Raw genomic sequence first — 130,185 nt, forward strand, 5'->3', positions numbered from 1 at the left:
GCCCCAAGTAGATATCGCCAAGTCGGAGAAGAGCCTCCGTTTTACGGGGCGGGGTCTGCCGCCGAATAGACCCTCCCGCCCCCCACCCCAGACCCGGGGTTTGGGTCTCTCCTTGGCCTGGCTTGTCCCTGTCTTTGCAACAGCCGAAGGCGAATGAGTGCTGTCATCATTCCAACTTACAGGTGGGGAAACTGAGGCTCGGAGCCCCAGGACCCTAGTCCAGGGTCCCTCACCATGGTTAGTACATCGTGGGCTCTGGGGCAGGATTTCTTAACTTTGGCACTATTGGCACTTGGGGTGGATGATTCTTGGAACACCCCTAGTCGTGAGGACCACGGACATCTCCAGACATTGCAAACGTGGGGGAGCAAAGTTACTGATTCTCGGGGCCTGGTTCTCAAAGTCAAGAGCACTGGAACCCCCAGGGGGGGGCCAGCCCAGAATTCTGATTCGGCGGGTCTGGGTCAGGGCCCAAGAGGCTGCATTTCTAAAGGAGTTCAGGTTGTACCTGGTGTCGCTGAGAGGCCCGCTACCAACAAGCCACCCCTGCTTCGCTGAGTGACCTGGAGGAGGCAAGGCCCCTCAGATGGGGGGGGGGGGAGGGGGGGCGGGGCTGTGGGTGTGGATGCTTTAAAGGGAGCCCACAAATAACTGCACAGCTTATCAGGACTGAGGCCAGGGATGCAGACATGCTGCCTTTAGTAGGTGAGTGAGACGGTGCCCACGCGATTCTTAGCGGTTGGGGAGGCTACACGGGGCTCTTAAGGGGATGTGTGAGCGATCCCGTCTGTCTTGTTTTGTTTCTTTTCAAAACTATTTATTTATCTTTGGGAGAACACAAGCGGGAGAGGAGCAGAGAGAGGGGGACAGGGGATCTGAAGTGGGCTCTGAGCTGACAGCACGGACCCCCCCAATGTGGGGCTTGAACTCACAAACCGCGAGATCATGATCTGAGCTGAAGTCAGACATTCAACCGACTGAGCCACCCAGACGCCTCTACTTTTTAATTTTTTTTTTAAAGATGGATTAATGATTTTGAGGCCTTTTAAAAAAGTTTAGTTATTTATTTTGAGACAGAGAGCGAACAAAAGGGCAGAGAGAGAGAGAGAGAGAGAGAATCCCAAGCAGGCCCCAAGCTGTCAGCACAGAGCCCAATGTTGGGCTCGATCTCACCAACTGTGAGATCATGACCTGAGCCGAAACCAAGAGTTGGATGCTAACCAACTGAATCACCAGGTGCTTCTGTTTTCTCTTTATTTATTTTTAATTTTTTTTAATGTTTATTTATTTTTGAGACAGAGAGAGACAGAGCATGAAGGGGGGAGGGGCAGAGAGAGAGGGAGACACAGAATCGGAAACAGGCTCCAGGCTCTGAGCCGTCAGCCCAGAGCCCGACGCGGGGCTCGAACTCACGGACCGCGAGATCGTGACCTGGCTGAAGTCGGACGCTTAACCGACTGCGCCACCCAGGTGCCCCTCTCTTTATTTTTAATATTAAAAAAAAATTTATTTTGGGGGTACCTGGGTGGCTCAGTCGGTTAAGTGTCTTGACCTCGGCTCAGGTCATGGTCTCACGGTTCATGAGCTCGAGCCCCGCGTCGGGCCCCAAGCTGACAGTTCACAGCCTGCTTCGGAGCCTCTCCCTCTCTCTCTGCCCCTCCTCCAATCATGCTCTCTCTCTCTCTTTCTCCCTCAAAAATAAACATTAAAAATTTTTTTTAAAATTTAAAGTAAAAATGTATTTATTTAAAGTAAATAATTTTAGTTGATTCATCTTAAATACATAATTTTAATTAATTAATTTTATTAACTTAATTAATGAATTTATTTTTGAGAGCCCCCCTCTTGGGCTCAGCGCTACCCTTAGCATGCAGACTGTGCTGACTTCTGTGAGAAGGATTTGGGCGGGCGGGGAGAGGTCTCCTTTGGTTTCTCCCACTCAGACTGGAGTTTTTTGTGTTGATGCAGGGATGCGTTTTACAGGCCACGTGTCTGCAACAGCCTGACCGCAGTATCCCCTGAGGGAGGGGGCCTCGCACCGCAGACAGGTGGTTTGGGCGAGAGGATTTCAGAGAAGGTGCCCATTCCTGTCCTGGAAGGCGATGGAGGTGGCACGGAGACAGGACGGAGGAAGGCAAAGATGACTTCTTTTTACCCTGTATGTCTTTCTTTGTTTTTCCTTTGGAGGTGAATTTCACATAAGATAAAGTTAGCTGTTTTAGAGGGTCCCGTTCAGTGGTGCAGAGAGCACATGCACACTGTTGCACACGCATCAGCTCTTATCTTGTCATAGAACATTTTTATCACCCCAGAAGGAAATCCCATACCCGTTTGCAGCCCCTCCCCACTGCCCCTCCCCCAGCCCCTGGCTCCCAGTTTGTACTATGTACATTCTATTTATGTATTTATTTATTTAATGTTTATTTTTTTTTAATTTTTTTTTCAACGTTTATTTATTTTTTTTTGGGACAGAGAGAGACAGAGCATGAACGGGGGAGGGGCAGAGAGAGAGGGAGACACAGAATCGGAAACAGGCTCCAGGCTCCGAGCCATCAGCCCAGAGCCCGACGCGGGGCTCGAACTCACGGACCGCGAGATCGTGACCTGGCTGAAGTCGGACGCTTAACCGACTGCGCCACCCAGGCGCCCCTGTATTTAATGTTTATTGATGGGGGGGTGCAGTGACAGAGGAAGACACAGAATCTGAAGCAGGCTCCAGGCTCTGAGCTGTCAGCACAGAGCCTGACACGGGGCTGGAACCCACGAACTGTGAGATCATGACCTGCGCTGAAATCAGACACTTCACCAACTGAGCCACCCAGGTGCCCCGCCCCCAAATTGTTTAAAAAAAAATTTTGTTTAATGTTTTTATTTATTTTTGAGACAGAGAGAGACAGAGCATGAGCAGGAGAGAGAGAGGGAGACACAGAATCCGAAGCAGGCTCCAGGCTCTGAGCTGTCAGCACAGAGCCCGACGTGGGGCTCAAACTCACGGACTGCGACATCATGACCTGAGCTGAAGTTGTACGCTTAACCGACTGAGCCACCCAGGCGCCCCATAAATTGTTTTAAATAATAAAAAAATAGGCAGAAAAATACATTGAGGAGTTTCATTTTTTACATGCAGAAAATCTAGTCTTTGCTTTTAATATGCCTATCAAACAGCATGAAAATTTAAAAAAAAAATCAGCAAAAGGGGCCTACATTAGTCTGAGGGACACCTCCAGGGGTGGAGAGATCTGTGTAACAAAAAACATGGAGTACCTGCATGGCTCAGTCAGTTAAGCTTCTGACTTCAACTCAGGCCATGAGCTCACCATTCATCGATTCTAGAGCCCCGTGTCAGTCTCTGTGCTGACAGTCAGAGCCTGGAGCGTGCTTCTGATTCTGTGTCTCCCTCTCTCTCTGCTCACACTCTTGTTTGTCTCTCTCTCAAAAATGAATAAACGTTAAAAAAAAAAAAAAGCCCGAACACTAAAGGACATATTAATCTGAGTTTTTATTTGTAAGAGAAAAAGGAAAGTGACCAGCTGTGAGCAGCATTGTTTCCTGGGATGTTGTTTTACCAGGAATAAACGCGGACATCACGATGCTTTGCAAACTAAGAGAAACACCTGCGGATTGATTCTCAGGGCCCCGCAGGGTTGAGGGACATGGTGGCAGCTAGGGTTCTCCCCTGCAGCCACCCCCTCCGTGGATAGACATCTGACAGATGGGGGGGGTTCCTTGGTTCTTGCAGGAAGTAAGCATCCAGAAAATGGAATTCCAGTACCCCCCCCCCCTCCCCCGCCCAGGGTGCTTTTAGAGCTGTATTTTTCTCTTTACTCAGCAACGGGGTTAAACCAGGGTCGTCCAACCTCTGCTCTGTGGACATTTGGGGTTGCTTGTGTTGCGGGCGTCCTGTGCACCGCAGGGTGTGGAGGGACATCCCTGGCCTCCCGGTTTTGATGCCATTTGATGGTAAGCGCACCCCCAGTTGTAACAACCACAAATGTCCCCAGACATTGGCCAATGTCGCATTGCCCCTGGTTGAGAACCGCTGGGTTAAATCTGTTTAACTAGAATGAATAACTGGAGTTGCTCATAAGTTAGGACGTTTTGCCTAAAAGAGTCAAGAGGTCCCCTTCATCTACTGTACAGATGGGAAAACTGAGGCCAAGCATCGCCCAGACCTAGACCCTTATGGGAACCTGACCCATCCATCTGGGTCTCTGGGGGCAGCCCTTTTAGGAGCCACGTGGCAGCAGCAACCTGGGCTGGGGGAGCGTCACAGAGGGGGTCGTGTGCCCCTCTGCCTCAGTCCCCCTACTCTGACTCCCTAAACGGCAGCCAAGGTTTTCTTTTTCTGGCCGCCCGCAGGAGGTCTTGAACCCTCAACTCGGCGCTCACCCGCACTCGAGAGAAGGGCGGCGCTCGGCGGCCAGGCGCGCAGCCTTGTGGGGATTGTAGTCCGGACCCCGCCCCAGTCCCGCGCCGACCCCGCCCCTGGAACTACGCTCCCGTCGTGCCGCGCGGCGCAGGCGGAGGCGGGGCAGCGGTCGGTTGCTAAGACTTGTGAGGCGCAGTCCTCGCGTGCGGCTCTTCAGGTAAGCGCGCGGACCCGGGGGTTCGGTTCTCGCGGCCCCGGCTCCCACGGGCGGCGAGCCGGGGCAGTCAAGGAGAGCCTCGGCTGGCGTGGGGGCGCCGGCCGCGCGGGGCGCGAGGAGGCAGTCGGGGGCATCCGCTCGTGTGCGCGTGCGCGCGGGGCGCCCGGGCCGCGGGCCGCCGCTCCCCGCGCCCGTCGACCTTTTGCGCGTGCGCGCGCCCCTGCGGCCGGGGTGGAGGCCCCGTAGAGCCAGCTACCCCTCTCCTCCCATCGCCTTCCCCTTCCCTTTCCCCTTCCCTTTCCCCTTCCCCTTCCCCTTCCCCTTCCCCTTCCCCTTCCCCTTCTCCTTCTCCTGTGCGCGTGCTTGGGGTCATCGCGGCCAGCCCTCTGCCTCCGGTCCTCCCTTTCACTAGCTTCCCGCCAGCTGCTGGCGTCTTAAACGTTGGTAAACGTGGCAAACATTAAACTTGCCTGATACTGAAAGAGTGGGTTTTCGAGGCCTTCTCTTACCCTGGCTCCGCGGATAAGGGGTCTCCTGCCACACCCCACATGCCCAGTGTTCGCGAACTGTCACACACAGAGGGGCCGTTTGCAGGGTGGCCAGGTTGGGCAGGTGAAGCGCAGGACGCGCCTGGAGGTTAGAATTCCGTGTACACGACAAGCGATGTCCACGTTCGCGTCAAGCCCCAGAGCTTGCAAGGGACCCCATCGCGCTCGCAAATTCTGCGCATGTCCAGAATTCGAATTTAGCGGCCCCACTCCAATGGGGAGTTTGTTAGGGATGCAGGTGGCAGCCAAGCCCTGGAAACTGTATTGGAATCCAGCAGCTACCACCCTGTGGGCGTGTGTGAGGCTCTGGCCGTCTGTTCCTTCTGCTCAGGACTCCCCACCCTGCTTCCCCTGCCTTCTGGGTCCAGCTGGGGTCACCGCCTCCGAGGAGCCCTCCTGGACTGCCCACCACAGGGCACTAGCCCTTGGAGATTCTGCCAAGGACTCCCCACCCTGCCTCGCCTGCCTTCTGGGTCCAGCTGGGGTCACCGCCTCCGAGGAGCCTTCCTAGACTGCCCACCACAGGGCACTGCGCCTCCTGGGAGCTGTACCCTGGGACAGCGTGGAGCTCATGTGGCTTTTCTCAGCCTTGGGAGGTGGTGATGGGTTCCCATTTCTCAGAGGGGGCACTGAGGGTGGGGTCTAGGGCAGGTGCCCAAGGTCTCACAGGCAGGGAACAGCTGGGCTGGGTGTGGACTTCTAGGACAGGGCAGGACACACACCCAGGTCCAGGTTCTGGCCTGCCTTCGTCACCCAGGGACAAGATGAGGCCTCGAGCCTACACTTTCCTGGGTGTATAAATGCCATTTTCTGTCTCCCTCCCAGAGCCAGCTGCCCCGTATCTTCGGGGGGTCCCGGAGCACCCGTGCTTCCAGTGGGGAGGTGCCTAAGCTGCCAAGGGGGCTTGAGGTTAGGGTCCCGTCTCCCTGGTCCAGCACACCCTCTGGGGGCCGCCGATGCTGTTAGTGCTCCCGGCCCCCGGGCTTCTGCACCAGAGGCAGAGGCGCTGCAACCAGAAATGAAAACAGGCGGTTCTGAGCCCGCCGCGGCTGTCCTTGGAGATGCCAGGGTGGGGACTGAGCTGGGCGAGACCAGCAGAGTGTGTGGGGGGTAGAGGCAGCCAGGTGCCTGGAGCTGGGGACTCATCTGGGGCTTTGGGGACAGAGGAGGAGCCCAGGTCCAGCAGCCGACCCCATCCTGCTCCACATCCCTGGGCGTGTTTATACAGAACATGCGTGCGTGGACACTGCTTGCAGCCGTGCTGGCGCTCCCCCCAGGACGTTGGGGTTGGGGGTTCAGGCGGGTCACTGTTTCCTGAAACCGCTTCTTTCTTTTTATTTTATTTTTTTATTTCTTAAAGTTTATTTAGTTTGAGAGAGCGGGATGGGGGCAGAGAGAGAATCCCAAGCAGGCTCCACACTGTCAGTGCAGAGCCCAACACGGGACTCGAACTCACGAACCGTGAGATCTTGACCTGAGCTGAAGTCAACGCTTAACCGTCTGAGCCACCAGGTGCCCTGAAGCTGCTTCCTTCTTATCTGTGGGAGAGGCTCAGGACCCCTGCCCTACACAGGGGCTCCGAAGGCAGAGGCGGTGAGCTGGCCCGCCTGGCCAGAGCCTGGTCAGATCGCGACTCTGCCTGCCTGTGGCCCCAGGCAAGGCCTTGCACCCCACAGGGCCTGTCTTTGTCCTGTGGAACGGGGACAGTTCCAGGAGCTCCCTCCTGTGTCACTGGGAGGACATGTGGCGGGGACCGCACCAGTGGTTGGGCCTCGCGTGGAGTCTGCTGACCTCGCGCCTGCCCCGTGTCCTTCCCCCTCTCCGCTTCTGGGTCACCCGTTTAAAGCGTCCGGCTCTGGGGTTTTCAGTACCTCCGCAGGGGTGCCAAACTCTCCTGCTGTCTTCTTACAGAAATCTCCATGCCCCCCACAGAGGAAGCCTCGTCCCCATCACCAGTCACTCCTCCATCCCCTCCCTGACTCCCGCGAGCCCCCTTCCCGTCCGTGGACGAGCGTGTTCCGGACGTTTCACACACGTGGACTCACACCCCGTGTGGCCTCTCGTGTCGGGTTCCCTCCCTGAGCGTCGTGTGTTCGGGGTCCGTCCGCGGGGCGGCGGGGGTGGGCGCCTCGCTCCTGCTCGCGGCCAAGGGACGTGAACCTTTCGCGGTGGACGCGTGTATCCGTCCGTTCATCCACTGAAGGGCGCTTGTGCCGTATCCGCCGTCTGGCTGCTGTGAACACACGTGTGCGGGGTTCTTTGTGGACGTGTGTTCTCGGCTCTCGTGGGCACACGCCTGGGCGTGGAGGGGACCGGTCACTGGCTCACACGGTGGCTGTGCTGCAAGTTTTCCCCCTTCTGCCTCAGAGCTGGCGCCCCCGCCGGCGGCGTCCCCCTGACAGCCCCCTGTTGCCTGTGTTACTCAGCGGCTGTGCTCCTGGAGGACAGGTGAGACGGTGTGTTTTGCCGTGGAGACAGTGGGAGCCTCGTGACCGGTGCGGGCCGTGGGGTCCTGAGTGTGGTGTGTGCCGGGAGCAGATTCAGGGTCGGTGCCGCGGGCCCTGCCGGGCACAGCACTGGGAGCGCACGCGGGGCCCCTCTCCGCTCTCTGCCTCTCGTGGCTGCCGCGGGCCCCCCCGATTCTGTGCGTTTGTCAAATTTGTATCATGAGCCTAGGACGGACCGCGGTGGGTGAGGGTGCCCTGTGCCCTCCAGCGGGCCCGACTGATGAATAAGTGGGGTTCTGGGCGGCTCAGGCGCATCAGAGAGGGTGAAAGCCCACAGCCGTAAGATGATCCCAGCACTTTCCTGTCCACGGGGAAGGGGCAGGGGGCTGGTCCACCCCAGGACTCCAGAGGACGGTGTGTTCCGGGCACACGGTGGCACCTTTGATGCCTCTGAATCTCGTCGACAGGACCAGTGGTTTAGCTCCGATGTAACCCGAGGCGGTGCTGACCGACGGGGTTATGACGCGGGGTACGCACGAAACGCTAAGCGTTTTAGAAGCCGTGTTTCCAAAAAAATGCGCAAAGAAACAGGTGAAATTCACCGTAAAGATGCGTTCGCTTAACCTGAAACACGGAACGTGAGCACCTGAGCACGTAGTCAGCGTGAAGACGCTTCACGAGACCGCTCACGTTCACCCGTGGCACCTCGCACAGGGAGAAAAGGAGGCCAGTGATGGCTTAAGCTCTGCAGACCAAGAGTTAGTAGGATCTGAGGGCGAGCGCGGCCGGCCGGTGGTGCGCGTCGCGTGGGCGGAGCTCCCGGACTTCGGATTCCGCACGCTGGGACCTGGGACGGACTCCTGCGGCTGAGGGATGATGCTCTGCCCCGATCTCTGTCTCCCACAGTCGGAGCCCTGCCGAGGATGGACCCCGCCCCGGGCCTCGCGGAGCAGCGTGGGGACGAGGAGGCCGCGAGCCCCCAGCCAGCGCCTGCGCCGTGGCAAGCCCTCCCGGTCCTGTCCGAGCAGCAGTCCCAGGACGTGGAGCTGGTGCTGGCCTACGCCGCGCCCGTCCTCGACAAGCGTCAGACCTCGCGCCTCCTCAAGGAGGTGTCGGCCGTGCACCCGCTGCCCGCCCAGCCTCACCTCAAGAGGGTGCGGCCCAGCCGCGATGCCAGCCGCCCGCACGCACTGGAGATACTGCTGTGCCTGGCGGGGCCGGCCCCGGGTGCACGATCGCTGGCCGAGCTCCTCCCGCGGCCGGCCGTGGACCCTCGCGGCCTGGGGCAGCCCTTCCTGGTGCCCGTGCCCGCCCGGCCGCCCCTGACCAGAGGCCAGTTCGAGGAGGCGCGCGCCCACTGGCCCACGTCCTTCCACGAGGACAGGCAGGTGGCCCGTGCCCTGGCCGGACGGCTCTTCTCGGTGCAGGAGCAGGCGGCGATGCAGGGCCACATGGAGCGGGCCGTGTGGGCGGCGCAGCAGGCGGCCGCCAGGGGCCTGAGGGCCGTGGGGGCGGTGGTGGTGGACCCGTCCTCGGACCGCGTGCTGGCCACGGGCCATGACTGCAGCAGCGCGGCCAGCCCCCTGCTGCATGCCACCATGGTGTGCATCGATCTGGTGGCCCGGGGCCAGGGGCGCGGCGCCTACGACCTCCGCCCCTACCCTGCCTGCTCCTTCGCCCCGGCCGTCGTCGTCCCCCAGGGCGTCCGCGCGGGCTCTGTGCGCAAGCTGGAGGAGGACGGGGACGCGCACGGGGACAGCCTGCCCTACGTGTGCACCGGCTATGATCTCTACGTCACCCGCGAGCCCTGTGCCATGTGCGCCATGGCCCTGGTACACTCCCGCGTGCAGCGCGTCTTCTACGGGGCGCCGTCGCCCGACGGTGCGCTGGGCACCCGCTTCCGCATCCACGCCCGGCCGGACCTCAACCACCGCTTCCAAGTGTTCCGTGGTGTTCTGGAAGCCCAGTGCCGCCGGCTGCACCCCTTCGTGTAGGCGGCCGCGCCCGCCGGACCCCGGGCCCCGGGCCGGGCTGTCCCCTGGCATCTCAGCCTCCCGGCAGACTCCACCGGCGGGCCCCTGCGTCCCTCCTCGTCCCGGCCGTGATCCTGCCGGTCAGTTGTAGGGACGTTCGCGTCCCCCAGCCCGGAGCCAGACCGTGTGCTGTCTCCACCGGTGTGTGGGGACGCATCTGTGCCCAACCGAGCTCTTCCCTGGGCTTGAGCCTAGCGGGGGTCCGGCCCGGGCCGGGGAGCTGGGCACTCGGACTTCCTTCCTCCAGCTGCCCTTTGCCCCCAGCCCGAGGGTCCACTGGGACGGTGTCCCGTGTGTGTCAGGTGTCACAGAGCGGCTCTACATGTGAAAATAAACACCCCCAAACCAGGTCGGTGTCTGTTGACAGAGGCATGGGGCCGTGGTGGCCGAGGGTACCTGGGTCGGAGTGACCGCTTCCTCCAGGGTGTGGGGTTTGTACAGGGGAAGGGGAGCTTCTGAGCCAAGTGGGGCAAGAGCGTGGCCCTGGGAGTGGGGCCTCTGCCTGTGTGCTACGTCTGGAAGGGTGTGGCCGGCCAGCGTGTGTTTACGCTAGGGTGTAGCCTGCCGGCCTGACTCACCCCACCGAAAGGCTCCTTCCCGTCAGCCCGTCTCCTGACCTTCACAGATGGCCAGAGGGGGTGAGCAGGGGGTCTGCCGCAGAGCAGGTAGTGCTAGGAGCGACGTGTGTCCCTTCAGCAGCCGTGCGTGATTGGATCACCAGGCCAGCTTCGCTCTGAGCCCGTCGTGGAGCCCGGGGTATTTGCTCCCAGCCCGTCCTAGCCCCTGGGGCCGGGGCAGGGGGTCTGCCCTCGAGCTAGTACAGTGGATGGGCGGTGTGGGCGGGAGGGTCTCGGGGGCGTGGACCCTGGAGACTCCGCGTCACTGGAACCTTCTCACCTGGGCTGTGCGTGAGAAAGACGTCTGTGGGTTCCCGTCCCCCTGCCCGCCTCCAGGTACGGTTCCCTTGCCCACGCCGGGCTTACCTGTGCCATGAGGCCCTGGTGGGTGCTGGGCAAGGCCGCGCTGTGGCTCATTTCCTGGAGATGGCGGTGCCCACCCGCAAAGCTCTCGGGGACCGGCGTGTTCTCATCGGGTGTGTGTGTTAGTGACAGCCTGGTACGTGGGGCCACTGTGTGACACCAGCTCACGTGGCTGCATGTAGAAGGGCCGCTGGGATGCCACGTGCTTGGCTCGGGTCGTGACGCGATCCTCAGCTCTGCAAGGCTTGCAGGGGTGACAACTGCAGGCCAGAGAGGTTGTGTGACCGCGTGTCACGTAGCAGTGAGCGCAAACCCAGTTCTCAGTGTCTCACAAGTTGGGCTTTGTGACCCTGAGGAGGTGCTCAGAGCCAGTCGTGGATAAAGCGAAAGCCTGGGGGGTGGGGAGGGCATGGGGTAGGTTGGGGGGGGGGGTCCCAGGAACATTTTGGCTCTGGCCGGTGTGTGACCTGGCAACAGGCTGACCCCTCTCCTGCCAGCTGCCGACGGGGCTCTGGAGGGAGGTGGTGCAGGGGACTGGCCTCTGGGACCAGACCATCCCTGGGGTGGCCTGGAGGTGGGGACTCCACCCGTGGGTGCTGCTGGGCACACAGCTGGTGTGGGGGTTCCCCAGTGGCCTTGGGGACCCCCTGACTGTGGCTGTCTCCCCTCCAGGTGGCTGTAGGCTTCGGCCCCGCCAGTTGTCACAGCGGAAATGTCTGGTAAGTCTCACCCGGAGGCCCATCCAGCTTGTCTGTTCCTCTGGGAAGCGTCCCCTGGTGGCCGGACGGACCGTAATGCCCCCCACCATGGGGAGGGGCGCACACCTCACTCCCCTCCTCCCACGACGGGTGTCGGGGCTGCCTCCTAGCCTGGAGCCAGATTAGAGGGAGAGGCCCGTCTCCGTAGGAGTAGCTGGCCCGGCCAGGCCTTCTGCCTTGGGGCCCATTTGGTGGTTGACATCAGTGTAGGGGTGAGGTTGGTACATCAGGGTTCATCCCTACGTGTGTAAGATGACACCCTCACTCCCTCGTGGGTTTGCCTGCCCCCCTCCCGCTCAGGAGGAGGGGTGGGGCACGTGAGGTGGGGCCCTGAAGCCACGGCCCGGCGCCACAGGGACACGCCTTCCACGCACGGTCACCCTGCCCCGGCATCTGCCCCCGCGCTCAGGTGTAGGGCGGCTGGGGCCCTAGGTGCCTGGGGTCAGCTGGTGGTGCTGCTGCTGGGATTGGAACTCAGGCCCCCGAGTCCCAAATCTGCGCACAACGTTCCCCTGGGGCTTTTCATCTGCCAAGAAGACAGGGTTTCAAGGGGCGTGTGATTCGCCTGGTGGTTTTCTGTCTCCCCCCTCGGCACAGGGTGTGCTGGCCGCCTGGCCGCTGGAGGCGTCACTCCGTCCTTGCTGTGGGCAGCGGGGGGAGGGGTCACACGCCAGGGGAGGGGAGAGCAGCGGGGCAGGGGCCAGGTGAGGTCCTTGCTGGGGCCTTGGGCAGGAACCGCGAAGGGTTGTGACCTGTGACCGTGGCACGGAGGCTGTGCCGGGGAGGCCCTTCCCCGTGTCTCATCACACAGGCGCAGAGCCAGCAAGCTCGGGGTGGGGTCGAACCCCGCCGGGCTCAGGCTTGGCATGCTCCACGGCTTCCTGTGTCCCTTGGTAGATGCCTGGGGCTTCTGTGTGGCCAGTATGGTATGGTCTGCCTCTACCTGTCCTCCCCTCCGGCCCCTGGTCTCCCCGCTGCCTCTAGAGCACCTGGCACTCACCCCGGGGTCTTTGCATGGGCCAGAACCACCGGTCTCTCCTCTTCGCTTTCTGGAGTCTTGGTTCCAATTCTGCCTTTTCGAGTGAGGCCTACCCTGACCCCCTTCTTAAATCACAGCTAACCAGCACCCAGCACACATCCCTGGTGGCCTGCACTTGACATCTATGTGCCACAGTGTCGTCCATCCATTGCGATTACTGCCGGGCTCCCCCTGGCTAGGAGGGCAGCACCTCGAGGGCAGGGGTCCTCTCTGTTTTGTTCGTGGTCTGGCCCCCCGAGGTAGTTGGGAGTCGTGTCCTGCCACACAGTGGTATGATGTCGTTGACACCTTGACCTCAGACTTCTGGGCTCTGGGACTAGAAGAGAGCAAATCCCTATAGCTGACACCTCCCGGTTTGTGGTTATTTCTTAGAGCTTCCCCAGGAAGCTCATACGTTCAGGATGCCAGAACCTTCCTTCGAGGCAGCTGTCACCAGCATTTGTGTTCTGTCACTGAGTCTGCGTGTCTTCTGTGGCTGCTCTGAGGAATCACCACAACGTAGTGATTTAAACCACGATTATGGGCTCCGAAGTCCTAACACCCGGGCGTGGGCAGGGCCGGTTCCCCCGGGGCCCCAGGGAGCCCCGTGTCCCCCTTTTCCGTCTGCCAGAGGCGCCGCATCCTGGGCCCGCGGCCCCTCCTCATCCTCACGGCCAGCAGCGCGGGGTCCGCCCGGCTCTCTGCCTCCATCTCGTGAGGACGCCGGGCCCCCAGGGCACCCAGGGTCGCCCCCGCCTCAGGGGCCCGGACAAGGTCCCCTCTGCCACGTGAGGTGACATGTCCACGGGTTCTGAGAACCAGGACAGGGACGTGTGTGGGCCTGTCACTGGGTCCCTTAGCCTGGTTTTGTTTTGCGCTGTTTCTGTCTCTGCAGAAAAGGAGAATAATTTCCCGCCGCTGCCCAAGTTCATCCCTCTGAAGCCCTGCTTCTACCAGAACTTCTCCGACGAGATACCCATCGAGCACCAGCTCCTGGTGAAGAAGATATACCAGCTGTGGCTGTGTGAGCGGCCGGGGCGGGGCGGGGGCGGGCAGGGGGCACCTCCGGGCCACAGTTTGCCCCCTCCCGGGCGGCGAGAGCCCAAGGGTTCTGGGATAAATCCCTTTTTCCCACAAAATGATGTCCCTTGAGCTGTTCTCTGGCCCCCCTGGTGCCCACGCTGAGCAGAGCCGCAGCCCTGCTCTCCCGGCGGGCGGGAGAGGCCCGGCCCGGAGCCCTCCGCCCAGGCTCACCCTCCTCGCCTCTCCCCCCTGCCCCCGCCCAGTCTACTGTGCCACCTTGGGGGTCAACCTCGTCGCCTGCCTGGCCTGGTGGATCGGTGGCGGCTCGGGAGCCAACTTCGGCCTGGCCCTGGTCTGGCTACTGCTCTTCTCCCCCTGCGGCTACGTGTGCTGGTTCCGGCCTGCGTACAAGGCCTTTCGGTGAGTGGGGGTGCGGGGCGGCCTCGGAGCGTCTGCTGCTCGGAGCGGGGCGAGCCAGGACGCCTGACCGCGTGCGCTCAGGTCCGTGCGGCTCCCGCTCTCACTCTCGGGACCTGCACCTGCTCTGTGCCTGGTGCCTGGGTCCCTTCTCCTGTCCGGTTGGGGGGGGGACAGGTTATGTCCACGGTCTGCGGGCTACAGCCAACCACGACCCGTTGTCTTTTAATAACTTCGTCAGGAGACGCTTCGTGTATCAGTTTCCGGTATCTTTACGGGGTTGTGGATCCATCACCTCTTTCCAGTTCCAGAACATTCCATCCCTGTTCCACCCCCTCTCCTCCCCCAGCCCCCACGAGCCCCCCTCCTGTCCGTGGATGAGCCTGTTCTGGACATTTCACACACGTGGACTCACACCCCGTGTGGCCTGCCATGTCCGGGTCCGTCAGCGGGGCAGCGGGCGTGGGCACCTCACTCCTGCTCGCGGCCCGAGGGACGTGCGCGTGCGCAGTGGACACGTGTGCCTGTGTCTGGTTGCTCATACGTTTGCGAACACTTGGGTCATTGGCACCTCTTGGCTCCTGTGGACGTTCGCCCCCAGTGGGCCCCACGACTCAGGAGCGTGCCGCGTTTGCCCCTAGGTGGTCCCCGAGACCCGGGCCGACCCGGGGAGGCAGCCAGTCCCCTCACTGGCCGTGCACGCGCGCAGTGACGGCCGTCCTCTCCCTCCGCAGGGCCGACAGCTCCTTCAACTTCATGGCGTTCTTCTTCATCTTCGGAGCCCAGTTCGTCCTGACCGTTATCCAGGCGATCGGCCTCTCAGGATGGGGCGCGTGGTGAGCCGGGCCCCCAGGCTGTGGCGCAGGGGTGTGACGTGTGTGTGCTCAGCGGTGCCCCGGCCATCGTGAGCACCCGCACGGGGCGGTGGGGGGTGGGGTGGGGCTGGGCGTTGTTGCCCTCCGGGTTCTGCCCAGGACGCGCTCGCGGGCCACCGGGGCCACTGGGAAGTGCGGTCAGTGGCATGTCCTGGGAGGAGCGGCTCAGGGCACAGCCGGAGAGAGGGCCGGCCTTCAGTTTGCCTGGACGGGTTCGTACCTGGTCTCGTGGCTGCCGGAACAAATCACGGCAAACGTGGTGACTCGGAGGGACGCAGGTTTATCTCACAGCTCTGGGCTCCGGGATCTGACACGGGCCTCACGGCCAGGTGCGGGCAGGGCTGGAATCCCCCCTGCCCGGGGCCCCAGTGAGCCCCGTCTCCTCCCTTTCCCGACTCCCGGAGGTGCCGCATCCTCGGCCCACGGGCTCTCCTCACCCTCATGGCCAGCAGCTCGGGTCGCCTGGCTCTGCCTTGCTCTCGTGGGACCTCGTGAGGATGCTGGGCCCCCTGGGCACCCAGGGTCACCCCCGCCTCGGGGGCCTTGACAAGGTCCCCTCTGCTGCATGAGGGGACAAGTCCCAGGATGAGGATGTGGGCACCCCCAGGTCACGTCTGCGGCACCGAGCGTCCTGTGGGCGACAGCCACGGCTGCGTGTGTGTGGCTCTGCTTGGTCAGTGCCGTGACATCACGCGCCTCTGTGCTCATGTGTGTCTTGCTCGGCCTCTCGGTCGAAATCTCTGTATCGAGAGCTCGTCCCCTGAGGGGGGGTGTCACACACCGTGGCCCTCGCCGTGTCTCCAGCTCTCAGCTGGGGACACCCTGCTGCCATCCTCCTGGCTTTCACTCCTGTCACTCTTTCCTCTGTGCCCTGGAAGAGCCACGAAGCTCTGTCCTGGTCACCGCATGTTGAACGTGTGCTGTCTTTTTGCTCGAGGCCCTGGGTGAGTGCTGGTGGCCTCCTGGACCTGCTCCTCAGCTCCCTCCCGTGTCTTCTGCCCCCTTTATAGAGGCTCGAAGTCCCCTCTCGCCTGGGACCGTTTCCAAGATACACCCTTCCTCTGGGTCTTTGCACCTGTCGGGCAGATGAGCTCTCTCTGATGCCCTCTCAGATCTTAGTCTACAGGGCCAGTGAGGGGCTGGCTTCGGACTCCAGGGGCGGGGCTGTGCCGGGAGGACACCCAGGGCTCAGCAGCCTGTCGTCCCCAAGGCACGGTTTATTTTTTTTATTTATTTATTTTTTTTCAACGTTTATTCATTTCTGGGACAGAGAGAGACAGAGCATGAACGGGGGAGGGGCAGAGAGAGAGGGAGACACAGAATCGGAAACAGGCTCCAGGCTCTGAGCCATCAGCCCAGAGCCTGACGCGGGGCTCGAACTCACGGACCGCGAGATCGTGACCTGGCTGAAGTCGGACGCTCAACCGACTGCGCCACCCAGGCGCCCCCCCAAGGCACAGTTTATACAGAGAAAGGATGGGAAGTAATTTGAACTCAGGGCAAGGGATGGAGGGCAGGGGCGGGGACACCGGGCCAAGCTTCTAGAATTCTCTCCCAGGGTGTCCCCCAGGAGGCGCTTAATTCCCCCAAAACAACATGTGGCCGTGTGGGAGGTGTGGTCTCCAGGGGGCGTAGAGACCCAGCGCCCAGGTTCTCACCGGGTGTCGGTCAGCAGGCCCCTCTGCCGGGCTCGGGCGGAGACCCCAGACCCCAGGAGGGGAGCAGGTCCTCAGCGCAAACCTCGTGTCTGCACAGACAGCTCCGGGACACGATCCCCCCGCCGGCGAGGGTGGTGTGAGCCCCGGAGTCCGGGTCCAGATGCTGCCGAGGGCTGGCCTCGCGAGCCGGCCTCGGGGGCGGGAGGTGTCAGGCCCGTGCGGGCTCTTTTCTGCCCGGTGCCACCTCCACGCCGTTCTCCACACTGGGCTGGCATGGTGGGCACCTTCCTTGGGGGTCGGCTTGCAGAAAGGTGACTTCAGGAGTGTCCCTGCCCTCTTTGAGTGTAGGCCAAACAGAGCAGGGGACGGTGACCAACCAGCTGGTGAGCCTGGGCAGAGAGCCGCTCTGGAAAATTAGGGGGAGGCGGGGGGAGGGGGACGCTGCAGGCCCATCCGCTCTCCCGAAGCTCGTCACCGCTCCCGTTCTGTCGCAAGGCTAGGCCTGAGGCCAGCACAAGCGGGGCAGGGCCTCTGGACCCTTTCATTTACCCAAGTGTATGGGGCGCCCCGCCCCCCCGCCCTGCTCTGGCTTCTTTTTTTTTTAAATTATTTTTTTTCAATGTTTATTTATTTTTGGGACAGAGAGAGACAGAGCATGAACGGGGGAGGGGCAGAGAGAGAGAGGGAGACACAGAATCGGAAACAGGCTCCAGGCTCCGAGCCATCAGCCCAGAGCCCGACGCGGGGCTCGAACTCACGGACCACGAGATCGTGACCTGGCTGAAGTCGGACGCTTAACCGACTGCGCCACCCAGGCACCCCTCTGGCTTCTTTGACTGTCACACAGGTGGACTGCCTGGTGCTGGCACACCCCCGGCCCCCCCCCGCCGGCCCCTTGGCCTCCTCAGGGCCCGGAGCAGGGGGTTGGGACCGAAGGTGCGCTTCACCAAACCGCACTCCCCCTGAAAGCCCGGCCAGGGTCTCCCCGTCCTCCTGGTCCCCGGTGGCCGGGTGGACCACGGCTGTGGCCCCGGGCCAGTCCCTGCTCGCGACCTTCCGCGTGGGACACGGAGCAGCCGCTGGGCGCTTCCCGGAGACGGTCCAGCGCGTCCTCAGAGGGTGCTCTCGGGGTGCCGGCCGCGCTGCGCAGCCAGCTCTGTATCCTGCGGGTCTGTTGCCCCCCTCACGCTCCACACGTGGGTCATCTCCTCCGCTTCCCCGTGAACTCATAAAGGAGAAGAAGTTTCAGGACGTACAAGTATCCTACGCAGTGTCCCTACATACGAGACCGTGATGCTGCCTCACGCCTCACAGACCAACCTAAAGTCCTTCGTGCTGTCCGCTCGCCGAGATCCTGTCTTTTTTAAACAGGCTGGCTCAGTCCGTGGAGCGTGCAATCCTTGATCTCGGGGTTGTGAGTTCAAAACCCACATTGGGTGGGCGCCTGGGTGGCTTGGTTCATGAGTTCAACTTTATTTAGTAATTTTTTTAATTAAAAAAACTTTTCTTTTTTTTTTTTTTTTTTAATTTTTTTTTTTTCAACGTTTATTTATTTTTGGGACAGAGAGAGACAGAGCATGAACGAGGGAGGGGCAGAGAGAGAGAGGGAGACACAGAATGGGAAACAGGCTCCAGGCTCTGAGCCATCAGCCCAGAGCCTGACGCGGGGCTCGAACTCACGGACTGCGAGATCGTGACCTGGCTGAAGTCGGCCGCTTAACCGACTGCGCCACCCAGGCGCCCCAAAAAAACTTTTCTTAATGTTTATTTTTGAGAGGGAGAGAGCGTGAGCAGGGGAGGGGGAGAGAGAGAGGGAGACACAGAATCTGAAGCAGGCTCTGGGCTCCGAGCTGTCAGCACAGAGCCCGACGCGGGGCTCCAACTCACAAACCACGACGAGATCATGACCTAGGCCGAAGTCGGACGCTTAACTGACTGAGCCACCCAAGTGTCCCAATTTTATTTGTAAAGTAATCTTTATGGCCACCGTGGGTCCTGAACTCACAAACCTGAGATCAAGACTCACCCGCTTCACCGACTGAACCTCCCAGGCGCCCCTTGAACAGGGCATTTTATGTCCGGCTACTTGGAGGTTTACAGAAAGTCGCGGAGACAGGACAGCGCGTGGCCGTGCGCCAGCAGGGGTGTCTGATACACCTTTGGTACGACCCCAGGTGTGTGCGGCTGCAGTACCGGTGCCTGGACGTGGGCCGCGTTTGGATTTCCGCCGCGTCCCCACGGCTGCCCCCCGGCTCAGGATTCCACGTGGCATTGAGTTACATTCTGCTTTAGCCATCCGTCCGGGTCAGACCCAGATGAGGTGCGCACGTCTCCATGAGTCGTTTTCTGTCTTCGCTCTTCCTAGTCTTTTTCTGATTGATTCATCGAAGAAACAGGCTTTCTTGTCCTGTAGTTTCCCAGAGTTCAGTTTTTAGAATAATGGCTTTGGTGAGGTACGTGTCACAGTCCAGAAATTCACTCTTTTAAGGTGAACAATTCAGTGGTTTAGAGTACGTTCACAGGTGGTGCAGCCATCACCTCTGTTTAGTGCCAGAATGTTCTATTGCCCCAAAAACAACTCGCCCCCGTTCGCCGTCACCCCCACCCGCTCCCCCGGCCCCCACAAGCCCCCTCCCTGTCCCCGGATGAGCCTTTTCTGGACCTTTCGCACAAGTGGACTCACACCCTATGTGGCCTCTCGTGCCTCGTTCCCTCCCTGAGTGTCGTGTGTTCAGAGTCGGTCCGTGGGGCTGCGGGGCCGGGCGCCTCGCTCCTGCTCGCGGCCGAGGGATGTGCGCATGCGCGGTAGACACGGTCGTCTGTGCGCGTGCGCGGTGGACGCTGTGGTTCCGTTCACAGCTCACGGGCTCTGGGTGTCTATGGGCATTGCCATTAGTAGTGCTGCTGTGACACAGGTCTCAGTGTCTCGGGTGTGCGCCGGGCTGCCAGGTTGCTTGGTGACGCGGCAGCTGAGCTGACCTTCTGGGGAGCTGCCAGACTCCCCAGGTCTTGTGTCCGCACCGTTCTTTTACGTGCATGTTGTCCTCTCCCTGGTTCCAGCCCCGCGATCTCCTGAGACTCTCTGGGGGAGCACCCAGCACCCCCTCATCTCCTCCCTGAGCCCTGCCCTCTCCATCTTCCCTGCTCCCCAGCCCTGATGCCGTGGTGTCTCCCCGAGAAGGATGGCATGCGGCAGGTTCCGTCGCTCATCCAGTTGGTCCTGACGGAGGCCAGTTTGTCACCTGCTGTCCTTAGAACCTGAGTGCTGTCATCCTGGGTAATAAAGGAGGTTATTCTCATTGCCGGGAGGCTGGGGCAGGTTCCCAGTCCTACGTTCAGCCCGTGGGTGCCTTCGCCCTCCCCGGAGACCACGATCCTCAGGCTAGGGCCCCCACCCACCGGCCCCTCTTTCCAGATCCCCAGATCTGGTGGAAGGATGTTCGTCCCCAAGGTGACACCCCCAGCAGAGCCAGCGTTTCTCCCCTCCTGGGAGCGCCTGGTGCCCACCTGGCCCTGCAGCTGCCTAGCTGTGCTCACACCCACTATGGGCTCCCACCTACCTCTCCCTTGGCCTGAACACCCAGCTGAGTCTCCCCTCCCAGTGGCTTTTCTTTTTTTAGCTTTTTTTTAAGTTTTTTATTTCAAAAATTTTTCTAATTTTATTTTGGGGAGGTGCAGAGGGAGAGAGAGGATCTCTAGCAGGTTCCACGCCCGGCACAGAGCTCCACATGGGGCTTTGATCTCATGACCCTGGGATCACGACCCGGGCCGAGACCAAGAGGCGGACGCTTGGCCGACCGAGCCCTCCGGGCGCCCCCAGTAGTTTTTCCACCTCCCCCAGGCTGAGTGGGAACAGGCAGCAGGCCTGTCCCCACCGCCAGGGTCATTCTCGGCCCCGGCACCCAGCACAGAATGGGCCTATGGGCCAGGGGTCCTCTGCCCCCACTTCACACACTTGGGTGAGGAAGACACACAGCTTCCCTTTCGGTGGGAGCGTGGCATTGTCCCTAAACATGCTTGCGGGAAAGCCCACGTGCTGCTGAGCGCTGCAGTCCTCGTGCTGTTCCGGAAGGCGCGAGCAAATACGGGCAGCCCCTGGAGATGTGGGGCTCCACCACGTGTGTGCTGGGCGGCCACCTCTCTGGGTGTGACGCTCCCACAGTGCGGGGGTGGCCACAGGAGCCTGTGCGGGGGGGACCTGGCTGGACTCTCAGTGGATGTGGCCACACGACAGGCTCTGGAACAGGGATGCCAGGGGAACAGCGACGAAACCTGAATAAAGCACATGGTTCCAGTAATAGTAATGAACTGGTGATAATTTCCTAGCCTTTAGGTTTCTTGAACCTTGAACCGTGTGTCTTTATTGCCTGTTTAGAAAAATGAAATCTCAAGGGGCACCTGGATGGCTCAGTGGGTTAAGCGTCTGACTCCTGATCTCACCTCAGGTTTTGATCTCAGGGTCGTGAGTTCAGGCCCTGCGTTGGGCGTGGAGCCTACTTTAAAAAAAAATCAGTAAGATGATAAAATCTCGACAATAGTTATCTTCTGTCTCTCCCCCCAGAGGCGGGCGTGGGTGTTCTTTCCACTTTGCACATGTGCCATGGACAGAACGGGTCTCGTAGAGTCTTGCTGTCCTGACTCATCTTCAACTTTCTTTTCCGCTCTGGTTTTGTTAACGTCTCCTCAGCATTCTGTCGTGTGGCTGTGTTTCCGGCTGGTGAACATTTGGGTTACTCCTGGCTTTCATTATAAGTCATTGCCGTGGCGTGAATTCTCAGAGGAGGAGAGCCGGGGTGCAGGAAATGAGCTCTTAGGGCTTTTTGTAGGCCACTCCCACTGCTCCCGCAAAGGGACGCGCTCCCACCGGTGCAGTGCTCCTCTCGGCCCCTCACACACACCACACGAACCCGCGTTCTAGCTCGCATTCCCCACTGCTGGGTTTGAGCATCATTTCATGTGTGCATTGGCCCCTGCGAGCCCTTGCACAAATTGCCCATTTCTCTGCCATTCGTTTTTGTTGTTGTTGATTTGTTGGAGCTGTTTACATATGAAGGATGCTGGGCCCTTGTTTGGTGGACGTGCTGGCACCCATGCTGCTCTCTCTTGCCCCTTGCAGTGGTTGGCTGGCGGCAGTCGGGTTCTTCCAGACCAATGTCGGGGCCGCCGTGGTCATGCTGCTTCCGGCCATCATGTTCTCCATGTCAGCTGCCATGATGGCCATCGCGATCATAAAGGTGAGTCCTCTGGGCCCGGGACTTCCAGCATCTTCCCGTGCATCCGGTCGCCGGATCGCCCGGGCCCTGGGGGCCCGTATCCTCCTCGTTCCAGGACGTGACCTATTGTCCATGACGAGCTGATCTCCGCTAAGGCAGGCTTAGGGAAACCGCAGAGTGTGGGCTGATGATGACCGCGCCTGCCTTTGGGGCCCGCCCACTAGTGTCCCCGCACTTTCGTGTCCCAGGGTGTACACCACGCTGCCCGATGTGGCCGCCACCGGACGTTTGTTGCCATTTACGGTTAAAGTCACATGAGGTAAAGTTACGTAAAGCTAAACACAGAGCGGGGGGGATCCGCTGCGCCCACCCACCGCATCTCAGATACTTGCCGGCCGTGTGGGGCTGGGGCGCCGTCTCTGTGCCGGAAAGTTCCCGCGGGCGGTGCCGCCCCGGGTGTGCGGAGGCCGCAGCGGGAACGCGCACCGAGCGGTGCTGGGGAAGCCGGCCGCACCTGGCCGGCGGCCTCGAGCCCTCCCGGAGGTGGTGGTCACAGGCCGGGGCGCGGGGACGTGCGTGGAGTCCCCGTGGGAAAGAGGAGCGGTGCGGGCTCTAGCGCTGCGCCCCCAGCACGCGCGGAGTGTCGTGAGCGTTTGGCCCCACGCCTCTAGCTGTCTGAGTGGGGCTCCTGGCCTACGTAGGCTTTCTCCCGGGTGCAGCTGGCTGGGCGGACAGAAGGATCCTGCCACTCCCCCCCCACCGTTTGCACCCCAGATGCCTTCAGCCGTGTGGACAGTCTGAGGGCAGGGAGGGGCCGGCAGAAAACACGCGCGAATGAGCCTCCAGGAGGTCCCTGCAGGAGCCGACTTTCCAACCAGGGACTTCCGAGCAGCAGACCTCACAGAGTAGAAAGCAAATGCAAATTGAAAAGGGCTCTTGGGCCAGAAAGAAAGGCTGCCTGGACGGAAGGAGAGCCTGTGCTTCCAAAACAAAGAGATGCCCCGGGGGCAGGGCATTTCGGGAGGACCCCAGGGCTCAGCAGTCTCCCCAAGGCCTAGGTTGATACAGAGAAAGGATGAGAAGCAAAATGACCTAAGGGCAGAGGCTTGTGGGGTGGGGGTGGGGACACCAGGCTAAGCTTCCAGAATCCTCTCCCAGGTGTCCCCCCCCAAAACGGCATGTGACCACGTGTGAGGTGTGGTCTCCAGGGGGTACGAAGGGACCCAGCGCCCAGGTTCTCACCGGGGGTCGGTCAGCAGGCCCCTCTGCCGGGCTCGGGCGGAGACCCCAGACCCCAGGAGGGGAGCAGGTCCTCGGCGCAAACCTCGTGTCTGCACAGACAGCTCCGGGATACGAGCCCCCCGCCGGCGAGGGTGGTGGGAGCCCCGGAGTCCGGGTCCAGATGCTGCCGAGGGCCGGCCTCGCGAGCCGGCCTCGGGGGAGGGAGGTGTCGGCCCGTGTGGGCTCTGTCTTGCACACCCCCCACTGTCTCCAAGAAAAGAAACATATTTAGTAATAGTTGTGTGGAAGAAGAAAGGCAAATCCCAGTGAGAAACGAGGAAAGTGTTCAGCGTCACTAAGCATCAAGCGTTGAGTTAAAATGCCAGTTTTCGCTTACTGACTTTTCCAGGACTTCTAGAGTTTCTCGTACTGCCCCGCATTCCCAGAGGTGCAGTGGGGGGGCCTGTCAGCACAGGCCTGCTGGGCCTGGGGAGTTAGTCCTTTCTGGGGGTCTCTGCCTGGAAGCCACCGGTCACACCCAGGGATGGCTGTTAGCATCACAAGGGGCCCGAGGGTGGGTGTCCGGGGGGCGGTCCACAGAGAGAAGCTGGAAGGGACGGCCTCAGCTTCCTTGCGTCTCCTGAAGTCTCCACAAGGATCGTTCTGGTATTTTATAGTCCGCTTAGGAAAAGCACAGCCTTAAGCACGAGGTCTCTCTTGGTCACGTGCACTTCAATTTGGCTTCTCTTCTCTGCTCCCCACCCCCACCTTCTGTCCCTGCAGGTGCACAGGATCTACCGGGGGGCCGGTGGAAGTTTCCAGAAGGCACAGACAGAGTGGAATGCGGGCACCTGGCGGAACCCGCCGTCTCGGGAGGCTCAGTACAACAACTTCTCGGGGAATAGTCTGCCCGAGTACCCCACCGTGCCCAGCTACCCGGCTGCTGGCAGCCAGTGGCCTTAGAGGGGCCGACCAGCCCTGCTGCCCGCCCCCCGCCGCCCACCTCCCCCGCCCCCCGCCAGAGCGTGGGGCCCACTCGTGTTCATCTCACCTTCAGGCGTGGAGGTCCAGCCTCTGCTGCCCAGCAGGAGGACGCCTCCCTGGCTGCGAGTCCTGTCTGGTTACCGAAACGCCCACGCCCCCTCCTGTCGAGGTCTCAGAGGGCCGACCACAGGCCTCCCCACGGACAAGGCAGCAGCAGGCCGCCCACCCGCCCTTCCTGCAGAGCTGACGGCCCCGTGTCCGCCCGCTCGCCCTCTGCCTTCTCACCTCGTTCCTGACGGGCTTGGCGTGTGGCCGAGTCGCCCATGTCCTCGTCCTTCTAAGTCTCTGTTCACCTGCAGCCAGAGGGCTCTTGTGGACCAGCCTCCGGGGTCGTCCAGAGGCTCGTTAGCTGGGCTTCCCTGTCCGCCTGCCCCGTGCGCTCCGTGCTGGGGCCGTTGGCCAGCCTGGCTCCAGCCTTCCTGCCCGCAGTGGCTCTCCTCCTGGGGACTTGCAGCAGACCTCTGTCGAGATCCGAAACCGGGGGCAGAATCCTTCTGGGGGAGGATGGGGGGGCCGTTGGCCTCTCCCCTCCGCGTACAAGCCGAGGAAAGCAGCAGCACCTGGCAGAGGGCGGGTGGCCCGCACGCTCACCGCCTGCCCCCGGCCGCTCAGAGCCTGTGGCCTCACAGCCCTGTGCTCGAGCTGCGGGAAGCGGGGGATGGCGTTTCTCAGGAGAACGGCTTTTCGGAAGGAAAGAAGACAGGACAGACCTGTGCCTTAGTGAGGAACCGGAACAAGACTCCGCTTTTCTCCCCTCCGATTGTTCTAGCTCCTTCTGAGACGGAGCAGCCGAATGTCCCATGGGGATCTCCGCAGCACCCTTGTGAACAGATGGTCCAAAGGAGTAGTGGCCTCTTCGCCCTTGCTGGCCAGGCTTCCCGGGCGCCCCGGGTGCTGCCCCTCTCCTCCCAGCTGGCTGCCTCGGGGTAGGACGGGGACCCTCTCCGTCCCACACTGCCGCACCGGGTCGCCGGCCTCTCCAGAAGCCCCAGGACGGCCAGCCTTGTTCTCCACACACGCTTGCTTGCTTTGGCTACTCGTGCTGAACACCACGTGGTGTCCAAAGGTGGCCGCGGTCCCTGAGAAAGCGCCCGGGTCGGGGTGCCCGAAGGTCAAGGCCTCCTGCGTGGAAAACCCAAGCCTTGGGTCTCCCGGGGGTCCCTTAACTAAGTCCCCAATTCAGCCTCCGTGAGAGGCACGCATTGCACTAACCGTGGGGCCGAGTCCCTCCCGATGGCCGGCTCGCCAGGCGGTAGCCCGTCCTGGAGGACCGTGCGTGCAAACGTGCGGATTCGCCCCTACACAGCCTGTGCCCCTGCGGCGCTGGGCACCTTTGTTACGTCACAGTGGGTTTTGTTACGGGGGAGGATCCTGGAAATAAATACTATAGTCCTGCCTGCATCGCAGAGCCTCTGCGGGGCCGTTTGTGGCTGGCGCGGCGTTGCCCTACCCGGCGCACGGCCCCGGTGGCCTGTCGCCCCTGCGCCCTGCCCCGCACAGGCACCCCCTCAGCCCTGCCCATCGACCTCCACGGTGTGCTTCTCTCCTGTCCTCCTTTTCAATCAACTTGGTTTTATACGCTTAGCTGTTTTTTTGGTTTTGTTTTTAATTATTACTTTCTAATTTTGAGAGAGAGTGTGGGGGGGGATCCCAAGCAGCCTCCACACTCAGCACCCCGCCCGATTCCACGACCCTGGGATCATGACCTGAGCCGAAATCGCCAAGAGTCAGATACGTGTAACCGACTGAGCCCCCCAGCTGCTCGACTTCTAATTTGAAAAAGGGAGTTTGCAGAAAATGAGAAACCAGCGTCACTTGGCATGAAGGAAAAGTAATGGTGGAAGCGTCCGGAATAAAAACAGGAAGGTCTCACGGAAACCCACCTGGAGGGGCCTCCCCAGGGCTCAGCGTGGCGGCCTGTCGGCAGAGTGGACATCCCGCGTGGACACAGGAGGGAGGGCGGAGTCCTGTTCCGCAGGACGCTTTGCCACCACAGGAAGGAAACGAGACCTGCGGACAGAAACCAGACAAAGCAAAGCCCCAGGCAAGCAGCATGGGTTGTGTCGTGTCCTCCCCCCAGATCCGTATGTCGAAGTCCTGACCCTCAGACCTCAGAAGGGGACCTTATTTGGGAATAGGGTTGTTGCAGGTATAGTTAGTTGGGGTGAGGTCACGCTGGAGTAGGGTGGGCCCTAAAGCAATGACTGAGGGGACGTTGGGACTCACTGGCAGGGAGAAGCCCCGCGAAGATGGGGCCGAGATGGGGTGATGCTTCTACAGGCCAAGGGACGCCAAGATTGCAGTGATCCCCCCAGTGATGCTTCCTGGGCTATGTCCTGAGTTGTGAAGATAAATGTTTCGGCTGCAGCAGGAAGGCGCCCCGCAGATATTAGGGAAACGAAACCATGAAGAGATGGGGTGCGCTGTGCTGGGGGGACGCGCCTATGGACGTGGGACATGGGTTGCGTGGATGTGCCTTGACTGCCGGTGTCCCTGGGCTGGGTGGGAGATGGTGTTGGTGACAGGAGGAGGAGGAGGGGACGGCCTAGGAGATGGACGCCCAGGCCTGGAGGAAGGAGTGCACGTGTCCTCGGCCCCCAGGTGACCTGTAAGGACAGAGGACGGGGGGGTGGTGTTGAGAGTGGGACAGTTTGCCTGGGTGGCTGCTGTAGGAGATCATGAACTGGGGGCTTAAGCCACAGGCGTCTATCCTCCCGCCTTCTGGAGGGCAGAGCCTGCAGTCCAGGCGAGGCAGGCGGAAAGGCCCTGGCGGGGATGATGGTGCGGTGTGGGGGCTCAGCGTTCTCAAATCCTGGGGGCCGGACCATCCCAGATCAAGGTCTCCGTGGGGCTGTGTTCCCTCTGCAAGTTCCAGGGACAGGTCCTTCCTGCCTCTCCCAGTTAAGTACTAGGACTAACCAGAATTTAAGACAAAGTTTAGCATTTGTTAATGTTATTTAAAAATACGCTCATTACATTCTAAGATTAAAAAAATAACTTTTTAGAAAAAGGGATGAGTCGTATTCTTTTCATTTTTGCAGAGAGGGCAGCTCTATTCTCCTGTCGCCGCTGCATTCACTGTGTTGTGACCTGTCTGGGCCCAACATAAAGACTGGGGGTGAAAGCTTTATGTGGGAGACAAGAGGGCAGGAGCCAGTAGGGAGGTCAGAGGTACAGGCAGTCGGGGCTCCGTCTCTCTGGGACGCTTTGGAAGGCACTGAGCCTGTCTCAGGTCGTCCGTGTTTTGGGGGTTGGAGGGCCTTGACTGTGCCCTCACTGAGGTGGAGCGTGGTGGGTGCTGGTCCGTGTGCCCGTGTGCATACCCCCCGTGGCAGGTCCGTGCCGTGTGCCCGTGTGCTTGGATCTGTGCTCTGCTACGAGTTCAGTTGAGTACCTCTCCATCTGTATGTTGGAAGTGCTAGCCCCCAGGATCCCAGAAGGTGACCTTCTTTGGAAATAGGGTCATTGAAGGAGTAATTTTTCAAGTTAAGGTGAGGCCACACTGGAGGAGGGTGGCCCTAATCCAATATGACAGGTGTCTGTAAAAAGGGGACATTGGGACACACAAGCAGGGAGGAGCCCCGTGACGATGGGGCCAATATGGGGTGATGCTTCTACAGGCCAATGAACACCAAGGTTGCAGTGATTCCCAGAGACGCTGCGAGAGCCTGAGGCAGATTCTCCCTCAGCAGGAATAGCCCTGTGACACCTTGATCTTGGACAGGTATGGGAGTTGGAATTTCAACATACCTTTCTGGGGACCACAACCCAACCCCAAACAGTGGCCAACTCTGGGTCCACGTCTGTGGGAGTTTCCTGAGGCTGCCGTTTCAAAGCACCGCAAACTGGGTGGCTTGAAACAACGATTTATCCTCCTAAATGCTGGAGCCCGGAAGCCTGTGTCAGGGCTGCTGAAATCAAGGTGTTTCAGCGCTGCTCTCCCTCTGGAGGCTACAGGGGAGGGACCGTCCTGCCTCTCCCAGCTCCGGGGGCTCCAGGCGAGCCTTGGCTTGTGGGTGCATGCCTCGGGTGTCCACTCTGTCTCTGTGTGTCTTCTAAGGACGCCAGCCATTGAGTCATGGCCCACCCTGATCCAGCGTGGCCTCATCTGAATTTAATTTCCTCTGCAAAGACCAAAGACCGTATTTTCAAATAAGGTCCCATTCTGAGGTTTCAGGTGGACTTGAATTTTGGAGTTGACGCTATTCAACCCTCTACCTCGCCCAGGCCTTGGCCCCCTGGGAGTGGGGTGGAGGAGCTCCTCATCTGGGATCTGTGGTGACAAATAGCACATGGCGTGTCCCATGCTCCGGTGACGAGGCCATCTTGGTTTGCTGGGACTTTCAGGGTTTTAGCACGAGAAGTTTCAGGTCCCAGGAGGCCGGGGCACACTGGGGCGCTTGTTCACCTATGGTGCATCTCAATACCGCCAGAGTCAGATGCGGGAGAAGCCACACGAGGTCAGAAGACCACTATCCGGGGCACATTTAACATAAGCAGACAGAGATACGTCCCGCCCCGCAGTCCCAGAGGAGGAGCTGATTGGCTCGCTCTGGGCCAATCAGAGGTGGCTGGTTGGTCACATGGTACAGCCCTGCTGGGGTCAGTTCTCAGAGGATGAGAGACCTTGGGGGTGGGTAGTTACGCGCAGGAGCTTCTGCACTCTCTCCCAGAGACTCCTGGGTTTCTTCTCATTGGCTTCCCCTCACTGGCTGCCTCTCACGTGCCTTCTGGCCTCGGTTTCCCCTCCAGAGCTCACAGAGAGAACTGTGAGCGTGTGGCACCAGGCCTCACCTTGGGTTGAGCGTTCTCTTCCACCACAAACACTGGGACTGGGAGTGGGGGGGGGGTGCTGCCTCCCCCCAAGCGGGGGGTGGGGGACTGGAGGGAGAACAGTGGGGGCAGGTGCTACCCACCGGCGGAGGGTACCAGCGTTGCAAGTTTGAAGCCAGGGGACGGCGGGCAAGCCACTTCTCCTTTGTAAACCTCAGTTTCCACATCTCGAAAACGGGAATGTGCACGTCTGCATCCCTGCCCCACAGGGGGAAAGGCCTGGCTGCAGGGAGCGAAAATCCAATTCAATTTGACAAAAGTGACCCCCGGCACCTGCTTGTGCCTGTACGCTGTCACTGGACCCCAGGATGCAGGCCTGTTCCTGTGCTGGGGTCTCTCCAAGGACAGGGAGAGAGATGGGCCTGCCTCTTGTAAGGGTAAAGGAACAGAAGGGGTCGCTTCCTGCCCATGTCCTCCCTGAAATCCACAGCTGTTTGGGATTTATCGGGAGGCTGGGATTTTGTTTGGCTTTTCCGGATGGGGGGGATGGGCAATGGAGAGAGCAGCTCACCCTTTTTACAATGTTCTTATTGTGCTGAGAGCTCCCACGGGGCTGCTTCCCACCCCAGCTTTCCAAATGGTGTCCCCATGATCAAAGCTAAAAGGAGGCAGGAACATGTGGACCACATTTGAAGTGGGTCCAAAATGAGGAAGCACAGAGGCCGTTTGCTTTTTCAGAGACTCAGCGATTAGAGAGATGTTCATTTGAGGCAGAGGGTCCTGTGCTGGAATTCTTTCTCCATGAATTCCCATAATATACCTGAGGAGGCTATGGATAGTCCTAACTTACAGATGAGGATGCGGAGAACCAGAGAGGGTGGGTGATGGGTGCATTGTCACACAGCCTTTTACTGGCACAACCCCAGACTTGCCCTCACTTTCCGTGATCTTTCAGCGGCATAGCCACGCAGCTTTTTACAGGGGCGAGGCTGGAGCTCAGGGTTAAGGCTAGGCTGAAATTCCTCTGGAGAAGCGGCCACCATGCTTCCTGACCCCCTGGGAACTGAGCGCAGAGAGCAGATTTTCCTAAGGAATGAGAGGAGAGGAGAGATGGGGCCAGGAAGTCCGAGGAGACAAACCCCTGAGTGCTCCGGAATCTGGAAGGACTGTGAACTCTGTTCATTCATTCCGTCATTCCTTTGCCACACGCAGTGATCACACGCAGACTGAGTGCCTGCTGCTGGGTGCACAGACATAGTGAGCAGAGCAGGTGTGGTCCTTGGCCTGGCCGGTGGACAACGTAGATTTCTTTCTGCCGTTTTCTCTTTTCTTTCTTTCTTCCTTTCTTTCCTAGTAATCCATTGGGCACTGTATTTAGGAGGAGGCTGATTTTAAACAAATCTGCTTCTTTATGGAAAAGGGTCAGGATGTGGTGAGAAAGGACAACTCGGGAATGTGGCATGAGCTCCCTGGAGGTGGTGACAGGGCAAGGGGGCTGGAGAAAGGTGTGGCAGGATAAGCCCTAACGTGGCGGGGGTCCAGGGGTGCAAAAGCACCTGGCTCCGGGGGTCCCAAACAGGCCAGGTCCAGCCTTTCGCTGCCAACAAAATCCAAAGGCAGAGAACCCGAGTGGTGGTAAAATGAGAAATTTCTTTCAGTGAGGCCAACGCCGGGAAGAAAGCAGACTAGCGTCTCAAGACCCCCTCCCAAATGACGAAAATACTTCCAGGTTTATATAAGGAAACTGTGGGACAAAGTCAGTGGGTATGAGCGTGTGGCCAGTGATGTCGAGCACATCGCTGTCCCGGGGTCCATCACGAGTGGGGTCTTGCTGGCTCAGGGCAGTCCCTCTTGCTTGTTGGGGTAAATTTTGGTTCCCATCAGGGGATGGTTCCCCTGCAGGCTCTTTTGCCTGAGTTAAGAGATAAGCTGGAAAGAAGTTCATCAATTAGAAAGTACCGACTGAGGTGGAATGGAGGTGGCTGAAGTCCTGGGTTACCAACGCCAGCCTCTGCGAGCGCTTGGCTTGCCCCCCACCCCCACCCCGCCCCGCCCCGCCCGCTCATGGCACCCGGCCGCTGGCCCTTCCGGCTGGACTCTTCCCAGCCGGTTTCCTCTGCATCCCATCTGGCCGCCACCAGCAGGACGGCACTCTTCCACCTGATCACATCTTTTTTCCAGAGTACTGGGCCCTGCCCCACGCTGCCCACAAGACCTCGTGAAGGGCCCTGCCCATTATTCACTGCCCGGACCCTCCGGGAAAGCCGCGCCCGGGGTCCTGGCCGGCAGCCACCTTGGGAGCCCAGGGCAAGCCCTGCAGGCCGCGCCGGATCAGGTGGACCTGCCCCCGCCCCTCGAGTTTCCGCTGCCGCGGCGCGCGGCCGGCGGCGGCCCGGGGAGCGCTCCCCCGCCCCGCCTTGACCGGCCCTCAGCTGCGCATCGCGGGCGCCGCCCCACCGAGTCCCGGTCACTCCCGGCCCGTCCCCGCGCCGGCCACGCCCCGCGCCACCGCCCGGCCGTGACGTCAGGTGGCGAGACCGTGACGTCACAGAAGCGCGGCGGGGCGGCCGGCCACGCGTCGCCATGGCGACGGCAGGCGGGCCCGGGCGAGCGGCGGGAGCCCCGCCCCCGGGAGGGTGGACGCTGCCCGGCTCCTTCCCCGCGCGCCCGCGCGCTCTCCCCTGCCCCCACCCGAGCCGCGGGGCGCGCGCCTCCGGGAAACCCCCCGCGGGCAGCGGTCTGGCAGCCCCGGAGCGGCCGCAAAGCGCGGCGGCCGTCGTGCGGCGGCGCCCGCGGCCTCGAAGCCCCGCCCCGCGCTGAGCCGTCGCGCGCCCCGGGCCGGACGGCGGCTGCGCAGTGGGTGCGGACCCTCCCCCGACGCCGGGGCGTAAGCGCGGGCCGCGGGCGACGCTGCGAGACCGGGGCGAGCCGGGCGCCCGCGCGGCGGGGACGGCCCGCGCCAACATGCGGAGGCCGGCGGCGGCGGCGGCGGAAGCGGCGGCGGCGGCGGCGGCGGCGCGGGAGCGGGGGCCCGAGCGGGCGCTGGAGCCGGAGCCGCGGCACGAGCGGGGCCCGGAGCGGGGGCCCGCGCCGCGCTGCTGAGGGAGCCCGGGCCGCCTGCTGCCCGGCCGGCCACGGCCACGGCCACGGCGGAGGCCCCGAGGTAAGGACGCGCGCGCCCTCGCCGCTGCCACGGCCACGCGCCCGGGCCGCCGCGCCCCACCGCGCGGACCCCTCACTCCAGACCCTGTTCACCCCCGCCCCCGGGGCCCGTACTCCAACCCCACGTCCCCCGCAGCCCGGGGACTCCCGCGTTCTACCCGCCGCCTCCTCGCTCCAGACCTTGCCCCTTTCCCCGGGCTCAGGCCTTACTCATTCCGGCTGGCGCCTACCTTGCAGATCTCACGGTCCTCCCGGACCCCCTGACTCCAGAGCCCGCTGTTCTCCACGGACCCCTCACTCCAGACTCTGCTGTCCTCCACGGACCTCTCACTCCAGACCCTCCTGCCCACTCCCGGTGTGCCCTGACTCCAGACCCTGCTGTCCTCCACTGTCTCCTGACTCCAGACCCCACTGCCCACTCCCCAGGTCCCCCACCCTCCATCTTTCACCCTGGACCCCTGCCCCAGCGCACCCACCCGTTCCTGGCTTTGTGGTGTTGAAGGCCCTGAGGGAAGAGCAGGGGCTGGGGGGTGGGGAGCACTGGGGTGGGGAAGGGGCGTGCAGCCCGAGACCCGCAGCAGGAGGGGTCTCGTCCAGGGTGACCTGTTGCAGGGCACTGCTTGGGAACTGCTGCCTCGGTGTGGCTGTGCCCTCCCCCTTCCGCCCTTGCCACCGGTTTTGTTTTCCGGAAACACTTCGGATCAGGGAGGGGGTGAGGTGTCTATGCGCCCGGGGCGGTGGCCACGCTGATCTCCCTGCCCCCTTCTGCCCCAACTTTCTGGGGAAGCTTTCATGTTAGGGGCTGTCGTCCTAGGCAGGCTTGGGGGTTCTTGGCCTCTGGATGGCATTGTTTGTGGGCAGTGGCCCTGGAGGGCTCCAGCACTTTGTTCCCAGTCTCCCCACAGAGGACCCTGGCCTCCGGGGGTGGCCACACATCGTCCATCTGCTGGGGCCCCATCTGCGTGGGTCCTCTGTCCCTACCCTGAAGGACATGGCCAGGCTCAGGCCCCTGTAGCTCGTGGGTGTGAGAGATGAGTGGGAACACAAAGGCTCCAGTGTAGGGGGGTGATGTCCGCAGGGACCTGATCTGGTCGCCGAAGGAGGTGGTGTCTGTGACGAGAACGGATTGGGAGTCAGACCCGCAGGTTTGAAAGGGGGAAGTTTGCGGTTTCCCTGGTAGTTTGTTTTTGTTTTTCGCTCGTGTCTCCAAATTGTGCCCCCGGAAAGGGACCCCCAGGCTCTGCAAGTAGATGGGCAGGGTGATGGCTGGGGACTGACTGCAGCACCTCTGGGAGTGCATAGGGGGTGCACACACCTGAGATGATCTGCCCCCCCCTTCCCAGAATGGTGTCAGTAGCCCCGATAATTGGAAGGGGCTGGGGGGCCCCGCTGTGTGTGCTGCATTTGGCTGATGGAAGTGTGACCTGCGTGGGGCCGTGGGGAGGGAGGTGTGAGAGGAGCTGGCTGGACACACCCGGCCCGCCCCAGCGGTGGGCAGAACCCCAGGGGCTCCGGGCTCGCAGTAGTCATGGGGCACAGGGCTTGCTTTTTCTGCCTCAGGGTGGCAGTCGGACCTTCTTGGGTAAAGGGGCTTGTGGTCGGATTTTGACTACTTCTCATTTCTCTCGAGCGGATTGGGGATGAGCGTCTCGTTGCCCGGTCCTGGGCGTGTCCCTGCTCGGGGAGGACAGAGCCCCTGTGAAGACAGACTTCTTTGAACTCCTGGTTCCGGTTCCAGCTGGCTTTCCTCCTTTTCCTCTTAATTACATAGTAATTATCTGTGGGTCGAGAGAGGAAGTAGGTGAGGTGTGTTTTTTTTTTTTTTTTTAAGTTGAAAGCCTTCCCATCTACTCATCCCCGCTCTGGGGAAGCCGGCATGCTAGTCAGTTGACATTCCGGACACCTACGGTGTCACCTGTGTCCATGGGGATTTCCTGGTGGGTCTGAGTAAATGCTTGGGACAGGTCTGGGGGCCCCCGCTGACCCGGTTCCCTCAGGGCTGTCTGTACTTATGGAGGGTGACGTTTCTCCTGGGATGCCCAGTAACTTCTTGTCCCGTGATTGCCTTTGGTGCCCATCCCCCGGCCCCCATGGAGCTGTCCCAGGCCACCTCACGAGCAGCCAGGGTCCCTTGTCCTGGTTGTGGTGGGTTCTTGGCACATTCATTCCAGGTGGGCCCTGAAAACCCAGGCCTGAGCAGCTGGGGCTCCGTCTCCTCCTGTGAGGAGTTAGAAGTCCATCAAGGCCCTGGGTCAGGTGATGGGCAGAGGGCTGGGGAAGGAGCAGGAGAGACGGGGTGCTGGGGGCCGCCAGCCTTCAGGCCTTTGGTGGCATTGGGCAGGCCAGTGTGGGCGTGCTGGTTGGGGTTGGGGTCCGCGTCAGTGTCGGGTGGCCCGTCGCACCCGACGGATGCCTTGGGGTCTTGGGCTACGCAGCGGGACATGCCAGGGAGCGCTCTGACGACTGGTCGGCAATGTTGACGTGTGGCACACTCTGTGAACCTTTGGGGAAGGGGACACCCGAACCAAGTCTTGGTTGGCGTGGGAGGACCCCACCTAGGGCGGTTTCGAGTCTGCTCCCTTCCCCTTTGGGGGCTTGGGGAGCCCGTGCCGGGCCGAGCCCTGAGTGACCCTCTGAGTGTGGAAGACAGCGCGCACGCCTGTGCTCCTGTGCTCCCCGGTGCCCGCGGGACCGGCCCACGCAGGAGTGGGTGTGGCGGGAGCCTGCTTGTAAGCACTCCCCCGCCCTCACTCTCCCCGTGGATGGTGGCCTGCCTTTACGTCTCTCTCCTGCCCGGCTTCTACAGAAGCTTCTGGTGCAGGCCGTGCTCGCGCAGGGCCCTAGTGGCGTGGGGGTCCACACGCAGGGCCGGAGGCGCCGTCACAGGGTGGGGATGACAGCACATCTTTTCCTTGCTCAGAAACCCCGTGTCTTCCTGCTCCTAAGAACAGACCGTGGCTCTGGGCCCGGCTGTCACGCCGCTCCTGTCCAGGCCTTGTTTGGGGTCCCCTTCTCTAGAATGCCTCCCACGTGCTCTGTTCAACCTCAGGGGGGCAGCCGGAGGTCCCCTCTGGGAGCCTTCCACCTTGGGACAGGTCCTTTCCCTTCTGGAAGCTCGGCCACAGCCATAGTCGAATGCTGGGTTATTCCTGTGAGTTCCTGGTGGCGCGAGAAGGCAGTCAAGTCAACTAGCAGGCCGGAGCTGGGGTGCAAGGTCGGCTCTCAGGTTACACCTCCCGAGGTTCTCGAGAGCCGCGGTGACCCGGAGGAGTGAGTCCCTCAGCGGAGAGGGTGGCCGTGGGGACCAGCGTGGACAGAGTGTGTGCAGGGGAGGGTGGGGAAGGGACGCCTCACTACCTTGGGTGGACACCCAGGGGCCATCGCTCCCCACCCCCCCCTCCCCCCCCGCCGAGGGGGTGCTTCTCGCACTCAGGCAGCTCCCCCCAGAAGCGCCACTCCGGGAGCGTTCTTGGCGGGTGGGCCAGGTGCCTGCCATTTCCGCGCTGCTCAGAGCCTCCTCCCGGACCCTGAGTGGTTCCTGGGGGGGTCCCGGGGCCGGCAGTTGCTGTCTCAGAGGTGGAAAGGGACGTGACGTGTTGTTACCTGCCTTCCTGTTGGGCTGTGATACCTTAGAGTCCGAAGACAGTCGTGTACCCTCCCGGAGCTGACAGCTTATCTGGTCTTGGGTCTGGAGAGACCGGGTAACTCTTCTCTCTGCGGACATGGCCTCCACGGGCAAGCGTTCCCAGTGCTGCCCCAGAGGCTGTGCCTGTCATCGGGGGGGGTCTCTGCTTGCTGTGGTCCCAGGACCGGGCTGCTGGGCACTGAGTAGGTGGGGTGGCTGACCCAGCGGGGAGTGGGCCCAGTGGAACTTTTCTGCCAGCCTGTGGTCGTAGGGGCTCTAGACAGCACCCCTCGGTCGAGTGACGCCTCTAGCGGCTTCCCAGCAGAGGGACTGAGGACGTTTTAGTCTCTCCAGGTTCACCTGGGTGCCCCAGGGATTAGAAATCCCAGACAGAGATTTCCAGAAACTCTGGGGGCTGCGGGGGCGGGGGAGACAGGGATGTGGTTTGCCTGGACGCAGGCACCTGAGGGCTCTCTCACTGGTTCTAGAAGTGCTTAGGGGCTGTGCTGGGGGGCAGATGTCTTTACAGTGTGTTTACTGTGCCACCTGTGCGTCTGTGCTGGCTGTCAGGACTCACCCCCAGCCGACTCAGGAAGAGCCAACGTACTGGGGGCGGGGGGCGCAGGGTTGTGCCTCTGCCGTTACACCAGCAGGGAGGGTGGTCGGGGGGCTCGTGGCTCTGCTCGCTTACGGCCCACCCTCTTAGTCCGCTGGCCCCCGCTCTGGGCCGCCTTCTCTTTCCTTCAGCTGCACCGATGGGTCTGTTGGAAATTTCTGCTGAGGACACTTTCTAGACTCGGCCCTCTTCCTTTCGGCACTGCTGACATTGGGCTTAGATCGCTCTCTGAGGACGTCCTGGGCGCTGTGGGGGCTGAGCGGCGTCCCGGGCCCCACCCACGCGATGCCAGGAGCCCTCCAGTCGTGACGGCCACAGATGTCCCAGGTGTCGCCCACTGTTCCTGGGGGCAGGATTGTCCCGGGTGAGAGCCCCGCCCTAGAGATTTCCTGCCAACCTGCAGCTGTTGCCGTGAGCTGGAGCCCGTCTCGGGGCCTCGGGGCCTCCCAGGGTCTCGGGGCCTCCCAGGGTCTCTGGGCTTCCCTGGGTCTCGGGGCCTCCCAGGGTCTCGGGGCTTCCCTGGGTCTCGGGGCCTCCCAGGGTCTCGGGGCCTCCCAGGGTCTCGGGGCTTCCCTGGGTCTCGGGGCCTCCCTGGGGGTGTGGCCAGGCCTCCTTGGCTCTCGGTCCCGGTCCCGGACCTATAAAGTACAGCCCTCCCTCGCCCCCCGGAGCAGGAAGGCTCAGGAAGCAGGTGGGGAGAAGGCGATGGCGGCAGGTCATTCCAGCAGCCATTGGGGAGGTGGCCTGTGCTGCCTTGTGGCTCCCTGGTGGCCAGCGTCGCCCCACGCCCGCCCCGCAGGGGGCAGCTGTGCCTCCCTGCCACTCTGCTGTGTCCTGCTCCTTCCTGGTTTCCTCGCTGGCCGCCTGGCTGCAGGGGGAGGACTCGTACCTGCTGCCCAGGGAGGGGAGGGGAGGGGGGGTCTGCCTTCTGTTCCGGGTGGAGGGCCCCGCAGCCAGGTGGGCCGGGGAGCTGGTCAGGAGATGTCCTTGGTTGGTGGAGAGCAGAGAGCCCCAGCGGATGCTGCACTGTCTCCTTCCAAACCCGAGGGCCCTGCTCGGCTGGTCCCCACCCACCTCGTGGCTCTTGCCCTGGCCCCCTGCTCCCCGGTGCCTCTCACCCCTGGGCCTCGGCTTCCCCGGCTGAGGTCGCTGGGTGGTGACCCCGGTGGAGTCCCCCGGTGGGAATGGGACTCGGGCCACACAGCTAGTTGACAGGACACTGGTGGCCTTGGCGAAAACACAGTAGGTGAAACTCGCTTTATCTCGTTTTGCTCAACATATTTAGGGTCACGTAAGCGTGTCATTGCTGTTAGAGGTTGTTGAGACGGTTTGTTGTTTTCTTCCCGTTTGGGTGTGTATTTTATAGTCTCGGTTCGTCACCCCTTGGAAGCTAAATTTTCTTTGGAAATGCTGGATCTTAAGAAGTACACAGGACTGAGTAGAAAATTAGCGCCCTTGGGGCGCCTGGGTGGCGCAGTCGGTTAAGCGTCCGACTTCAGCCAGCTCACGATCTCGCGGTCCGGGAGTTCGAGCCCCGCGTCAGGCTCTGGGCTGATGGCTCGGAGCCTGGAGCCTGTTTCCGATTCTGTGTCTCCCTCTCTCTCTGCCCCTCCCCCGTTCATGCTCTGTCTCTCTCTGTCCCAAAAATAAATAAACGTTGAAAAAAATAAAAAAATAAAAAAAAAAAATTAGCGCCCTTGCAACCAGGAGGCTCTCGGGAGGTCTGTCAGTCGGCCGTGTCTAGGGACCTCGGTTTCAGCCAGCCCGATGTTGCCGGGGATAAGCGCGTCCCCCACACCGCGAGGGGCGCAGCCATACCGAAAGGTACCTGTTGCTCAGCTGGAGTTGGTGTGCACTGCGCGCCTTGCGTTTTTATCCGCTCTACCTGGCTGCTGATGCCAGGGCCGCTTTGGGCTGGGGCGGGTGGCTGACTGGCCTGTGAAGTGTGGAGCGGAACCTTCACGGTCTCACGGTGGCCCCCAGGCCACACTCTGGCCGCTGCGGCCACCCGCATCAGCATCTCGGATGGAATCCGAGTTTTCAGCAGTCCTGCGAGTGAATTCTGGTGCGGTCTCCTGGGTGTTGGGGACTGTTCCGTCTCGGGGCCGATCTAGGGGCTGCCACACCGGGGCCAGAGGCAAGGGCTGGGCAGCTGTGGGGTTTCTTTGGGTCTTGAACCGGTCCCCACTGCTGCATGGGGAGGGCAGCGTCCCGTGTGCCTTAGGTCGGCCAGCTCCTGGTGAGCCCTGCGCAGGTAAGTGCGGGTCCTGCCGTCGCCCCGAGCCCCTCACTGGGCCTGGTGCGCCTTCAGCTGTGCCGAGTGAGCTCTGTGTCCTCCCCGTGGGCTGCGCCTGTGGGGGCAGGGGGCTCGCCCAGGGCCACTGCGAGGGGCCGAGCGCGCAGCTTGGGGTCGCCGAGCCGGCCCTCCCACCTCTCCTGCGTCATACACTTCCTGTGGCCCCACGGGCCCTGAGCAGGAGGCGTGGCCCCGGCTGTGGGCTTTCTGCACGGATCTCCCCACTCGCTGTGCCTTTTTCACCAGCTTTATTGACACATCACACTCTCCACTTGGTTTTAGTCGAGACGAATTCACAAAACCGGACAAATTCACTGGAATGTGCACCTTGGTAGGTTTGTTTTTTAAATTTTTTTGTCTTTGAAGTTTATTTCAGAGAGACAGCACTTGTGCGTGCATGGGGGAGGGGCAGAGAGCATCCCAAGCGGGTTCTGCACTGTCAGCACGGAGCCCGACTGGGGGCTTGAACTCCGTGAGCCTGTGAGATTGTGACCTGAGCCGAAATCAGGTCAGAAGCTTAACTGATTGAGCCACCCAGGCCCCACTTTGGGGGTTTTTAATACAGTCACAGGGTTGTGCGACCGTCATCTCTGTTCAAATCCCGAGCGTCCCATTACCCCAAAAGAAGCCCCATCCCCATCAGCCGAGCCCCCGGTCCCCACGAGCCCCCTTCCCGTCCGTGGATGAGTCTGTCTGGACGTTTCACGCACGTGGGCTCACACCCCGCGGGGCCTCTCGTGTCGGGTTCCCTCCCTGAGCGTCGTGTGTTCGGGTCCGTCCGCGGGGCGGCGGGGGTGGGCGCCTCGCTCCTGCTCGCGGCCGAGGGACGTGCGCGTGCACGGTGGACGCGTGTGTATCCATTCACCCGCCTGTGGACGTTTGGGCTGTGTCCGCCTTTCGGCTGCTGTGAACACGGTTTCGTGTGGACGTGTGTTTTCGGTTCTCTTGGGCGGACACTGAAGAACAGTGTTGCTGGGTCACTTGGTGGCTCCGTGTTTAACTTTTTGAGGAACCGGTGGCCGTTTTCCACAGTGGCCACTCGTGTCTCCTTCCTGGGTCAGGGTCCGATCCCTTTCCGGGCACGTCTGCCTCCTGTGGGCACCCTGACCGGTTTCTCTGCAGGCCCGCCTCCCCGCTGCCCGGCACTTTTTAGAAAGCCGGGCTCCCGAGCCTCATGCGGCAGGTCTCCCGGCTCCCGAGGCCGTGGGCTCCCCTCACCCACCCCCCTCTGAGCGGTGAGTCCAGTGTCTTCGAGGGACACGTGGGCCTTGTGAGGACACAGAGTCAGTGCCCTGGTTTTGGTGGTTTTAAGTGGCGGAAACGCCGTGCGCGCACGTGGGTAAGCACGTGCTGACCCTGCAGGGGAACATGAAAGGACGTTGGGAGAAGCCCCTCGGAGCCTGGCAGGTGGGCACCATTGGCACTTCAGCGCGACCCTGTGGGCATCTGAAACACAGGAGCGCGCTCAACCGTGGGACCTGCCAGGCGGTGCCCGCCCTGAACGGCCGGCGCGGCTCTGACTGTGGGGGGGACAGAAACCCCTGGAAGGCCCCATGGAGGCTCAGGTGTGGGCTGAGTGGGGGGCACATGGGGCACGCGCTAGACTCCTTCCGGGGGTGCTGCTGCCTCCGTGTCGCCTGCGTTGACGAAGCTGTCGGCCCTTCCGGCCCTGGCGAGAGTCACTGGGGTCCCTGGTCCGCTGCCGTGCCTGGTTCTGGGGGACGCGTGTGGGTCGAGGGGTGGTCCTTACCCTGAGGGAGTCCCTCCCGCAGGTAGCCCAGTGCAGCCCCAGTAGAACCAGAGAGACGGGGCAGTGCCCTCTCTGTGCGTTCTGGGTGGTTTGCAGGGGCCTTGGGGGCCCTCCAGGGCCCACACCATGACCTCCGACCTTTGCACGCCCGGAGGCTTCGCGTGTGCTGTACCCCGAGCTCACCCCTGAGGGTGGCCAGGCCTGGGGCAGAAGGGAAGAGGCTAAGCTCCGCCTGGCTCCCCTTCCTTCCCCCCTCCTTTGCCCTCTTCCCCGCTCCTCCCCTCCCCCCCTGCCCTCCTCTTCCCCCTCCTCCCCCCTCCCCCTCCTCTTTCCCACTCCGCACCCACTCCCCCCCTCCCCTGCTCCCCCCTCCTCCCCCACTGTTGTGCATTGTTTTCATGGCGGAGTATGCACTCACCTGGAGGGAGAAAGCGGATCCCTGCGTGGGAAAGGCGGACGCGGGAGTCCTGGCGTTTCTCCCCACACCCCAGCTTGTGAGGGGCCCCTGAGCCCGAGAGGCCACCTCTGGGACCTCTGCCCACACACAGGGACATGCTTTGTGGGGCTGGCACCATCGCTGCTTCCTTTCTGTGCGGAGGCCACTGACCCTGCAGAGCGGTGGGCGGTCCCTTGTCCCCCTGCGGGCCTGTGGCAGTGCAGACGCCTCCTCCACCCCCTTGGAGGATGTCCCCTACGAAGCACGGTTCTGCTGACGTCACGGTCTTTATTCCCGCGCTCTTGTGGCTCCTGAACGCCACTCCTGTTCTCAGTCTCCGACAGCCTGACCGGTGGCGATGGTCTCCGTCACCGATGAGCCTTGAACAACACGGGCGTTGGGGGCGCCGGCCTCTGACAGCCGAAAATCCACGTGGAACGCCTGAGTCCTCCAACGCCGTTGACGCCGTTGACCGGAAGCCTCGCCCGCGACTAAACCGTCACCGACACGGGTCTTTGGGTGCCTTACGGCAGAGCGAGCTAGAGGGAGTGAGCGGCCCCTGGAAGGTGGAGGAGGAGGAAGTGCTCTGCGGGGCCGCACCGATGGAAAAGCCCGGAGTGCGTGGGTGCCAGCCCGCGCTTCCCGAGGCCGGTGCACGTGGCCCGCCGTCTGGGGCCGTTTGTGTTTCTTCTGGGGCTTTGCCTGTTCTCCCTTTTGCGTCCTGTCGTTTCTGGATAGCGTGCCATCGCCGTGAAGGTAGTGACCGCCCCTCCCTGCATCTGTGTCCTCTTTCCGCGGGGACGCTGGTCTGAGGAGAGGGCCTACCCTGATTTGCAAATAGGGTCACGTTTCTGGGGGTCAGGACGTGACTTCTTGGGGACACAAGCCCGCCCACCCCGAGGACTGCTGTGCTGCTGGCGTCGCGGTCGCAGTCACGCTGGGCCGGTGGGCCTGCCAGGTGAGCGGCGCCCTGGGGACCATCACGTGCGGTGGGACGCGCCTGCCCCCTCGACAGGCAGTAGCTCCGTGAAAAGGTGCGGGCGGGGTTTGTGGGCACGGGCGGGTGCTTGCTGATGATGGCTGGTTCCAGACGTGCGCCCTCCAGGACAGTGTGCGCCGGCCCCGGGCAGCTGCCGAGCCCTGGCACACGTCCGGCACGACCGAGCGTGTTTCCGGTGACGTGATGGTGACTCCTTGCTGGACGGCTCCACGTGGACTGTGTGCGGGGCATTGGGGCGGGGGGGGGAGGGTCAGTGCTGCCTGAGCAGCAGAACCCAGCCGGACGCTCGTGCCATTAGTGGCCCAGTGTCTCACGCGAGCCATCCGGTGGAGGGCCTGCGCCCGGACCAGCCACGTGGGCATCCCTGCCGTCACCCCGGACCCCTCCCGTTTGCCTTCAGCCCTTCGTTACGGAAATGTTCGGATGCAACCGGGTGCAGAGAGAGGCCCCACGGTCACCGGCCTCCCAGATATCATTTCCTGCCGCTGGAGATAGAGCAGGAGGTGCCGGCAGGTGACCCTGGGCCTCGCCATGGCCCCACCGTCTGGAGGAGGGCTGCTGACAATTCTTTGCTCGGTCCTGGTGGCCACAGTCTAGGCTGTGGGGCTTGTGGTCGGGACCTTGCCTCTCTTTTGTAATCTGATTAATTCTGGGAGAATTCTAGCGTGTCCAGAGGTCACAAGAAAAGTACAATGCTCTGGACGCCCCTACTCTTCACGGCCCAGCAGCCTGTCACCTGTGCCTCTGTCCCTCGCCTGCCGTGATGGGACCAGCCTGTCTCCTGTCCCTGCGTCCCGGCCAGGACTCTGGGCAGGAACCCTGTGCCCCCTCAGTGCACCTGCGGGCTCACGCTCACCCTGGACGTTGGCCTTTCCCTCCTGGTCACTGAGAAGCGACCTCAGGCCACCCTCTTGGCACACGTGGCCTGTGTCTGTGGTTCCCACGGATGACAGTTCTCCCGCTTTCACCCCGCCGGTTAGCTGGCAGCCCCCGCCGTGGGGGTCGGGGTGGGGTGTGCACTCTCCTCCCCGGTTTATTTGGGGTTGGGGTCCTTCATTGTAGCTCCACTGTGACGATCCGTTTCTGCTTAACTTGCGTCAACACTGGCCTCGCCACGCGGGGCTGGTTGGGCTGGCGCCTGTGCCTGCCATTTTGGGGCCGCTTCCTTCCTCTTTGTCATAACGTGACCTCGCGGGTGACCTTGGACTTCTCGGCTGCTGCTACAAGGTCGGCCGTGTCTCCGGGGTCCAGGTCGCTCCTGGGGAGTGGCACCCACAAGGGGAACTCGGGGCTCCTGGGGCACTGTGACCCCGAGCCCAGGTGACTCTTGGGGAGGGGGCCTCGCCTACACGTCAGCAAGCTCGGGAGGGATGCGCGTGCCCAGGGATGCCCGGTTGGGTCCCGAGTGAGGCGCGTGCTTCTGAGTCCGCACCCACCACCGGCTCCTACCTGTGCTTAGGCAGGAGGCTGCCTGTGTCTGCACGTGCCCCAGCTCTGGGCCGGGGCTGGTGATGTCAGCCAGGGACTGTGACGTCACTGAGTGGGGCCGGTCAGAGAAGGGGGTTTTTGGAGCCTCCACCAGGGGAGCTGGCCCCTGGCCCTGACAAGATGGGGGACGCCCCCAAAACCACAGCAGGTAACTCAGCTGAGGGGGGCGCTCGCAGGACGGCACTGCCCCGGCCCGGAGCAGTCTCTCCAAAACCCGCTCGGTGTGGCCACGGCGGGCCGGCAGCTTCCAGGGGCTCTGCCTGGGCGCTGGGCAGTGGTCCCTGCGGTGGGGTTCCTACCCCATGTCAGGAACCGGGGCCCACGTTGGTTGCTTTGGGACGGGGTTTATTTTCGGCCCGAGTGAGGGATGGGAGGCCCTCTCCCCCAGGACAATTATTTTTAGCTCTGGCACTGGGCCTGGGCCGACAGCAGACACTTCCGCTCCCCTGAGGTCTCGGGTTACCCTGCCTCCCCCAGGTATGCCGGGCTGGGCCCCTGCCCGCTCCTGGGACCTGGAGCGGCATCGTTCTCTCTAGGCTCTGGCCCCAGACCTGTTTCAGCGGCGCTGTGTCGTCCCTGTCCCTGCTTCCCACCCGCCAGCACGTGATTCGCTCTTGCCATTCCCCTGTGGGTCCCACCTGGCTTTCAGAGTGTCCCGAGGGGACCCAGAATGCTCCCATGTGGCCCGTGCTGGGTGGGGTGGCCCGCCAGGGCATGCTGAGTTTGGCCACCGTCCGGAACATTTGCAAGTCTGTGCTGCCTTTGGGGTTGTGGGGTGGTGGCCCTTTCCTCATGAATAGGGGCCGGTGTCCTCCGGGCTGTCCGTGGAAGGGGTCGCAGTGGAGGGCTGCTCCCCCGCCTCCATGGCGCCTGCCGTCCTCTGCGGGCGGTGACCCACGTGGCAGCCGTACACCCTGTTGTAAGGAGACCTACAAGGGCAGACGTGAACCAACCCTTGGCCGGCACGCGGCTTGGGGAAGCTGCTGTTGGGGGGCGCCGGCGTTGTGTCGAGGGACCTGTGGGCTCCGGGACCGGCGGTGGGGCGGTGCGTGCACGAGCAGGCCTCCAGCGTTGCGCCCGGTCGCCTGGTCTCTGTTGCCCGCTGGGCCGTCAGAGGCCCCCTTGGGACCGTGAGGCCACGAGGGGCTGCAGGGAGGCGCACGCAGAGGGAGCCTGTTGTGGAGTGGGGAGGCTGGTGGAGGCTGCTGCCAGACCCTGGACCCCCAGCGTCACAGGGATCTCTCAGAGGGGACCCTAGAAGCCGTCCCACAGGGGCACGCGGGCCTTCCTGGCCCACAGAGGGCGGCTCTGTGCGCCCAGGAAGGGTTTGCACCCCAGATCACGAGGCCGGGCGGAGATGGAGGGCGTGCCTGCCGATCTGGGGTGGGGACCGAGGGCGCCTCCCACCTGGAAGCGCAGGTGCAGGGGGTGAGGGGGCTGCTAGGGCCGAGGAGGGGCCTCCCAGGAGGGCTGCGGGCTAAGGTGCAAAAGCGGGAGGCGTCCGGAGGGGCGGCTCCTGTGTGCCTCGGGGCAGAGTGGTACAGGTACTTCCTGCCCCATGAAGCCTGTGTGCGGGGTGGGGTGGGGGGTGGAGTCCGGAGCTGAGTCTCCCTGCCTGCAGAGGGGGTCGCCGAGCCCTCCCCAGACCCTGTGCTCTGCACCGCAGCCTCTCCAGCTCCGTTCTGGCGCCCTGTCCCGGCGTGAGCTCCTGTATGCCGGGAACGGGTTGCTTCAGAAGGGCAGAGACCCTCCCATCACTCGGGAGGCGCCCAGGGTTTGAGAAGCTGCGTGCCAGGCCCCAGGACAAAGACCGCATCTATCGTTATTTGCCCCGAGTGTGTGTCCCCCTGGCTTCATCTGCGTGGAGGCCGTCCCTGGCCGCCTGCTTCTGTGTGGCCCCGAGGAGGTCCCGCTCCTGGCTTCTGCCACGTTTCTTTGACGCTTCCTCTTCGGGGCGCGCCCAGGGCCCTTCAGCCCTGAGTTCTGCCGTCATCAGGACAGTGCAGATCATGAGACGAGGGCGAGTTCTGTCTCCTTGGAGTCTTTTGATTTCCCGCGGATTTTCCATCTGATTGACTCTGGCGGCCCGTCTGTGTCTGTGTCTGTCTGTCCATGGTGTCTGTGCATGTGTGTGTGTGTGCACATGCATACGTCCTTAATTGCTTTGTGACGGAAGGTGTGTGTCTGGAAGGAAAGCAGGCATTCGGGGGGCTGCAGACTAGAAGCGCACCCACCGCAGACCGCGGCACTGGGGCTGGAGGGCACCGTTGTGCGCGGTGTGCGGGCTTCCGGGAAGTCGTGCTGCCAGTTGGAAGTTTCCGTCTAAGCCGGCAGGTGCACTTCCCGGTGTGCACCGGGAGAAACAGAAGCTCGCGTCCACACGGGAACTTGTGCACCAGCGTCCGTCCACACACACACTTCTCAGCACCCAAAGATGGACACGACCCAGATGTCCGCTGACAGACAAACAGGTACACTTGGTCCACCGCGCACGCACACGTCCCTCAGCTGCGAGCAGGAGCGAGGCGCCCACACCCGCCGCCCCGTGGACGGACCCTGAACACGTGACGCTCAGGGAGGGAAGCAGACACGAGAGGCCACATGGGGTGTGAGCCCACGTGTGTGAAACGTCCGGAACGGGCTCATCCACGGACACGAAGGGGGGGGCTCGTGGGTACTGGGGGGTGACTGCTTGATGGGGATGGGTTTTTTTATTTTGGTTGATGGAATGTTCTGGAATTGGATCACGGTGATGGTTGCATAACTGAATGTATTGAAGACCTCTGAATCGTACACTTTTGGAGGGCGAGTTGTATGGTATGTGGATCGTATCTCCGTAATGCAAATAACAATAAACTAGGGACTTCGAAGCCAAAGCAGGCAGCTTCCACCCTGCGGAGGAAAGAAGTGCTCTCTGGCTTTTCTCTTCGGATGGACCTGATGCCCCCACCATGCGCGGGGAGCAAGGCTCTGGCGTGAGCTCAGGAGGGCGGCTGCAGCCGGTGGAGGACTTTGTTCTAATAGTAAACTTCAGACTAGGGTCCGTCCGTGTAGACTCACCTTCAGGTGGACAGAGGTATTCGCAGGCCTCTGGGCGCTCACGGTGGGCGGGGGACGGGTCCCATCGGCCCCAGACGTACACATTCCTTCCCGGGTGAGCCCAGCCACCGTCCTGAGACCCCATCCCCCCTGCCTGTTCTAGGCCATGCCACTGATGGAGCGAGGAAGTTGGGATCTGTGCAGACATCCTCCTTTGGGGTTGGGCCCTGTTCCTGACTGGTCCTCCAGGACCCACTGGAGCGATGGCCCAGGGTCCCCAGGGCGCACCAGAGCGATGGCCCCCAAGGCAGGCAGGGCCTGAGGTCTTCGTGGCCCAGGCAGGGGGGTGGGAGGAGCTTTCTAAGCGATGCGGACGCGCACGTGTGTGCGTGGGCATGTGTGTGTGCACCACACCCTGGACCCGGGCCGGTCAGCGTCGAGGGAGTACTTGGGGTCAGGTGACACGGTCACTGCCTCCCTGGGACGTCCCGCAGCAAGGGCGCTTCCACGCCCTGCCCACCCCCCTCACCCAGCCTCGGTGTCGTTCCCTCGAGGTGAAACCGCTGCCTGCCCCTACCCGCGCTGAGCCCGGCGGTGCCCACACTGCCCTGTCTTCTGTCGCCTGGGCTCTGGCGGACGCTCACGGACGGTCAGAGGTGCACGGCCTCTGCAGGATGTGGGAAGGCGTCCGGTGCCTGTGGGGCGGGAACTCGCAAGCTGGGTTGTGGCGCTCTGGGCCTGATGGCGGTGTGGCCCCTGGCGCCGCACTCAGACTCTAAAGGGGGACGCGTTTGGTAGGGGGCGCTTAGAGGAGCTCGTTGGTGGTTTCTTTTTGAGGAGATCCTTCAGCTTTGGCGCGAGCAGCTGGCGGGGGTTGCAGGCGGAGGCGTGGCTGAGAGGCCAGCTTGGTGGCAACCACAGGCTGCAGGGACGGGGGGTGGGGGGGGTGGTTGGGGAGGGCTGGGCCTGGGGACACAGACCCAGGGTGGTTTCTGTGGGCACCTGTCCCTCACTGCACTCCTGTGCACCCCAGAAAGTCCCGGTCGCGTCTGTGCCTTGAGAGATCTTTCCAGGATGCCACTATGCCGCACAAGCCTCTGTGGCGTGGTTTTCCGCTAACACCACAGTCTTGGGTCTCCCTGCCAGTCTGGGCTCTGGACCCCGGGGCTGCGTCGGGGGCAGGGGGACAGATTCCGGCCTAGACTCTAACCTATGCCTTCTTTTCTCCGCCAGCTGGGAGCCACGAGATTTGAGGCGGCGGGACCGGTCAACAGAATGCGTCCTCCCTCTGCACGCGACCCCGAGGCCACCGAGATGAGCGCCACGGCCGGGCCCTGGCAAGCGCCCACGTCTCACTAGCAGGGAGCCCGCCGGGCCACCATGGTGTACTAGCCCCGAAGAGCCGCCCGCAACCTCAGGTCTGCACAGACCCGGGATTTGCTCGGCCGCAGAGTCACCGTGGAGAGGCCAGGGTACCACAAACTTATGGATTTTGACAAGAAAGGAGGGAAAGGGGAGTCGGAGGAGGGTCGGAGAATGTCCAAGGCCAGCGGCCGGACCAGCCATGGCGTCCGGAGCTCGGGGACCAGCTCGGGGGTCCTGATGGTGGGCCCCAACTTCCGGGTCGGGAAGAAGATAGGCTGTGGCAACTTCGGGGAGCTCCGGCTAGGTGAGCCCACTCGTGTGTGCGTTCTGGGGCTCGGGGGAGGGGAGGTCCTGGCAGGGCCTCGGTCACCGCTCCCAGATGGTTTCCAGATTGTCGGGACTGGGAATTCAGGTACGTGTGAGTTTCTGCCCCCAAAGGAGGAGGCTGTGCTGGAGGGGCGGGTGCCCGGCCTCACCCCTGCGTTGCTGAGGGCCAGTTTTGTGGGGGGCGGGGGTCTGGGCCCCCGTGTGGGTGGACCCACGTGGCAGCCGTTAGCCTCTAGCTGGTGGGTGCGGGTGCATGTGCAAGGTGAAGCGAGAGCTCGGCTCCCTCTCCGCACTTGGCTCAGCAACCGTAAGCAGGGCCGGGGCCGGGGCCGGTGTCACTGGTGGCCCCTCGGGGCTGGGTTGACCTCCCTGTCCTGAGCCAGAGCCGTACCTCAGCCGCTGCAGAGGCTGCCAGGATTGGGCTTGCGGAGTCTCACTGCCTGTCTGTGGCTTCCCCGGCCCCAGGCTCGGGGTTTCTGAGCCAGCAACGGGCAAGGGCTGGGCTCCAGTCTCCGCGTGCAGGTTGGTGGGGCGGGCAGGGTGGGTTAGGGTTAGGGCTCCAACACCAGAGGCGTCTGTCATTCAGCGACTGACACTGCCGGCTTCACGGGAGAGACAGGAGCCCTCCCCAGAGCACGGACCAGGTGTGCCCGGCCTGGCCCGCACAGCAGGGCCCCCGGCAACCTGGTGACCAGTCTGCAGCTCGTGCCAGATGGAGCCGCCTCGACGCACGCCTGCCCCGTTAGGATGCGTGCGTGTGCACACGCGGGCTTGCACACGCAGACGGACACACAGCGGGCCCGGTCCTGACCTGCGGCCTGGTGTCCGGAGCACAAGTCTGTACAGCAGGGGTCTTCTGCACCGACAGAAGAGCGCGTGTGCTGGGCCGTGGGCGCAGCGGCTGGTAGCTTAAAGCGTTTTCTGAAACTGAGGTATGTGTTCTTTTCTGCCCGGCTTTTGCTCTGCGAGGTTTTGCGAGTGTCCCTGTGGTTGGGTGTGTAGGTGACCGGTTGCTGTCTGTCACCCTGTCCATCTGTGTGACTGCACCTCATCGTCCACGTCTGTCGTCCCGCTCAGGGACGCTCAGCCGGGTGTAGATTTCCGCCGCCGTGAATGAAACTGGCCCGAGCGCCCCTCTCCGAGTCCCACGCACGAGTGTTTCTGTTGAAGCCCCAGGTCGGAGGGGAGGCGTGTGTCGATGAGAAAGTGTGGACTGGTCTCCAGAGTGACGGTAGCTTTTCTGAGCTCCCGCGGGCAGCACGTGAAGGTCCGGGGTACCCCAGTCCTCGCCACGATCTGGCCAGGCTTTTCCACCTTGAACGTGCGCGTGGATGTGAAGGGGTTTTCGTGTGGGCTTCCCTGATGACAGTAAGCCGGACGTTCCGTGTCCGAGAGCTCCTTTTTACCTCTGGCGTCCGATTTCGATCCTGCGCCGTTTAAGGTGGTTTTCTTTGTGACAATCCCGGTTGGGGCTCCTTGGAGCCGCGTAGGTGTGTATGATGCTTCCTCATTAAATTGGAAAAACTTCAGTTATTATTTCTTCGGGTTTTTTTCTGCCTCCGTTTGTGTCTCTGCATCTTCAGACTCCAGTTACACGTATGTGGAGAGGGTTTGATGCTTTCCTGTAGGTCCCTCAGGCCGCTCTCCGGTTTTCTTGTAGTTTTTTTTCCCCCTGCTTCACTCCAGTTGCCTTTTGCTCTCGTGGGAGTTCACCCTTCTTTTTTGCTGCCGCGTCCAGTCTGTTGTTGGAGTCATTCTGGTGACTTCTTGATTTTCTGTGTGGCATTTGTGACTCCGCTCGACCCCTGCTTCTCTCTCTCGGGATCTCCCAGCTGCTTGTTCATTTGTTTTTAAACCTCAAACCTACTTGTAACCGTTTTACAGGCCAGGTCTTTGGTGCCTTTGACTGTGTTTTTCCTTGTGATTGTCTGATTTGCCTCCTTTTCTACACGAGTGGTGTTTCATGTGTTGGAAATTGTGGGTGTCTCATGGTATCGGTCGGGGTTCTGCCTTGTCCTGGAGACCCCTCTCGATAGCGCGAGGGCCAGTTTTTGGCTCCGTTAGGGGAGGCTGAGGGCTGACCTTACTCGAAGCCTGGAGCCACCCGGTCCCGAGGCGAGGGCTTTCTGGGTTCTCGGCCGAATGTCAGGGGAGGTCAGGGCAGCCTCCGCACGCTGGATGGCCACGGCTCCAGCCCTGTGTGGCCCCCGGAACCTTCCTCCTGCTCGCGGCCCCTCGGGAGGTACTTCCCGTCTGGCCTCTGGACTCTTGCCTTCCACCCGTGCAGGGGGCGAGGCTCCCAGAGCCCCGAGTGCCTGAGCTCCAGCCCCTGCGGCCTGCACGTCCCCAGACCCCAGCTGTGCCGGACACACCCACTCTCGCCTTCACCTCGGGCTGCACTTCAAGGAGACTGGCTCTCCCTGAACTCACGTGTGCAGTCAAAACACGAAGGTTTCTTCAACAGGACACAGTAAAGTTAGCAGTTCCCAGAAAGGCTCAATAGAACATCTGCTTATGAGAACGCGTGGTTAAGAGCGAGGCTGGGCAGGCCGCGGGCAGGGCACCGCTTGCACAGTGTGACGCTCGCACAGGGCACCGTGTGAAGGCGCTGGTTCCTGCGCACAGATGCTGCGATGAAAAACGGGCAAGAGGGGTGCCGGCGGGCTCAGTCGGAGAAGCACGTGGCTCTTGATCTCGGGGTCATGAGTTTGAGCCCCACCGTGGGCTGTAGAGGTTTCTTAAAAAGTTGAAAATGGGCGACAGATGTGAACGGACACTTCGCAAAAGCAGACAGGCCAACAGCCGGGGAGCACGGGAGGCTTTCCGCCGCAGGAGCCCGAGCAAGGCAGCCGCGTGCGTTCCTCCCACGGGGGGCCACCCCAGCAAACCTGCCAGACGAGGGAGACGGCCGGCCCGTCGGAGGTCCCGTGTGGCACCGCTCACGTCAGCCGTGCTTGTAGAAGGACCCTGGGGACAGGGTGGTCGTCCCCCAGGGTCATGGGTAAGCCAGGCAGTGTCCCTGTGACGGGCGTGCTGCAGCGCGGCGTGCAGGAGGACCCAGGGAGGAGAGAACGTGCCGGATGATTCCGCCTCGGAGGCTCCCTCTCGGGACGTGAAGGTGGAGACTGACCGGGCAGGGGCGTGCGTGGTGGCCACGTTTTCTGTCCCGATACAGGGCTGGCATTGCACAGGGTTCCGCGTTTGCCAGAGCTCCCGGTCCGAGGCATGTAAGGTGTGTGCATTACAGGTAACTGTCTCCCTGGGGAGAACGAGAACTGGGTCCACCCTGAGCTTAATGCGCGGTCTTAATAGGCTGGGATGTTGACGGGACAGGCTGCTGCGACTTTGAGATGCTCTTTTTTTTTTTTTTTTTTTTTCAGTGAAAAATAAGGGAGATCCAGCGGTGCCTGGGTGGCTCGGTCGGTTGAGGGCCTCACTCTTGATTTTGGCTCAGGCCATGGTCCCAGGCTCTGCGCTGAGCACAGAGCCTGCTTAAGATTCTTCCTCCTTTCTCTGCCCCTTCCCCACTGGCGCTTGCGCTCTGTCTCAAAAATAATAAAACAAAAGAGCAGGGGATGACAGGTGCGCAGATATGCAGTGGGATGAAGAGCAGGTTACTGATGTCATCTAGGCGGTAAGGACGTGGGTCTTCCCTGCACCGGTTTTCCATTTTTTTGGTTTGAAACTTTCATGACACAGGAGTCAAAAACCTATTTGTTTTTTTTTTTTAATTTTTTTTTTCAACGTTTATTTATTTTTGGGACAGAGAGAGACAGAGCATGAACGGGGGAGGGGCAGAGAGAGAAGGAAACACAGAATCGGAAACAGGCTCCAGGCTCCGAGCCATCAGCCCAGAGCCTGACGCGGGGCTCGAACTCACGGACCGCGAGATCGTGACCTGGCTGAAGTCGGACGCTTAACCGACTGCGCCACCCAGGCACCCCATCAAAAACCTATTTGTAATCAAAGCCCAGGGAGCAGGGCTTGAGGGGAACTTTCTTTCCCTGCTGAGAGTCCGCAGGAAGCCTCTCCGTTGTCACACCGAGTGAGCCGAGGTCTGCGGCAAGATGGGGCCCCTCTGCCCACCCCTCCCAGGCCGTGGCAAGAAATGGGGGAAGCGGAAAAACCGACCGGGGAAGCAGCGAGCTGGGGCTAAGCCCAGAGGCGTGATCACGCGCACGCAACAGCCAGAGCGATCTCTCAAGAAGCAGTTAGAAATGAATTTTTCTGTTTGAGCAACAAAGAGTTGGAAAATAAAAATTGAAAAGCAGTACCATTGTAAGTGTGCCCAGACCTGCCCAGTGCCTCCGGAATAAGTTAATAAAGGACGTGCAGGCTCTTCACCAGGAACCGAAAACATCAGCGAGGGAAGTTAATTCCCAGTCGTGGCTGGGGCCGGGATGTCCCCTCCTCAGCCTCTCCTGCAGCCTTCTGGGGACGTTGACAGGCCGACTCTGAAACGGCCACTTGGAACAGAGGCCCGAGAGTGGCCGATGCAGGGCCAGGCACCTCGGAGCACGATCGGGCGGGGCGGTGACCCATGCGGTGGGCTGACGTGCGTGGGGAGCCCTGGCCGTGTCCTGTGAGGCGGCACTCAGCCATGTCTCTGCCACCACATCGGGGCGGGTGTCGCCCAGACCGTGCACCGGGATGGAGAGGAAGCCGAGGCCTTCTCCCACGATGGATCCTACTCAGGACAGCGGGACAGGTGGTGATGGAGCAGGTGTCCCACGTGGGGGCCACGTCCGTGGACTTCAGGGCCTGGTGAGGCCAGTCCAAGGGCAGGGACAGGACAGTGCGGGCAGGGGCACAGGCGCGCACAGCGCCGTGCACGGTCATTTCCACAGGGGCTGGGGGCCAGCAGTTAGACTCGAGGGGTCGGGCGGCCCCTCCGTCACGCGGCAGGTGGGGGCCAGGTGTCCGCACACAGGGAGGTGAGACCCTTCACAGAAGCCCCGAGCTGCCGGAAGGCCCGTCTGGGGTACTGCCGGCGCCAGGGGCTCGAGTTTTGACAGCTCTGTGAGTTTGGGCTCCCTAGGGGTCCTGAGGTCTGGTGATGGGCTTGGGAAGGCCGTGTGCCCTGGGCTGTGTGTGTCTCTCACCCACGAGGCACACACTCCCAGCCCCAGGTGTGGTGACTCTGTTGCCCCGAGAAGCCAGCCAGGGACTCTCAGCCTACCAGGTGCTGCCGGGCAGGGTGTCACCGGAGCACAGGTTCCTTCCTGCACGGGCAGGGTCCTGGGGCCAATTCCTTCTTCTCTGTGCCACGAGGGAGCTCCCCACCCTGAGGGCCGGGAGGAGGGTATGCAGCACCCTGGGTGAGTCCTTTGCAGGACTTGACCAGGACAGGTCTCTCTGTGGGGCTTCTTGGGGGGGGGGGGGGGCCTTGCTCCACAGTGAGGGGGAGGCGGGGTCCAGGGAGCTGGGGGGGGGGCAGGGGCCTGGACGCCTCCTGGTTCTCCGCGGTGGGAGCGGAAGGGGGGCGCCCCGGGATCACCGCGGCCGTCTGTTCTCTTTGTTTTGTTTTTTTTTCAACTTTTTTTTTTTTTTTTTTTATTTTGGGACAGAGAGAGACAGAGCATGAATGGGGAGGGGCAGAGAGAGAGGGAGACACAGAATCGGAAACAGGCTCCAGGCTCCGAGCCATCAGCCCAGAGCCCGACGCGGGGCTCGAACTCACGGACCGCGAGATCGTGACCTGGCTGAAGTCGGACGCTTAACCGACTGCGCCACCCAGGCGCCCCTGTTCTCTTTGTTTTTGTAGATGGGAGAAATTGGAGCGAGCTGGTGTGCTGGAGGGAAGGATCCCATAGAGAGGAGTTTGGGACCAGCCCCCTTGAGGGGGCGGGGTGGGGCTTGGAGGGGGAGGAGAGGCTGGCTGGCAGGGTGGGCGGCTCTAGGATGAGGGTGTGGGGCACATGAGCGCCGCCCATGGTGGGGGTGGGGGTGGGGCTCGTAGGCGTTCTTGTTACTCCTAGGACATGGTCAAGTTCAAGGGGGGGCTTGGCCCCTGGAGGGGGGTCTCCTCCCTGCAGTGCGGTGCATACCACGCTGACAAGCCTCTCTTCCACAGGGAAGAATCTCTATACAAATGAATACGTAGCTATTAAACTGGTGAGTCCAGGCCCCCCCTCCCGTCTCCCGGCCCCACATCTGTCCCCGCTGCCCGGTCTCAGGGGAGGGGGAGGGGCGGTGGGCGCGCACCTTGGGTGACCCGACCACCACGTCTACCTGCCCCTCCCAGGAGCCCATCAAGTCCCGGGCCCCTCAGCTGCACCTGGAGTACCGCTTCTACAAGCAGCTCAGCGCCACAGGTACCCGCGCGCCGGCGCAGTGCGGGGCCGGGGTGGGGGGCGCCTCGCCTCGCAGGCAGCGTCCTCACAGGTCTGTGTGTCGTCCCCTGCAGAGGGCGTCCCTCAGGTCTACTACTTCGGCCCGTGTGGGAAGTACAATGCCATGGTGCTGGAGCTGCTCGGGCCTAGCCTGGAGGACCTGTTTGACCTGTGTGATCGCACGTTCACACTCAAGACGGTGCTCATGATCGCCATCCAGCTGGTGCGGGCTGAGGGCGTGTGGGGGCGGGGCGAGGGGGGCGGAGACAGGCGGGGGCGGGGCAGGGGCTGCGGGGGCGGGGCGGGGCGGGGGCGGGGCGGGGGGCGAGGGGCCGGCCCTGAGGCCCGCCGCCCCGCAGATCACGCGCATGGAGTACGTCCACACCAAGAGCCTCATCTACCGCGACGTGAAGCCCGAGAACTTCCTGGTGGGGCGCCCGGGCACCAAGCGGCAGCACGCCATCCACATCATCGACTTCGGCCTGGCCAAGGAGTACATCGACCCCGAGACCAAGAAGCACATCCCGTACCGCGAGCACAAGAGCCTGACGGGCACGGCGCGCTACATGAGCATCAACACGCACCTGGGCAAGGGTGAGCCGCGCGCGGGCCGGGCGGGGGGGGCGCGCGGGCCGCGCTGACCTGCTCTCCCCCCGCAGAGCAGAGCCGCCGCGACGACCTGGAGGCGCTGGGCCACATGTTCATGTACTTCCTGCGTGGCAGCCTGCCCTGGCAGGGGCTCAAGGTGGGCGCGGGGCCGGGGGGTGCGGGCGCGGGGCGCCGCCGGGTCGGCGTCGGCTGACCGCTGTCCCCGCAGGCCGACACGCTCAAGGAGCGCTACCAGAAGATCGGGGACACCAAGCGGGCCACGCCCATCGAGGTGCTCTGCGAGAGCTTCCCAGGTGAGGGACGCCCGGTCCCCTCCGCACCGCCCCGGGCCCGCGCTGCCCGCGCCCCACTGACCCCTGTGTCCCCGCCGGCTCTCCACAGAGGAGATGGCCACATACCTGCGCTACGTGCGGCGCCTAGACTTCTTCGAGAAGCCTGACTACGACTATCTGCGCAAGCTTTTCACCGATCTCTTCGACCGCAGCGGCTTCGTGTTCGACTACGAGTACGACTGGGCGGGGAAGCCCCTGGTACGTGGGGGTCCGGGTTCCTGAAGTGGGCGGGGCCCCAGGACAGGCGGGCCAGGAGCCTCGGTGCCTGCTGCCAGCGGGACCCCGGCTTTGTGGGGGGTGGGGAGAGGCCGCCCGGCCTCAGCGCTGCGTCCTGCCCCCCTCCTCCTCCCCCCCCCCCCTGCAGCCGACCCCCATCGGCACGGTCCACACTGACCTGCCCTCGCAGCCTCAGCCTCGGGACAAAGCCCAGCTGTACAGCAAAAACCAGGTGAGGGGCCGGGGCAAGGGCCCAGTGATGTGGGGGTGAGGTAGGGCCACCTGGCTCCCCTACTGTACTCCCCCCACCCCACCCCTCCCCAATCCTAGGCGCTGAACTCCACCAACGGGGAGCTGAATACGGACGACCCCACTGCCGGTCACTCCAACGCCCCCATCACGGCGCCCGCAGAGGTGGAGGTGACTGATGACACCAAGTAAGGCCCCTGGGCAGCCGTGGGGGGGTGGGGACGCCTGGCGCGGGCTCCACACCCCCTCCCCCTCGCGTATTTCCCCTCCCCCGCACCCACCTCCCCCGAACTTCCTACCCCGTTCAGGTGCTGCTGCTTCTTCAAGAGGAGAAAGAGAAAATCGGCGCAGCGACACAAGTGACCCGGGGCAGTGGTGCCCTGAATCCTCCCACCGCAGCCCCTGGGACCAGCTCGTCCGTGGCTGTGTGGCCCACAGCCCAGACGCAGACTGCAGGGCCGGCCGCAGCTGCCCGCCCCCCTCCCCCCCCCCACGTGGGGTCACCTCCTTCACACGAGACTTTGGCCGAAATTTCTACACCTGTGTCTAGTCCTCCCCTCCGAGAGCATTAACTATTTGAAACAAGGAAACGAAACACAGCGGCCGCCCGCCCCTCCCGCCGCCGAAGTGAGTAGTCGGCCGCCCTGTTGGTTTCATAAAGTCCAGCTTGTCTCCCTCGATCCAAAGGCCGTTTTCTCGAGGGGGCGCTGTGGGCGACGCTGCCGGGGGCGAACCCGCCCCGGGCCTCCCCGCACCCGCAGGGGAAGGTGGGGTGGGGGCGGCCCCCCAACCAAAATGCTGCACCAAAGCCTGGGCCGGCGGGCACAGCCCCGCGGCGGTTCCCGCGGCACCTGCTCGCGGGGCCGCGTCCAGGGCCCGGAGCCCGGGGGCGGCCCCCCCGCTTGGCGCCCGGGCCCGGGGGTGGGGTGCGTGGGCGCCTTTGCGTCCGCGCTCCGCGCTGCCGGCCGAGCAGCGGGAGACAAGCGCCTTAAAGCCCCGTCCCAGCCCCGCGGGTGCGTTCGGGGCCGGGCAGCCCCCGTGGCGGTGCGGCGCTCGCGGGTCCCCGCGTGGGTCGCGCGGACGGCCCGGCGGTGGTGTGTGTGTCCAGGTCTTGCTTTACACGGTGTACAGAAGCGGCACTTCGGTTTCTTCGGCGCTTCCTGGAAGCCATAGGATTTAGGGGCTTTTTTAAAAAAAATAAAGGAAAATGAAAGCACTCTCGGGTGTGGTGTCCGGTGTTTCCAGGAGGCCCGGCTGGCGGTATCACAGCCTCCCTCCCCCGGGGAGGGGACACGCTAAGAGGCGGTGGGAGAAAGGGATGGTCGGAAGCAGTACCGCTGAGCTCCGATCGGTGTCTGAGTTGGGTGCGCTGCGGGCACAGCTGTTCACCAAGATGAGAGTCAAGGACAGGTCACCTGGGGTCTGGCTTCACACAGGTGCATCTGAAACCCTAACGGGATGGCTTGTTTTTGGAGGAGAAACGGGGGGGGGGGGCAGCTGCATCTGCTGGGTCGCCAGTGCAGCCACCAGACAGGGTGGGACACCCCAGGACACTCTCACAAGTGGCCTTGAATGCGGCATGGAGGGAGAGTGATCTTCTTGGGTGCTGTGGACTCCATGTGTCCCCCACGTCCATACGTTGACACCTACTCCCAGTGGGATGGGACAGTGTCAGGGATGGGGCTTTTGCGAGGTGACGAGGGTCAGGTGAGGCCATGAGGGTTTGACACCCCCCCACACACACACCCCGGTGGGATTAGTGCCCTTGTTCAGGGGTCTAGGAGCCATGTGGCCAGAAGCAAAGGGAGTGAACTCTGAGCAAAGCTAGGACGTGGTCCTCACACTACATGGCGGAGAGTGTGACCAGGGGAAATCCAGCCTCCCCAGGGAGGGAACTGGAAAGCTGAAGAAGTTGGCAAGGCTTGCTCCCAGCGGCATTTGAAGAAATTTGGGGAAATCCTCTTGGACCAGAAATTCAAAACCTGAGGACGGAAATGGGCAAAGACTGCCAGTGGAAACAGCCTGAATGCGGGAAGGAAAGGACTCCGGAAACGGGGAGTAAGTCGCAGGGTGCCCAGGGCCCCGCAAGATCTGCCGGAGGGCGGGAGGCAGGAGGATGAGAGGAGAGGAGAGGAGGTGCGAGTGGCCACGCGTCGGGGGGCAGGCAGAGGTGGGGGAAGCCCGGCCGCGGAGGAACAGCACGCCAGCAGAGCCCCGGAAGAGGCAAAGCGGAGCTCGTGTTTAAACACCGCTGTTGGAGGAAACTCTCCAGACGGAGGAAAAGCCCCGAAACGCCGCGCTGAACGGGCCCCTTGGAAGCGCACGGAACGGCCACCTCTGAGGCATCGCCTAGTAAAATGACTCCGTCGTAAAGATGACATGGTCCTCGAGGCCTGCAGGCAAGAAGACAGAGTGATCCGCCGGGGCAAGAGGATTCAGCCGTGAGACTTTCCAAACCGGCACATGGTGCGAGGCACGCGGGCAGCAGCCTCTTGTGAAGTAAAGTGAGTGGGGCGTCCGCGTGCCGCCAGGCTGTCCTTCAAGCGTCAAGGTAGGAGAAAGCCCCAGAAGCTCACGCCCAGAGTCGCAGTCCTGTGCGGGCTGGCCTGGGGGGGGGGGGCGGGGGGGGGATGCGCTGCGGCCGCAGGCAGACATGTGCACATACACATGTCCACCTGAGACGGAGAGGAAGAAGCACAAATAACACAACCGTAGGCCCAAGACTCACAGCGGAGACCGGCACGAGCCCTGTGGTGTCGGGTTCGAGCCAGAGGGCTCAGCTCAGACTGGGCCCCGTAACGTGTAGGCAGGGAGATAAACGCAAAAACAGACGTGCGGCTGCGCGCTGACCTCCACACGTGTTTCCCGTTTCCCTGACCCCACTCTTTGTGCTCTTCTCGCCATTTAGTTCATTTCTGACAAATGTCACAAGCCCACAGTTCCCAGGTGTGGTATTTGTGTTACATGATTATCTGTTGAATACGCTCTCATACACACGTATCCATAGACGCGTGTGGTCCACACGCTGACTCCGCAGTACTCTTCATCCTTGCCCACTGGAGATGCCATCCGGGGGCCTCTCCTTTCAGCCTGAAGAGTCTTTAATATTTTTTGTCGTGTGGGTTTTTTGGGCAACGAAGCGTCTCGGCTTCTCGTTGCCTGAAAAATAGCTTTATTTTGCCTGCACTAACGGTGGGTGTTTTTTGTTGGAAATGGAATTTTAGGTTGGCAGGTGGATTCATTTTTTTGTGTGCATGTGGGTTTTTTTTTTTTTTTTTTTGCCTTCCAGCATATTTAAAAGAAAAAATTTATTTTGAGAGAGAGAGCAAGTGTGAGCAGGGGAGGGGCAGAGAGAGAGAGACAGAGAGAGGATCCCAAGCAGACTCCATGCTGTCAGCGCAGAGCCCAACGTGGGGCTCGGACCCACAAAATGCAAGATCGCGACCTGAGCCGAAGTCGAGAGTGGGACGCTGGACTGACTGAAGCTGCCAGGCGCCCCTTGTTGCCTTCCAACATTTTCAAGACCTCATCCGGTTGTTTCTGACGTAAGGTGAGTTGTCATCGTTGTTCCCTTGAAGGTTGCGTACCTCTTTGCTTGTAAGACTACGTGTGTAAGTTACTTGGCTGTGATGTGTGGTTTTCTTCGGATTTGCTGTGCAGGGCGTTTGTCGGGCTCCTTAGATCTGTGGGTTGTGTCTTTCATCAGTTCTGGCAGATTTCCTACTGTCGGCTCCTACGTGTTTTTCCACAGCTTCTCTCTCCCCCAGGACTCTGGTGATCGACACGTAGGACCGTCTCATCTGACCCCGAGGGTCTCTGACACTCTGGGGATTTTGTTTGATTTTGTGGTTTTCCTTTTTGTTTATTTTTATTTATTTTTTAATCTTTATTTTTGAAAGAGAAGGAGTGTGAATGGAGGAGGGGCAGAGAGAGAGGGAGACACAGAATCCGAAGCAGGCTCCAGGCTCCGAGCCATCAGCCCAGAGCCCGACGCGGGGCTCGAACCCACGGATTATGAGATCACGACCTGAGCCAAAGTCGGTGCTCAACCGACTGAGCCCCCAGGTTTCTGTTCTTCCCTTGTGCCTCCAGTTTGGCCGGTCCTGATGTGTCTTAGACTTACGGGTCCTTTTCCGTTTTGCTCCGCGTGCTTTCAAGCTCTCCGGTGCAGTCTTCTCCGGTATCTCGTACCTTCTAGAGGCCCCGCTCGTGTCTGAAGCCTGTTTCTCCGCGAATCCTCCCAACTTTTCGCCTCGGCCTCGTCGTCTTCTCCGTTCTTTTAACAGGTCCACAGCAGCCACCTGACGAACCTTGACATCTCACCTCGGCGTCCCGTCCCCCATAGGTCCGCTTCTCTTAGCGGCTTTTGCTCCTCTTGGCTGCAGGTTACATTTTCCCCCTTCGCACGTCTCAGAATTGCTGTTGCGCTCCAGCATCGTGCGTGACAGAGGAGGACCCCCCTTCCCGGACCGGCTGGACCAGGGGGTTGGGCCGCTGGTGAGACCGGGTTTCTACCTAGCTTCAGCTCACCTCCAGTTTGCACGTCTTGAACTTGGTTCCTGTCTCGAGCTGCCTTGCTTGGGGGAGGGGTTTTTTTTTAATGTTTTTTCTGAGAGCGCACATGTGAGCTGGGGAGAGGGAGAGAGAGAGGGAGAGAGCGAGAACCCCGAGCAGGCTCCGCACTGTCAGCGCAGAGCCCGATGCGTGAGATCGTGACCTGAGCCTCAATCAAGAGTCGGCGCTGAGCCGACTGAGGCGCCCAGGCGCCCCTTGAGCTGCCGCGTTTCTGTTGTCAGCCCCGAGTTGTAGCGGGGGCTCTGATTCCAGGCATGGGGAGACCACAGACTTCGCTCTGCCTCTCCACCCCACCCACCCGCATCAGCAGCCCAGCGCGAGGCAAAATGCCAAGGGAGGAAGAAAGCCTGCCGTGTTTCGAGCCCCTCCAGGTTCCAGGTCTTTGTGCCGCCCCCACGGGCACCGGCCCCAGCCGGCTTCCCTTTTGTCAGAGAACGCCCTGCCCACGGCACACCCCACTCGGCGAGTGCTTCCGGGGGTGGCCTGCCGGCCCCTGTTCGTCTGGCAGTGGCTTTTCCCCTGAAAACCCAGCTTCTCTCCACGGCCTGGCATCCACGTCCCTTTGATGGGTTTACAATTAAATATTTCTTTTACGTTTTCTTTTAAGTTTAGGGTTTTCATTGTGGTCTGATGCATGCGTACAATATGAAATAATTAGCCCAACGTTAACTATCGGGGTAACGAACACACCCGCCACCTCAGAGCCGACCACGTGTGCATACGGTGAGAACACCGGGTCCGCTGTTAGTCCTCAGGCATACGGGGTAGCAGTGACTGTGGCCGCCAGGCTGTCTGCTGTAGCCCCAGAACGTGCGCGCCTTGCAACTGAAACCCGTACCCCACGACCGGCACCTGCCCGTCTCCTCCACCCCTGGCCGCCGCTGTGCTCTCCGCCTCCGTGAGTTCTGATGTCGTTTTAGATTCCACGTGTGAGAGGTCCTATGGCCCCTGCCTCTGTGTGCATAGCGCCATGCACGTTGTTGCAAAGGGTGAAGCTTTTCTTTTTATAAAAAAAAGGGCTGAATACTACACATTTTCTTCATCCGTCCTTGACACTTGGTTTCCATGTCTGGTCAGCAGGGCTGCACTGAACTTGGGAGTACAGATGTTTGGGACACTGATGTCATTTCCTTTGCACGTATACCCAGAGGTGGAATTGCTGCATGTTATATATATATAAATTTTTTAACTTTTTAAGTTTATTTTGAGAAAGCGTGAGGAGGGGAGGGGCAGAGAGAGGGAGAGAGCGAGAGGATCCCAAGCAGGCTCCAAGCCATCAGCACAGAGCCCGATGAGGGGCCCGAACTCACGAAACCATGAGATCGTGACCTGAGCCAAAACCGAGAGTCAGACGCTCAACTGAGCCACCCAGGCACCCCCGCATCATGTATTTCTATTTCAAATTCTTGGGGGCGCCTCTAAGACTGTTTTCATTGGCCACACCTGTGTATGGTTCTGTAGTGCATTTTAAGTTTATTTTGAGAGAGAATGCAGGCAGGGCAGGGGCAGAGAGAGAATCCCAAGCAGGCTCCACACTGTCAGCACAGAGCCCAATGCGGGGTTCAGTCTCACAAACTGTGAGATCATAACCTGAGCTGAAATCAAGTCGGACGCTCAACCAATTGAGCCACCCAGACGCCCCCATCTTGTCTTTAACCAGCTAAAGTTATGGCCTGCTGCAGTGGTCTATGTTCTAACCAGAAGTCACCCCTCTTACTGTGTCCTCAAGGTCTATAGGGTCTGTAGTGCTGTCCCCTTTTCGATCTTGACATCGCTCTTGGGTTTTCGCTTTTTAAAATGTATTTGTTGTGATTTCATCAAGGAACCAGCTAATGGTTTGTTTTGTATTTCATTTGTCTTCACTTTTGGTCTATTATTTCCTATTTTTGGGGTCAGCTTTGTTGTTTTCTTGTTTCTTAAAATGAAAGCTTAGACCTTTGGCTTTAAACCTTTCTTCTTTTCTAATGTATATGTAAATTTCCCCAAGTTTGCTTTAGCAGGATCCTGAAATTTTGGTGTATTATAATCAGAGTATCATTCAGTTCAACAGTTAATTTACTTACATATGGCTTTTTTAGCCCATGTTTGATTCCGCTGTCATCAGAGCTGGGTGTAGTGTTCTATAGATATTGATTAGGTAAAGTCTGTTCAACTATTAAAGATCCTTCTTGATTTTTGTTCGTTCTGTCATTTAGAGAGAGATGTGACAGTGTTAATTTCCAACCAGGGTCATAGATTTCTCATTTTTGTTCTGCCGACTCTTCAACCTATCTAATGGTGCTCTGGTGCACAGACTTAGGGTGGTCCTTCCTTCCTGTGGGATTGACCCGTTCATCCTCGTGAAATGTCCTTTAACTGTTATGAACGCTCACTGCCTTAAGGTCTGGTACTGATACAGGTGTGGTCAGTGTTTGCAGGGCGATTTTTCCCACTGTTCAGCCTCAGTTTCTGTTTCTTCGTAAAGTGAGACTCTTGCAATCAGGAAGCTGTCTGGTTTTGGTCTTGCATCCAGTCTGATGGTCCTAACCTTTCAACCGGAGGATTTAGATCTGCATACGTCTAACGTAACTGGTGCGTGGTTGAGTTTCCGTCTGTCTTTACTTACATTTTTGAAGGGCTCAGAATTCTAGTTTGGTAGTTCTTTCTGCTGGCTGTTTGTGACATTTTTTTCTCTTTGGCTTTTAGCAGTTTGTGTATACGTGAATTTTTTTTTAACCTCACTTTGGGTCACTGAGATTTTTCAGTGTGTGAATTGATGTCTTTATTCATTTTGGAAAATTCCTGGCTACCATGCTGTTCCCTCTCTGCTTTTTCTCAGGAACGCCCTAACACGTGGGGCAGAGCCAGGTGGCGGACCCGGGTCAGGTTACCCACGCTGCACAGGCACAGCCCCGGTCCGGAGGGCAGAGCCACCAAGGTGTAGGCACAGCTTGCTGCAGCAGGGTCTGGGGTGGGGGCTTCTGCAGGGACATGATGGGCATCACAGAAGCTTTGTGAGGACAGAGGGCATGGGGAGGATCCCCGCCTGGTCTGGACGCCCTAGGGGAGGGACATCTGTGTTAGCAGTGACTCCGGATGCAGGCGGAGTCACAGCCCCCCCCCCCAATCTTACAGGTGGAGGGGGCAGGGAGACAACTGCAGAGAGAAGAGCCAGATCTCAAAGCTGCCAGGGTCCCCTCCCACCACCCCTGACCGGAAGAAGCACGCAGGTCAGGATGGTTTCGTTTCTTTCCTTTATTTAAAAAAATCATTTGGGGGTCTGGTGTGAGGAGGGCACACCTTTCATGGCTTGGGGAGGACAGTTTCCGGAAGGGATCACTGGGGTGAAAACGCGGTGGGGGAAGGACTGGGGACTTAGGGGAGGGGCTCCGCCCTCCAGCACCTCTGGACCTAGAGCTCACTCAGAGGCCGGGTGGGGCGGGGCTTCGGTATGTACAGGGGGCGGGGCCAGCAAGGCAGGCCCCGCACCATTTGCCCCTCTGGGCAGATCAGGTCGGGAGTTCGTGCCCGCAGCTGCAGGGGCCCTTCTCTGGGCGGGCCAGGGCCTGGCAGAAAGCCAGCCTGTGGGACCTCGAGGGGGGCTGGGCCAGCGTGCTGGGGGCCAGGGTGAGGGCGGCCCAAGCATCCCCAGTGAATAGACCAGGACGCCACACGCCGCCTCCTACCAGAGAAATGGGGACCCAAGATGCATTGCTATGTGCGGTTAGAACAAACATGAGACGGAATCCTATTTGAATCCTGCGGTCAGGCGGTTGGTCGGGTGGCCCTGAGCTGCAGGGACGGCGTGTGGGACCCCCCCACGTCCAAGGCCCCGGGGGGACACCTGGCTCAGGGCGGGTCCGGGCCAGCCCTGCCCACCCCCCCACGTCCTGAAGGACCGCATCACAGCCCCTGCCCGGCTCCCCCGAGCAGGGAGTGAAGACCCTCTCCTGACGCCCAGAAACGTGGCCGGGGGCGCGGTACGGGGTGGGGGCGGCCTACTTGCATCAGGTGGCTTCGGGGACTGGGCGGCCTAGGTGTAGAAAATGACCTCGGGGATCTGGCCGTCCTCCACGGACGTGCCGTTGTTGTTCCCCGCCGCGTAGCAGAAGGTGAAGCACGTCTTGGCCCCCGTCGTGGGCGACTCGTGGGTCACCTTGCGCAGGCCCTTGGTGCCATAGTGGGAGTCTGGGCCCTGGGTGGGAACAGTCCCTGCGGTCAGGCACCCAGGGCCCCAGGACGGTGGGGGCTGGGGGGGGCCCAGGGTGAGGAGGGGTGGGGGGCAGCAGAGCCCCTCCCCAGAGTGTCTGTGCTATGGGGGGTGTCGGGGGGGATGGGGGATGGCAGAGCCCCTCCCCAAGGTGTCTGTGCTGTGAGGGGGGGGCCGGAGGGGGATGGGGGACGGCAGAGCCCCTCCCCAGGGTGTCTGTGCTGTGGGGGGGGGATCAGGGGGGATGGGGGGCGGCAGAGCCCCTCCCCAGGGTGTCTGTGCTGTGGGGGGTGTCTGGGGGGATGGGGGGGCGGCAGAGCCCCTCCCCAGGGTGTCTGTGCTGTGAGGGGGGGCCGGGGGGCAGCAGAGCCCCTCCCCAGGGTGTCTGTGCTGTGAGGGGGGGCCGGGGGGGATGGGGAGCGGCAGAGCCCCTCCCCAGGGTGTCTGTGCTGTGAGGGGGGGGGCCGGGGGGGGATGGGGAGCGGCAGAGCCCCTCCCCAGGGTGTCTGTGCTGTGAGGGGGGGGGCCGGGGGGCGGCAGAGCCCCTCCCCAGGGTGTCTGTGCTGTGAGGGGGGGGCCGGGGGGCGGCAGAGCCCCTCCCCAGGGTGTCTGTGCTGTGAGGGGGGGGCCGGGGGGGGGATGGGGAGCGGCAGAGCCCCTCCCCAGGGTGTCTGTGCTGTGAGGGGGGGCCCGGGGGGGGATGGGGAGCGGCAGAGCCCCTCCCCAGGGTGTCTGTGCTGTGAGGGGGGGCCGGGGGGCGGCAGAGCCCCTCCCCAGGGTGTCTGTGCTGTGAGGGGGGGGCCGGGGGGCGGCAGAGCCCCTCCCCAGGGTGTCTGTGCTGTGAGGGGGGGTCGGGGGGGGGCCGGGGGGCGGCAGAGCCCCTCCCCAGGGTGTCTGTGCTGTGAGGGGGGGGCCGGGGGGGGATGGGGAGCGGCAGAACCCCTCCCCAGGGTGTCTGTGCTGTGAGGGGGGGCCGGGGGGCGGCAGAGCCCCTCCCCAGGGTGTCTGTGCTGTGAGGGGGGGGCCGGGGGGCGGCAGAGCCCCTCCCCAGGGTGTCTGTGCTGTGAGGGGGGGCCGGGGGGCGGCAGAGCCCCTCCCCAGGGTGTCTGTGCTGTGAGGGGGGGGCCGGGGGGCGGCAGAGCCCCTCCCCAGGGTGTCTGTGCTGTGAGGGGGGGCCGGGGGGCGGCAGAGCCCCTCCCCAGGGTGTCTGTGCTGTGAGGGGGGGTCGGGGGGGGCCGGGGGGCGGCAGAGCCCCTCCCCAGGGTGTCTGTGCTGTGGGGGGTGTCTGGGGGGATGGGGGGGCGGCAGAGCCCCTCCCCAGGGTGTCTGTGCTGTGTGGGGTGTTGGGGGGGGATGGGGGACGGCAGAGCCCCTCCCCAGGGTGTCTGTGCTGTGGTGGGGGGGTCGGGGGGCGGCAGAGCCCCTCCCCAGGGTGTCTGTGCTGTGGGGGGTGTCGGGGGGGATGGGGGACGGCAGAGCCCCTCCCCAGGGTGTCTGTGCTGTGAGGGGGGGGGCCGGAGGGGGATGGGGAGCGGCAGAGCCCCTCCCCAGGGTGTCTGTGCTGTGAGGGGGGGCCGGGGGGGGGATGGGGAGCGGCAGAGCCCCTCCCCAGGGTGTCTGTGCTGTGGGGGGGGGCCCAGCGCGGCAGACGCCCCCACAGCGACACACCGCATAGGCACCCTGTAGCTGTACCCACTAGAGGCTGATCCCGGACAGGCCCAGGGCTCACCTTGAGCGTGGCACAGGCTGTGTAGTTGACGTTGGGCAGCATTTCCACCGGCTCCTTGAACATGACCCGGAAGGTGCTGGCGGAGCCATCACAGCTGAAACCCGTGTCGTTCTGGCCCAGGACGGTGTTGCTGTCCGTGTGGATGATCTGCGGGGGCGGAGGGGGGGGGCAGGAGCCGGCGCTGCTCACCAGGGCCCCCCACCCCCACCCCCGCGGGGCCCCTCAGAGGCCGACGGGGGCCGGGGGGGGGCCACGCGAGGAGTCCAGCCTGGGACCCGCGCGGAGGCGACCGGGGCGGGGCGGGCACCTGGATGTTCACTTGGTAATCGGTGGGCCCGTGGATGGAGCCGTACAGCCCGAAGCCAACCACGAAGATGCGCTTGTTGACCGAGAACCTGAGCCGCGGACACAGGGGATGCTGAGCCGCCGGGCCCGGCCGCAGGGGGCGGCGCCCCACCCGGTGCCGCGGGGACCCCGGCCGCGCCTGGCCCACCTGATGCGGTCGCTCGTGCCGCTGTAGCCCCAGCGGCTCTCCACCTGCTGGAAGCGGTTGATGCTGCACTCCTTCCCGCGGAGGCAGCAGCGAGGCCGGTCGATGAAGTCGACGCGCGGCTTGGGGTTGACGGTGAAGTGCAGGAAGAGGCTGACCGCCTCGCGGTCCACGAGGATGCCCGACTGCGCGGGCCCTGCGGGCACAGGGGGCGGAGGTCGGGCTGCGGCGGGGCCCCGCCCGGCGGCTGGGGAGGGCGGGCAGGGTGGGTGGCGGTGAGCCTCCAAGGGCACCAGAGTGAAGATGCCGGGGGCGGGCAGCCCTGGGGCAGGATGGCCCCTCCCTGCATGGGGGAGGGGGGAGGGAGTCCGGTTCACGGCCTCACTCGGCAACCCCGCCGCCCAGGTTGCCCACCTAGCGCGCGGCCACCCCTGCCCTGTGCACGTGGGGCCACCCGCTGCCAGGGCGTGACTCCCCAGACAGGCCCCGAGCCGGAGGGGCTCCGGGAGGTGGAAGCACAGGACAGGCGGCGTGGGGGGACTCCCCTCGGCCCCCCCTCCCCGCAGGCTCACGAGAATGCTTCAGCTCTGAGCCGGTTTCTGCAGGCTGCCCCAGTGCTGCTCGGCCCCCCGCTCCTGTGCCCTGGCCCCGGGGCCTCTACGTGAGTAAGGAGGATACAACGGGGAGACAGAACGGTAACCAGGGCTTTTTAATCTCTGCACAGAAAACGCAGAAGGAGCTACAGGAGGCCGCGGCTGGGGCACACTTAGCTGGGGGGGGGGGGCGGTCTTCGGAGGGTTTTTTCAGACTTCCCTCTAGGTCTCTTGTATTTAGGGATACCTGAGAAGCAGGACACTTCTCTAAAACATGCTGAGTGACAAGGGACACCCATCACGGAGGAACGGAACAGGAAAGCTGGCTCAATCCAAGAGGACACACACAGTGTCCTTCCCCGCGATTTCGGCAGAGCAGGGGCCAGGACTGGGCTACCTCAGCCTGGGGGACCCACACGGTCCGGGGGGGGCGGGGGCGAGGTGGACACAGGAGGGGGCCCGCACAGGGGGTGGCGGCAGGAAGCAGCAAACACTCCCCTCCCAGGGTGAGGGGGCGGGCCGGGTCACAGGGGCCTGGGACCCCACTGGGTTTGGCTGCCAGGTGGGCCGGGGGGCCTCCAGGAGAGTGCTGGGGGCACCAGTCTGGTGGCGGGGGAGGGGTCCAGCTAGGTTCACACAGGGAGGGGTCTTAGGATGGGACGGTGCAGCCTGGAGCCTGGCCCCCTGAGCCACGTCCAGGTAACATCTGGGACCCTCATGACCGGGGTGCTCCTGGCCCCAGTGACAGCCCCCCATCCATCCTGGAGAACGACCCAGCCCCGGTCGGAAGTGGCCAGGCCACCACAGTCACCACCTACTGCCAGAGCCTGGCACACGGGAGGCACTAAGTGATGAGCAAGCGATCCCGGAACACAGAGCCTCACCCCAGCACTGACAACACTATGGACGAACAGACGCGACGCAGGGGACCCTGTCACATCCAAATTTCAGATCAAAGAGAGCTAATCTCGGGGGTGAATCTGTCCCAGGGAGCACAGACAAGAAACTCATGCTACACGGTCCCAAACAGCCCTAACCGGGGACGGGGATGCACCGGCCAGGCCACCGGCAGTGACGTGGCCTCACCCAGGACCCTCCAGCCCCGCAGGGGAGGGCTGGCTCTAGGTCAGGCACCGCTGCGGGAGCTGCATCCACACGGGACAGGAGGCACGGCCGGCTGCCCCCGCGTCCGCCCGGCGCCGAGCCCCCCACCCCACCCCCCACAGGCTTGTCAAGGATGCTGATGCCAGAGCCTGGCCCCTGGGACGCCGGCCCCAGCCCCGGGGGGACCAGCGCGCAAACGCAGACACGCGACGCAGAAGGAAGGGAACCCAGGCGCCGATCTGGCGGCATCCGCGGGGCCTTCCGTCCTCACACGTGGACCCTCGCCGTCCAGCTCTCGGGGCGGGTCACACCTGCGGTCCCCGGGGGTCAGGCTCCCGCCGAGCGGCCCCCGCCCCCTGACAGTTACCTGCAGCGAACTCCTCGATGGTCATGAGCGGGAAGCGGATGAGCGCGAGCGCCTTGCCCAGCACCTTGCGCTTGTTCTCGGGCGTCACCTGCAGCTGCTGCCGCTGGCACTCCGCCTCGGCCCAGCGCACGACCGCGTTGAACAGGCGCACCTCCCGGATGCCCAGCGTGTCCCGCTCCAGCACGGCCACCAGCGTGTCTGTGGGAGGGGCCGGCTCAGCGCGGATGCCCCTCCCCCTCGCGGCCCCGCCCCGCCCCCTACCCACGCCGGCGCGCCTCACGCCTCACGCCTCACCCAGGTCGATGTCCGTGAAGCCCTCAGCGGTGATGGCGTCGGCCGTGTTCTTGTCGATGTTCTCCAGGCACAGGCTGGCCAGCTGCGGCTCGTCGAAGAGTCGTGCCTGGAAAGAGGGAGCGCGTCAGCCGCGGTGGGAGGCACGCCCCCCCCACCCCGCTGCCGCTCTGACCCTGTCGCAGTCTCCCAGTGTCGCGAGGTGGGTGGACAGGACACGCCCCTGGGGGTGGGGGGGGGAGGGGCCCTGAACGGCCTGCGCACTTCGCAGCACCGGAGACCGCGCCACCGGGAACCTGCCCGAAGGGTGGGGGAACCAGGAGCCCAGAAGATTCCGGCCCCTTCCACCCAGCACGACCCCTACAGCCTGGGGCCGGCGTGGCCGCAGCTCTGAGCCCCGCGGGCCCAGCTCCAGCTTGTCAGGGCAACTCAGTGAGGGGTCCGGGACCCCCAGGGAGAGGGACCCGCCCCCCAACCCCTGCGCAGCCGCTCTGGGCCTGACCAGCCCCACCTGGCCACGCCCGGCCCCCTGGAAAAGGGAAAAACGCAGGCGGAAAATCTTCAGTCAACAAGTGCCAGGTGCCCGCCCGCGTAGGGCCTGCGAGGGCACCAGGTCAGGATGGGGGGGAGCAAAATTTAAGGGACATCAAAAATTCAGGGATCCATCCCCATCTCAGGTCCTCGTCCTTGCCCCCCCCCCCACCCCACAACCTATCCGCACCTGCGTGCTCGCGCCTGGCCCTTCCCCTCCCCCACACCTTCCTCCTCAACCCAAGTCCGCGCGCACCTCCTCCCCGGGCCCCCAACCCTGCGCCTTCGCCCAGCCCACCCGCGTTCTCGCCCGCCCCCCGGCGCCCCCCCAAACCCTCGTTCCGCCGCCTCCCCCACCTCGCGCACCTTAGTCTCCGCCGCGTCCCAGCGTCCTCCCACCCACGTCCTCGCCAGGTCCCAGCGCCCTCACCGGCCCTCCCCGCAGCACACCTGCGCCCTCTGTGGGCGGCGCGCCCGCGCCTGTAGCCTCGCGCGCCCTCGGCCTGGCCCCGCCCCCGCGTCCTCCCCATCTCCCCACCCCTTCATCCTCACCTGGTCCCCCCCCCCACGCCTTTGCCCGGCCCCGGCGCACCCGCACCCTCTCTGGAGCACGAGCAAGCACCCCGCCGAGCACCCCGCCGGGTCGCACTGCCCTCCCCTGCCCTCCCCAGCCGCCCCCCCCCCCCGGCCTGGCCCCGCCCCCGCGCACCTGCGTCAGCAGCATGAACGCGTTGTCCGCCCGCAGGTTCTTCTTCAGGAACTCCACGCAGTGGGCCTCGAGCGCCGGCACCGCGTACTTCTTGGCGGTGTACAGCGTGGTCATGACTGTCTCGGGCCCGATCTGAACCTCATCCGAGTAGAGAAACCTGCAAGACAGACGGCTCGCTCGCTCAGACCCCGCCCACCAGCCCGGCCCCGACGGCTCGCTCGCTCAGACCCCGCCCCATCAGCCCGACCCCGAGGAACCTTCCAGAGCCGGTGTCTTTCGCGCTGTAGCCTACCGACGTGACCCGGCAAAGACCATCTGCCTCGAAACCGGCCAGAGGCTAAGCCACCTGCACTCGGCCACCAGAACGCGGGGCCGTGCAGCGACCGGCTTCCTTCCCGGTGACACCCCGATGCGGGGGCACCGGGGGGCACCAGGGCCACCAAGACTACCCCAGAGGCACCTGCATGGGATCTGCCCTGGGGAGAGCCTGCCACACCTCCGGGCCTGGACGGCAGGCCTGGCTGCAGAGCTCAGCGAGTTCTGGGCGAGCAGAGGACCAGAAACGCCGCCTGAATCAGACACGATGACCGCCCCTCCCGCGATGTGAACTTGGGCTCAATTGAAAAACGAGGCAGTGGAGGTACCAGGACCCTCGTGCAGAGCTGGCAGGGGGTTCAGGATGCAGCCACAAGGGCAAACACCTGGAAGGGTGTGCCTGCCCTCCTACCGCCCCCCCCCCACCCCCGCAGAATGTGCCGGAAGCCAAACGCAGCTCCACATATCAACAGCTACGATCCTGGGGGGTCCGGGAGACCCTGGACCTGAGGAGACCGGGGATGCTGCCGGACCCCCCACAGGACCCGGGACCGAACCCGGAAGTCAGCAGTGCAGGGGTGGGGGTGGGGGGGACGGCCAGGATCGGTGCCAGGAGACGGCTGAGCCTTTCACACACCAGTTATGACAGTGTCCACCCTCTTGGGGGCAGCCCAGCAAAACTGACTCAAGCCCGGGGAGGTGGGGGGGGGGGGGGACGGCGGGAGAGACAGAGCAGAGAGATTGTAGCCGGAACCGCATGTCACCAGACTTCAATCTAAACCTGTCCCCTACTGGTGTGTGTGTGCGTGTGTTCTCACGGCTATCACTTTTCTTCTATTCGTTACAATAAAATACAACACAGGGGCACCTGGCTGGCTCAGTCAGAAGAACACGCAAATCTTGACCTTGGGGTCGTGAGTTCGAGCCCCACATGGGGTGTAGAGATTAAATAAACTTAAAAAAATACTTTAAACCATCGTAAGCATTTTTACGCATACACTTCAGCAGCATCGGGCGCACTCACACTGTCCTGCACCCGCCCCCGCCATCCGCCCCCAGAACCTTCCATCTCCCCAGACTGAGACCCTGTCCCCACGAAGCACGGACTCCCCACCCCTGGCTCCCACCGTCCGCTCTCTGTCCCTGTGGACGGGACTCCTCCGGGGACCCCCTGTGAGTGGGGTCGCGCGGGACGCGTCCTTCTGTGTCCGGCTCCGGTCACCGCGCACAGCGACCTCCGGGCCCGTCCACGCGGCGGCAGGCGGCGGGACGTCCTTCCTCCCCGAGGCTGGGTCATCCTCCGGGGGTGAATGGACACCCCGTGTTTGTCTGTTACATGCCTGCAGACAGTGTGTCCACCTTTCACGGACGCTGCCGCTGTGAAACCGGGGGGCAAGCGTCCGTCTGCGCCCCGGCTTCCGGTTACCCGCACAGACATCCGGGAGTGGAACAGCCGGGTCACAGGGTGACTCTACGTTTACGCCTTTTGAGGGGCCTCCAGACTGTTTCCGCGGAGGCCACGAGGGCCCCGATGTCTTCACTTCCTAATTGTTGTTACTTTCCTTTGGCTTTTCCGGCTTTTGGTTTTTTTAATACTAGGTGCCCTGGTGGGTACGAAGTGATAGCTTATGGTTTTGTCACCTGTTTTTGTCAATAAAGTTTTATCGGCACACAGCCCCACCCATAGCTTACGAATAGGCCGTGTCTGCTTTTCCGGGAACCGCGGCAGTGTGAGCGGTGGTGACGGAGCCGTCTGGCCCCAAACGGGCAGTCGGCCGCCCCTGGCCTTAGCGGTCTGAGAAGCTACATAGAGACGCAGCCATGAGATTGTTCCCAAAAGCGCTCCCTGTCACCGGGAAGACGCTGGGGGCAGCGCACAGGACCGACCACGTGAGCGTCAAGGACTAAGGGGCATCCACAGACGGAACCAACCGGAACAAAATTCTCCCCAGGGGGCAGGGGGGTGCAGGGACACCAGCTGGGGGGCACAGCCAGGAAGCACATGGCCTCGGACACGGCAGATGGGAGGCAGGTCTGTTCTGTCCTTTATGCTCTTCTGGAACCTTCTTTTTTTTCCCTTTTCCCTCCCTCCCTTCCTCTCTCTCTTGTGAACCTGTGCCGTCTTTATCATTATAATAGAGAAAAAATAAACTGCTTTTACAGAGATGTTTTAACTGTTCGGGGTAATCTTTAAAGTTACCCACCGTGATTCACACCGAGCGCTTCTGGAAGCAAGAGAATTGTGCTCGGCTGAGCAAGGAGGACAGTCTGGAAGCTCGGGAGAGCCAGCGGCCAGGCCTCACCTGTGGCCTCCGGCTGCCGGCTGCCTGCGGCCCCCACCCTGGGCATCCACCGCGTTTATTTAAAGTACTTGAGGAGAGGGGCGCCTGGGTGGCGCAGTCGGTTAAGCGTCCGACTTCAGTTCAGGTCACGATCTCGCGGTCCGTGAGTTCGAGCCCCGCGTCGGGCTCTGGGCTGATGGCTCAGAGCCTGGAGCCTGTTTCCGATTCTGTGTCTCCCTCTCTCTCTGCCCCTCCCCCATTCATGCTCTGTCTCTCTCTGTCCCAAAAATAAAAAAATAAAATAAAAAACGTTGAAAAAAAAAATTAAAAAAAAAATAATAAAGTACTTGAGGAGAAATTCTGAGGCTCAAAAAAGGAAAAGCTAGAGGTGGCATTTAACATTCTTGCAACGTCTTACTTCCTCCAAAACTCGTGTCGACGCCAAAGGATGAAAACGGGGACTCACGCGCACGGCGACGTGGCCGGGCCTCAACACGCGACGCTCAGGGAGGGAACCTGACACGAGAGGCCACGCGGGGTGTGAGTCCGCGTGTGTGAAACGTCCAGAACAGACCCATCCACGGACGGGAAGGGGGCTCGTGGGGGCCGGGGGAGGGGGGTGACGGCCGATGGGGACGGGGCTGCTCTTTGGGGCGATGAGAAGGTAGAATGAGGCAGCGGTGAGGGGCACACGACCCCCGCGAATGCCCGCAAAGCGCTCAACAGCACACGGTAAACGGGTGAATTGTACGGTGTGCGAATCACATCTCAATGAAAAGTCTGCGAAAGTGAAAATGGGGTGGGGGCCCCTAGAGCCCACCCCTCACTTCAGAGGCAATTCTGGAGATGTTCAGGGGCTCCGGAGGTGCTGTCCCTGGGGGTCTCTGTACCTTCTTCCTGAACTCTGTGTACTTTCTAGAACGTCAGCCTGGTCCGCCCCACCCCACAGTGTGAAAGATCTAGAAAGTCTTACTTGAGCAGGGCCAGGAAGGCGGCGGGCTCCACGTCGGGCAGCTCGATCTCGGTGGACGTGGTGGCCATCCCCCCGTTGAACATGGCGTCGAAGACAGCACTGCCCACGGCCAGCACGAACCTGGCGTGTCAGAGAAGACCGAGGTTACCCTCCACGTGGCCTTGACTGCTCCCGTCACTGACCCCGGGGGCTGTCGGCGGGGAGTGGGGGGGGGGGGGCGGCGGTCCCCATAGGAGATGCTGCGGGAGCGACCCCGGCTAGCACCCCGGCAGACCCCGGCCCAGCAGGTCCTGCTGGCAGATGGCTCTAGAAGGCCGCACTCTGGAGCAAGGCTGCTCAGAAGGTTCAGTGGTAACACTGGGCGGGACGAGTGAGGTCACCGGCCCCACGGCAGGATGGCCTCATGCCCCCGCAGCCCCGTCCGCGCGTCCGTCCACCCACCCCCCCCGCTCTGCACGCACATCCCGCGCTCAGGTCGTGGGCACGAGGGTCCCGGCCATCCTGCAGTGGGGCAGACACAGTAAGTGCAGGGACAGCCTGACTGTGGGGCAGGAAGAACCCAAGGCCGCGACAGGAGCGAGGGTCAGGGAAGGCTTGGCAGGGGCACCTGAGCGGGGCCGAATCCCCGGGGCAGCCTCGGGAGGCGGTGGCCGCGAGGAGGCCTGCGGGCTCTGTCGCGTGCGGTGTGGCCACTCGGGGCCCCCCAAGCCAGCCGGGGACCCTCCAGCTGGACCACGACGTGGGGGGGCCTCCGCGGTGGCCGAGCTCAGGGAGGCGCCGCCCACCCTGTGCTTTGTGCTGTGCACGCACAGCCTCCGGGGCCCACCCCACGTGGCCCAGGCACCGTCCCCGGGACACCCACCCACTCCCGGGTCCACGTGGGGACAAACACAGGGCTCCGAGCGGCCACCCCGGCTCAGAGCCCTCCGGGTCGGCACGCATCTGCAGGCGGGGCGCAGCCAGCCCCCACGTCCTGCTCCCCAGCCTCTGCCTGCCCCAAGCTGAGCAGCCCCCCACCCTTGACGGGCAGAGCACCCCTTCCCCCGGCCCCTCCCTCCCCCTCCCTCGGCGTCTCCGGCCCTCCTTTGGGCCACAGTGCGGCACGGCGGCTGGATCCCATCCGAGGACCAGACCCAAGACAGACGGGAACCCGAGTGCAGTGGGGCGAACAGCATCCCCCCAAAATCCCGTCCGCCCGGAAAGGCAGAACAGGACCTCGCTTGGGAACAGTCCTGTAGAATGTGACTGGTTCGGGCAAGGGCATGGAGGGTGGCCCTAACCCCATGCTGGTGTCTCTGCAAGAGGGGAATTTGGACATGGACACGGGGAAAGGACACGTGAGGACAGAGGCAGAGACTGGAGGGGACGCCCGGACCCCAGGAGCTGGAGGAGCCAGGGGGGGCCCTCCAGGGCCTCCGGAGGGAGCGCAGCCCTGCTGACACCGTGACCTCGGACGCCTAGCCCCGGAGCTGGGGCAGGAGACCCCGTGTGGCTCTCGCGCCCCCGAGCTGTAGGTTCCGGCCGCACCGGGCGGCTCCTGTCCCTGCCGTGGCCAGCCTCACCCACGTCTTCGGAGGCCCTGGGCTCTCACGCCACCGCGGCAGGTCCCCAGGCCCCGCTGTCCTCCCGCACACGGTCCCTAGATAAAGTGCCTTCCCAGAAGCACCTCAATCTCCTGCTGGAAAACGGATCCAAACACAGAAGAGGCTGCTGACTGTACCCGGCGGGTCAGGGCCGAGCCACCCGACGCGGGGTGGACGGGCACGGACCTCACGCACCCGGGTGTCCCCGCCAGCGGGCAAGGAGTCTGAGATGCTGAGGTGGGCATCAAGCCACAGAAACGAACACGGGGCTCCGATCGAGGACGGCTCAGCAGCGAGGGGACACCCAGGGCCCGGAGCTTGGTGTCCAAATCCCACAGCCACAGAGGGTCCAGGCTCCTTGGAGAAACGGCAGATTCCGGGGCGGGGGGGGGGGGGTACCCAACGGGCTCAGAGTATCTTGCGGGGCCAGAAGGAAAGGGCTGCTCCCAACGTGCTGGGGAAACGCGGACGCGGCGCCCACCCGGCGAGCTCGCGGCCGAGCTGGGGACAGAGCAACGGCCGGGGGTCCGCGGGGACTGAACCGAGTGAGCGGGTGCCAACCCCCCCCCCACCATCAGGACTCCAGCCAATGAAGCGCAGAAAACGGCCACACAGCGGACACGGAGTAGCCACCGTTTCCGGGGCGGATCCTCAGCCCTCCGCCCGGCAGCCAGCGGGCAAAGCGGAGGAGACACAGGGGGTCTGCCCAGCCCCATAGCGTCCCGCGGGGACAGCGCTCACGGCCACCGGGGAGGGCGCACATCACTGCTCTATATCCACACACGCGGCAGGGGCAGGGACGGGAGCCGGAGAGGAGGCCACGGCCGCACACGGAGCCGCGTGCACATCGCACCCCACGGCCGTCGAGGAGGCTGTTGCTAGAACGTGCACCCTGCGGACGTCTGGAGCCCAGCACGCCCGGGATCGGTAACAGTCACAAACACACACACGCGCCTGGCACCAGAGTCCCTAAATACACGACGCAGAAGCTGAGTGGCACCGGGAGAACGAGGCCACTGGACAACCACGCTGGAGCTTCCGGAACGTTCCGGATGCCGGCAGAGTGGCGGGCAGACCAGACGTCCGCACACAGCCCAGGCCCCATAGCCCGGCCGCCCCCGGCTGCCAGCAGGACCCAACCGACCTTCCGGGGACCCTGCCCGCACACGTGGGATGTCCTTCGGGGCCAACAGGTGCGCCGGGCAGCGCCGGCGTCGACCAGAGCGTGGTCTCCAAACACAGCCGAGTTCGATTACCAAGCCGCAACTAGAGGAAGTCTGAGACATCCCCAAATGCTTGCAAATGAACCCACTGGGGAGCAGCCACGGGTCCGAGAAGGAACACGAGGAAGTGAGGAAAGATCTTGGCTGCAAAGGAGACCACAGTGCGACAGGCCGACCTGAGGGTCGCAGCTCGAAGGACACGTCGCGCATCTATTAAGGGCCCAGGAATCCGCGAGGCGAGCTTCCGCATCAGGAGTCCAGAAAATGGAGAGTAAACCAAACCCACGGAGAGAAGGGAACAGCCAAGGTGGGAACAGGACCTCGTGAAATCTGGCATGGGGATGGCAGGGGGTGCAGAGAAACCACTGGAAACGGGAGGGCCGCGAGGTACCGATATCAGGAGCAAGGGTGGGGACATCGTTCAGGAACGTAAGGAACACGATCTCACCCCACGGCAAAGCCTGTCCCCAGACGGCTTCACGGGGGACCCCTCCCAATCACGCCGGAAGTGACAGCAACCGCAGGCAGACTCTCCCAGAAAACGGAGACGCCCCCGAGCACGGCTGGGCGCAGATGCCGCGGCCGCGTCGGAAAACAGTCCGGCACTTTCTGAAAATGTCACCTGAGTTACCCTAGAATCCCAACAGTCCGCTCCGAGGTGCTGACCCAAGACCACAGGACCAGATTTGCACACCAGCGTTCACACAGCATGATTCGTGACAGTGAAAAAACCAGACAGAGCCCATACACCCACCGGCTGGCAAAGGGACAGACGGAGGTCCGTTCGTACCACTGAATTCAGCAATCGCGCGAATTACTTGCCAATAAAAAGAAGAGAGCTGTAGCTGACCTTGAACAACACGGGCTCGAGCGTGCAGGGACCGCTCACACGCAATAACGAAGGATACCGCAGATGATACAGACAGCGGGCTAAATACGGGGAGGCCTGGCGTTCCGGGTGGGGGCGGGGGGGACCTCGGGGGTGGCGGCCGCCAGGGCACAAGGCTTGCACATCTGCACAGACAGCCGTCGGGTCAAACAGACCAGACTCCAGTAACACCCCGCACCCACACCTCAGGACACCTCTCAGGCAGGGAACAGAGAGGAACTTCAGCGAAGCTGTCCCACTGAGCGCAAAGGTGGCTTGCTTCCACCCCCGTCAGGGGGCAATGCCCCGTGGCCAGAAATGCACTAAGAAAAGCATTAAGCGGCACAAACAGGAGGGACGGAGAGAAATAATCTGCCCACGACATGGTTTTCGAATTTGAAAATTCTAGGACTGCACTGCCCAATGTGGTTGCTCCTGGCCATGCAGGGCTATTTAAATTTTTTTTCTTTTTTACATTTTACTTATTTTTGAAAGAGATGGAGAAAGAGAGAGAGAGAGAGAGAGAGAGAGCACGCACGGGCGCACACAAGTTGGGGAGGGGCAGAGGGAGAGGGAGACACAGAATCCGAAGCAGGCTCCAGGCTCTGAGCTGTCAGCACAGAGCCCGATGCGGGGCCTGAACCCACAAACCGTGAGATCATGACCCAAGCCAAAGTGGGACGCTTCACCGACTGAGCCACCCAGGGGCCCCCACGCAGGGCTATTTAAATCGAAATTAAAATCAGATTAAAGATTCGGGGCGCCTGGGTGGCTCAGTGGGTTGAGCGCCCCACTCTCGGTTTCGCCTCAGGTCATGATCTCACGGTTTGTGAGTTCAGGCCCCGCATCGGGCTCCGTGCTGACGTTGCAGAGCCTGCCTGGGATTCTCTCTCCCTCTCTCTCGGCCTCCCCGCTGCTCACTGTGTAGGTCTCTCTCTCTCAAAGATAAATAAACTCAAAAAAATTTGTTTAAAGATTATTCACAACAGAGGAAAAAAATACAGGAGCAAAAATCAGCAATAAATGTGCAAGAAAACTATATGAAGAAAGCTACAAAGCTATCCTAAGAACACAAATGCCCTAAACAAATCGAGAAAGACCGTGCCCCCAGATACTCTGTGTGCTAACCTGCCTGTTCTCCCCAGCCTGGTATCGGTGGGGGACCAACCCCCACCGCCCCCCAATAAATCCCTTGAGCACTTACTTGACAAACAGACTCTAAAGGTCATAGGGACCACGGGATGCCTGGGGGCCAGCAAACTGGCCAACCGCGTGCTTTTGCAAATAAAGTTTTATTGGAACCCATCCATGATCATTCACTCGCATTGTCTACAGCACTTCCGTGCTGCTAAGACAGGATTCAGGAAGTGGGACAGACTGTGCGGCCTGAAGAAATCGTCCGCTGTCTGGCCATTTACCTGTGCTTGCTGACGCTGTGCTAGAGCGGCCGTCCCGCAGGGAAAGGGATGTCCTCTGCCGGCACCACGTTTCAATGACGGTTTGAGGGAAGGGGGGAGGGCGGGATGGGAGGGTGATCGGTACTGGAGGGGTCACTGTGTGAGACCGGCTGAAAAAGTCTCGACAGAGAAGGAAATTGGGAACAAGGGTCCTGACAGTTCTCAGAACAGAAAGCCACGTCACCAGAAGCTGTGCTGTCACACGGAGAACACAAACAGAGCCATGAAATGAGAAACCCCAGACGGGCTGTTCCACCCGCCAGGCTTCTCCGCGGTGCTGCACTTTCCAGGCTGAAGGAATAAAGACATCTGAGGGGCGCTGGGGGGCTCAGTCGGCTGACCCTCTGACTTGGGCTCAGGTCACCATCTCACGGTTCGTGGGGTCGAGCCCCGCGTCGGGCTCTGTGCTGACAGCTCGGAGCCTGGAACCTGCTTCGGATTCTGTGTCTCTCTCTCTCTCTCTTTCTCAAAAATAAATAACATGTTAAGAGAGAGAGAACACAAACAACCTCTCAGGTGCTGGTTTTGTGGGTCTACCCAACTCCCGCAGGAGCTTCCCCACCCCGAGGAGACTCAGTGTTTCCTCGGAGCCAGCCCAGCAAGAGAACGCGGACATTTGATTCAGGCCGGCCGGGGTGCCACAGTCACCGAGCACCCGTGTGCCCGGCCTGCTCCCGGGGCTTGGGGTGCAGCAGGGAAGGAGAGAAGCTAACGCCTGCTCACACAAGCCGCCAACAGCCGCGATGGAGGCACCGGGCATCAGATTAGAAGGAAAAAGTGACGGAAAAAGCAGTTCAAGCTGAGGGCTGCCCAGAGCCTTGGGACGGGACGAGGGGCCAGGGCCGGTCAGCACTCGTGTCCCCCGCCCCGGGTCAGCCTGCGCCCAGAGCCCACGGCCACTCTGAGCCCTGGCCCGTGCCGCTCCCCGAACCCGGGCCCCGGCGGGGCCACACCGAGGCGCCTTTCTCGAAGTCCGTGAGAGCCCCTCCCCCACGCCGCTTTGTGGCCTGAACCCCAGACGCGGCTCCCCTGCCACCACATCCTCTCCCTGACCCAGGACGCCACCCAGGGCCCCAGGTGGCATTTGGTCACCCCTTGGGCTCTGCTAGGCTGTGACAGCTTTCACGACCTTGAGAGCCTCCAGGATGAGCCGCCAGCTGGCCCGCGGTGTGTCCCCGATTGTGGGATGTTTTCCTGCAGTCAGTCTGGTTTCCCAGGGCTGGACAAATCTAAACAAGATTTCATCCTCTCCCAGGCCCGGAGGCTCCGAGCCCTCCAGGTCAAGGTGTGACCTCCTCCTCTGGGGGGCTCCAGGGAAGGGTCCTTCCTTCCTCTCCCAGCTCTGGGGGGCTCCAGGCATTCCTTGGCCTCGTCCCTCCAGTGCCTGCCCCCCGTGGTCATCACGTGGCTTCTCCTCTGGGTCTCTTATGGAAGACCCTTGTCATTGGGTTTAGAGCCCCCCCCCCCCCGAGAATCCAGGATGAGCTCATCCCCAGACCCTTAACTTGATCATACCTACAAAGACTTTTTCCACGTAAGGTCACGCTCATAGGTATCACAGGCTAGGACGGGGACACACCTACACCTGGAGGTGAGGGGCCCTTCTGGTCCCATCCTATCAGGGGACCCCGCAGCCACTCAACATCTCTCAGAAGGTGACCTTGACCCCTGGCTAAGGTGGGGGTCTGCCGGGTTTCTCCACGGTCAGGTTACCCTCGTCCGCTTTCCACTCACTTCTTCACAAGCAAGTCCCGAGTGCAGCCCCCAGGAGCGGCGTGGCAAGCGGCCCCCCGCGTCTTTTCAAGCTCCGGATTACGTCCCCCGCCTCTACTGAAGCTCGCCCTGGCCCACTGTCATAAGCACTTGCTTGGGTCACTGAGTCGATCCTCCCAGAGGTCCTGGGATGGAGGCATCTGAGCGGTCAATCCCAGTTCACCGGTGGGGAAACTGAGGCACAGGAAGCCCAGGGTCACCCGTGGGCAGCACCCACCTGGTCGCTGCAGGGAAAACGTCACCAACGTGTAGGAAATAACAACCCAAAGGCAGAACCTTCTACGGTGAAGACCAAACCGCGGGGCATTACCGCCAGGACAATTGGGGACAAATGCCATCGGCCTGACCCAGACCCCCTCTGGACGTCAAACACACGGCCAGGGAGTCTGCGGGGCCCAGGCGACGACTGACACCTGCAGGGACCAGCAAGGTGAGCCAGGGAGCCAGGCCGCTGGCGGGAGAAGCCACAGGCCCAGTGGGCAGGCGGGCGTGGGGGCAAAGGTCAGCATGTAGGCACGTACCCTCCGTGCCCAGACCCCACTTTCAGGGTGGCTCCCTGCAGCCCTTCCTCAGCACCACCCCTCCATCCCCATCCACACGGCACCCCTAGGCCACCATCGCCCCCCCCCCCCCCGCCCCGCATCACTCAACCCCTGCGAGCCACAGACCCCAGACCCACATGTGGCCTCTGGCCGGCTCTCTGCCAAGTGCATCAGCCCTCCACGTGCATCCCTGCCACACCTGCCCTTCTCTAGGATGCTGGGGCCAGGGTCTGGGGGGGCCACAGCCGCGGCCCCCCCACCGCACCAGGGAGAGGCACCTCCTCCCAAGGGAAGCCGAACCCTCTGCCTCCCATTTCTACCCTCCCGCCAAGCGCCTGCGGCCTCCACTCCCAGCCGGTCCACCCTTCAAAGCAGATGCGCTCACTCAGGCCCATGGTGCCCCTGCCCCTGCCGTGGCTCCCGAGTGCCCATCTGGACTCCAGACGGCCCCTCCCCTCGCCCTGCTCAGCACAGCGGCTCAGGTACCGATTCCTGTCACCACCCCCCAGACGCCGGGTCTCCGGTTCTCATAAAGTCTCACTAGAGACCACGCCCAGCTGACCTTACTCTCCGGCCATTTCCTACCACACCCCTCGCTCCAGGCCTGGGCCACTGGCTGCCCTCCCGCTTCTCCGGAGCCCCTGCGGGGCCACACCCTTCACGCCTCTGGGGGCCCCACGCCCACTGCCTCAGCCCTACTTCACGAGCTCAATCGAGGACAGGCCGAGGGCAGGCGCTAAGGTCACTGGTGCCTGGGGGCCCCTGGCTCCCCCTGAGGTTGCACCCCCACCTGCCTGTGGGGTTTCCAGCCACATCCACCTGACCCGGTCCCCAAAGGGCTTGGGTCAGGCAGGTGGGAGCTCGTGCAGCCTCGCCTTACTTATTCTGCTCCCCGAAGGTGGTGAAGGAGACCAGGCCTGGCTGGCCAGTTATGTAGCAGCACGACGGGCCTCAGGGACGCCTGGGGGCGGGGGGAGGGGGGTGGGGGCTCACGGGCAGCACACAGACCAGGCCCCTACTCCAGCTTGGGTGGGGGTGAGGCCCATGCTCACACACAGGGGAGGGAGGAGCCACGGGAGGTCCTGGGGACCCAACCACAGGCCTGGAACGTTCTGCAGACAGGAATCTAGATCCAGTTGTACATAAATAACCAGGAAAAAGCCGGAAAGAAAAATCTCGAAGGCACAGGTTAAATAAAGGCCACAGGCCAGAAAGGCAGGGAGAACCCCTCGCAGCAGGCTGGGGAACACTCCAGGCGAGTGCAAGAAACGCCCCCGGCCCCCCTCCTCTGGTGTCACACACACCCCCTCCCCCATCAGCGAGCCCCCCCCCCCCCCCCCCCCCCCCCGTCCCTGGGGAGCAGAGTCAGGAACACCGGCAGTGGACTGGGAGTCTGACGTCAGCCCCGCCCTGCCCGGGGGTCTGGGGGCTGGGTCCTGGAGACTGGCTAGAAGCACAGGTCAACAATGTCCCCTTTTTCAGAGAGGCCGGGGACTGGGGTGTCACTGAGGGGCTTATGTGGGTTCAGGAGGCAGGAGTCTGGCGGGGGCCCGGGGGGTCACCACAGGGGAAGCACGGGACATTAGGTGCAGGAGGTCACTGGGGCAGGACGGAGGGGCCTAGAGGTGGCAGGAGCTGGTGGGGGTGGCTGGGTGGCCGTGCCTGGAGATCCTGGCCTGGGTGGCAGGGTCCGGCATCCTAAAGCCAGGGGCCTCTGCTGGGAGTGGAGAGGTGGGGGGCCCCAGGGCCAGGGTGTAGCTAGCATCAGAGGGCTGAAGGGTAGATGGGGGCCCGGCAGGGTCACGGGGCTCTGGCAAAGCGGGTCCCAGGGGACCTGGGGGGGGGGGGTGGCAGGGCGCAGGAGGGTCCGGAGGACGGTCGGTCCCTGGAGCGGTTGGGTCCTGGGGTGGCGGGGCCCGGGGGGCGGCGGGGCCCGGGGCCCGAGGACGGCGGGGCCCACCTGTGCGCGGGGATGCGCTGCGCGCCGAGCCCCTTGCCCACCAGGAAGTGCACGTCGCAGAGCACCTCGTTGTTGAAGAGGAAGGCGAAGCGCTCCTTCAGCGTGGGCTTGGTGGCCTGCCAGTTGTAGACGGGCTCGCGCAGCAGCGCCGCCGCCCCCGGCTCCTCGGCCGCCCGCTCCCCGCCCGCCGCGGCCTGCGCGCCCGGCCCCGACCCGGGTCCCGGTCCCGGTCCCGGTCCCGGAGCGGGGGGCGGCCCGGGGGCGGCGGGGGCCGGGGCGGCGGCGGCGGCGGCGGCGGCGGCGGCGGCGGCGGCGGCCGCGTTGCCGGGGGCGGCGGCGGCGTTGGCGCTGGGCCCGGGGCCGCCCCCCGCACCCGGGCCGACCCCCGGCGGGCACGACGCGCGCCCGCCGCTCCCACCCGCCGCCATCTTGTCGGTGCGGCGGCCGCGGGGCGGGGCGGGCGGGAGGAGGGCGGGGAGTCCGGAGGGGAGGGGGAGGGGAGGGCGGGGAGCCGGGAGGGGAGGAGACGGGAGGGGAGGGGCGGGGAGCCGGGAGGGGAAGAGAGGGGAGGGGCGGGGAGCCCGGAGGGGAGAGGGAGGAAAGGGGAGGGGTGAGCAGGGAGCTGGGAGGGGAGGGGGAGAGGAAGGCGGGGCGGGTGGAGGAGGCATGGGGGAGGGGAGGGGAGGGGAGGGGGAGGCGAAGGCGGGGCGATGGGAGAGGAGGGGGCGGGCGGGAGGAGGAGGAAGGAGGGAAGGGAGGAGGAGGAGAAGGAGGGAGCTGCGGGCCGAGGGGGAGCGGGGATGGATGGAGGGGGGCGGAAGGGGAGGAAGAAAGAACCCGGGTACCCGATAGGCAGTGCGGACTGGACTGGAACCCCCAAACTGCTAACCACACCCATAGTGTCAGACTGCCCGAGTGCCCTGAAGAGGGACACCGGGAAGTCCTTGGGCGACCTGGGGCAGGGGTCAAAACCCAGAGCTTCAGCCTGGGGGAGGGGTTCCTGGAGGGAAGGATGCTGACCAGTGACCAAGGGTCAAGATGAAGAAGCCGGGGCGAGCCTCTTCCAGGTCCTGAGCCTGGTCAAGGTGGCCGGAAAGCTGGGTAGAGAGGTCAGGGCCAGCAGCCCCATTGGTGGGCGCGAGGCCCTCTCACGGCCCCTCATCTGTTCACAGGGCTTCAAGACCCACTTCCATAACATCCGCGACAATTCAGCACCTAATAAGCGACTGGGAGACCCCCACCCTCCACGCCGGGTCTCAGGGCTGGTCATTCCCATGGTGGAGGGATTTTTCTTGGGGGTTCACGGCCCAGTGACACCTAGGAGAGCCACAGGAAAGGCAGCCCCCCTCAGCGTCCAGGCTCTGCCCCCGAACTCCATGAGCTCTTCACCTCCAAAGCAGAGCAGACCTTGAATGCGCCCTTGTTCCTGGATCCCCACCCCGGTCACCTATCTGGCCTGCAGCCCAAGGGCTCACCCAGGGCCCCATGCTTGATGTAATACTCTGCTGTCACCATCTTGAGATGTGTGATAATTCTGGAACAAGGGACCCACGTGTTCATTTGCACCGTCCCCTGCTTCAACGACTTACCCTTCTTTACTCTTTGGAACCCGGTCTCTTCCAGACTTAATCTGGTGTCTTGGAGCCTTTGCCTCAAGCCCTTCAGGGGCTTCCCTGCATTGACAGCCAATCCGCTCGCCCTGGGGACCACCTCTCCCTCTGGGGAGGCCAGGCCACTGGCATCCTGTAGCTCCACACCTTCCAACCCACCGCAGAATGTGCTCCCATCGGCAGCCTTGCCCACTGGATTTCAAAAAAATGCCACCTTTTGAGCTCACTGCCTCTGCTCTTTTAGGATGAAAAATTTACCCGAGGCCAAATCATGCAATGTTATCACCATGGGCAAAAGCATCCCAATCCTGGAAATTTGTTTTTCATTCTAAAAGTCATGTATGGGGGCGCCTCAGCCGGTTAAGCGTCCGACTTGGTCTCAGGTCATGATCTCCAGCTCAGAGCCTGGAGCCTGCTTCGGATTCTGTGTCTCCTCTCTCTGCCCTTCCCCTGCTCATGCTCTGTCTCCTCTCTCTCTCTCTCAAAAATAAAAATAAACATTAAGAAAATGTTAAAAAAAAAAATAACTAAAAATGTATGGAAAAAAAAGGAGGGGCGCCTGGCTGGTTCCGTTGGCGGAGCGTGTGACTATTGATCCCGGGGTTGTGAGTTTGAGTCCCGTGTTTGGTGTGGAGGCTACTTAAAAGTAAAATCTTTAAAAATAAATAAAATAAAATAAAAATAAAGGAGGGACCTTGGAAATGCCAGAAAAACACAGAAAAGAACATTACTATCCAAAAATAATACCAGTGATAACACTTTAGTGCATTTCTTTATCGGCCTCTTTTTTTTTTTTTCCTTGCCTTTTGTTTTGCTTTGTGTTTTACAAAGAGTAGAATCTTTCTGTATAATTGGGATCACCCTGAATCTGTCTCAGGTGGTAAGGGGATACCAGGTTCCCAGGCTTTTTGTGAGGATGCTGAATGGTGATTCATCCCAATAAATCAGCCCTGGATACAGTCCTAGTGAGGCGATAAGGAATGAAAATCCTTACTCTTGCCTTTTGAAGATAATTATGGATTCATGGCATTCAGATTCAGGTAGTTTTAATTGATTGGAATCATTATTTATGAAGGATACCTCTACGTGGGCCCCTGTGTGCCCTCGACACCCCTTAGAATTTGGAGAAGTCTCCTTCCCTTCTAGCAACGACATAGTCCAGGCCCACCTTCCCTGCCCCCAGACACAAAACCAACTATTCTCCAGAGATCCCTCGTTCCCTGGGGTGGAAAAGAGTTATGTGTGACTACATTTGGGGGGAGGGGGGGAAGGGGGTCTCGTGACTGCATTTTGGGTATTGTGGACATTCAATTACTGCACACTAGTTTTGGTGGAAAACTGCTTCGTGGCTACTTCGGTGATCAGGTAGAAATGATAACCTTTGGAGAGTGTGAGCTCATACTGCTATTTCCAACTTAGCTCTCACAATACTCTGCAGCAACTGTCCTCAGCAGATATGGCCTGCCTGGGCGCTAGACGCCGCCGGCCACCTGCTGTAAATAAAGTTTTATTGGCACACAGTCATGCCCATTTATTTGCATGTTATCTATGCCCGCTTCCTGGCTTCCGGGGCAAAGTGGAGTATTTGCCACAGAGACCAGGTGGCGGGCAAAAACCCTTTCCAGAAAACATTTGCAGACGCTGCTCGAACGCCTCCCTAAACTTTTAGCCCCTCCCCCAAAATATAATGTTATCTTTTTCTTTTATCATTTGGCGAACCATGGTAAGTATCTGAAGATCCTGGTTGTAACTTGGGTAATTTCATATTCATTTTATCTGCCAACATCAAATACATGCACAGACCCTGAGGGTAACGGCCGCAGCCCCTGAAATACCGCCGCTGGGAAATGAACATCTAAGATCGCAGGCGCTGTTGCGGTGGCTGTGAATGCCTCGCCAGCTGATTGGGTCAGGGAACGGGCACGTGACCAGCCCTGGCCAATGGGTGCCACGCGTTTCCTAGCGAGGCCTTCAGACCAACCCGGTATCGCAGGACCCACTTCTGGAGGTGGGGAGCCCGACGCGGTCGCAGGGGCTGAAATGAAGGTGTTGGTTTGCCAACGGGCGCCTGTGCGCGCTGCCCCAGGAGGAACTGACGGAGGGGGCAGAGTGTTCCAGACTGGAGACGGCAGGCTTCATGAGCAAGGGACCTTCCTTACGAGGCTTGTCCAGCGCCCTGTAAAACGAGCGTGCTCTGCACCCACCTGCCAGAATCTTAAAGCCTATATAGAGGCTCAGGCACAGACCATCCAGACGGCTCAACACCACCTCCCTGTCTCCAGGCTGTGTCCTTGGGCAGCTTCAATGCAAGGAAGCGAGGGGGACCACTTTCCCGGGACAGGGGAGGGGGGTGGAGCCTCCAGATGCCGGGATCCAGCTCACAGGTGGGCCAGCATCACATCCACCCAGTGACCCCCCCCCCAGTGACCTCCAACATGGGGGCAGGGCTGGCTCCTTCTGGAGGCTCCAAGGGAGAATCTATTCCTGCCTTTTTCAGCTTCCAAAGGCCACGCTACCCATGGGTTTGTGATTGCCTCACTGTGACCTCCACTGTCACAGCTCTGACTCCAACACCCCCTTGTCCCGTCATTGGGCCCTCTGGGGGAATCCAGGGTCACCCCCATGGCGGGGTCCTTAACATAATCCCGTCTGCAAGGTCCCTTTTGCCATGTGAGGTAAATATCTAGGAATTAGGAGGCGGACATGTCTGGGGGCTGCTCTTTGGCCCGCCACAGGGTGAACCGAAGGCTCTCTATTTTAATAGAGGCTCCATTCCCATTGCGGTGTGCCTTTGTTAGAACTCAGCAAATGTGGGGGTGCCTGGGGGGCTCAGCTGGTTGGGCGTCCGACTTCGGCTCAGGTCATGATCTCACGGACTGTGAGCTCGAGCCCCGCATCGGGCTCTGTGCTGACAACTCAAAGCCTGGGGCTTGCTTCGGATTCTGTGTCTCCCTCTCTCTGCCCCTCCCCTGCTCATGCTCTGTCTCTCTTTCTTTCCAAAATAAATAAATATTTAAAAAATCTATTTAAAACTCAGCAAATGTACACTTAAGATTTATGAAAGTCACTGTGTGTACATTTTACTTCAAAGGAAAAAAATTCAGGGGTGCCTGGCTGGCTCGGGGTGCAACTTTGGATCTCAGATTCGTGAGTTTGAGCCCCACGCTGGGTGCAGAGATTACCGAGAGGTGGCGTAATTATTCCAACTTTGCTAGATGTTTGCACATTTTCAAAATCAAATGTTGGTGGGGGGAAAATAACATTATTTTTCACCATTTGGGGCTCAGGCTCCGAAGGCAAGGACAAGGAGGTGTCCCCGAGGCTCTGCGGGAGCCAGGTTTACCTGCGGCGGCGGGAACCACAGGCCCCAAGGTCGTCTGCAGGGCCTCGCGTGTTGCAAGAACCGCGCATGCGCCGTCCGCCCAACCACCGCACGGTCTGTCGCCGGTCTGGTCGGAATCGCTGCTGGGGCACTGGTTTGGGGGCAGGGTGGGGCCGGCCTGGTCCTTGCAGTGGGGTCTTTCCGTTCCTGATCGCGTTGGTGGGGCTGAAGGCACATCAGGTGTTGCCTTCACTGTTTCTTTTTTTACATGATTCTTCTCTTACCCGAGTTTCTTCTTCTGTATATTCCCCATGTCCTTGCTCCGCCCCGAACCAGGAGCGACAGGGTTAGCTTCTGGAAGTCAGCTGGAACAGTACCGCCAGTGCTGGAGGTGACATCCAGAGAGATTCAGTCTGCTGTGAGTTTCAGAGTTCTTTTTTAGCCCAAGGGACACCTGCCTGGCCAGCTGCGTGGAAAGCAGCCACCCAGGCTGTCCGCGTGTTCCAGACGGTTCCAGAGGTGCCTGGAACCTCTTCTAGGCCGGAGAGGTTTTGAGATTTGCCGGGAGCCTTGGCGGCTTCTTCGGCTTTGCAGATCCTGGGTGTTTGGCGACCTACAGGCAAACAGGACGCCGGGCGATCCTGCCGCTAATCTGCGTCATCCCTTTGGTGAGAAAACGAGGAACCTCCTTCACCTTTCCATCCTGCTCACTTTGTCAAAGTTCAGCTAGCCGGCCTGGGTGGAAGTGGTCTCTGAAAAGTGATGTTGTTGACAGTGGCATTATACATACATATTTGTGCTCTTGCTTTCTCTAAACGTTTTTTCTTTTTCCATTGCAGAAAAAAATTTGAAACGTGCGGTCTCCTCCGAACCTCTGTGCTCCCCATAATCTACTGTACCCATGGTGTTGGGAAGTGTCCACAGGGCCTTTGCTTAGCATTTGCGCCTGCAGAAAAACTGTATGGCACTCTCGTGTTGATCCCATTGTAAATCTAAATAGACATCTCCCTGGAATAATTAATTACATGTAGCACAGTGCTGTGTGGATAGTTCCCATGGGGGGGGGGTGGGGAGAGTTGAAGCTTATTCAAGTCAGAAAGTAGGAGATTCTAGTACGTTAACTTCAGTATGGGAAATCCACATTTCCCCGATTTTTTTTTTTTTGTCTTTTTAGGAAAGATGTATTGTGAAAAGTGTTAACATTAAAGTGAGAATTTAGTTCCAGTGGCTTTTATGATGACACTAATGGAGTCTAGAAATAGCTATGTCTTTAGGGAAGCGTGGTTTCGTTTTTGATTTTTATAGGTGCATACAAAGGAGGAATGGCCTCATGAATATTCTAACGTGTAAACTTAGCCTGCAGCTTTTGAAATGGAATGAGTTTGAGAAATTCAGAAAGTATAGCTGTATAATCTTCATGTTCTTTTATAATAATTTGAAGTCCTTGGGGCGCCTGGGGGGCTCAGTCGGTTGAGCGTCCGACTTTGGCTCAGGTCATGATCTCACGGTTCGGGAGTTCGAGCCCCGCGTCGGGCTCTGTGCTGACATCTCGGAGCCTGGAGCCTGCTTTGGATTCTGTGTCTCCCTCCCTCTCTGCCCCTCCCCCACTTCTCTCTCTCTCTCTCTCTCTCTCTCTCTCTCTCAAAAATAAACAAACGCTAATGGGATGGGGAAACAGAACCCCCTCTGGACAGGAGGAACACCATCTCCTCGCAAAGGGAGCACATAGAAATGGGAGGGCTTTGTGGTGGTTGTGCAGTCCACCCAAGTTAGTCCGGTTGCTTCAAGTGCAGGTTCAGACAGAAACTGTTGTGACTCCTGACACTTCTTACTCAGGCCATCAATTCTTGTCTGCCAGTGGCATTTTGCTCCTGGAGGGTCGGGGAGGTCAGCTCTGAGCAGCTCACCCTAGGAAGCAGAGGGAAGACAGTGGGAGCCATTCAATGCCCGAAGGTTTCAGGAAGAGCCTTGCAAATGCCCACCTGCAGTGGAATTTGTGCGGGGTGGTAAGTGAAGATTCAAGTGCACGCAGCCTGCTCAGGCCGCACCCGATCTCATCACACCCACGTTGACGTCGAAGGGCTTGTGGGCTGATACTCCCAAGAGTCTGCGACTCTTCCTGAGAGTGTGGATTCAGGCAAAGGCTGGTAAAGCTGATGGGCACAGCTGACGGGGCTGAGTTAGGTGCGTTGCTGAAGGGGGGTGAGCAAACGTGCTGGGTTCCCCTCACTCACAGCACAGCCTTGTACTGCTGATCAGGACTTCTCGAACAGCTACAATCACGAAGACAGGGGATCTGGAGATGGACAGAGAGATCAGGAGCCCAAGACAGACCCTGTTAGCATCCAGGGCGCTGATTCAGGCTACAGGTGGTAGTGCAGGGCAGCGCAGAAAAAACGACGTCCTCGACAGATCACGCTGGGACAACTGGGTGTCACCACGGGAAAACACAACGTGACCCCTACCTCACACCGTACTCAAAGTCAATTTGGGTGAGACTGTAGATGTAAATAGGAAAGATAAAACGATAACCTTGAAAATTTTTTTAATTTTTTTTTTCAACGTTTATTTTATTTTTGGGACAGAGAGAGACAGAGCATGAACGAGGGAGGGGCAGAGAGAGAGGGAGACACAGAATCGGAAACAGGCTCCAGGCTCCGAGCCGTCAGCACAGAGCCTGACGCGGGGCTCGAACTCCCGGACCGCGAGATCGTGACCTGGCCGAAGTCGGACGCCCAACCGACTGCGCCACCCAGGCACCCCTTGAAAACTTTTTAAAATGTTTATTCATTTAGTTTGAGAGAGACAGAGCATGAGCGGGGGAGGGGCAGAGAGAGAGGGAGACACAGAACCCGAAGCAGGCTCCAGGCTCCGAGCTGTCGGCACAGAGCCAGACATGGGGCTCGAACCCACGGACCACGAGATCACGCCCTGAGGCAAAGTCGGGCGCTTAACCGACTGAGCCACCCAGGCGCACCCCAGAACAATAACATTTTAGAAGATGATGTAAGATAATGCTTCTGTGGTGAGAATTTCTGAAACAGGTCACGTAACAATAAAGGACAAGAATGGTGTATTGGATTATATTAAAATTAAGAACTGTTAAAGAGGCAGCCCATCCAGAGAGCGAAAAGGCAGGACACACAGCGGGAGGTGTCTGTTCTATGTGCACCAAGTGGTTTGTCTCTGGGATCTACAAAGAGCTCCTGGAAATCGTTAAGAGAACATTAGGAAACCAGGTTGAACGCTGAGCTACACTTGACTAGATAAGCCACAGAGGGGGAACCCCAAATGGGCAACGAATTATGAAAAGGTGTTCGGCCTTATTAGTGAGTAGGGAAACAGAACTTGAAATCACAGTGAGATAGCACTACAGACCCCACAGGCTGGGAAAAGAAATTCAGATGTGCTAATAAGAAACGATGGCAGAGGTGTGGGGCAGCAGGAACTGTTGTCATGCTGGGAAGTGATAAACCAGGCCACAATTTTGAGGAAGAGTTTCACATTATGGAGTTTGAATGCACACAACTGCTACAGCCCGGTAATTCCATTCTTACGTCGTACCCTCGTGAATCACATGCAAACACAGAGCCCAGACATAGTCACAGCGGCATTTTTTAAATGTTTGGTAATCGCCCCAAACCAAAAACAACCCAAGTCAAATGGGTAAATAGCCTGATAGTGTATTCATACAATGGAATATATACAGTCATGAAAATAAATACACTCTGGGCGCCCGGGCGGCTCAGTCGGTTAAGCGTCTGACTTCAGCTCAGGTCGTGATCTCACAGTTCGTGGGTTTGAGCCCCATATCCGGCTGTCTCCGGGGCTCTCTGCTATCAGTACAGAGCCTGTTTGGGATCCTCTGTGTCCCTCTCTCTCTGTCCCACCTCCACTTGTCTCAATCAATCAATCAATAAGAAACCAGACAGCACAAAGGACTTAAGTTTGGTCTGTGAGGCGTGAGGCAGCATCACGGTCTCGTTTGTAGGGACACTGCGTAGGATACTTGTACGTCCTGAAAGTTCTTCTCCTTTATGAGTTCGCGGGGAAGCGTCTCATAAGAGACGCTTATGGAGACGCTTAAGGAGATGACCCACGTGTGGAGTGTGAGGCGGGCAACGGTCTGGATAGGGGTCATATGTTGGCTATAATCACTTATTTTTTCAAGTTTTTTAATGTTTTTTTTTTTCAACGTTTTTTATTTATTTTTGGGACAGAGAGAGACAGAGCATGAACGGGGGAGGGGCAGAGAGAGAGGGAGACACAGAATCAGAAACAGGCTCCAGGCTCCGAGCCATCAGCCCAGAGCCCGACGCGGGGCTCGAACTCACGGACCGCGAGATCGTGACCTGGCTGATGTCGGACGCTTAACCGACTGCGCCACCCAGGCGCCCCAAGTTTTTTAATGTTTGGGGGAGAGAGAGAGCGAGAGAGAGAGAGTCAGAGTGTGAGTGGGGGAGGAGCAGAGAGAGAGGGAGACACAGAATGGAAGCAGGCTCCAGGCTCCGAGCTGTCAGCACAGATCCCGACACGGGGCTCGAACTCATGAACCATGAGATCATGACCTGAGCTGAAGTCCGATGCCTAACCGACTGAGCCCCCCGGACGCCCCGATCTCTATTTATTTTTTAAACATCTTGTGTGTCCATGCCTGGCCAGAGAAGAGAGCGATGCATCTATCATTAAAGGGTTTTATATTTCAAGTGAAGACATCGACAACAAAAAGTTTTAGGTATATCCAAACACGAACTTTCTTACCTCATGCCATATGTTTGCAAAGTCCCAGCTCTATAGCCAGATGGTGAGGACATCCTGTTTGGTCCCAGTTAGATCAAATTCCAGAACAGGTATAACTTCTATGGAGACAGAAATCAGGAAAATGGTTGTCTGGGGAGTGGAGGGAACTTTCCAGAATGTTCTAGATCTCGATGGGGGTGTGGGTGACATACCCTCCTCAGTTGCCTAAACCCATCCAGATGTGTTTAGGATCTGCGTACGTCACTGTGAGTAAACTATATCTCAGTTAAGTTCAGCTGATGTGAAAATATGACATGTTTACCTGTGCTCTGGTGTCCTTTAGAAGACACAGACATTAGCTGTGAGGACACACCAGCCCCAGGGGTGACGAGGGAAGGACAGCAGGCCATTTTGTCTCATCTGATTGACACTTTACGCTGCTTGCTGACCAAACGCCTGTCCCCGGTCCCTTGCAGTGTCCTTGAGGAGGTGAGAAGGTGTCTGAATTTTGCATCCAGGGGTCTTTGGCTGGCGCCCAGCCCTGTTCAAGCTGGTGGTGGCCTCTAGGGGGCGCTGCTGACAAGCTAATTCCAGGAATGGGGATTCGTTTGGGGGGGGGACACTCTTTCTTTCTTTCTTTTTTTTTTTTTTTAATTTTTTTAATGTTTATTTATTTTTGAGAGAGAGACAGAGTGTGAACGGGGGAGGAGCAGAGAGAGAGGGAGACACAGAATCCAAAGCAGGCTCCAGGCTCTGAGCTGTCAGCACAGAGCCCGATGCAGGGCTTGAACTCACAGACCGTGAGATCATGACCTGAGCCGAAGTCAGACGCTTACCGACTGAGCCACCCAGGTGCCCCAAGGGGGCACACTCTTTCTATGAAGCCATCATTGGGGAGCAGGGCGGGTGTCGTCCCCCGCACCCTTCTGCCCTGTCTCTAGGGCCTGGATCTCACACAGGGATAATATCCACACCAAAAACGCCTGACGCTGAACAGAAAAAAAATGGAGGGTTAGCAGAAGATCTAGGGGGAGCTACGAAGGGGACCAAGGCATGCTACCCCAAACGCCGCCACTTTGGTGTAAGAATTACTTTGAGCTGAGGGCGTCTGAGCTCCCGCAGTCCCTCATCTGCCGAAAACCAGAGGCTCCCAAAAGAACTCATTTGTCACAAATCCCTTCCAGGGAGCAAACCCTCTTCTCGGAGAAGGGATGCTAGCACCCTCCCCAGACTTTGTCACAGACCATCAAACCTCCTGTCCAGTCTCCTAACGGCCTGTTTATTTTTCCTAAAATTCGTTTGCTCTCCCGCAAGTGGCCTTTGTCACCTCCTTTTTCCTGTTACGGCGGTGTGTGAGCCTCAGACCCCACGCTTCCTTCGCACACTTACTACTTTCCGTGATGCCTGAGCGCGTAAAACTAAAAATAAGCAACTTCGTATGGTTCCTGTTAAAATGTCTTTCATGGGGCGTCTGGGCGGCTCACTCGGTTAAGCCTCCGACTGCGGCTCAGGTCACGATCTCAACGGTTTGTGAGTTTGAGCCCCACGTCAGGCTCTGTGCTGTCAGGCCAGAGCCTGCTTCGGATCTTCTGTCTCCCTTTCTCTGCCCCTCCCGTGCTTGCTCTCTCTCTCTCTCTCAAAAATAAAACATTAAAAAAAAATCTTTTTTAATGTCTTTCACCAGTTTAATTCACAAGTCCCCGGGCACAGAACCTAAGAGGGTAGAGGAAGAGGTTTCCCTCCCCCACACAACTGCTGTTTGTCAGTAATATCAGCTGTGGGTCGATGCTTCCTGGTTCCACTTGGCTCACATTAGCCTGGGCTGAAGGTGGAAACATTTCCAACCAGCCAGCCCAGCCTTCTCCTTGACATCCCGACCCGGGAAGGCACCTCCTCAAAGTGGGTCAGTGACCCCGAACGGGTGAGGCCCAGCCCAGTCGGGTGCCAGTGGGTTCTGTTTGGCTTTAATCTCTGGGCCATAGTCTCATGCCAAGTCAGACTACGGGATCTGCCTGGGCAAAGAACGGACTGTTCACCCACGGGGAGAAGGTGGCTTCCCTAGGTCACAAACTGATATGTGACTGGGTTTGGGGAAAGGAAAGGGACACCTTGGACCGAGACCAGCAGCTTGTTATGGAACTCTGGAGTCCAGCAGCGGTGGGCAGTGGTGTTGAGGCCATAGGTGCATCACGGGAAGGGGCGCGGGGCGTTGCATGCGCACAGAGTCCCATCTCAAATGACAGCGGCCATTCACGCCCACGGGGCTCCCAGCGGCCCAGTCCAAGGATGGGCCCGAGCGCGTGGAAACCACCAGATTTCGCCGGGTGGGCGCACCAGCTCTGAACGAAGGTTTCCAGCTCAAAGTGCTAACTGGATTCGAATCGAGGCTTTGAGTCTAGCCTCCCGCCTACGCCTACGGGAAGTTCAGCGGGTCAGAAAACAAGCTGAGCGACTCCTCTCGGAAGCCCGGGGGACCTGCCAGGAGGCGGTGTTTGCGGGACCAGGGGTTTAGTCTCTGCAGGAAGTCGGGACAGGAGGGGGACTGATGGGTCCTGCACGTGGGCACCTGCACAGAGATGCCCGAGCCCCCTCCAGCCAGTGGCCCCAGAGGCGCCAGACGGAGGCCACCGGGCCTCAGAAGCCCCACTCCTTGGCCGCCCCCGGAGCCTGGCTCACCCGGGCCTGTCCTGCCTCTGCGTGGGTGGGGGCCACATGAGAGAGAGCGTGAGCGTGGTGGGGAGCTATCCTGGGGGCCTGTGACCCACCTGGAGCAAAGGGACCAAACAGGCCCCCAAGTCACGGCAGGCGGCCTGGGTGGGACCTCGAAGGCAGGGGTTTGTTTGGTTTTTTTTATGAAATTTATTGTCAAATCGGTTTCCATACAGCACCCAGTGCTCATCCCAACAGGGAGGGCAGGGTTTTAAATAGGTCTCCTGTTGGGGCGCCTGGGGGGCTCAGTCGGTTAAGCGTCCGACTTCGGCTCAGGTCACGATCACGCGGTCTGTGAGTTCGAGCCCCGCGTCGGGCTCTGTGCCGACAGCTTGGAGCCTGGAGCTGCTTCCGAGTCTGTCTCCCGCTCTCTCTGCCCCTCCCCCGTTCATGCTCTGTGTCTCTGTCTCCAAAATAAATAAACGCTAAAAAAATTTTTTTTAATAAATAAACAGGTCTCCTGTCTCCCCTCGGGCCACCTGTGCTGTCCCCGCTTTGCTCGCCTGCCTTCCCCTCTGGCTCCTGCCCCCCCCCCCAGGCACTGCTAACACAGGAGCCTGGATGGTTCTCAGTTGTGGAGCGTCCTGGTCGCTGTGGGGGCCGAGCACACGCTCCATGCCAGGGGCACCCCAGTGTGACACCCCCGAGATGCCCCCAGACGTGGCCCAGTGTCCAGGGTGGGGGGCGGTTACCCCTGTTGAGAATCGTCGCCCTACTTCCCAGGGAACCCTAACAAAGAAAGCCTTCCCCCCATGCCTGTCTCACTGTGTGCTTCTGGGAAACCTGGCCCGGGACAGGCAGTGAGGGGGACAACCAGGCTTGGGGCCTGCGCTTTCCGAATAAGCAGAAGGGCGTCTGAGATTCAGTGAGACGGGTCTGATAAACGCACCGACTTGTCGACCACACTGCAGAGCAAAGTCTGTCCCCTACGCCACACGCGCTCCAGAGGCCGGCCCACCTCACGTTTTACAAGCTTCCAGGCTGACTGTTGCACTCCGGGAATGTTGACCAGGGAGGAGGATACAAGCGGGAATATTCTGGAATGTTCTGGAAGCACTCCGCCCTTCTCAGGAAGGAGGTGCCCTCAGGAACCACAGTGACTGGGATCCTACTCCTTCCCCCCACCCCCCTCCCCTTGACGTATCTCTCCCAAGACGCGGAAAATCCAAAGTCCCCTGCATCACGAGTCTTTACTGGTGACACCTGGCACTGGGGTTTGCGTCCCTCCCCGTCCCTCCCCCAGTTAACAGCCGAGGCACCAGAGGCCTGAGGGTTGTAATGTCCCTTTCCCCAGGGCAGCATCTGGGAGGGTCCCACGCGGGGCCCGGGTCACGGGAGCGAGCGGGAGGCCAAGTCCGCGAGCTCCGCAGACCTTCACCGCAGAGGGCGAGGCGGGGACGGCGTCTTAGACGAGGAGGTCTCCACAGTAGGGCCGGGGGTGGATGGAGGAGAGGTCAGCAAACTGAGTACGAAGCGGCCAGAAGGGGGCCTCCCCCCCCCCCCCCCCCCCCCCCCGCCCCCAGCTGCGGGCCCGAAGGAGACGGCAGGGTGGGGGTCCCGCCTGCTGGCCCCGCCCCCGCCCCGCCCAGTCCTGGCCCCTCCCCCCGCCGCAGACCACCCACCCCAGACCCGGAGCGCCCAGCGCCAGGCGGGTGACTCCACGGGTGAGATGCTCCCGATCCTGTCCCCTCCCCCTCTGCCCGCTGGAAATGGGGGGGGGGAGGGGAGAGCCTGGGGGAGGGGTGGGGAGAAAGGGTCAGAGGCCCCACCGGCCAGAAATGTCCTTCCTGAGGCTGGGTCACATTCCAGCGTGTGGATGGACACATTGTGCTTGTCCTTCAGCCACGGACGGACGCTTAGGTCGTGTCCACCGTGTGGCCGCTGTGCCTATGTCCCCCCCCCCCCCCCGCCGTGGCTTTGTTGATCTACAATTCACCCATTTTAGGTGCACAACTCAGGGTTTTTAGTAGATCCACATAGTGTATACCCATCACCACAATCAATTCCAGAACCTTCCATCACCCCTAAAGCAGCCCCGTCCCCATCGGTCACCGCCCCCACCCCCTCCCCCAGCCCCCCCGCGAGCCCCCTTCCTGTCCCTGGATGAGCCTGTTCTGGACGTTTCACACACGTGGACCCACCCCGTGCGGCCTCTAGTGTCTGGGTCCCTCCCTGAGCGTCGCGTGTTCGGGGTCCGTCCGCGGGGCAGAGGCTGCAGACACGCACCTGTTGACTTTGGTCCTGACCTGGGGGAGGGCCTGGGGACCTCTTCCCTCCGTCCCTGGGACCCGACCTGTCTTTGCCCAAGAGGATGTGCCGGCGCGAGCCTAGCAGTTTCTGCTTCCCTTCCCTGGGCTCACCTGGGCTTCCGGAAGCCATGCCAGAGATGTGTGCCGTGCACGGAAAGTGCTGGAAGGCGAGCACTCTACAGAGACAGGCCACAACGGTGGTGCCGCCAGACAGGTGAGCGAAGAGCCATCTTGGAGGCGGTCCCTCTGGGTCCGGGACAAGCCGTCCAGCTGAGCCCTTCCCAGATTCCCGGCCCACAGAATCATGAGAAAATTAAATGGTTGTTTTGAGCCGTGAGCTTTGGGATTCTTTGTCATGCAGCCGTGAGCTGGAGCACGTCCCTTTGCCCTGTCTTGGTTTTGGACGGTCCCCACAGCAGCCCCGGGGCGGGGGGGAGGGGGGAGGGCGTCGTCCCGTCTTGGACACGCCCCTGTGGGTCCCCAGTCTGGTCTTTCCCCCCCCCCCCCGACACGCACCCAGCTACATCACCCAGCCCCTATCAGCCCTCCGGGGAAACCCCACGCCATCGATTGCATGTGTTCTGGCGAACATGGGGACACAGGGCACCCCATCTAAACGCCCCCATCCTCCTCCACTTCCCTGTCTTCAAGCTCTCACCTCCTGCCCCCAACCCGGTCAGGACCCACCCGACAGGAGCAGCAGAAGCCCGGGAGACAGCCCTGCAGGTGACATCGGGTGACAGAAGGACGCTGCTGGACAGGCTGGAGAGCGGTCGGGAGAACTCGCTGCAGGCAGAGACCTCCCCCCACCCGACCCCCCCAAGCGTCAGGAAAACCGTTATCACCACCCCCCAGGGCAGGCACCATAAATGTCTACATTTAGTTAACTTAAAACTTCTTTAAACAATGTTTTAAGCGTTTATTTTGAGAGAGACCGAAAGAGAGCGAGCAGGGGAGGGGCAGAGGGGGAGGGAGAGAGAGAGAATCCCAAGCAGGCTCCGCGCTGTCAGCACAGAGCCTGATGCGGGGCTCGAACTCACGAAACTGTGAGATCATGACCTGAGCCGAAACCCAAGAGTCGGACGCTTAACAGACTGAGCCAGCCAGGCACCCCCACTTAACACGTTTTTTAAACAAATATATTTATTTCCTGCAGGAAGGAGTGTGTGCTCTCAGGGCTCTGCGGCCCCAGCTGTGCATGCTGCTTGTTTGCACGGAGGCAAGTGACTTGACCTCTCCGTGCCTCAGTTTCCCCATCCGAAAACTGCGTCCTCCTCCCTGCTTGCAGTGCCTGGCATACCCACTCTGGCCCCAAATACAGGGCCAGGAGCTCTCCGTTCCCACTGGGTCTTTGTCCCCTGCTCTGCCCTTCACTCTAGGGTGGGGGTCCAGGGGACACCCCCGGATGTCACCCATTGCTGTGGGGTGTGTTACCCTGGGTGGCCATCACAGGGTGTGAACCCCCAAGGAACCGCACCAGCGAGGGATAAAGGTATGGAAGACAGGTCACACCCTGCCCTGGTCCGTGACACCCCTGCTCCACTATCCAGATGGGGCAAAGTGAGGCCCCGGAGGGCAAGCCAATCTTCACACGGAGGCGCCCCAGTCAGTTTAGATGGGGGCGGGGCGGTCCAGAGACCTCACTCATTCAACCTCTCCCTCCACCAGCATTTATCGAGTGCCGACTGTGTACCCGGGGCTCAGGATGTACGGACTGAGGACGCAGGAACTGGGGACCAACCCCAGACAGTGCAGAGGCCTGAAAAGGGAGGGTTTGGCCCGCTGGAGGGTTTCTAGCTGGAGACCCACCAGCCCTGCCAGGCTCCATACATTGAAACCAAAGAAGAAGAAACACACGAAAGCATTTAGTTCCTCATGCGTATTGACCGCATTTCACTCAGCGGCCACACGTGGCTGGTGGCTGCTGTCTTGGGCAGCTCAGACGGAGAACGTGTCCGTCATTCCAGAAAGTTCCGTCAGAGGCCCCCAGCTCGACAGTCCAGTCTGATGCATTTCTATTTCCAAAGGAGAAGAGAGGGGAGGGAGTTCCTGGAGCTAATCAGGGCGCTCTTGCGGCAGCCCGGGGCGGAGGGCAGGAGCCCCCAGAGACACCTGGAAATCGGGACTCGGGGGCCAGCTGCGCTGTAGCAAAGTCGGTCTTGGTTGCGACATTGTAACACAGTTTTGCAAAATGTTACCACTGGGGGAACCGGGCGCTGCCTGAACGCCAGAATCTACAATTGTCTCGGGAAGATCCTGGGGACCCCGTGTTTGGAGCCCCTAAGGTTTTGTGCCCAGGAGAGGCTCTCGCTCACCTGTCCTTGGTCCTGGCTCCTACTTGCAGGGTTGAGTCACCGAGCTGATGACCTTGGGTGAGGAGCGACCAGGGCTTAGGCCCACAAGCTTCGGCCGCCCTGGCACCTTCAGGTGCCGCCAGGAACGTGCTGATAGAACGCTGACAGACCCGTGCTCCGCCCGTGTGTCTGTGACTCTGTTCTGGGGACTTGCCAGCCTCAGGCCAGGTGCTCTCCCCGAGGGCCTCGGGCTCGAGCGTCCCGACCCCCGAGCCAAGGCTGCGGCGCTGGGCAAGAACCCCGTCCTCCCCCACCCTTGTTGGTGTCCCCGCCTCCTGCTGCTTCACAGGGGGTCGCAAAAGGGAAACTGAGTCGGGGGGAGCTGGAGCCATTACCGTCACGTTCCATTTGGGGAAACTGAGTCCTCGTGGGGGAAATGATGGACGTGACAGAAACCCTACAGCATCTTCCCGAGGTTGCCATAAACCCCGAGCCCCGCGTGGGGAGGAGTGAAAGGCCCGGGTGACCGAGGGCATGTGTGCAGGCAGCCGCGTGCTGGAAACGGGCAAGGCCGATGGCCCACCTCGCGGGGTGTCCCAGGCCCTGGGAACGCAGTGCCCCGCCCCCCTCCCCCTGGCTTACCCCATCCAGGCAGGTTCTTCCTCACGTCTGACTCGATTCCATAATGTTCCCTTCTGGCCTTGCCCGACAGCAGGACCGGCGAGCTGGGGGTGGGGTGGGGTGGGGTGGGGGCACATGGAGGGCTCCGCATGGGCACTGGTGACAACGACAGGGACAAAACCTGCAGGAGTCCCCAGCTCTGAGGGAGGTGCCTGTGTGCCCCCCACCTTGGGGAGCTAAATTACTCCCCGATGTAACCCACCCTACACAGACTTGCTCTGCTCATCTTTTTAACTTAAATTGAGGTGAAGTTTCCAGAACAAATCGGTGCTGTGTAGTACATTCACCGTGTTGTGCAACCATCACCGCTGCCCAATTCCAGAAAGTTCCATTGCCCCAAAAGGAAACACTGTCCCCATCAGCAGTCACCCTCTCTCCGTCCCCAGCCCCGGCCCCCACGAGCCCCCTTCCTGTCCGTGGATGAGCCTGTTCTGGACGTTTCACACGCGTGGCCTCGCACACCACGTGGCCTTTTACGCCTGGCTTATTTTTTTTCAGGTTTTATGTATTTATTTTGAGAGAAAGAGAGAATGAGCAGGGGAGGGGCAGAGAGAGCGCGCGAATCCTAAGCAGGCTCTGAGCTGTCAGCGCAGAGCCCGACGCGGGATTTGAACCCCAAACCGTGAGATCATTACCTGAGCCGCTTAACCAGACGCTTAACCACCTGAGCCTCCCAGGCGCCCACTACTTTTTTTTTTTTAAGTAAAATTTATTTTTTAAAAAAGCTTTAGCTTTACAGAAAAACTGCAGATGAGGGTCTCCGTGCGCCCGCCCAGCCCCCATTGTGCGCACATAGCTCCAACGCGAGCCACCGTCTCGTGCGGCGCAGAGACCCTGGTCACCGACGTCACCTCCCTGGCGCCTCGGACGTGGCTGGCACCTCCTCTTTCTCAGGTGGAGGCGGGTGGGGCGCCACAGTCATCAGCCTGGGAAAGGCTCCTGGGTCCTCCAGCTTCAGGATTTTCCTGCCGCTCCATGAGCGAGAGAGGGAGAGAGAGAGAGAGAGGGAGAGAGAGACAGAGAGAGAGAGACGTGGAAGGGGCGGGATCAGCCGGGAAGAAAAGGCAACTCAACTCGTAGAACAGGCTGTACCTATGCCGGCCTGGCAGGGAGGGGGCAGGAGGGGGCAGGGAGAGGGCATCGGTGAGGGTCGGCAGGGCTCCGACCCACCCACATGTCAGGCTGGGCCAGAGCCAGGGAAGGGGCCCAGAGGCGCCGTGAGAGGGACTTGGGGGGGGGGGGTGGCCCTGGAGGGGGCTGGTGGCGGTCCAGTGCTGGGCAGGGCAGCCATGGGGTCTCGGGGGAGGGCTAGGAGGGAGCTGAACAAAAGCAGGGGTGGGGCCAGGCTCGGGGATGCCAGGTGGGGCAGGCCGTGTTTCTGAGCCCCGGGTCCCGGGCAGGAGGGGTGACCCACCAGCCTCCGCGGGCCCAGGCGATCCTAGCGCCTGCCCCCTGGCTGGATCCTGAACACAGGACGCTCGGGGAGGGAAGCAGACACGGGAGCTCCAGGGACTGGGCCTGGCACACTCGAGGACCGGCCCCCCGCCCCACAGAGCCCAGGTCACCTGCAGCTCCCCCGGGGGGCTCATGCGCCCTGCTAGCTCATCACCTCGCCTGGCTTCTCAGATGAGCTGGAGCTCGGGGCAGCCCAGGCTGACGCCCCCTAACCGCCGACTTCACCGCCCCTCCCCCCACTGGCAACTGCCTCCGGGAAGCCCTCCCCGGTCCACTGCCTCCCTGCCGGGATCCGGTCAGCCCCGGCTATCCAGCACAAAGGCCCGCTTGCAGCAAGAATCTCATGACGGCCGAGGGCCAGCCACACGGGACAGGCTGGGATTACCAGGTTTCGTTGGGCTGCATCGGCCAAAGGTAGCAGCCCCACCACCCCGAGCTGCTCGCCTCTGCGCACCCTCGGCTCCGGGACAGCAGAGGGCCGGGCCTTGGATGCGGGGACGTGATGGCGTCCAAGAGCAGGCCAGCCTGGCCGCTCCCGCTTCGGTCCCGGGCAACTCTGGCTGTCCTCTCAGCGTGGCAGAGCCACCCACACGTCGGGAGGAAGCCGGGCCCGCAGCCGCCGCGGACAGACGAGGGCCCAGGCCAACCCCCTCGGCGCCCGTCCAAACCCCGGACTCCAACGGCATCAGTGAGATCGACGATCGAGAAATGGTTTGGGGCTGCTCGTCACTCAACAGAAAACCAGGACGAGGACCCCCAAGTTTTTATGACTTTTATTAAATCCTTACAAAACAATACAAAAGTCCGGCATTGACGTTGGTGTAAGGAAAATGAGCTGTATCGGTTCACCTGGTGCGGTGCAGTTAAAGTGCTTGATGTTTCCCCCCCACTTCTAAAAAACTTGAGTTTCTTTTTTTTTTTTTTTGTCTTTTTTATACATCTGAACATTGAAACGTTGCCGTTCCCCTCCCCCAGGGCCAGGGGCCGGGCGCCCATTCACAGTAGCGGTTCTGACAGTCCTCTGGGCCACACTGTCCGTGTGACGGGGAGGAAGTGGCTGCCCCACCTTTGGGAAAAAAAAAAAAAAAAGCTCCTCACAGCTCAGCTTTCCAGAGTTAAAACGGCCACGGCACCCGCGGCAGGCGGGGGGTGCATTTCTTTTTTTTTACAAAAAGGCAGAATCCCCAGTTGCAAAACGTAGAATCACTGATGGGCGAGAAGCAGGGGGCGGGGCGGCCTTCTCCCCCCCACCCCCCGGGGTCTTTGGAAAGGCCAGTCCACAGATCCAGGCGGGCGGGGGACGGGAGGGGCAGTCAGTCCCCACCGGCCACCAGAGACTGCCACAGAAACGGCACGTGAGCTCCCCCAACCCACAAGGCCCCCCAACATTCAAGTATTCAAGAACAGGGAAGGGAAGTCAACCGATGTCTTTAAAAAACGAACAAAACGGGACGAACAACTAGAAGCCGGGGGGGGGGGGGGGGGGGGGCGATCCAGGCCCGGCCTGCCGCGGAGTCTCGCCCAGACCCCAGGGCCAGGCTGCCCTGGTGGGGGGGGCTGCAGAGACCCCACCCCCACCCCCGGCAGAAGCACACGAACATGGAGAAAAGGGAAGCCTGTATTGCATAGTGTTTCCCACCCGAGGGAAGAGGGGGGTCAGTCGCCCCAAGCCCGGCGGTCACTCAACATCTGACCCCGGCGCCAAGGTGGGTAGAGGCGGGCACGGAGGTTCCTGGGTGCCCGGGAGGAGGCCGTGGCAGCTGTAGCCGTGTTCCTGAAGGTGGGCACGCAGAAACGCTGCCCTTGGGGGCGGGGGGCTTTAGCAGGACCCCTGGCTGGGCCCTGGCTCTGAGGAGGAGTAAGGGGGGGGTGGTGACAGAGCTTCCTCACCAGACCCAGGGGTGACGGTGAGGGGCAGGACGTGGCCATGGTCAGACTGAGCCCTGAGAAAGGGCACTCCGGTGCCCAGGGTGGGGGCCTGAGGGACCCCCACGTTGGCTGACGGGCGCCTGTCCAACCCCTCCCACTTCCTCTGGCACTGCCCTCCTGGGTGGGCAGGGTCCCCCTTGGAGAGGGCAGGGGAGGGGGCGGCGAGAGCTTAAGGTCAAGGTTCGAGGGAGCCCCGATTGTCAGTCAGAGGCGGGGCCCGGCAGGCAGCCGTGATTCCCACCTGCCCGCACCCAAGCCCCCTCCAGCCACAAGGGAGACCTGAGAAGCCCCCACCCCACCAAGCGACCAGGGTGCTTCAGGGTGAGGGATTAAAGAGGTGCTGTGTCACCCCGGGGAGACGTGGGGGTGGCCCGTCCCTGCAAATACTGTGAGGGCTGGGGAAGGGGTGCGCTTCTGTGCCCCCAGCTCTGGAAGGCGACAAGTGCCCTCCTCTCCTGAGTCACATCTGGGCAGGGCGGGCGTGGGGCGTGGGGACCCTTCACAGTAGAGGTGCGTATCTGGGGCTGGGACGGGACAAGCCCGGCGACACACCCTCCAACCTCCTCCCCAGGTGCCTGCTTTGCTTTTAACACCTTTAAAAGGAAAAAAAACGGGGGTGAGACAGAAAAAAGAAAAAAAGCCAACAGCAAAAACCTCATATAAAAAGAGCCCCCCCAACTGAGCTTAGCGCCTCGAAGTCCAGCCAGGGGAGGGCAGCCTGCTGGTCACCGGCTGGCAATAGCTTAAAAAACTTTTTAGATTTCATGGGGGGGTAGGGGGGGAGTGACCTATGTACAGAGGGAGGGAGGGGTCACGCGTGGTCTCCCACCAGGACCACGGGGGCCGCGGACAGGCTGGCTCGCTGTCGCCTCTGGGCCAGCCTGCTCTGGGAGGGCGGCGACAGCCGCAGACAGCGCGCAGCTCGGACGACCACGGGCTGGCCCTGCTCCGCCTCCTCGGCCGCGTCCTCCTCCCGCTGGGCCAGCTGCCGGTTCATGGCGATGGCCTCAGCCGCAAATGACGTGAGCTCTTTGGCACAGCTGTTCCTGGAGACGGGGCGGTCACCAAGGAGGTGAAAGGTAGCTTTGGGGCCCGATCCCCTTGGGACCCCTAGAGTCTGTGCAGTACCTCGGGGGGAGGGGCTGCAGGCCCCAGACATGCCCAGCCTCCCTGGGGGACCAGGACCCCCGCCAGGGGCCCAATCCATCACCATCACTGGTACGAGGACACCCAAGCGCTTAGATGGCTTTCCCAGCCCCCCGATTTAAAGACGGCTTGTCACTTTAACCATCTTAACATTAACCACCCCCGACTCGGGGTCCCCCCCCGCTCTCGGGCCCGAGACCCCCCACCCCCCCGTGGGTCTCACCTCTGCAGGACCATGGGTGTGGGCAGGGTGTTCTCTGGAGCGTACTGTAAGGACAGGGGAGAGGCGGAGCTGAAAGCAGAGCCCAGCTGCCTTCCCGGGGCCCCGCTGGCAGCGACCGAGGTGAGGGGAGGGGGGTGTCTCTGCTGGAGCCCAGCCAGGCCAGGGGAGGGCAAGGCAGAAGCCCAAAGCGGTTCTCTAGACCCGCACCCTGCCCCCCCCCCCGCCCCCACAGGTCTCCCGGTGCCCCAGAAGGGGCTGGGAGCCCCTCCACCGGCTGGCCTTCCTTAACACCAGGGCCCCAGCCTTTGCTTCCTGTGGACTCCCGGTGCCAACGTCTGGTTAAGACTCCTGCCCGTGGGCCCTCCCTGCTCTGGGCAGGCAGCCTGGCTCGGGGCACTGCTGGCCAGAGAAACGCCAGGCTCTTCCCGGCTTGGGGGTGGGGGGACAGGGAGCAGGACTGGGGTTGGCGGGCCCTGCCCGGGGTTTGCCACCTGCCTAACACCTGCACGACCTCAGCCTGCTCCCTGTGCCAGGCGGGAGGAGGCCCCGATGCCTCCGGGGCACAAGCTCAAGCAGTTTCTGCAGTCCTGGCGCCCGGCTGGAAGCAGGTGGTGGGTCTGACTGCTGCGCCTGGGGCCCCTGCAGACCCCAAGGCTGGGCCCCAGACCCACGCTGCACCTGGGGGTGTCGATGCTGGCCTCCCCGGGGATGCTCATACCCCTGCTCCAAGTCCCTCCCTTGCCCATCGGAGGCGGGCCAGAGGCAGGAGGTCCCCAGCAGGGCTCACTCACCCCCTGCACCCAGGGGTGCTGCAGGACTTGGGCGGCGCTCAGCCTCTGCTTGGCGTCGCGGACGAGGAGCTTTGAGATGAGGTCTTTGGCAGCAAAGGAGATGTGGGCCCAATCCTTCTCGGGAAACTCATACTTGCCCTCCTGGATGCTCTCAAACAGCATATTCTGAGGGAGAGGGGCAAGGGGGTGAAATCAGCCGCAGCCAACTTACCCCAACATCCACACCGGCCTGGACGCAACGGGGTACATCATGACGCTGCTCGGTAACAAGCTGCCGTAGGCCCCAGGCCCAGCCACGCAGCCTAACCCTGGCCCCCAGACCGCAAGGGGGGGTGGGCAGGGGCTGCAGTGGGGGCCCTGAGGTCAGCTGGCGGGACCGGGGGCTCTGGGGGGGCCAAATGCCTGAGAGGAAAGCAGGCTGGACTAGAGACCTGGCCTCAGGAGAGTGCTCAGTGAACTCTGCCCAAGAGAAGCCAAGCAGCAGAAAGGCAACTCTGGGCAGCCGGGCTCGTGGGAGCAGAAGGCCACCAGGCTGAAACGTGATCATCCCAAACCCTAAATCCTAGTCCTGCCGGACGGCAGATTCCTGACCTCCAAATGCTTCCTCTCCTAGACCATAAAACCAAGGAGTCTGTGTAACCCCAGGATCACCAGGCCAGCACTGCCCCGTGGATGGATCAGGCATCACAGGCCAGCATCTCGGCAGCAAGCAGGCCCTGGGGGAGGGCACAGAGGGGTGCTGGGGGTGGGGGACGCACATGCTCAGAGACTGGCACAAGGGGGGACGGGCGCACGCGCGCACAGACCAGGCCTGCGATGCACCGGGCGCACAGGGGACGGACGGGGCGCACGCGCGCACCTGGCAGGCCGGGCAGGCCTCGCCGCGGTCCCAGCCGCAGTCGCTGCCGCAGTGGCCCACGAAAGGCGGGTAGCCGCTAAGCAGGATGTAGAGGATGACACCCAGGCTCCAGAGGTCGCAGCGTTTGTCGTAGATGCTGGCCTCCTCGCTGAAGGCCTCCACCACCTCGGGGGCCATGTACTCCGCTGAGCCGCACTGCGGGCGGGACGAGGCGTCAGGGCCCGTGGAGGGGAGGAGGGGACTGCAGCAGGCCGGGACTTCCCGGCATCACGTGAAGGCCCCAACACTGGGTCACCTGAGCCTGCGGTGCCCGATGCCCAGCCTGGCCAATCAGAGACGGGCTGGGGGCAGGCCCCGCCCTCACACCCGCCCAATCAACAGGTGGCAGGTGCCCACCCGCCCAGCCACCCAATCAGCGGCAGGTGCTGGGAGCCCGCCCCTCCCCTCCCGCCCGTGGCCCCGCCCGCCACTTTCCGCGGGCCAATCAGTGGCTGTTGCTAAGCAAAAGCACCAGTTCCACGGGCTAGGCAGCAGAGCAGCCAGCACCTCGAGGTTACGCAACGGCAGGGGCAGCGGGCCGCGCAGCCCCAGAGCAGAACCGAGCGGGTCGCTGCGTGCCTGCTGCCTGGGCGCCTCACCGGGGTGAGCAGCTCCGGAGTGGAGATCGGGGAGCAGTCCCCGTTGAGTTTGATGCCGCTGCCCAGATCGAAGTCGCAGATCTTCACAGGGGACACCTAGGAAGGGTGGGAAAAGGCGGTAAGGGAGGGGGGGACGGCGGTCCAGGCCAACCCAGCCCGGGCCCTGGCGCAGGGAAGGCGGTTCCCCGGCGCCCCTCACCTGGTTGGGATGCTCGCAGAGGATGTTTTCTGGCTTTAGGTCCCTGTGGGCGATGCCTGCGGTGAGAACCGGGACTCAGTGGAGGGAGTGGAGGCATTTTCTAGGAGTCTCAGGCAGCTGGACAGGGCGCGAGGCTGGACATCCCAGGGAACAAGGGAGCCCCACCACCCACCTTTGTTGTGCAGGAAGTCCAGGGCACTGGCCACGTCCTGCACGACCACGCTGGCCTCCAGCTCGTTAAAGTGCCGCCGCTTGTGAATGTGGCTCAGGATGGAGCCTGGGGCCAGGCCGTGGTGGAGGAAAAACATACGCGTCACTTCCGTGTCTCCAGGCCACCGCCCAGTGCCTAGTGCCCACTTCCACCCGACAGGGAAGTGCCCACTCTGGCCTCCCTGGGTTCAGAGCCTTCAACCCTGAGCTGCCATGTGGACAGGAAGCTCGGACCCCACAAGCCCCCTCTGATGTGCAGGACGAGCACATCTGAAAAGTCCTCCCTGGTGGCCGAGCCCACAGCCCATTAGGACACAGCTGCAAACGTCCCCCAGGCCCCACGTACCGCCCCGCATCTTCTCAAACACCAGGTAGAAGCGATCCTCCTCCTCAAAGAACTCTATCAGCTCTAGAACATTCCTGAGGTGTGGGGGGTTGGAGAGGCAGGAGAGGAGGGAGGCTTCCTAAGGCCCCTGTGCAGCCACAGCCCAGCCCAGGAGGGGCCCACCCTTTCCACCCCCACCTGTGCACAGGAAGGCTGGGACCGGGGCCACGGGCCTGCTTCCACCTTGCCCACTCTGGGTTGCCTGCCTGACGCTGGGTCTTCCCCAGTGCACCCTGCACGGCCTCTGCTGCACACTGGATGCCTGCCCAAATGCTTGCTGGGGGTGAGGAGGCATTCAGGCCCATTCACACACGGAAAGATGGCTCAGGGCCCGGTTCTGTGGCAAGGTGGGTCACATTACCTGTGTCCCTGGCACTGATACAGCATCTCCACCTCCCGGAAAACCCTGCTCCGAATGTGGCCAGGCTGCTTCTCGATGATCTAAGTGGGGGGGGGGGGGGCGGGCAGGAGACAGAGCAGTGGGTCAGCCAAAGCCCCTCCCAAAGCCCAAGGGGCTCCCACCAGAGACCTGCCCTGCGCCACAGCTGAGACCCCATTCGAGCTTAGACCTTAAGTTCTAAGCAGAGCTCTCCTCTTGCGGCCCAGAATTTGCCAGAAGTCAGAACTATGGCGTCAGCACAGGCTGGGGGGAGGGGGGGGTTGCAACATGTTTCCCAAGTGGCATCGGGGGAGAGACAAGCTGGACAAGAATGGCAGAAAGAGGAGGCGGGCCTGTTCCGCTCCTGACCCCACAGGCCTCGGGGGCATGTTTGGGGCCTGAGACGCCTGCAAAATGCCCCTTCAGGGTGTCAGCATCCCCTCCCTGCCTGGGAGACCGGTGGCCACTGTGGACTCCCACACCACACCGGGGACTAGAGCGGTCTTGGGGTGCCTGGCTGCCAGCCAAGCCGTCCCTGCCCACTTTGGTGCCAAGTCCCACCTCCCCCGTTCTGTGACAGTCTGGGCAGCTGCCACGGGCCCCTCAGCCCAGGCCCGTTTCATGCCAGCCCAGATTGGCCCTCCCGTCAACCAACAGGGACAGTCTCCCCGCGACTCCAGAGCCTCCGGAAGCCAGCTTCTGCCCCCGATCCCGCCGGCACCTGGCAGCTCTGGGCCCACCTGCCTCCCGGATTCTCCCCGAGACACCTTCGCCCACAGAAGTGGGGGCAGAAGGTGAAGGTGCCAGCTGGCTCTCTCCGGGCCACCTCGGCCCCCGGGCACCCACTGGGAACGTCTTCCCAGGTTGGATGTTAGGCCCCTCTCACCGGGCAGGCGGGGCAGGCCCGGGGTTCCCTGCCCAGCGCGCCGGCCTGGAGGAGGGGAACACGGTGTGCCACCAGCTCGCCCCTCCAACAGGCAGGCATGGTGTCCGCGTGCTGCCGGGGCCCAGCCTACGTGCTGTCCCACCTGTCTGGTGACAAACGCACCCGTGCCTCGGAGAGGCAGACCAACCAGATGTCGGGGCCTCGTGACACAATGCCAGCAGCCATGCCCTCCTGAAGAACCTCATCCTACCCCTTGGGAATCTGGCCAGGACCCCACCTCATGGAGGAAACTGCAGTCCCTCGGGGCAGAGGGATGACCTTACAGGAGGCCCAACAGGGTCTGACTCAGGCTGTCTAACCCCTCAGAGCCTCGTTCCGAACTGTCGAAGGGGCACAGGAGGCCAGGCTGCCCGACAGTCCTTAAGGGGAAAACACTCAGCGCGTGGCCTGTCTTGCAGAAAGCGCTCAAAGCTAAGCATCCAGTTTTCTGGCACCGTCATGCCGCCCGACCTGGAACTCACGGGGCAGGGACGATGGCCACTTTTGCCATCAGACTTCTACCAAAGCGCTGGGCTCTGGCCAGCCTCGCTCACCGGGGAGCACCGGTCCTCATTCCTGGTCTGCCAGCCTCCTGTGACCCCACCCCACCCGGATGCAGGGTCACCAGGGAAGACTGGACGGTTTCTCGGAGCACAGGGCCGTACTGCCTGGCCGAGAGATACAGGTTTCGAGGCCACACCCTGGTCTCCCCAGATGCCAAGCCTCCCTGGGCCCCAAGTACGGCATTGCCTTTTAACCCTCGTAACCAACACGGAGAACCGCTTGTCGCTGAGGAGTGGCCTGGGGTGACCCAGCAGGCAAGAGCCAAATCTGACCAAAGCCCCCAGCTCTCAGGTGCCCTGGCACCAGGTCCTCAGCCACCTGTGTAGGGAGCGGCTCCTTATGGTCACTTCCTGCCCAGACTCAGGGGCTCAGAGCAGGCTGACCTAGATTCCCAGGGGTGGCCTGAGTCACTGGCCCTGGGGCCATTTTTAGATACTAGTTTTCCCCCAGCTGCTGGTCCGGGAGCTCAAAGGCCAGCTCCCCGCTCCCGCCACCCGCGGCCAGTGCCAGAGCCCAGGCGCTGCAGGGAGAGGTGCGGGGAGCTGGCCGGGCGCCGGTGCTCACCTTGACGGCGTATTCCTGGTTCGTGATGAGGTTGACGCAGGTCTGCACTCGGGCGTGGGCACCCTCCCCGAGCACGTCTTCTTGCAGCTGGTAGACATCTGGGGAGCAGGGGTGCGGTGAGAGCCGCCCCGGGCTGGCCACGTCTCCCTACACCCCCACCTGTAGTCCTCACTGACCTTCGAACCGGCCCGAGAAGCTGTCGGTGGCCCGGCACCGCTTTTTCTTCTTGCCCCTCTTCTTGGCGTCTGGGATGTCGATGGGCTGGCTGGCGGGCATATCTGCACTAGGAGACCCGCGGGTGAGGCCCGCCCTGCTCAGCAGGCAGCCCCTGCTGCCCTCCCGCACCGGCCCTCCCGCACCGCCACCTTCCTCTCCGGCCCTCACCAGGGCGGGCGGGATGCTCCAAGCTGAAGTCGGTCTCCCCGAGGTGGGTCTGGTCTAGGGAGAAGGCCAGCTCGAAAGGGTTCTGCCCCTGCAGGGGACAGGACAGGAGGGCTCTCAGGGCCTGCCCAGAGAGTGACCCAGCCCCCGCGTCTGCATCCACGAGTCCAGGGAGACAAAAGCCTGGCTTTGCCTGACTGTAAGGAAATGGTCCTTCTTCCCCCGAACCCCAGGGCCCTCGGGGTGTCCAGGAAAGGGATGCGCTGCGGGGAGGGGCCCCGAGCAGGCAAGAGGGCCTGGCGTGCGTCACTATGGTGCCCAGGCCAGGCCTCGCGGCTCACCCGGGACAACCTCCGCAGCCCAGCTGGCCCCCTGGGCTGCAGAGGATCAAAGACAGCAAGGCGGTCAGTGGGAGGGGGTGAGTCACCGGCTTCTGGCTTCTAGGCGGGGTTCCCAGCAGGGGTGGCCCTGCCTGCTTTCCCATAGCCTCCAGCACGAGGCCCTGAATTTCTGGCCTCAGTCTTCCCTCTGTGAAACAGGGAGCCACTGCCCTCCTGGTCACGCGCTGCTCCCTCTGAGGTCCCGCTGTCGCCCGACCGTGGCTCACAGGACGGGCCTCCAAGGCCTCCGGCTGCAACAGTGTAGACACCGGACCGCCCTCTGCCCAGCCCTGCCCGGGCCACAGCCAGCACTGTCCCGTTTTGCCACCGGGACAGAGCTCCTCACAGGCCCCCGTGCCCAGCTAAGAAACCAGCCTTGCAGGGAGAGGCCCACTGGAGGTCACCCACTAGTCCCCAGGACCGGGGGAAGGGTGCTAGACCCTGAGCAGGGAAGGAAGGCAGCTGGGGCTTGGAGAAACCTTGTCTTACCCGCCCCAGAGAGCTGCTGCTGGAATAATCTTCTGCAGAGCAGATGGGCCACAGTGAGGACGGACGGCCCCTGGCTTGAGATGTGAGGCCTTTGAGGCCAGGACACTGAGGCCCAGCAGAGGCCTTCAGGAGATAGCTCTAATTTAGCTCCCTGCACCCTGGCCGACTAGGTGGCCGGGGCCTCAGGTGGGTGAGGGGGCCTCTGTGCACGGTGGTGCTGCTGATGCCGGGTGACCCGAGCCAGGTCACTGCCCCTCCCTGGGGCCTCAGGACAACTGGGGACGGGGCTCCAGCAGGAGGATCATCCAAAGAAGGAGCTCCAGGAAAGCCCCAGAGAAACACCACGGGGCCCAGGGCAAAAGGAGCTGGGCCAGATTCCTACACACGGGAGGCCCGGAAGCCAGGCCGGCAGCAGAGGGGGCAGGCGGAGGTCAGAGGGAGCGGCTGAAAACACAGGCGCAGGCCTCTCGGCCTCCCCACCCCCCTGTGCAGGGCTGTGAGGAGGCCTGGGCCGGGCAGGCCAGGCAGACGGGAGAAGGGAGTGCTCCGGCCCTTGGCCCTGCCCGGTGGGAGTCTGGCCTCCGTGGGGAGGCAGGCACACAGTCACCAACGCCAGAAACCAGCACCCTGCCTTGGGCTCCTCCAGAGGTCTCGAGAGGGGCCGGGTCACTACTTCTACCCGGGAGGAGGGGCCCCAGGGTAACCACATAGGGGTGGACAGCGGCGGGGGTGGGGGGGGGGGACGCTCAGGGCCAGCAGCCAGCAGCCGCTCACCTCCGTCTAGTGACCTCGGCCCCAGGCCTGACCCACGTCTGTGGCTGGGTGATGGAAGGAAGCTGCCTGTAGCTCCTCGGACCGAGGAACAGTGCGAGGACCCTCAAGGGGGCCTATGGGTCCCCTCGCCACCCCCACAAGCCTGTCCCAGCCTCCACCTTGGTGGCTTGGCCACCCCTGATGAAAGCAGCTCCTGTGTCCTTGTCTCCACCTGCAGGGAGACTCGGGGCAAACATCTCTTTCCAAGGCTCCGATTTCCCAACTGAAAATGGGGAAAGTGTGTTGGGAGACGCCCAGCATTAAGGGTCCCGGCAGTGCCGCTGCTGGACTGGGGCGGGAGGGCGAGGCCCAGCCCAAGAGGCAAGCTCAGCATGGCGGGAGGGGAGTCCCAGAGTGGCTGAGAGGACCTTCTCATAGCTGAGGCTCCCTGGCCAGGGTCCTTCCCACTCCTCGGGACTCCCACGGTCCCACCTGGGAGCAGCCTCCAGTCCCAAGCAATGTGGGCGGGCTGGGCCTGGGGCTGGCCTCAGGCCTCCAGTCAGCAGGCCTTGGCAGGAGGCGGCTGGAATCATCCAGAAAGTTCGAGTTTGCTTTGGCTGCCGTGCTGGCCCCTCACACTGACCCTGTCCTAGCTCATGCCCAGCCCCAGGAGGGAATAGACCACTGCCGGTGACGTCTCGGGTCCACCCCCCCGCTTCAGCCCGGCCCCGGACACTTGGACTTGCCAAGGCTGTTGCTCCCCTGGCAGGGGGTAAAGCGAGGATGACAGGCGTGTGGGCAGGGGTGGGGCACGCTGGCCCAAGATGTGGCTGGACAGGCCTGGGAATTCTAACCCAAACAGTCTCAGCTTGCTCCTCCCACCCCGGTTCTGGGAGTGCCTGTGTACACACACACACACACACACACACACACACACACACATGAAAGTGCGCCGCGCGCGCGCGCACACACACACACACACACGCGTGCGCGTGCCCACACACACCCAGGTCCTGCCTTCTTTACAGGGCAACAGGTCCCTGCCCAAGAAGGCCCAGGGAAGCCATTACATAACGCGGCTGGTGGGGTGGGGAGGCCGTTGACATCACTGCGTCCCCTGAGCCAGCCCCGTGGGGCCCCTCCCCAGCACCTGCCCGGCCCCCCCCCCCCAGACTCGCTCATCTGAGACCAAGACTGCAGCCGTGGGGCCACCGCAGAAACTTCCTGCTCCCACAGGAAATAGCACTTGGGCCCGGACTGTCTGGGAGGCGCAGGGCTGAGGGGCATCCAATTCACTCCCTTATTCCAAGGACCACCTATTCTGGGACCTGCAGTCCTACCTCGGATTCCTGGAGGAAAGACCCCACAGACCCACAGGTCCAAGGCGCTGAGGACTGGACTGTGGCCTGAGCTCCCTAGCAGTGCACAGGGGTTTGCAGGGGACACACAACCAGGTGCTCCCAAGGGCCTGGGGGCCCTGACCGCGCTTGGGGTTCCTAGAGGAAAGACCCCACAGTCCCCAGGGCGCTGGGGACTGGACTGTGGCCCGCTGACCACCCCCACCAGCGCACTCCCGGCTGGGGCAGCCCCAGACACACGGCGGGGGGGCGGGGAGGGCGGGCAGCAGCCACGGGTGGATCCCGGGGGTGGGGGCTACGCGCCCCCCACCGGCCACTCGAGTGGTCCAGCCCCAGGCGACCCCAAACCCACCCGGCCCTCACCTTGAACGAACGGTGGAAGCCCTGAAGTTCGGCTGTTTTCTTCTGCACCATCTTCTGTCCGGGCCCCGCCAGCGGGGGAGGGGACGGCGGGCCCGGGGGAGCGGCCCGTGGGCGGGGGGCGGCCGGGTAGGGGACCCTGCAGGCGGGAGCAGACAAAGGAGAACGTGAGTGGCTGCGGCCAGCGCGCCGTGAGCCCCGGACGCCGAGGCTCCGCGGGGCCCGATCCCCGAGACCGGGTCGGGGCCAGGCCAGCGTCGCCGGGCCGCACTCACCGGGGTCGGACTCGGGCCGGGGCCGCAGTGCCACCGCCGCCGCCGCCCGAGACACGCAGCCCGGACCCCACTGCGCGGACCGCGCGGGGAACAGCGCCGCCGCTGCCGCCGCCGCCACCACCGCGGACTCCTCTGCCTGGGCCGCCGCCGCCGCCGAGAGGAGCCGGGCGCACCGCCCCGCCGCCGCCTTTATAGGCCAGGCTTCGCCCCGCCCAATACGCATGCCCCGCCTCCGCCAATCCCGCCCACAAGCGCACAACGGGGGCGGGGCTGGAGAGCTCTCCGGGCCGCGTGCGGCTGCGCACTCGGGCCTGGAGGGGTTTCCGCGCGCCTGCGCAGTGAGGTGCGCGGGGCAACAGGGGAAGGACCTGGGAGGGATGTTGGCGGTGGTGGGCAGGGGTGTGGGTGCTGGACTGGCCGCCTGAGGCCCTGGGAGGCCCGCGGATCCCCGGCACCGAGCTGAAGCCGGGCCCTACGCTCTGGCAACTCCCCCGGGATGCCGGCCAGGGCCTGGGACACACTGACTCCTTTGGGCGACTTCCCTGCCCTAGAATACACCATGGCTCCCTCTTGCAGCTCCCCAATCCCGGAAGAGCGTGCTGTGGCTCTCTCTTGATTAAAGCCACAACCTGGGACCCTGGACCAAGAAAGAGCCCCGGGGGTGGGGGGCAGCCAGGACAGGAGATAAAATGCCATCCCATTTGGGCCGGCGCCCCCACCACCCAGGCTGGGTAGAATCGGCGCTTCCGGAGCTGGGCCAGCTCCCTGTCCCTGAAGCACTGTGGTGCAAAGTCCTCAGACTCCAAGCCCTGGGCGCATGGAAGTGCAAGCCTGTGGGGTGAACCCACCTCCGTCTCCTCCAGACCTCAGCTCGCCCTGCCACCACCCAAACCCAACTGTCCCCCAACCGGGCCCCGCTGACCTGAAACTGAATTGTCCCCTTCCAGGGGGCTGCCTCTATGTGCCGCCTGCCAAGGCCACAGCTCAGGCCACACCTGACTTCAGTCGGCCCCAAGTCCTCTGTCCCGTGCGTGTGTGTGCATGTGTGTGTGTGTGTGTGTGTGTGTGTGTGTTTGTGTAGACACACACTTTGGCTTCAAGTGCCTGGGGTGGGGCTGTTAGACCTGCCTGCCCCGGAGAGGCCACCTCGAAGCTGCCTCCTCCTCCTCCCTCCCTCCTTTCTTGGCTGTCCCCTCCCACCTCTGCCTCCACAGGGGCCCTCTCTGTGTGTACATGGTTACCTGCAGGTTTTCATGCGCTTCGGGTGGCTCAGGGGCGTACAGATGGGTCACTGCCCCTCCTCAGGTCAGCTCCATAAGAGCACAGCCCTGTCCACTGCCCAGCACACCGGGCCCGGCGCACGGGGAGTGCTCGCCGAATATTGCTGGAAGGAATAGGTGTGTCTGAGCGTCTGTGTGTGCATGGTTGTGTGTTTGTGCCTACGGGGCTTGTGTAAGTGTGTTAGCCTCTGTGGCTTCTGTAACACGGCGTCGCACACTGGGGAGGCCTGAAACAGAAACGTATGCTCTCCCATTCCGCAGACCAGGAGTCTGAAATCAAGGTCTCCGCAGGGCCACACCCTCTCGGAAGGCTCCAGGGGAGGATGCTTCCTGCTTCTCCCAGCTTCCGGGGTTGGAGTCCCTCAGGCTTGTAGACGCCTCCCCCTGCTCCCCGCCTCCACCTTCGGGTGGCCGTCTCCTCTGCGTCTGCTCTTTGCTTCGTGGCACCAGGCCCACCCTACTCCAGCACCCCTCATCTTGTCCAGTTATACCTGCCAAGACCCTGTCGCCAGATGTCACATTCACGGGTTCCAGGGGTTGAGTCGTGGACGTATCTTTCTGGGGAACGTGGTTCAGCCCAGGACAGGAAAGTCGGTCTATACCCCAGTGTGGGTGTTTGGCTGCGTCCTCCCTCACGTGTGCACCTGTGTGGGGTTGCCGTTCACACTGACCTCGGGGAACGGAAACGAACGAAGGCCTCGCCCCGGGGCCATCTTCCCAGGTGCAGCCACGCTCAGGGCCTGGTGGCCGATCCTGGAGCCTGGCCAGTGGGGACAGACTTGTTCCCAAAGCCAGCAGCCAGGCCCAGCACTGGGCACCGTTCAGACAAGCTGCCTCAGCGTCACACAGCCCAGACAGGTGGTCCCTTTGTGGGCCCCAGGCTGTAGGTGGGCAGACAGGACGATGGCCCTGCCTCTGGGGTCTTTCCAGCAGGTCTCCCCAGTACTAGTGACGTAGTGGCAGGTCATTCTTCGTGGGGGCCGTCCTAGGCACTGCGGGGTGTTGAGCAGCGTCCATGCCCTCCCACTTGATGTAGAGCACGCCCCGAGTTATGACAGCCACAAGTGTCCCCAGACATCACCAGTGTCCCCTGCTGAGTCCTGCAGTCCCTTGCCCCGTGGGTGAGAAGGTGGGGACCGCGAGGGGAGCACACACTTGTGTGAACGCTGGGAGGGGCCGCGATGCACACGGTGGGCCCCCTAAGCGGGTGGGGGCCATGCGTGACGCGCACACCCGTGCAGGCTTCTGTGCGCACCCCGGGCTGCATAGGGGTATGTTCAATCAGTTCACGCACATACCCTGAGCAGGTCAGGTCAGAGACGCCCGCCCTCCCCCCCGCAGAGATGCCGGAGCCCCTGGGTCTGAGAGCCGGGCCTAACCTCGTCGGTACAGGTGCCTGTGGGTGCCTGTGCTATGCAGGCCCTGGCCTGGCCTGCACTGGTGGCCATAGGGACGGGCAGGGGGAATGTAGGAAGGGGAGGGGCGCCTGTGCCCAGCCTGCAGGCTCTCGGGCTAGGCCCTGTCCTGCTGTGGGCCAGCCCCACAGATCCCCACAGCCAAAGCCTACCATCTTCCTGGAGGAGGCCCTGTTTATGGGCTGAGGTCCCAGAGGTGCCGGGTGCCCGGGGGCCAGGGAGCGAGGGAGAGAGAGGGCTGGGAGGTACCTGCCAGCCACCCTGCCTCCCTCCTCTTGGACCCCCAGGGGTCCCGCTCCCTGCCTCTGACCTGCTCTGGGGGTGGAAGGAATCTGCCAGGCAGGTGAGGGCAGGAAGACGATGTCCTGGCCCCTGCTCCTCACACCTGCCCAGCTCCTGGTGACTGTCACTGGGGCGCGGGGGAGGGTGCAGTCCCAGCAGAGGCAAAGGACAGACACAGCTGGTGGGCAGGACAGGGAGGGCCCAGGGCAACACCGCTTCCCACCCCTCCGATGCCAGATGCCGAGGGGGTTGCCAGAGCCTGGGAGGGGGGCTCAGGACAGCCCTGGGGGCCCAGGGGCTACTTTGAGGCTCCCAGAGCCGCAGGTACTGGCCTGAAAAAGGAGGACAAGCGGGAAATGATCCCCTGGTTCCTGGGCCTCCCCCTCCCCTCCCCGCCCCCACCTCCCCATGCAGTTTTTTTTTATTCCAGCCACCCCTGTGGCTCCCTAGGGGCTCAAGGAGGGGGGTGCTGACCCCCTTTCCCGCCGCAGTCATGAAGCTGGCTTGGCAAAGCTTAGACCAAAGGTGCAGGGACTCTGCTCTTTCTAAGAGTCTACACCCAGCCAGGCCCCTGAGAAGCCCCTCGCTTCTGCGGGGTGACTCTCAGCCTACGCCGTATGTGGGCTCTCCCCCACACCCCAGAGGAGACAGCAGGCAGGTCCTGACTTCCATCCTTGGGGTCTCTGCTTCGGCCAGCCTCCTCTGAGCCAGGAGGCAAGCTTCTGTGCTCAGTGGTCTCCCCTCTGACCACCCCCTCCTTGGCCTGCGCCCTGGGCCCCTGCGGGGGCTTGGGTGCTCACCTCCTGGGCAGTGCCTGGGGGAGCCCCGGGAACTCAGGGCCTCCACATCCCAGCAGGCAGAGCTCCCAGATTTAGCCAATAAATTACAGAACACCCAGTTAAATGTGGATTTCGGAGAGACAATGAAGACTTTTCAGAGAGAGTCCCGCGCATACAAATATCCCAAACCTTATTCATCACTTCTCTGAAATTCAAATTGAACTTGGTAACGGTGGGGTCCTGTAGCTTACCTGACAACCCTACCAGGGGGCAACGGCAAAGACCTTTCTCCCCCCCCCCCCCCCCCGGCATTACAAACAAGGCGCCGGTCTGGTGTGAGCATGTGTGAGTGTGACCAGATTGGGGTGTGTAGGTCTGTCTGTGCACGTTTAGAGAAGCAACGAGCCTGGGTCTGTGTGGGGCGTGGGAGCCGGGTGGAGGTGCGTGGCCCATGCACCTGCTGGTGTGCACACGCCGGAGAGAAGACGGGGCCTGTGTCCGGGGCCGGGTGGCGTGGGGCATGTCTGGGATGGCTCCAGTGTGCTCACAAGCAGTGCCTTTGGGGGACGGCCCCGGCCTCTCCCTCTCCTGCTCAGAGCTGGGCCCCCTGAGACTCAGAGGGGGCAGAGGGCTGCCTTAAAGCCCTGAGCTGGTGTGGGACACCTGGGTCCCAGTGCAGCCTCAAAGGAGGACCAGGGTGCCTGGGATCAGGATTGAGAGTTGGGGTAAGTATGGCAGTGGGGGTAGGGGACTCGTGGAATTAGAGTCCCAGGCTGGTGCCCAGCCTAGCCTGTACCCTCTCCACCCATTCCCATCTGTCTGGTCCCCCATGGACGGGAACCCCAAGCCCGAGGAGATCCCCAGAAAAGCGAGGGTCACGAGCTGGGGCTTCTAGAAGGTTGTGGGACCACGCGGCAGGAACATCTGATGCAAGTGGCTGTAAGTGTCCCTTCCTGCTGACTGACTCACGGCCCGCTCCATTCCGGTGGCTCAGCAGTCCTGGGGACCGAGCCAGGGCCGCCGGCCTCGGTGAGGGTGGGGGAAGGGCGGGGAGGAGGGAAAGCAGGGGTGGGCGTGGCCAGGAGTTCTGGGCTGCCGGCCTGGCTGTGGGTGTCTCTGGCCGAGGGCGTCTTTCCGGGAGCCATGGGCGGCGCGTGTGGTGTCTTGGGGGGTCAGTCATTGAAAGTCCCCAAGGTGGGGACTGGGGGCTGGCAGGGCAGGCCCAGCAGATGGCCAAAGGCCACCACTCTGCCCTAGTGACCCACGATGGGGCCCTTGGCTTGTCATCTTGTTTCCTCTCCGCCCCGTCCTCCAAGGCACTGGAGGTGGCTCTTGGGGAATCCGGGGCCCCCACTCCCAGCTGACCTCTCCGACGATAACCTGGGGCATCATGTACAAGAGCCCCCGGTTTTGAGGAGGGTGGGGAGCTTTCGGGCGTGTGTGCAGGTCCCGGGAGGCCAGGCCACGGGAGCACAAAAAGGGTGGTAGGTTAGGGAGGGAGAGGGCAGCAGATGCAGGGGGACATCGCATGCCCGGCCAGGCCACACCACGCAGGTCACCTGCCCCAAACCCTCTTGCAGCCCAGGGCCTCTCCCTGCCGGTTGACCCCAGACACCATCTGGAGGCTGCTTCCTTGGGGCTGCTCCTGGCCAGTCTGGGTCCCAGGCCTGGGGAGGCGGGGGGGGGGGGGGGCACTGAGTTCTGCATGTCCTAGTGACACACAGGTTCCCCTCTTCCTAGGGCCAGGCAGAAGGCAGAGCTGGCTCCATGCCTCTGAAAGCTCAGTCACGCCCTGGGGTCAGCGGAGTGACAGCACAAACACGTCCTGCCCGACTGCCAGCAACCTGTCTGTGGCCGTGAACCCTAGCGGCAGAAGGCACTTTGCGAATGAGATTAAGGCCCCTGAGGTGGGGGTGACCCTGGGTTCCCAGGAGGCCCAGAGTCCTCACGAGGTCCTCCCGAGAGGGAGGCAGAGGGTCAGAGGCAGAGGTGGGCAGACCCCACGCTGCTGCTGGCGGTGACGGAGGGAGAAGCTGCCGGGGAGGGGGGGGGGGGGCGGGGAGACGTGTCTTCCTGGGCCTTCGGGAGGAAACAGCCCTCACCTGGCTTTTAGCCCGAGTCCTGTGTGGGATTCCCGACCTCCACAAGTGTCACAGAATAGATTTCTGCCATTTTAAGCCCCTGGATCTGGTAATTCTTACAGTAGTCCTGGGAGGCTCACACAGGCATTGACGCCTGGCGTTGCCATTCTGCAGATGAGCACAGTGAGGCAGGTCCAGCCAGGCCCGCAGGAGGCAAACCTGGCCGAGAGGGCGGAGGACAGTGGTGATGTGTCCAGGAGGCAGGAGGGGCCTGGAAGTCTGGACTCCGGGCCAGTGCCTGTGGCCGAAAGCGGCTGGTGCAGGGACCCGGCTCCAGCCTCCGGGAATGCCCTCCCCCAGGGTTGGATTTGCTAATGCTGCTAAAAGCTCGAGCGTATCCGCTGCGGGACTTGTGACCCGGCGCCTCTGGACCCTCCTCGCCCTCTGCAGCCGGACGCCCGCGGCGCCCAGCCCGTTCCCACGCCGTGACCCCCGCCGGGCTTGCCGCCCCCAGGGTCCCTCCTACTGCTCATCCGCACGTCGGGACCCCGGGATGGCGGGGGGGGGGGGAGCGAGGGCGCCGACAGGGGCGGGCGGGGTGGACTCCGGAGTCCAGGCCGCTCGCCCAGGGGAACTCGCTGCGGCCGCGCCTGCGCCCTGGCTCCGGCGCCGGGCCCCTGTGCCCCGAGGCGGGAGCGGTTGCCGGGCAACGGGTTTGCGTCACCGAGCCTGGCGCGGTGCCCAGGCTCCCTGGGTGTGGAAGATGGGCCCTGGAGCTGGGCCAATAGGATTCCAAGGACTGAGCGCGGGGGGCGTGGCTGAGCCCCACAATTCAGCCAATGGGATTGTTCTCCTCAGGGTCGCGCACGAAGGGCCGCGCTCCTTTTAAAGGGACCGCACACATCTCTCCCGCTTTGCTTGCCCCGAGGGCGCGACCCCAAGGTGAGGGTCGGAGGGCCGGCCCCGGGGTGTGTGTGTGGGGGGGTGTCTCCTTGTGCCTCAGTTTCCTCAGGTGCGCATATCAGAGGCACGTGAACGGAGCAGCCAGAGTCCGCTGCTCCCTGGAAGGGAACCCCCGCATTTATGCGGCGCCACGGTATGCACCTAGACCTAAGGCACCTCCGGCATGAGGATCACCCAAGCTCCTCGGCTTTAGGGCAAGCACGCCCTCAGAAAGCCACACCGCAGTTGGGAACCTTATTTGTCCCCAGGCTTGGGCCCCTGCGCCCACCCTTCTAATCCTGGGGCCAGGAAACTGCCTTTACAAGGACCGCTTCCTGACCTGCAGGGTTCGGGAGGTTGGTTCCCCTGGGCTTTAGGTCTCCGGCAGTATCCCCTCCAGCCCTGTATCCGACAGCGGAAAACAAAGGGGTGGTGGTGAACATCTGGTCCCCATGGGCTCTGAGGGCCGGTGTCCATGGCCACAGTGTCCCTCCACCCTGGACCGGCCCTCCTTTCTCTCAACTGGTCCAGGTCAATGAAAATACAAATCAGGGGTAAGCAGTGACATTGGCTGATCCTGAGTGCAGACAGCCGCTGAAGTGTTACCCCAAACCACTCACCAGCCTCTGTGTCCCCAGCTTGGAGTGTCCCCCGAGGTGGCCTTCAGGGATTGGAGATGTCTGCGGCCAGGGCCCCTGCCGAGGCTGCTCTCAAAGACTGGGACTGGCATCTGGAGAGGTGGCAGGACCCACAGATTTGGGGAGAAGGACAACAGGGCAGAGCCCTGGTGCATGTCAGGCTTTGGGGGGTGGACCCAGTCCCCCCCTGGTGGCCTTCCTTCCTGTCCCTGCATCACCCTCACCTCAGCCCCCTTGGACACCACTACCTGGGACGACCTGCTTTGAGCCTGGTTCCCTGGCCATGTAAGATGTCAGCTTTAGGGGAAACTGGGTGGGGGTACCTGGAAACCCTCAGTTTTGCAAATTTTGTTTAGAACTAGTTCAAAATGAAGTAAAATTAAAAAAAGAAAGCACACCACTCTTATTAAGTAATTTCTTTTTTTTTTAAGTTTATTTATTTTTGAGACACAACATGAGCTGGGGAGGGGCAGAGAGAGAGGGAGACACAGAATCCCAAGCAGGCTCCAGGCTCTGAGCCATCAGCCCAGAGCCCAAGGCGGGGCTCAAACTCACGGATCGTGAGATCATGACCTGAGCCGAAGTCGGACACTCAACCGACTGAGCCACCCAGGTGCCCCAGAATGTGTGTGGTTTTAAGGCACCAAGTTTTGGTGGTATGTCACAGGGGCCCAGGACACCGTGCCCTCCCCCCAGGCCGATCCTTAGGGATGAGCCTGCACCAGCCTCCCCTTGCTGCTGTGACAAAGCAGCACATCTTCCCTGGAAGCTTCCGGAGACTGGACTGACAGAGTACGTTCATTCGACAGAGGGTGCGGTGGGGTCCCCCTGCTCTGGACTTCTCCTCCAGGACTCCCTCCAAAATGCCTGTTCTGGCCTTGGCCTGGCCAGGTGGCTGGAACTCACAGCTGTTCCCAGAGCCGAGCAGAGAACAGTCAGGAAGATCTGCTCACACAAAGAGAGGAAATGGGCTGGACGGCGGAGAAAGGGCCGCGGGGCGAGCAGATGCAGGGTGTCTGCCGGGACCCCGGGCTCATGGCCACCTCCTGTGTCGTGACGGACCAGGGACCTTGCTGTGGGGTCCCAGCCAGCCCTGTACCCATCCCCCACTGAGGTCAGGATTGGGGGTCCGGTGCCCAATGAGAGGGAAAATCAGCAAGCTGGTAAGTCCCCGGTGGAGGTCCCGGGGTGGGGGACACAGGGTGGCCACCTGACTATATCGCCACTTTCCAGCAAAGTGCTGGAGAGTGCCAAGTGTCACCAGTGTGAAATCCAGGTCAACCCGGCATCTGACGGAAGCTCAGACAGGCCTGGGGCTGGGCGGCAAGGTGGCGGGGACCAGCCCCCCCCCCCTCCAGGGACAGACAGAGCTGTCTCCAGGCTGTCGTCCCTGGTGGCCTTCCTGCGGACGGCATCCCCATCTAGGGACGGGAGGCCCACAGCAGGGAGGGGCAGAGCCGAGCAGCTGGTTTTGTTTTTCATCCACTGTCTTTGGAAAGAAGGGCAGATGGCTCCAGAAATATCTAGGAACGCACCCCCCTCCCTGGGTGGTGACCGGCAGTGCCATCGGAAGGTCAGCAGAGTGTAGTGTAAACAGTGGCTTCAAAACAGCAGACCTGCACAAAACTCTGCTGTGGCTGGGGACAGCAGAGGTGACAACAGCCCCAACGTCTGACAGTTGCACGTGACGTGTCCACCGTGCACGCGCACGCCCCTCAGGTGCCTCCACCGCGCACGCGCACGTCCCTCGGCCGCGAGCAGGCGCGAGAGTCGCCCACCCCCGCCGCCCCGAGGACGGAACCCGGACCCGAGACGCTCAGGGAGGGAACCACACACGAGAGGCCACACGGGGTGTGAGTCCACGTGTGTGAAACGTGCAGAACAGACCCATCCACGGACGGGAAGGGGACTCGTGGGGGCCCGGGGCCGGGGGAGGGGGTGCCGGCGGGTGGTGATGAGGTTTCTGTTAGGTGAGAATGTTCGGGAGCTAGATAGAGGTGATGATTGCACAACTTCGCAAATGTGCCAAATGCCACCGAACTGTTGACCTCGACTGGGTGACTTGTATGGCATGTCAGTGACACCTCAGTAGAGATGTTTGACCACGACAGAAGCCAGCGCGGTGGTGGTTTGTGATGGCGCGTGGTGACCGGGGACGAGGGGTTGACAGCACTGGGCGGGCGCGAAGGGCCGCCTGCTGCCCTGCTAACCCGGATGGGACGCACAGCAGATGACCACAAGTGCCGGCCAGCGCCTGGCACGTTTCCTGGCCGCGGCGGGTCACCGCAGGCAAGGATCTGCGTGAACGCGGAAGAGGCCAGCGGGCGCGTGAGAGGCTGCCACGTTGCAGATCGAGAGCTGAGCACCGGACCGCGCTTTTGAACACGATTGGCAACAGGAGACCAGGCATTCGAGAAAACGCCTCGCTCACAAGAAACGTCGGATCGTGTGCGCAGAGACATGGCTGGGAGGGTGTGACGTCGGCTGCGGCCTCCGCGCTCCCCAGCGACGCGGCAGGCACCGGCACCCCGGGTCAGGAACGTCCCCTACAGCCTTTGTATCTGGCGGTGGTTCTGCCCCAGGGGACCTTGTCCAGGCAGGGGCCACGTCTGCACCTCTGTGGTCATCGCACTGGGGGCTCCTGGCATCGAGGGGGTGGGGCCAGAAATGCTGCTTGACCGCACACTGCCCAGGACGCCCTCCAGAGAACGATCCAGCCCTGAACGTCGTTGGGGGTGGGGGTGGGGGAGGGGAAGGCAGACCCCGGTCTAGAGAGACTCTCCCCAGGTGGGTGCAGGAGGAAACATCTAGAATGTTCCAGCAGTACTGTCTCTTGGGATGAACGGCTGCAACTACTCGTCTGGCCCAGTCTCTCTCTTGCTGGCTCTGATGAAGCATGAGGCCGTGTTGAAGTGGCCCATGGGGCAGGGAGCGGAGGGTGGCCTCTGACCCACAGCCAGCAAGAGACCGCAGCCCTCAGTCCTGTAACTGCCGGGAGCCGAATTCTGCCGACAACCACGGGACCTCAAGCAGGTGCATCCCCAGGTGAGCCTCCGGGTGAAAACACTTAAAAGAAAAGTAACTTTATTTAAAACAAAAAAATTTTTAATGTTTACTTATTTTTGAGAGAGAGAGAGAGAGAGACAGAGCGTGAGCGGGGGAGGGGCAGAGAGAGAGGGAGACGCAGAATCCGAAACAGGCTCCAGGCCCCGAGCTGTCAGCCCAGAGCCCGACGCGGGGCCCGAACTCACGGACCGCGAGATCACGACCTGAGCCCAAGTCGGACGCTCAACCAACCGGGCCACGCAGGCGCCCCGAGATTCTCCCGTTTCAAGTGCGCAGCTCGGGGCTGTCGGATGCTCCGAGTTGTGCCCCCATCATCACTGTGTGTCCATTTCGAAAGAACAAAGTGTGAAGATTTTGGTTTGAGTCTGACGTGAGGTTCTTCTGTGTTCGCGGGAGAATCAGTCTGTGTCTCTTGTGGCATCGGGCGATGGCAAACTTCCGTTCGAGCCGGTAGTGGCTATTTTCAGCTCTGTGGGGCTAGGGGTCCCTGTGCAGCCGCTTGGCTTTGCCACCGTAGCGCAGGAGCCCCCTAGGTCACAGGCAAATGAATGAGCGGAGCCGTGTGCCGATAAAACTTTATCTCCAAAAACGGACAGCGGGCTCCATGTAGCCAATCCTGATCGGTGACTGATGTGTTTAATTTTGTCGTGAGCTAGTCTTGGGTGCTTGCTTTAAAGTATTCATCCTTGCTGTTTTCCGAATTTTCGTTCTTTTGTAGATGATGTTTATCCTGTCTTTGTCTCTCTAGTTAATCTGAAAGGATATATATTAGTTTTCATTTTATTAGTGGCTAACTATGTGCGTGTACGTATACAAACGTATGTGTGTACGTATAAGCATATTGAACATAATTTTGCCAATATCATCATCTGTGAAATAGTATCTACGGATTCTGGCCTTAAAAACATGAATATATTCAGGGACACCGGGCTGGCTCATTCGGTGGAGCATGTGACTTGATCTTGGGGCTATGAGTTTGAGCCCCGTGTCGGGTGTAGAGATTACTTAAAAATAAAGTCTTTAAAAAAAAAAAAAAAGAATAGATCCAATTAACATCGTCTGCAGATGTGAATCTCTGTCTAGAAATTGCAGGAGAATCAACTTAAAATTTAAGAAGCCAGTTACTAAATCAGTTCCAAAAACAAGAGGCTTCCTATATATGTCAGACATAATCATTTAGAAAGTACAATGGGAAAAAGGACGTCATGGAAAAACATTCATAGTAACAACCCAAAATAACTGGGAATTAACTTTAAAAGAAACGTGCAGATATGAAATGTCCAGAACAAGCAAATCCACAGAGACGGAAAGTGGATCATGGTTGCCAGGGGCTGTGGAGTGGGATGGGGGTCACAGCTCATAGGGACAGTTTTGTTTTTTTTTAGGGTGATGGAATATTCAAGAATTTGATGTTAATGGTCGCACAACTCTGAGTGCACTAACAACTACTGAATTGCGTGCTTTAAAATGGCGAATTTTACTTTTTTCTTTTTTGTAAGTTTTTTTCAAATTTTATTTTTAATTTTTTAAAATTTACATCCCAGTTAGTTAGCAATAGTACAGCAATGATTTCAGGAATAGATTCCTTAATGCCCCTCCCCCATTTTGCCCATCCCCCTCCCACACCCTCTCCAGTAACCCTCAGTTTGTTCTCCATATTTATGAGTCTCTTACGTTTTGTCCCCCTCCCGGTTTTTATAGTATTTTTGCTTCCCTTCCCTTATGTTCATCTGTCTTGTCTCTTAAAGTCCTCATATGAGTGAAGTCATAGGATTTGTCTTTCCATCCCTGTAGTTGCAAATGGCAAGATTTCATTCTTTTTGATTGCCGAGTAATACTCCATTGTATATATATATATACACCATATTTTCTTTATCCATTCGTCCACCGATGGACATTCGGGCTCTTTCCATACTTTGGCTATTGTCGATAGTGCTGCTATAAACACGGGGATGCATGTGTCCCTTCGAAACAGCACACCTGTATCCCGTGGATAAATGCCTAGTAGTGCAATGGCTGGGTCGTAGGGTAGGTAGTTCTCTTTTTAGTTTTTTGGGGAACCTCCACACTGTTTTCCAGAGTGGCTGCACCAGCTTGCATTCCCCAAAATGGCGAATTTTAGAGTATGTCACGTGTGTCATTTTTTTTCGGTAGGCACCATGCTCATTGTGGAGCCCGACACGCGGCTTGACCCTCACGAACTGTGAGATCATGACCTGAGCTGAGATCAAGAGTCGGATGCGTAACTGACTGAGCCACGCAGGCGCCCCTCAATTTTTAAAATCATATGAAGAAAAGAGAAAGGAAAATGCAGTGTGTAGAGGTGCTGAGTGCTGGAAATGACAGAGGGACGCGTGTGGCCGGGGTAAACGGAGAGATACGCGGGACCGCAGGGATCGACCTATGTTCCAGAATGAACCTGGAACCACATTATTATGCAAATTAACCATTTTCACCAGAATCACAGAAGCAAGTTTTCTGGAACTGAAAGGAATTTTAAAGTCCGTCGGCAATCTATACTTAGAATAGTCCAGAAAATATTAAAAAACAACAGCGAGGAATTTATATTGGCAGATACAACCATTACTGTAACTTTACAAGGTACATTAAAATTGGAGCTGGGGGCAGCTAACTGCCAGAAGACCCAGAAAGAGCCCCGTGTAAATACATAGCACTCCTGATCTGTGCGGAAGGGCCACGCTGTGCCGCAGTAGGGGTTCCTTGTTATTTAAAAAATAAAAATTCCGGAACGCCCGGGTGGCTCAGTGGATTAAGCGTCTGACTTTTGATTTTGGCTTAGGTCATGATTTCACGGTTCAGTTCGTGAGATCAAGCCCTGATCAGGCTCTGTGCCAGCAGCTCGGAGCCTGCTTGGGATTCTCTCTCTGTCTCTCTCTGCCTGCCCCCCTGCCCCCGAACAAATAATAAATAAATAAACATCTACAAAATAAAAAAAGAGGAAAACCATGAAGAACCAGGAGAAAACAGAGGTGAATATTTACATAAAGGCCTCCCCAGCCCAAGTTTGTAAGCTTGTCACTAAGGGCAGAAAACATCGAGGAAAAGAATGACCGAAAATGTGAAAGCTGGTAAAGAGAAGAAAAAAAAATATGTTGAAATGATCATAAACAAAGTTAAACAAGAAACCAGGAGAAATTTGTGTAACATATATGACAAATTATATGCAAAAAAGCTTTTATAAGCAAGTATTATTAAAGGGTCTCTACACCCAACATGTAAAGAGTTTTTAGAAACCAATAAGAAAAGACCACTTTCCGATGGAAAAAAGGACAAAGGATATACATTGGCAATATAAATGGTCAACGTGCGGTGAGAGTGTTTTCCTATCAAATAGGTAATGACACATGGCCTAACACCCAGTTTTGGGAGGATGTAAGGAAGTGGGATCCCTGAACCTGTGTAGATGAGGATGTAAATTAGTGCCCCCTTTCTGCAGGGTACTCCCCAACTCATCAAAATGTCCCCCAGGGTAATGCCCTCTGACACACACAGACACCAACCCTGGCACTTTACCTGTATCCACAATCGGGGATATTTATAAAGATCTGACTAGAGAATTTATTGTCGCCAAAGTCACGGCAACAACCAGGAGGCATCGGTTAACTGATGGGGCACCTGCACGGTGGGTGCCTGGGCTTGTCCACACCGCCTGTCCGCCTGCATCACCCTGGGCCTGCCCCCGCTCCGCGGCCCCCACCTGCCTCTCCACTTGGTGGTCAAGACCAGAACCAGCATCTCGGTGCAGTACTTCACGGTCGGCTTTTAGGACGAAGAAAGGATCCAAGTCATTCCCACCTTGACTTTGCTTCCACCTCAGGAATCGCTGCAAAGCAACAGGGCCGGGGGAGGCCTCTGGCGAGGGCTGGTGCAACTAAGGAGGGGGTTCTGAGGGGTAGAGCCCGCTCCGTGGCGACTTCCAGTGACAGGGGCTCCTGATCTTCTGAGGTGGCCTCGCCCAGCTGTTCCCGAATTACCAGAACGTTCCTTCACGAACACCAGAGGCTGCCTCCTGCGTCGTTTCCGCGGGAATGATGTAGATTCCCGCCACTCCTAGGAGTCCCCGCTGGCCAGGCGGGGGCTCGGCCAGCGGTCTTGTCCGAGCAGCCCCGCCGTGCCCTCCCTCGTCCTCCCCTCCGTCTGACCAGATTTCCATGCCAACGCCTGGCCCCCCATTACCTCTCCCGGCTGGACAGCTTCTGGGGTTTTGACGTGAACCACCCACCCCGTTTGGCCTCAGATCCCTGCATTCCCAGCAGCCCGAGGCAGGGGGGGTCTTAAGGCCACACACGATGGTTCTCTGACGGTTCTGGGCTCAGAAGTCCTTACACCCAGGTGTGGGCAGGGCCAGTTCCCCCAGAACCCCAGGGTCATCCCACCTCAGGGACCTTGACAAGGTCCCCTCTGTGCCATGAGGCGACAGGTCCCAGGACCAGGAAGGGGACATCTTTGGGGGTGATTACAAATGACAATAGCAGCTCCCAAATTTTCAGCTGTTTCTGGAAATTGTGGTGCATTTGCAAAGTCAACGGGTAAGGAGACCATGGCTCCTTTAGAAGGTGTTTCCAGAAAACGTGATTCCCGAGAAGCCGCTCAATTCCCACGGAGACAGCACGCCCTCTAGGGGCGAGAAGCCAGCCCTGCCCTGGTTCCTGCGCAGCCCCACCCACCGCCCCTTCGTCCGCTCCCACTTGCCAGAGACCCACGCCTGGGGGCCCCGGAACCGGGGCACGTGCATTGGAGAGGGACCCCATCTTGCACAGAAGAAAGAGCAGTTGGGGTGAATGACTCAGGTGTCTGCTCAGAGCTGGCTGCCCAGAAAACTC

General features: G+C 61.4%; 5 protein-coding genes across 8 annotated transcripts; 3 read left to right on the top strand and 2 right to left on the bottom strand.

The window, feature by feature from the left end:
- The first annotated feature begins 4,528 nt into the window (after positions 1-4,528).
- On the top strand, positions 4,529-25,477 carry SCAMP4 (secretory carrier membrane protein 4). Of its 3 annotated transcripts, none has more exons than XM_047096077.1 (7): positions 4,529-4,586; positions 11,267-11,313; positions 13,266-13,394; positions 13,657-13,813; positions 14,545-14,646; positions 21,460-21,577; positions 23,561-25,477. In XM_047096077.1, the coding sequence occupies exons 2-7, from the start codon at positions 11,307-11,309 to the stop codon at positions 23,738-23,740; spliced, it is 693 nt and encodes a 230-aa protein (XP_046952033.1). In that variant the 5' UTR covers positions 4,529-4,586; positions 11,267-11,306; the 3' UTR covers positions 23,741-25,477. The 3 variants fall into 3 exon arrangements, with proteins under 3 accessions (XP_046952033.1, XP_046952034.1, XP_046952032.1); XM_047096078.1 differs by lacking the exon at positions 4,529-4,586 and adding an exon at positions 9,633-9,694; XM_047096076.1 differs by lacking the exon at positions 4,529-4,586 and having other exon boundaries at positions 11,145-11,313.
- Positions 4,541-9,963, top strand: ADAT3 (adenosine deaminase tRNA specific 3). The gene is made up of 2 exons (XM_047096075.1): positions 4,541-4,586; positions 8,488-9,963. Exon 2 carries the CDS (start codon positions 8,505-8,507, stop codon positions 9,573-9,575), a length of 1,071 nt encoding a protein of 356 aa, XP_046952031.1. The 5' UTR covers positions 4,541-4,586; positions 8,488-8,504; the 3' UTR covers positions 9,576-9,963.
- A 6,178-nt stretch (positions 25,478-31,655) lies between the features above and the next one.
- On the top strand, positions 31,656-56,652 carry CSNK1G2 (casein kinase 1 gamma 2). The gene is made up of 12 exons (XM_047094669.1): positions 31,656-31,757; positions 47,240-47,675; positions 53,772-53,812; positions 53,943-54,012; positions 54,105-54,253; positions 54,390-54,624; positions 54,690-54,775; positions 54,848-54,932; positions 55,021-55,169; positions 55,336-55,419; positions 55,518-55,624; positions 55,745-56,652. The coding sequence occupies exons 2-12, from the start codon at positions 47,492-47,494 to the stop codon at positions 55,797-55,799; spliced, it is 1,245 nt and encodes a 414-aa protein (XP_046950625.1). The 5' UTR covers positions 31,656-31,757; positions 47,240-47,491; the 3' UTR covers positions 55,800-56,652.
- A 6,575-nt stretch (positions 56,653-63,227) lies between these two features.
- Positions 63,228-83,433, bottom strand: BTBD2 (BTB domain containing 2). Its single transcript, XM_047095469.1, has 9 exons — positions 82,991-83,433; positions 73,585-73,704; positions 70,015-70,171; positions 68,778-68,883; positions 68,484-68,681; positions 66,423-66,615; positions 66,237-66,324; positions 65,930-66,076; positions 63,228-64,185 (listed from the first exon to the last, which is right to left on the bottom strand). The coding sequence occupies exons 1-9, from the start codon at positions 83,416-83,418 to the stop codon at positions 64,024-64,026; spliced, it is 1,599 nt and encodes a 532-aa protein (XP_046951425.1). The 5' UTR covers positions 83,419-83,433; the 3' UTR covers positions 63,228-64,023.
- A 19,374-nt stretch (positions 83,434-102,807) lies between these two features.
- MKNK2 (MAPK interacting serine/threonine kinase 2) lies at positions 102,808-114,993 on the bottom strand. Of its 2 annotated transcripts, XM_047095816.1 has the most exons (14): positions 114,859-114,992; positions 114,587-114,722; positions 111,247-111,334; positions 111,039-111,140; positions 110,863-110,960; positions 108,792-108,871; positions 108,392-108,465; positions 108,008-108,112; positions 107,836-107,891; positions 107,637-107,732; positions 106,999-107,193; positions 106,140-106,304; positions 105,349-105,392; positions 102,808-105,025 (listed from the first exon to the last, which is right to left on the bottom strand). In XM_047095816.1, the coding sequence occupies exons 2-14, from the start codon at positions 114,635-114,637 to the stop codon at positions 104,791-104,793; spliced, it is 1,389 nt and encodes a 462-aa protein (XP_046951772.1). In that variant the 5' UTR covers positions 114,638-114,722; positions 114,859-114,992; the 3' UTR covers positions 102,808-104,790. The 2 variants fall into 2 exon arrangements, with proteins under 2 accessions (XP_046951772.1, XP_046951773.1); XM_047095817.1 differs by lacking the exon at positions 106,999-107,193 and having other exon boundaries at positions 114,859-114,993.
- Between the last annotated feature and the right edge of the window lie 15,192 nt (positions 114,994-130,185).

Source organism: Lynx rufus, unplaced genomic scaffold (assembly GCF_022079265.1).
Source record: "Lynx rufus isolate CCGP_SWC_20201006 ecotype Redwood Valley unplaced genomic scaffold, mLynRuf1.p SCAF_4, whole genome shotgun sequence".
Lineage (NCBI taxonomy): Eukaryota > Metazoa > Chordata > Mammalia > Carnivora > Felidae > Lynx > Lynx rufus.

What these genes read in the sequence shown, in the direction of transcription:
- SCAMP4 (XM_047096077.1), top strand. An exon ending in GATATACCAGCTGTGGCTGT is followed by an intron (nt 13,395 to 13,656) that starts GTGAGCGGCCGG and finishes GCCCCCGCCCAG; the next exon opens with TCTACTGTGCCACCTTGGGG. An exon ending in CTCTCAGGATGGGGCGCGTG is followed by an intron (nt 14,647 to 21,459) that starts GTGAGCCGGGCC and finishes TGCCCCTTGCAG; the next exon opens with TGGTTGGCTGGCGGCAGTCG.
- CSNK1G2 (XM_047094669.1), top strand. Translation starts at nt 47,492, where the DNA reads ATGGATTTTGACAAGAAAGGAGGGAAAGGGGAGTCGGAGGAGGGTCGG. An exon ending in AATACGTAGCTATTAAACTG is followed by an intron (nt 53,813 to 53,942) that starts GTGAGTCCAGGC and finishes TGCCCCTCCCAG; the next exon opens with GAGCCCATCAAGTCCCGGGC. An exon ending in CAACACGCACCTGGGCAAGG is followed by an intron (nt 54,625 to 54,689) that starts GTGAGCCGCGCG and finishes CTCCCCCCGCAG; the next exon opens with AGCAGAGCCGCCGCGACGAC.
- BTBD2 (XM_047095469.1), bottom strand. Translation starts at nt 83,418, where the DNA reads ATGGCGGCGGGTGGGAGCGGCGGGCGCGCGTCGTGCCCGCCGGGGGTC. An exon ending in CATCGAGGAGTTCGCTGCAG is followed by an intron (nt 66,616 to 68,483) that starts GTAACTGTCAGG and finishes CTGTGCCCGCAG; the next exon opens with GGCCCGCGCAGTCGGGCATC. An exon ending in CAGCCTGTGCCACGCTCAAG is followed by an intron (nt 64,186 to 65,929) that starts GTGAGCCCTGGG and finishes GTTCCCACCCAG; the next exon opens with GGCCCAGACTCCCACTATGG.
- MKNK2 (XM_047095816.1), bottom strand. Translation starts at nt 114,637, where the DNA reads ATGGTGCAGAAGAAAACAGCCGAACTTCAGGGCTTCCACCGTTCGTTC. An exon ending in GGACTTCCTGCACAACAAAG is followed by an intron (nt 107,892 to 108,007) that starts GTGGGTGGTGGG and finishes TTCTCACCGCAG; the next exon opens with GCATCGCCCACAGGGACCTA. An exon ending in TCTGCGAGCATCCCAACCAG is followed by an intron (nt 107,733 to 107,835) that starts GTGAGGGGCGCC and finishes CACCCTTCCTAG; the next exon opens with GTGTCCCCTGTGAAGATCTG.
- ADAT3 (XM_047096075.1), top strand. Translation starts at nt 8,505, where the DNA reads ATGGACCCCGCCCCGGGCCTCGCGGAGCAGCGTGGGGACGAGGAGGCC.